The following is a 115,840-nucleotide window of genomic DNA, read 5'->3' on the forward strand; positions in this document are numbered from 1 at the left end:
TAATTATTAAATTTATCAACAATGAAACTACCTACCCGATCGATCGCATGTTTACCGGGATAGAAAAAAAAAAAAAGCTTAATAAATACCATCAGGTTTTGACATTAATAAATAACATTTACAAGTTAAATCGTAGTTTTTTTTTACGAAGAAACCTCGTCGCGAACTTTGGCCTTTTGAATATAGCACGATGGCAATATAATCTAGGACTGAAAGTTTGACAAAATTATGAAATCTTGTTACAACACCTACGCGTTCTGCAAGACAATTTAACTATGACTAAAATACTCGATATATATTTCGCGAAAAGTTTCCAAAGAAAAACAATTAATTTTGTCGTTCTTTTTTTTAAGCGAAAAGTTAATTATTATTAACGAACAAAATTGTTAGGAACTTAAAAGGTAGCGAATAATCAATAGACCAGGATACAGTTGGAAATGATCTCGTCGCGTTATTTCGTTCGAAACATTCGATCGATAGATGTCGATAGATCGACAGCGTGTAAACGGATGTAAGATAAGTAACATTTTTCAGGGCCACCGAAGGCGGTCTGACGCCAGATGCCGCGGGTGCTGGCGCGGGTGCAGGTGCAGGAACCGATGGAATCGTCGGTGGGCCCAGGACGCCTCAACAAATCGCCTCGCAAAAGCGACTGCAAGCGACGCAGGCGCAGGTAGACGAGGTTGTCGACATTATGAAGACGAATGTAGAAAAAGTACTCGAACGTGATCAAAAGCTCTCCGAGCTCGATGACCGAGCAGGTGAGCTTATCACTCAACGCTTCTCTCGCTTTAACTACAAATCCCTATCGTATCGGAATTAAACGATCCAATTCTTCTAATCGATTCGAAAATATATGAATTCTTATTTCATGCAAAAATTATTATTTGTCGCATCGCGTTACTTTGACTATGAAACAAAAGCTGTTTGAGTTTCAATGAGAGCTTCTTCCGCATTACTATCCTTGCATTTAAGTAGTACAAGTCAAGCACTTATATAACACGGTCGGAAACTTTTTGTAAGTAGTACACGCCGGTCACCCTAGGCGGTCAGACATTTTTAAATAGGACGAATCAAGCATTCTTAACTATAATGCACATTTTCTCTTGTGCATGCGTACGCGCGGTCGAAGAATTGAAAATAGAATTGAAAATAATCGAGACAACATTCAACAAAATTTGTCAAGACTATCAATTTTACATTATTCGAAGTGATTCGAAGCGATCGATAACCCGTTACTAACAATAAGTGCAATCCGATTGTCCGTGCCGATATATCGATTACCGTTCCAAAATGTATTCTCTCAAATCGATGTTAATTTCGAGTTAGGTACTGGCTGACTGGGTTCGATCGTTCGTTCCATCGCACCGCGTGCAGTCTGACCAAACAAATTGTTTACTACTTCTGGACCTTACTAATCGTTTCATTCAAGAGAATCACCGCAACCATAACATTTCCTTATCGATTTTATCGATTTCTTCTTTCTTTCTCCATCTTGTAGACGCACTCCAGCAAGGAGCGTCGCAGTTTGAACAACAAGCAGGAAAACTGAAAAGGAAGTTTTGGCTACAAAATTTAAAGGTAAAATTTTATTTTTTTTCTAATGTTATTTTTATCATTATTTATTATCAAACGAGAATACTAATCTTATGGTATTTCCTCTTTTCGACAGATGATGATCATCATGGGCGTCATCGCACTCATTATATTGATTATTATAGTTGGTAAGTACTCGTTATATATACCGTACGATCAACGCTATAACCACTATAACTGTCCACATATAAAAATATATATATATATATGTATGTATATATATATATATATATACATGTATGTCGATGGTATTTCGTCAGCGTTCTTTGTCATTAAATATCGAACGACTAATTAGGTGCTCGTAAAAAGTAACTCTTTTCGAGTATTATGAATTACGCAAATAAATATTTACTCGGATTGATTAATATATATATCGATGCCTGGAACGTATTTTTTGTTTTTTTATATAAGTATAATAATCGTTAAGATTAAATTCCGAGCACTTGATTTGAGTCGTAAAAACGTGTGCGTCGTGTAATCTCCAAATGAAAGTAATTACCTTGTTTCTATCGATCGAGCTAATGCTTGAATCTGTCTCGTTCTTATGGCACACGCATATATGTATATGTATATATACATATATTACATATCTCTCTGTCGATCTATATTTTGGCTGTGTTAAAGGGGAAAAGATAAGTACGTAAAGACGAATGTGCTTGCACGATGTAAAGGACGACGATGTGCCAAGCAAAATGTCATTGTTGTTGCCCACGAGAGATTGCATTCAAATATGTCCAATTGTTTATTATCTTATTGTCCTTGCGTTCACTTTTCTTTCACATTTCTCTTACTTTTCGAAAGTAAAACGCGTCATGAGGTATGTCATCGTGCTTTGCTTCAATCGCAACGATCATTTATCGAAAAAAGATTTTTTTACTAACGCATCTCTTATGCTATATAAATATATATATTTATTATCCGAACTCCGAGAAAGATTTCATTTATTCGATCTCATTGAAATTAATCGTTCGTTAACCATTAGAAAAAAATATCCATACGTATCGTTAATACAAGCCAAAACGAGATGTTTTCACGTCGAGCATCATCTAACGTGTGATATCTCTTTGTTTCTCTTTTTCCGTCTAGTGTACTTCATGTAAGCACGCTGATTGGTGGAAGAGATTTGTGTGTGAGTGTATTCGAAGGTAGAAAGCAAATCAACTGCGACACTGCGTATTATTGTTGTGTGTGTGTGCGTGTCTCTCTCTTCTCTCTCCTCTCTCTCTCTCTCTCTATCTCTATCTCTATCTCTATCTATGTATCTACTAATCTATTTGTCTGTCTGTCTGTCTGTCTTTCTCTTCCTCTCTCTCTCTCTATCAATTTATCTATCTATCTGTCTGTCTGTCTGTCTGTCTGTCTGTCTGTCTGTTTGCCTCGTTTACTTCGTAGGATGTACGAAACCTATATACGAAAATGTATGTTCATTTTGACTGTGCCCTGAAGTCCAAGAAACGAGCAAACTTTCTTGTAATTTTATAAACAATACTTCCTTCCCCCACTTGTAAGTCTCGCTAGAGTCAAGTTAAAAATCTTAAAGAAAGATGTTCTCTCTCTCTCTCTCTCTCTCTCACTCCCTTTATCTTTCTCTCTCTTTTTCTCTACTACTCTCTCCCTCTCTTCCTTGTCGCTCGATATTAGTAATAAAATGAAGCTCTCACGAGACTGACATTTGGATCTCGTCGATGTTACCTATATTATCTGCCTGTAATAGGTCTCCTTTGCTGGTGTATCTGTCGCTATCTGTGTATTCTTTACACTCAGCCATCGCCCTATGTATATATACGATATCGATATCTATATCTATATCTATATCTATATATATATATATATATATATGCACTTCTTTTCGAGGATCGTTGTATATTTACGAAGCGCTACTTTAATTAGATATAATTTCCAATTAACGAGTTCGCTAGCTTGACGGTATTCATGCTTAAACCGTTGAAAAGCGTAACAAAAGAACGAAGAAGAAGAAAGAGAAGAAAAAGCAAGTAGCCCTTCGTAAATCCTCGACGATACCCGCCGACTCCCATTCGCATTCCACGAACGAATTCAAATTGAACATTTGCAAATCGGTGTGGTCATAATGATAATTATTATTATTATTAATTACTTATTTCTTTGCCCCGATACGTATAAGAATATATATTATTTTTGGAAAAATCTCGTTCGCGTAAGAACAACCGTCCGAGAATTCGCGTCGTTCGTTCGAAAAGGGTAAATGCATTTATTCGTTAAAGATGAGTCCAAAAGGGAGTGCACGAGAAAACAAATAATAAAAACTCTACATTCCGAAACACAATAATAATGACTATAATACTATTACTACCGCTAATACTATTTACTACTACGATCACACCCACGCCCGTGCCTTATGATCGTATTTACTGTTATGTGTTTGCGTGTGTGTTTATTATCTGTCTCTCTGTAACGTTAATTACCTATTTCTTTCACGAAGTTAGTCCCAGGCTAGTGGTTTTTTATTTTTTGGTGGTCGAGAAGCGTGACGCTAAATTAGCGAAATAATGTGAAACAAAAAAGAAAACAAAAGAGAAAAACAAATTTAAACGAGTGAAACGACAAATATTCGAAAACCACCGAGAAATGAAAACGCAATTGGACAACATTACTGCCATGATTTACAACATCGACGACAAGTACAGTCCAGTAATTACCACTACTTCTACTACTATTACTTCTACTTCTACTTCTACTTCTACTGCTACTACTACTGCTACTACTACTGCTACTACTATTGATACTACTACTTTTAGTAAAAAAAAAAAAAGTATTAAACAAGCAACAAATTACCGCATCAACAACAACATCTTGAAAATATACAAGAACCACAATTTTTCTTTAAATCTTTTACCATGGTCTCCGGTACGGTAAGCTACAACTTTATTCTTGCACTTGGCACTATTCATTTTCTATTTTTCTATTTATTCTCTACTTACACCTCCCCCCTTTATCTCTCTCTCTCTCTCTCTCTCTTTTCTCCTTATATCTCTCGATTAAGTCAATTTTTTAAAAAAAGTCTTTTTTATCTTGCTAGAACATCGCGTATATTCGCACAATTTATTTTCATCGTAGTTGCACATTTTTAATTTCTCTAATTATTCAATGATATGTATACTAAAATTGATTTCAATATAATTTATGTATTATTACATTTTTCTATATCTATTTCTGCTTTCTGTAAATACAATATTATTTATTTATCTATTTCACTCGGCATGCAAACTTTGGATATTTCTTTTTACCCCTCTTCGAGAAATTTTCAACGAAACCTACAGCGATGCGGATTAGCGGTTACGTCGATACACGTTTTTTTCTATAAAATATTGCCAGAATAGCAAATATAAATATTCGTTCGATTGAAATTCAATGAACTCATCTGGGACGATCTTCTAATACTTCCCGCCTGACTTGTTTTCTGGAGCATGCGTAGAACGAGCATATATGTAATATAACGTGAGTGTTCGTCGTTTAAATTGTTATATCGTTTCAAAGGTATACGTAAAAAAAGTGAAAGAAATTAGCTCAAGTATAGAACAGATAATTCCAACGTATCTATATCTGTAAATACGTACAAGTAGTCAAATTAATTTAGTTAGCTTCACTTTTCACGAATATTAATGATATTAAAATATATATATATAAGTAAGATCAAATAAAAAAGTTGGAATATAAAGTTTCGCCCCTGTAAATCGATTTTAAAAGAAAATCGATCTACGGAACGAACTATACCTTTTGAAATGACACGCATTAGCGAATGACCCAGTTGCATGTGATTGGTTAGCACGGCTAACGAATGGCTTTATACGTTGGAACGATCTATACTTACGAACTCGAGTTATGAAATGATTCATCGTGGACAGAAGCAACGAGCTCGCTTGCTTACAATTAGTTATTAAGCTACGCAAAGTTTTCACATTTTCTTCCAATCCACGACGATTAGTTTTTTTTTCATAAAAATTCCAAATATATAAATATTACTTCGAGTTAATTTAACTGCTCGATTTCGAGAAAAACTAAAGAATAAATCGACTTCGATTTCGGCGTCTGTCCACGACGACTTTTGTCCGTTAATTAAATTGCATGCAACGTGAATGACAAAAGAGTCAAATAGAAAATATCTAAATATATTTATATATATATATCGGACAAAACGAAAAATCCAAAATGCGAGAGAAGAAGATATGCCTAAAGAAAAATTTGTAGAAAACAAAACGTTGTTATTCTTTTCAGCGAGCTTCACCGGCGGCAGCGACTCGCAAAACTGAACGTGAACTTAAGCAAAAGATATAAATAAAAAAAGAAAGAGAAAGAAGGGAGAGAGAGAGAGAGGGGGGGAAAGAAAGGAAAAAAGAAAAATAAAATGAAAGAAATGATTAAGTGGGAAAGAAAGAATATAAAGAAACGTACGAGAAAGGATAGCAACGCACGAGGACAAGGACACGGAAAGGAAAGAGGAAATGATGACGATGGAGAACTTTAAGAAGAAGCGAGCCGAATTCGATGAAATAAGAAGAAAGAGAGAGAGAGAGAGAAAGAGAAAGAATCGTCGATGAAGAAATATATCTCGAAATTTTGATTATTTTCTTCGTATAATTAACCAAAAATATGAAATTTATACGATCGGCTAATAAAGGGCAGAAATGAAAATGATGGATTGATCGGATATGAAAATGACGAAGAAAGGGAAAGAGAGGGAGGGAGAGAAACAGAGAGAGACAGAGGGGGAGGGAGGGAAAGAGAGAGAGAGAAAAATCTTCAGTAAATGTAATAATCGGAAAGTTTTTTGTATTAACATTTTTCTGCGGTCGAAATACCTTCGATTGAAGTACGATCTCTCGATGAGAGATCTCTCGCAAATAATGGATAAGGGCCGCCGGCAGCTCCGAAAATGTTTAAACGACCTTCCTGCCATTTGTTCTTCTTGAAATATTTCCTACTCGGTCTCTTGTCTTCTTGCCTACCGCTCGTACACGTATCATAACTGAAATAATAATAAGAATAATAATAATAAAATTAAATAATAATAAAATAATAAAATTGAATAATAATAATAATAATAATACTTAATAATAATAATAATAATAATAATAATAATAATAATAATAATAATAATAATAATAATAATAATAATAATAATAATAATAATAATAATAATAATAATAATAATAATAATAATAATAATAACAATAATAATAACAATAATAATAACAATAATAATAATAATAATAATAATAGTAATAAAAATAATGTTAATAATATAATAATAATTCATTTACTTAGCGTAAAAGGTCGCACGATGTTTAAATAACGACAAATTGATTCGTCGCGACTAATCGAAACTTATTATACGTGGTTTCTTTTCGAAGGGATAGGAAGAAAGAGGGGGAGAGAGAGAGAGAAATAATACAAATAAAAAAAACTAAAAAGAGAACAATTTCATATCGCGATGTTTCGTTTACGCTTGAGCATTTCCTTTCGTCCCTGGAAGGTCTTCGATGAATCAATCAATCCAACCCGTGCGAAAGATAAATGTTACTGTGTACAAAGAATAAAGGAAATAAAGAGAAAAAATAGAGAAGAATAACCGTGGTAACGTTTGACGAAGCAAAAGGTATACAGGGTGTTCGTTAAAACTAGATAAACGTCTCGCTTCGACGAAGGTAGAAAACAAGTATCGCAATACGTATATCTTTAACACACTTCAAAGTGCTTCGTTCGTGCGCGCGTGCGTGCGTGTGGGCGTAATGCTGAATTGCATACCTACGGTTCTTTGTGCGTGTACGTACTTTTGTATACGCACACGCATACACACACACACATGTGTACATTATACATAAGCCTCGCAACATTCTTGCTTTCTATGTGTATATCGAACTGTAAATAATATCATTTATTCTCGCAAGAATATGGGTAGAGAAAAATCATCGGTAAAGAATAAACCTCGCGTGCATCTTTTTTATTCTTTCGCGCTTGCATTTTTTCCAAATATTTTCAAGGTTCATTCATGGGAATGTATAGAAATTAAAATTAGATTGCGACAAGAAAAAATAGGGAGATAGAAAGAGAGAGAGAGGGGGAAAAAGAGAGAGAGAAAGGACTCGTCTGCCTTCGTCGAAAAAAATGTCGTATACGTTTTCGAGCAGCCTGTGTCTCGTATATTCAAAATAATAAATTAAAAAGCAAGTTGAAAAAGGTAAAAATAAAAGACATATACATATACGTAAATACGTGCTACAAATACATACTATACATACATAAAATAATGCATACATATACACACACGTACTTACATACATACGCTGCCTGCCAAAAGTTTGATATCGCTTGATGATTTCATTAAAATTAAATATACCGATAAATTTTTGAAAATGATCTGTCGTTAGAATTTTAGTTTAAGAAAATTCAATATTTTCTTACACGTTCGTAACGCTCTTGTATAATTTATATAACCAGTTTATAAAAATAAGGAAGGTTTTTGTATAAAAGGTGCAATTTGAAGAAAAATATTCGTTCCTTCGTAAAAAAAATCCTGTTTCTCTAAATATACGTAGACATTTCAAAGTTTTGGCCGGTACATACACGTACATACATATATACGTAGCGATATGTTTAATATAACAATAAAATTATCCACAGATATTATGCATACGTGTTAATAATAACTGTAATAATAATAATAATAATAATAATAATAATGATATAATAATGTTACTTAATAAAAATAATAATAATAATAATGAACACGATAAACGATAAAAACAATAGTATTATAAAATAATATTAATAAAAAGGATATATAAAGAATTCGAATCGATTCAAAAAGCAGCAGCAGCAGGACGTTTAAAATTCGTTCAAGGACGATTTAAAATATAATACAGAGAGAAATTTGTCGGGGAGAGTGTCGTTTACAGTCTCAAGATTACAAATGTCACGCATCGTTCTTCTTCGTTGTCATTTTATCATTCCATCCAATAGACGTGCCCTCAGGTTTGAAATCGTAAAGGACGCAAACAAAATAACACATTCATACATATATAACGTACGTTATATATGATACGTTGACAGGATTAATCGATTCCGATATGCCGAGGAAATCGTTGAAATTAGAAAGGAACGATTTCATTGACGATCCATTTTTTTTGTTATCGCGTACAATTAATTATCGTTCAATGACTCGTCAAGATTTTCTTTTCCTCTTTTCGGAACAATTTTTCTTTCCTTATTACTCGAACGGATAATAGTTTACTAAAATATTAAATTACGATGAGATATCTCTCTCTCTATACGTATATATATTTTTTTTATTTAGACGTTAGATCGTGTTAAAAAAAAAAAAAGAACACGTCCGAAAGAATCGTTTCTCTCATCAATTTCACGCTCGCAATTGATCTTCCCGTTACAACTTTACCGAAAACATTGTATTAACGAACCTATTATACTTGGTTCGGTGAACGACGAGTGCCATTTTGAATCAACTTTCTCTCATCTTGGTCTCTTTTATAATATATTATAATATATAAATATACATATTAAACTCGAAAGATCGTTTTTATTTGAACGTCGATCAGGGTATTGTTTTAACAAAAAAAAGAAAAAACAAAAGATTGTCTTACGGATAGGCAAAATTAAAACGAGAACATACAAATAGATTTCTTTTTTCTAATATATACGTATAATATTAAACATCGTGCGAGAAGATAAGATTTCGTTTTTCAATTAACGAGAGCGAATGCAGCAATAAAAAAAAAGACGAATGTAAAAAGAAAAAAATATATGATCGTGTTCGATTGCATATTGGGGGATCAGGGTGTGGGACCACAAGTTGTTAAACGTAAACAAAAGTAATAAATAATACTATTTTAAAAAAAAAAAAGATAAAGAATTAAATTACGTAAAAAAAAGCTTGTAACGCGGGAATCGATTGACGCCGATCGACGCGAACGATCTTTCAAATTATTTCTTTCTTTGTGTCTCTTTTTTTTCATTCTTTCTCCAAACCGTACAACAAAATGGCGCGCGCGCGCTCACGAACCTAAATAAATAAATATATTTATTTTAGCGTTAAAAGCAAAAATTCTTAAATATGTCTCTGTAAAACTATAAACGTATTATAGTGAAATGCGATGCGGCATATTAAATCGTCGCACGATTAATTACCAATGGCGTTTATGATCTAACGAATATCCTGCTTTCAACATTGTACAGTATCGAATAAAAGTTACAGTGGGTAGTTTAAAACGAGCTATAAAATGAAGAATGTGTAAACGGAATGAGAAACATTGTGGAATTTTACGTCCTTCTTTTGTTTATTTCTTTTCTTTTTTCATTTAATTTTCTAATTTTAATCATCGATTCGTAACGAGCCAATAAACGTTTTTCGTGTACAAATAATGAATTTAAAAAACAAAAATACACCGTTACATTTGATTTATTCGGATGAAATGATAATTACTCGAACAAAATATATAATATACATATAAAACTGGTGAAAGTTTTCGTCTACGGAAGATTATTTTGCAAAATATTTTGCGCATACATATCGTTACATTTTGAAATTTAATTAAAATAACTTACAATTAGTATATTTATCAGTACAGTACGTCTACAAAGAAGAGGAGAGATCGTTCTAAAGTTTATTATATATGCATATATATACATATACAAATATATCTCTCGAATATATAGAGGAGGTAAGAGTACCGCTTTCGCTCTTATATTGGCAGTGTGCATGCAGCATCATTATCACAAATATTGCCAATAATATTTATGTTCTTTCTGTTTTCTTCGTTCATTTTATTTTTTTCTTAATTAATCGATCAAATTTCAATTTTCATTATCCGAATACAATGTTGATGTTAATCAATTCAAAAATATGCCCGTACATTCTATCGATTCGTTTATACGATCGATTACTATAATATATTTTGATGAGTAACAATGAAATGAATGCATCACATCCGATCGTAATTCATATCGAAGTCAGCGCAACATCGATTATCTCTTTCTCCCTATTTTTAAATATTTTATTTGCGTGTGTGTGCTTTTCTTGTTAATTGTGATGTATCTATTTGAACCTATTACCGCAAACATATACATACATATATATATATATATATATATACTATACCTATTCTATTTTTCTTCATAATTTTCATCACTTATTTCAAAGATATATTATTAAACCAGCTTTCGGTGTGGCCCTTTAGTATTAGATTTTGAGTTTGAACGGACTGTCGTGCAAGATTAAAAATCAAAATCTTTAAATAAATAAATTGCATAGAATTCATTTTGTAAGAGTAAAAAAAAAAAGAAGAAAATGTAATCTTTACAAACACGTTAGACGGAAGAATTCCTTTCTTTTCATTGATGCGCGTTGCGTGTTTTTATTTTTGTTAGAAAAAAAAAACATATCCCACCATATGACTCTGATATATCTGATCGAACGTAGGTCTATCTTTTTCTATATATATATATATATATATACACACAGATATAAATATTATATATAAATATTTACACATACCTTGACGATATACATAAAATCGGTAATAACCCGTGTCCACCTATATGTCGCATATATTATATGTGTAAATAGGTACAATTAACGTTCCAATTGTTATATCTCTTCTATCCTCGAATGCATATTATGTTGTGTAGAGAAAAATTTAGAATAGTTTCCTGTATGCATATATATATGCATATACATACATATATATAAATGGATATTAAATACAGTCGCATTAACAAAAGGATGATAACTTTTCAGCAAAATTCATGCCAGAATCACCGCCACCGCCGCCACCCGCATACGCTTATCCACCGGCTCCCCCGCCAGGTGCACCAGTAGCAGCTGCTCCTGCCGCTGTTGCAGGAAGTGCAACTGCTGCAGGGGGTGCTTCCGCACCCCAAACTGCCGGTGCTGCCTTCGTTGGTTCCATCAATGGTAAACTTAGTATGATTTAAACAAAAGCTGCTCCCTCCGTTACGATCTTTAAATGAAATTAAAGCAACGGAAAAGAAACATAACAATAAACAAAGAAAAATGATCCTCTAGAGATGATCGATCGATCTACATTTAAGGAAGGTAGAAATTAACGATAACATGCGATGAGAGAGCGCACGCATCGCGAATTAATTAAAAGATTAATCTTTTACAATTTCTCCTCAACTTGATTTATTTTCATCGTGCAAAAGATCATTATACGATTCTTCACTTTTGCTAGACGGAAAATAAGATAAAAGTAGAGAAAATAAATAAAACGAAGAAGAGGGAAACAATTTCTATTTGAAATTGTAAATATCCAAGTTGGCCCTTAAATGGCTCGATATTAATATTTTCGAGAAAATAATATCGGTTTGCGTAGGTGAACAAGTTATACGATCCGATATACAATTATTTCTATGTACTTATATATGATTATGAGAAACGAGTAATAATACGAAAGCTCCAAATGTGCTCTCCTACGTATGAATAGTTATTCCTATCCATATGCATCCACAGTATCAAGGAGTATGAGAAAAAAAAAAAAAGAAACAGTACCTATACACATAATATTTTCCATTATGCGATATAAACGAATAATCGTGCGATCGCGTATATTTCAATATATATGTACATAAATGACGATGATGATGATGATTATTATTATTATTAAAAATTGTCAGTGTAAGAATAAACAGATATAAGTATATAAATTGAACAAATATTAAACGAAAGAACGTGCGTTACGAGAGAAACACGTGCATAACGAGAAAAAATAATGCGAGCGGAGAGTTGTTAGTGTTAAATTTATTATATCCTTCATTATTATATATATAAATATATAGTAATAGTTGTATATATACATACATAAATACAACTGTTACTACCTAACAAATTATCTATACACGTTGTACCGCCATTGTCATCGGAGCTCGACATTTTTGCGCGTTTGAAAAATAAATCACGTCAAAGTAGAAAATTAGTTATTGTCTATAAGGCACGTTTTACATAATTGTATTCCTTTTTAGTTCTTCTAATTCTTTTATTCTCGCGAGCCTAAAGAATATATAAATATATATTCTAATGAGGAGGATATTATTACGAAATAGCCAAGATCTATAAAAGCTTCTTTTTTTTATGATCTATAATTTATATTAGACAAAATATGCGATCGTAATATTTTCCTTGAGATCGCAATGTATTTCTACCAATAGAAACATTCATTATATTCATTTGATCTCTAAGAATTATTATTATTATTATTATTTATTTCGTTTACACATTTTTTACACGTATGATTCGTGATAAATAGAGATCTTGAAACTCGAATAATTCAATGATCCTTATATCCAGTTTCATATTGGCCTAATTAAGCTTGAACGTACATAAAAATATAAATAAAAACGATTAAGCGTGCAATATACTATGCGGACGAGAAGTGAAACTTCTTTTTGTTTTTTAAATTAGTGTCAAAATTAGGATGTAAAAGATTAAATTATTATTATTATTTTATTGATTGAAGTATTTGAAAAAAAGACGGCATACAAAAGATATAACCGATTATGTTCGTCAATTATTGATTCTTATAAATCAGATACAAATGTTTAGAAATCATAGTTGCGAAGACACAAATAAAAAATTCCGTTTACGGATTTTCTAAATTCTTTCGCGAAAAATACTTTTATCGTGTAGAATATGAATCACTCGGTTTCTAAGCAGATTATTACTGATCGAACGTATAGAGGATTTTGTCAGGAAAATTTGTACGAAACGCAAATGAAATTGATAAGTTGTTTGCTAGCAACTGCGCTCTCCAAATATTTCAATTTGAATGATAAAAATCAATAAACGACGACATACGATATTTCCTAAGTTGCATAAACATGCTCGGCAAGATTTTTTGATTGCTTTTCCATGGTTATAGATTTTATTTGCGCGTCCTTTCCATTTTCGTGATGATATTGAAAAATCACCCTCGATGCGACTAAAGAAATTTCACTTCGACGAGAAAAAATGAAAAAGAAAAAAGCAACAAAAACGTTGTTGATAAAATAAAAAAGGTGTCGTGTGTATGTAGTTGCAATTATGACGGCGCCATTAAACGATGTTACGACTAAATGTCCTCTCCTCATATTGTATGATTATACACACATACCACATACGTGTATACATGTACAAAAAGCCTATTTATTGTTAAATGGTATTGCCAGGACGATCGTTTGATTCCTACATTTTCAGAATAAAAAAGAACAAAATAAAAGGTTAGTAAGATATATATATATTATATATAATATATATAATATGTATAATATATATAATAATAATAATAATAAAATACTAAGAGAGACATCACGTTATGCTTATGCCAAATTTTCGAAAATTAATGAGCGAAAGCAAACCGATTGAAGAATAAAATCTTTCCAATTTACGTATTCGCAAACGTGTATCGTTAAATGAAATTTTATAGAAATCTTTCTTTCGCTGACACGTGCGATGATCATTCTTCGAAGAAACAAAATTTTTCCTGTCGCGGTAAATGGGAAGATTTAGAAATATCAAAATGAAGATACTTTAAATTAGTATTTTCGAAAATTCTGGCTTCAAAAATTTGCTTATTACACTATTCGCAAGAAAACAACATTATATACGTCCTCGTACACCCACACACACACACACACATTACATTATCCTACTTTTATTATAATCTTATTATAGTTTTAAATACACGATACATACACGCGCGTGTGGCGATAAAAATAAAAAAAAAATAAATAAAAAGAAACCAATAAAATAAACAGATTTGTAAGTATAGTTAGAATAATTACGTAAGACGAACTCCAAAAAACTTAGGCAGGTTAACAGATTATTGTGTATAATTGATAGAATTATCATCGCAATATTTATTGAGTTAAATGCATCATAAATCTGCGTTGATCTAGCCATATTTTGACGTAGATGTTACTGTACCTTAGGCTTAAATAAAGTTATGAGGAAGATTAATGTACAAATGATAAAGTTAACTTTTTCCATTCATCCTCCGTCATGTTTGTGAATATACCAGGGTAAGTTGGAAAGTTTAGAACCTTAGAACCTTAGAAGCTACTTCTTTTAAATAAAAATGAATTTCACCGACAAAAAATTATTTCTATGTTAAGTTTAGAACTTTTCAACCCGCCTATTTATAAAAATTGATAATTTTACCATAGGTAATTGAATATCTATTTATTGCTTAACAAGTTGAACAAAAAATCGTTTATTAAATTGTATTATTTAAAACTATATCATTTTTTTATATAATCCTTTTATTACTAGTGACCCATATAGATGTTGTATACCATGCGACGATATGTATGTATAAAGAAATTTATATTAAACGATACCGCGCCAAAGCATGCTATAACGAAAGGATTAAATGTGGAAATTTCTCAAGGAACTCGCATTATACAGAGATCTACCTTACATATTTATATTTCGTATTTATTATTCTAAAAAAATTGATAACAACATACCTATATATATTGTCTAACATCTCAGTTCAATTCTTCAACTTCCCGCGAAGACGCAAACGTAAGTATGTATACACCTGTCCAAATATACACGCTATATGATAATTCGAGAAAAGAGGTTAAATTTTCCTAGCGCACTTTTAGTTCCTTCTTATCCGCATTTGGCGCTCAAGTTCCATATCTTGAGCGATATGATCGAACAGTAAAAATATATTGTTTTTTATATCGCAAATTTAATACTTGTATTTTCTTTATGTATTATAAAAATCTGATTAATTAATATAAACTTTTTTATTTATATACATGTCGCTTACAAGTAATGCTTATATTCAAATCTTAAGAGTTGGCAACCCTTTTTTTGTTGTGTTGTGTTTTTTTTTTCTAGGAGGAAAAGTTGGCAACCCTGATACAGTGTCGCAACGGTGCAGAAGATTCTTTTCAATTTCTTTTAAGCAGCAAGTATGGCTGTGGTAAGTTTGGTTTTGAACAAAATAATAATTATAAGGATTACATATGCTATTAAATGATAAAACTATAATTACAATGTAAAAGATTTAATTGCATTTTAACGTCGTGTATTAATTAACGTCGATTATTTGGAAAGATGGCGTAAAACAAAATCGATATATTTTTGGCTGTGAAAACATTTTGATGGCTTTATCACGTGTTACTTTAGAATTAGTATATCTTTTTTTATTAATAAATCTTGTTTTATTTAATATTTTTATTTCAGACGGTTACTAAAAAAGCCAAAGGCTCAAACAGCAAAAAGCAAGCCCTTCGGGGTAAGGGCCAGAAAAAGAAAGTGTCAGTCAAATTTACGATCGACTGCACGCATCCTGTAGAGGATAATATTATGGATGTAGCTAATTTTGTAAGTTTTATAATATTTATTGTTATGTCTATATTTTTATAAGTCCATTGTTTTGTCAACAAACATTTAAATTGTATCTAACCTCAATTTCAACTGCAACAGTTATAACCTTTCATACGTTTAGAGAATCATAATTTTGCAAATATTTTTTAATTCTTATACACTGCTAATATCCTACTATCGATATTATTTGTTCTATTTACATATTATTAATCATACATTCATACCTACTATATTTGTTGTTCGGTTTTGCTTAGTTTTTATTTATATGTCTGGTAAAGAAGTAATTAATCGATTACAAATTTTAAACTTTTAGGAAAAATACCTCCAAGAAAGAATAAAAGTAAACGGTAAGACAGGTAACTTTGGAAATAATGTTTCCATTGAGCGTAACAAAATGAAGCTTTCGGTTAACAGCGACATTGATTTTTCTAAACGGTATGTACTATATATAAATGATATATTCTATAGTATGTATATTTAATAATTATTTATGTGAGATTAAGCATCTCCATTTCAAATAAAGTAGGCATTCGTAAGGAATATTTAATATATATATATATATATATCAGTTTATACTAACATATTTATTAACACAGGTATCTTAAATATTTAACGAAGAAATATTTAAAGAAGAACAAATTGCGTGACTGGTTACGCGTAGTGTCTCAAGATAAGGAGACATACGAATTAAGATACTTCCAGATTAATAGTCAAGAAGATGACGATGAGGAGGATGCGGAGTAAAGTTTTTATTACAATCTATTGCAGATTAATCTGTATATATTAATTAAAATAAAATTCATCACATTTTAAACAATGTAAGACGTATATAAATATTAATTAGTTGAAATTCAGAAATACTTTATAAGATATAGTAGGATAAGCAAAATGGGATAGAAGTCGTTCTATTTATTTTAGAATTTTTTAATATTAAAAATTATAGTCAACAACATTGTCCGATTGAAAAAACTAATTCTTGTTCAATAACTAAAGTTAAATGATGATGGTTATGCTTAGTATTTGGATTGATGACTACTTTGAAATACTGTATGTTTTAACAACGAAAAGAAACATCAGGGATGTGATGATCCCACTAGCGATTTAATTGAAACATTTCTTCAGTTCAGTCCTAAAAAATGAAAAATTCCTATAAATTTTCCAACTAAGGCATATTAAAGTTTTAATTCGTTGGAAAGATGAAATAAGACTTAAAATTAATAGTAAAGGCCAGTTTTCAATTGTTTTTTATAATGCAATTGTATATTTGTGATAATAAGTAATAGTAAATTCTAATCATTTTTAATTATTTAACAATATATTTATATTAAAATTGATTATTTTGTTATATACAAAAGTTTATGAAACAACAATTTAATTTGGAGTACATAACCTGTATCGTGAACAAGAACGACTTAATAAAAGGTAGTTATTTACTTAGCACACATCTAAAAAATAAGGATAGATAAAAAACAATCTCTACATATATATATAAAACAATAATCTTGCTAAATTGTATATTTACATAAAAAAAAGTCCTATGTATCTAAAAACAAAACAAAAAACCCCTAAAAAAAATAGCTTCGTTAGAAGTGAAGTTGGTATGAGTGTCTGAGCCTAAGTTTATCCGCTTGTTCATTTACGGGCGATCTTTATATCGTTGATTCGTATTCGGTAATACGTAAAACGTGACTCTGCCAATTAGATACAAATCGTTCGAAAAGGCGATCGTACGGTGATTCATCGTGAGATCGTAGAATTTTCCTATTAAATCGTCGAGTATTATTAAGGTAATCAAAAGTCAGACATTAAGGCGCAGTCCAAGTGACGTACAAGAATTGTTGTGACAGAAGCGTTGTAGAAAGTTGTCTGTGTCGTCGTTGCTGTCGTATTTCTTCCTGTTCTCTTTCCTTATTTTTTTCCTTCTCTAGCCATCTCCTATTCTAAACCTATTCGAAATTTAATAAAACAGATATTTCATCCATCGACGTGCAAAAAGTATTAGAGAGAAAGAAGAGTACAACATACGCGCATCTGTAGCGAAGGAAGAAGGAGGAAGGAAAAGAAAGTCGCTGTGTCAGAGGTTTTACGTCTCGTGCCGTTCGCACGAGAAGAAGAACGATGAAGTTTGAATACAAGGAGGGCCACCCTTTCGAGAAGAGAAAGGCAGAAGGTGAAAAAATAAGACGAAAGTATCCGGACAGGGTTCCTGTAAGTACATTTATTTAGATATTAAGAAGAGGCCAAATATTACGTTTCATTCCCCTAATCTATAGAAAGAAAGAGAGAGACAGACAGAGAGACAAACAAACAGACACCAGTCATAGAGAAAGACGGAGAAAAGAAGAGAACTCGTCAAACATTTTTGATAAGATAAACGAGTCTAAGCGATACATTTTTTCATTTCTTTTCTTTCATTACATTGTTCTTTACTTCTTTTTTCTCTATCCCTCTCTCTCTCTCTCTCTCTCTTGCCCCGTTTGTCTCTTTTTATTTTTTCAAAATTAAACGTTTAAATACTGCGTCCGATATTTAATGTCTTTCTGCGGTTTCTTTTCTTTTATCAAGGTCATTCTATTGCGCCGTGTAAAAACATTTTTTTGTTATACCAACAAAGAATTTCTTTCTTTTTTGAATTCGTCATGAATCGATATCGAGACGGTAAAATGAAGAGTATCGTTTACCGTCCAGACGACCTACGATTATTCAAGTTTATCGATCCTACGGTTACACTTCGAACTTATTGTTCATTTGCGATAGACTAAGATTAAAATATTTGTTTTTCTTTTCGATTTAATTAATTCTAACGATGTTACTTTTTCTTTTTCTTTTTTCATTTTTTTCATTTTTTTCATTGGAAATACTTGGATAAATATTTAATAAAAGAGTTGTTAATTATATTCTTGACATGCTTAGAATGCAATTGTTGAATCATTTTGAATTCAGGCAACTTGCCAATGATAGAAATGAGTTAAGAACAATAAGATAATGATACAACCTTGAATTTTGTTGACTAAGAATTGACACGATAAATGTGATGACAGGTGATCGTTGAAAAGGCACCCAAAGCCAAAATTAGCGATCTGGATAAACAAAAATATCTTGTACCATCTGATCTGACCGTTGGACAATTTTACTTTTTAATCCGCAAGAGGATTCACCTTCGTCCAGAAGATGCCTTGTTCTTCTTTGTTAACAATATCATTCCTCCTACAAGCGCTACCATGGGATCTCTTTATGCGGTAATAAAATAATCATTACAAATTTGGATAATATTAAGGCAGTGTTTTGTTTATGGATTTAATTTATTTCTTATACAAGTAACTACACGCATATGGTAAATAAGTTTAATACAAGTTTTGAAATTCTTTATTAGGAACATCACGAGGAGGACTTCTTCCTGTACATAGCTTACAGCGATGAAAATGTCTATGGACATTAAAAATAATTGGAATCTTGGTTAATGCTGAGAAGTAAAAAAAAAATTTAAAATAAAAAGAAACAGCAAAGAATCTATCATCTACGATGTAGTCTTCATAGACGCTTTTGAAAGTGTAATCAAATTAAAAGCCCTCAGTAATCTGATGATGTTTAAAAAGATGTTAGCGCTGCACTCTTTGATCTTGCTTCCTCTACAAATTTTATGCGATTCTCATATGAAGACAAAAACGCTTTACTTTAATTACGCTTTTTTTTAATTTGTATAATTATCATTGACATTGATTACAAGAAATATTCAATAATCACACCACAATAATATCAGCGCTGATCACACTTTATTGCTCATTTATTTTGTCGAACGATATTAAAGAAATTACTAAATAATCATAGTCGTGGAAATAAAATATTCTATGTATTGTGTGATATTAATTTTTTTTTATAATTACTGATGTTTTTAGTGCAAATTAATAATCATGTATAAACGGAATTTAACTACATAGACATTGTCTAATAATGTATTTTACAAATATTCTTAAATGAAAGAAAAAAAAAATCGTATATTTACACAGTCTATATGATATATCATTTTCTTGTATTTAGGCTAGTATTATTATATTGACGTAATTTGTTGTTATTTCAGTTAATAAAGAAGAAAAAGAAATTGCTACTTGTATGGTAAGGTGGAAAATTTAATGTAACGGCTGGATGTGGGCCAATAAAAAAAGATTAAAAAGGATCAATTTGAAAACTCAATAAGTTTCATGACCATGCTCTTTCAATGCATCTATCTCATTTCCTGCTTCCATTCTAACTTTAACATGCAACCATACTTAGAGACGTCCTATTAATATTTAACCTGTTTGTCCAAACCTTTTGAATTTTTAACTTGTTTTTCCTGAAAGAGTTCTACTTAGTTATTTCTTCGGAAGCCAAAAGAAGTCTCTCCTTCGGTATTGAAAGAATCCTTTGCAGAATATGGAGATAGATAGTTATGAACGCAATATTACTAACACTACTACCATTTATGAATATGTAAGTTCGATATACAATCTTACTCAAGAAGATAGTAATTGGATAGTTACCAGTTCTTTTATTATTTTCACCATGCAAACAGGTAAATCATTATTATATTTTGAAGTTATAGTACACAGCTAATAATAGTAAAATAAAAATATCTTTTTTTATTTACGAAAAACACAAAAATTCATTTAGGCTTTGGTATGTTAGAATCAGGATGCGTTTCTTTAAAAAATGAAGTTAATATAATGATGAAGAATGTGGTAGACATAGTTCTTGGTGGATTAACTTATTGGCTATTTGGATTTGGTATAAGCTTTGGCTTGAATAAACCCACTAATCCTTTTGCTGGAAGCGGAGGTTTTTTAATTGATCCACCCGTAGGTAGCGAACTTATGGGTCCCATATGTGCTGCGTTCTTATTTCAATTAAGCTTTGCTACCACATCTACAACTATTGTTAGTGGGGCAATGGCTGAAAGGTACTTTCGGTATTTAATATAAATGATGATACCAACATAATTATGTGTAATATTTATTTTCAGATGTAATTTTAAAGCTTATTGCCTTTTCTCATTTTTAAATACAATTGTATATTGTATACCAGCAGGATGGGTATGGGGTGATCATGGATTTTTAAAATCCTTGGGTGTAGTTGATATAGCTGGATCAGGGCCAGTACATCTTGTGGGTGGAGTTTCAGGTAAAGTGTATTATGTAATTGAACAAATTTAAGAGATTATTAATAAATGTTTAAGTATTATATAAATACAGCTCTTGCATGTGCTATCATGCTTGGACCAAGATTAGGTAGATATGATTTCGGAATAGAACCTTTACCTCTGGGCTGTCCTGTAAATGCTATAATGGGGCTCTTTGTATTATGGTAATAGCAAGCATTAATCTATCTCTATAAATTTCGACTAACTTTATATAATAAAACGATATAAATGACATATATATTATAATAGGTGGGGATGGTTAGCATTTAACAGTGGCAGTACATATGGTGTAAGTGGTCAACGCTGGCAATATGCTGCAAGAGCAGCTGTTTCTACGATGATGGCTAGTATGGGTGGTGGTTTAGTTGGTCTTGGATTTAGTTTGACTAATCCAAATGGGATTGATATCTTGAGTCAAATAAACGGAATTCTCGGAGCATTGGTTGCTGTTACAGGTTGAAGATGACAATATATCCAATATAAGAGTGTTGAACTTGAAATAAGAAAATCTTAACTTTTGTACCTTCTTAATAGGTGGATGTTTTTTATATTGCGCTTGGGAAGCAATAATAATAGGGATGATAGGTGGATTTATTACTTGTTTTATGATGCCGATTTTAGATAGAATACACATTGACGATCCTGTTGGAGCATCCGCTACGCATGGTATATTTATGTTAATAACAATAATTCTATCAATCGTCCATAGAAAATTATACTATTTTATATTATTAAGAACATTTACATTAGGAGCAAGTGGTGTATGGGGTGTTATAGCTATTGGCTTGTTCGCCGATAATCCGTATCCTCTAGGCACTACCAGCGGCAGAAGTGGTTTATTCAAGGGTTTGTACAGTAGAGATATTTTTATGAAATATGTATAAGTATGTATAAAAAAAGAAGAAAAAGATAAGTGAATAAACATTCTTATTTAGGCGGAGGTTGGTACTTGTTAGGTGTGCAAAGTTTATCTGTATTATGTTTGTCCAGTTGGAGTTTTATTACTTCCATAATATTGTTGTGGGTAAGATATAAAGCTATTTCTTTTTTATGTAGTTTGGATTTAAATAAGTTGTATATATATATATATATATATATATATATATATATGTTTCAGTTAATTGATAAAATCTTACCGATAAGAATGAAAGAAGATGAAGAATTACTCGGTGCAGATCTAGTAGAACATAGAATACGACACATGCAGGTGCATCTTTACAAAGTCAATAATTAATATTTGAAGTTATTAATGTTTTATATTATATGTATAAATTTTTAGATCGGAGTGAGTCGAGCAATGTCTGCTTTTGATTCTTCCAAGTTAGTTGATACTTTAAGTAAAGTGAATCCTGTTGGAATAAATCCAGGTAAATAAAAAGTACAAATATAACTGATTGTATAGATATTTAATATATTACGTATAGAATACTCTTATATGTTATTATATTTATAATAGGTCATAATTCATACATTACAAAAAAACAACGTAAAGGAAATTTGATAAACATTAACAGTTTAGGTATAAAAAAAAAATCTTTGAATTCTCCAATACATGCAGTGACGAATTCTATGGCACCTATAAGAAATATGTCATCACACTTGGCGTGGATCAATTAACAACTAGTTAAAAGTAGATCTTTCTCGTGTGAATATAAATTTATTAAAAATGTATAAACATTTTTGTAAATGTGTATTCATACATACTTCAAGGTAACGTATACAACCAGCACACATTCTTTAATAAATATTCAAATTTGTTCACGCTCTTTCCTATAATCTAATTATGAATAACACGTATTAATAATAAATAGGAAGAACAAAGTTCACATAATATTTAGTCTATATGTGATTTCGCTTGATTATTTTTGTCACATTTCATATGTATTTCGATGAAAATATTTTTCCTGTTTCAAAATTTGTTAGTTTAAATATAATTCGACTATTATATACGGACGTTTATAATGGACGTTTTTATATTGAATTTTGTGACAGGAATTGATTGGAAACTGACGATTCTATATTTCATAAGACTTTAATAGAATTCTTATTGTTAGACAAAAAGACAAACGTACAGTATATTTACAATTGTTAGATATGATAATATTTGATATGTATTATGAAAAAATTGATTTCTATAAAAGAAACGAGTTGAGATATCGTATTAGTTATTTAAAGTCATTATGAAATATAAAACAAGAATATACATTGTTATAATGTTGTTAATACGAATGATACATTGATATATCATACGTACCATCTCTTAATCTCCTTTCTAAAGAAATTATTTTTACACGATGCGAATTTACTAAAGGGAACAATATGTAAAGTACATTAAAATACAATGAAATTACAGATCTGAAAGTCTCTTATCGTATGCAATATTTTGTACAAAGTCATATTTTCATTATAGACTGCTTAATGCCCATTGGGAGACTTCTGTAGGAAGTCCTGGATAATTTTTCACAGCATCCATTACTTGTTGAGATGTCAAAGAAAATTTATACCTTTGATATTCTTTATCGATTCTTGTATTTGCATTACTTATTGGTATTATAAATTCTAAATTCTAAAAAATGTATGCAAGTTTATATTGCGATGTAATCGTTATAATAATTGTCTTTAATAGAATAACTTACCTTAATATGTTCAAAGGCTTTCATGATGACTGGTCTTTGAACAGAATGAATGAAAGAATTTTGATTTGTAAATTTAACATATCGATTATAGACACTTTCAAAAGTTAATGGTTCACCATCATATACTTCTGTTTCGTGTTTCATAGCTATGATCTGTAATGATTGTATTTTAAAATCATATATTGTAATTTATCTAATCTGTAATACTTGTAACATTGCTACTTACTAAACACATTTCTAGTACGGATAAACCTTCAAGCATTAATATTTTATCATCTTGAGAAAACATTTTACTTGCTTCTACAAAGTCGTTTACTTCTAATTTTTGATGCTTTTCTGATAACGTTGAAACAGCGACTGCTAAGAAATTTCTGAAACTTCTCTCGCTAATATCAATCTGATACATTCTTTTCAACAAGTTTACCATTGTAACATTACTAATTAAACTTTTAATATATTCATTCCACATCGAACCAAAGTGTGGATCTATTGTACAGTCATCATATTGTTGCTCTATTTTATTTACATTTTCATCATCAGGTAAACTAAGAAGATGTTGAAAAAGTTCTAAACGATCGTCAAAAGCAGACGTTGGTTGTTCAGCAGAGGAAGTGTCACCGGGAAAAATAAATATTTGCCTATGCGAAAATCTTGATTTTACTCTTTTCTCTAAAAGTTCCATAACATCCAATCTACATGTTATGCCTATTACGCAGATAGGAGCCTAAAACACACACAATTATTTGTAAATATTTAAGAAAAGATTTTTATGCCAAGAACATATGCATACGTTATTTCATTTATACTCACTTGTACAGACTGAGCAACATCAAAAAGATTATACAACAGAGTCTGATTATGATGCTCGCAGAACAAGTCAAACTCATCTAGTATGAAAATAACCGGCTTAGTGTGTTTCTTGTCTCCAGATTTTAAGGATTCTAATAGAAAACTTAAATTTTCTGCAAATGTGCCAAATACTTTATCATTTACTACATTTTCTAATTGCATTTGACGCGTAGCATCTTTCAATGCTATACGATCATCGGTATGTACTAAACCATGCAGATTTACTATTAGAGCATTGTCTTTAAAAAACTTCAAAGTGGACAATTCTACTAATACGCTGTTGATGAGCTAAAAAATTCATAGATATCCATAAAAGAAATCTATAGGATTGGCAATCGCTTGCATAAATATATGAGAAAACATTAAAATACATACTGTAGTTTTTCCACTGCCTCTTGGACCGATCAGTAACGCAGAATTACTTTCACCCATTTCTACGGTTCGTTTCAATAAATCCATTATATGTAAACGTTCTTTCATGTGATGTCGAAATTTTGTTTCAGGACACATTATTTTGCGTTTCAAATATTTTCTTGTTAACAATATCATATTATCTTGGAAATCAATTGCCATGTTCTTCTTATTACTCATGATTTTAAAGGGATCTGCAAATATTAAATAAAGATTTAGGTATATTTAATTATACACTCTTATAACTGTCATTATGAAATATATGTATGTAGGATTTGGTTCGGTGTGAAGGTGTGTAGTGAACCTATACCGAGGTTAATTCTACTATAAAATATTTAATAAAACAGAAAATAAAAATAAACGCTACAAAAATGCCTCACGATCTCACATTTTTTACCGTTTATTCATACCGCTTTATTCTTAAGCTACTCTTACCGTTTCTACATGTATGTACATATATGGAAACATAATATAACCTAATAAAAATACCGCATATATGGAATGAATTGAAAGATACTTAATTAATGTATGATAATAAATCCCTTTAATTAAGAGTAATACTATCATAATTATTTTATAGAATATCGGAAATACATACCCTGAGTTCTCTATGAAATATCAACTAATTAATATATGTAAGTGGCGTCTGATTAGAAAGATGCACGACCACAGTTGTTTACAAAACAAATATGGAAGACGTGCAGCAAGAGGCAGACAAAAAGAATTGTACTTTTTTATTTAAAAAAAGAAAAGTACGAGGTAAAGTGTCAAGAAAGCGTAAAGGAGACGAAGAAGATGGTAAGAAAATATATAAAAGATTAAACGTCACTTTCAAATTGTTTTAAGAATCTTTTAATTTTATTATATAAATTCGATTAACTATCTTATAGGTTATGCGCGTTTTCTTATTTTAATTTCAATATTTTATCTTATAGAAAGTAGCGAAGATGAAACTACGGTTGTCAAAAAAGAGAAAAAGTTCGATGAACGTAATCCGATGAGACAAAGTGTAAGTAAATATTAAAAGGGTTTATGTAGGTTATTAATCTCAATGTAATATCACGACGTATTAACACGTCATGCCTTAAAGACTTTTAAAGATTATTTTTTTATTAAGTTCATATTATAATAAGGATTAGGAAATTAGTATAATCTTAGTAATTTACAGACAAACACAAAGCGATATCATCACAAATCTACTAATGATGACAGTAGCGAGGACGATAGCGTAACTGTTTCTTATAAAAGCAACAGGACACCTATGCCAGCAGGACCAAGCGATCAGGGGGCAACTGCTGTTCTTGAAACAGAAACCGAAAAGGATAAGGATGCTCAAGCTTTGTTCGAGAAAGCTCAGAAGATTAATGAGGTCATTTTTAAATAATTCTTTTTAGTATTCCATTGTAATTGTTAACATATTGTTAATAGATCGGTGTAATATTGTTTTTAGGAGCTTGAAGGAAAAGAAGATGATAAAATTTATAGAGGTCTTAATAATTATGCACAGTATTATAAAAAAAGAGATACTGCGGCAGGAAATGCGTCCAGTGGTATGGTTCGCAAAGGACCAATCCGTGCTCCAGCTAATCTCAGAGCAACGGTCAGATGGGACTATCAACCGGACATATGCAAGGATTATAAAGAGACTGGGTTTTGTGGCTTTGGAGGTTGACAATTCTTGCTATTAATTTAAATGATCAGTTTGGTCTATAGTTATCTATAAAACTATATTATTATTATTCGCAGATAGTTGTAAATTTCTTCACGATCGTTCGGATTATAAACTGGGATGGCAATTAGAAAGAGAAGCAGCTACCGGAGAATATAACAACAGCGGAGACGAAGATGACAAGAAATATGAGATTAATAGCGACGAAGAATCTCTGCCATTTAAATGTTTTATTTGTAGAAACAGTTTCACCGATCCAATTATTACAAAGTACTTATTCTACAATTTATAATTATATATTTCAATTGAATGACGAGATAACTAAATGATTATTTCTTTTACAGATGTAAACATTATTTCTGTGAAAAGTGTGCTTTAGAACACTTTAAGAAGACTACGAGATGTTATATTTGCAATGTACAGACAAATGGTGTTTTTAATCCAGCTAAAGAATTAATTGCACGAACTAAATTAGAAGAAAAGGAAAAACTGCTAGAGGAAGATAGTATGTCTGACGATTAATGGGAATATATATATATACATATATATATATATACATATATATGTATGCTTTTAATAAGGATTTTTATGCATAGTTTTATCATCTATCCTCGTAAACAAAGTTTAATAGTCTAAAGAATGTATAAAAGAAGAATATTTTTTTTCGGCGTAAAGTTTTAAACAATGGATTAGCATTCCACGGTAAGAAACTTCTATCGAAATAAAATTTTGTAAAAAATGTATTACTCGACAGGGGAATAGTTTTTATTTATCGTCGATGCATATTAAAATATGCACAACTAAATTGTTCTTAAATACTAGTGATTAGACTAGAAAACTAGAAGATTTTGATAAAAATTGTTTTCTCCGTCAAGTCGAGAGAACAATTTTCTATCGTAATACAGGGATCGTATTTTGGGAGAAGGGCGATATCGACTTTCGGGTAAGTCGAAATTAAACCTTCAGCGAAGAGCCAAAGACGATGATTCATCCGTCTACTATGAATTCAAGATACCGGTACTTGGCTCTCGACTAAAAACGAGCAACGCGATGAAAACGTCCAGAATTATTTCTTAACGACTTTGAAAGGAGAAAAAAGTAAGGATTTGTAAAGTACGAATTTAAAATAAATATATAGTGCTATTAATTAGAAACAAAAGGTGTTGAAATAATGAACATTACTTTGATAAAGTTTCAATCTTTTTGTAAATCATTGTATAAAGATTGAACAGCGAGTCGTAGAGTGGGGGAAGCAACGAGTGATATTGGTGGGGATAACGGAGGGCGCCAGAGTTCTCTCTCTCTCTCTCTCTCCCTCTCTCCCTCTCTACTTCTCTTCGTCTCTTTGTCTCTTTCTCTCTCTTCCCCCTTGGACGGGTAGGAAGGTGATCTCGTCGGTTTCGTAGGCGTAGCGTCAAATCGATACGCACGGAGTGTTGTTTCCTTCGTAGCGCGAAAATGTCAGCGAGTCGCGAGCTTTTCACGGCTAAACGAAGAATAAGCCGTAGTTAGCGTGTTTGCATCCTCCCGCCAACGGGTTAGCGCATAAAAAAAACTTTCAAGGTTCTTCTCGTAGTCGTTAACAAAGAGAGAGAGAAAAAAGGGCTAACTATCTTTCTCTCTTTCTTCTCTCGAGTATATTCCTACGTCGCTTATCATTCGTAAATCGTCGGCGTTTTATCTACCCTTTAATCAAAATTATTCCTCAAAGAGACGGTGTATAACTGAAAGAAGAAGAAGAAGAAGAAGAAGAAGAAGGACAGTGTTGAGACAAGTGTTTTACAAAAAGGATATAAGTAAAGAAGAAAAAAAGAAAGAAGAAGAAACGAGAAGAGGAAATTTTGTAAAAAAGGATAAAAAAGGGGGAGAAGAAAAATGCAAGAAAATCCTTAGCTCGGTCAGTAAAAGAAGCTTTCGTCCTTGCACAATAGGGATGCCTTGAGGTAGGACAATGATCGGACGGGAAGCGACCTTCAAAATATTATCCGTAAAAAACTTTCTTTCGCGTAACGACGATGTAACAACGTAGTTTCTTGAAAAAAACAAAAACAAAACATAAACTATACGATAATGTTTTCGTATCTCGCGTTTATCTAATACTATAGGTCGTATTTCTTTTTCTTTTCCTTTTCTTATTATTTTCTTTCCTTTTTTTCTTTAGTCGTAAGAAAATACGTGAAAAATAGGAAATTCGAATAAATATAATGAGAAGTTTGATTATCGCGTAAATGACGAAACATTTCAAACGTGAAATCGTAGTTATAAATAAGGGTGAGTTATCGTGTTCGGTCCATTAGGCGATTAGAAGCTACGAATTCTCGTTTGGGTTGTGTTTTATCGTCGATCAATAAAAAGGAGTGCTGTAACGAAGGATCGACGACTGTTATACGAAATAGTCAGTGGAATTGATCAACGCTAGAGCCGTACGCAATTTCTACTTTGTCAGAAGAGAGGTGCTTCCTAGAAGAGACAAGAGAAAACAAGAAAGAGAAGAAAATTGTGACGTGTTCGGTGCCGGTTTCTGCAGACGACTTTTTATTAACCAGGTAAGAATAACTCGGATCATCAAATTGTCTTATTTTCAAATTGTATTTTCAAATTGTATTTTATTATGAATTATCATTTTTATATTCCTTCCAAACGAAATCAAAAATTTCAAATTAATCTCGTAATTAGAAATATTTATTCTTTCATTGATACGTCAAGTTTATTAAACAAGAGTCACAAGTGTGCGTTAATACAGAAAGATAAACGATCGTATCGAGGCATGATGTACGAGATATTAATGATATTTATCTTTTCATCTTTCTTTTTTCTTTTTAGTGGGATTAACAAAAAGAAAAAGAAAAAAAAAGTAGCAAAGCAATCGTTAATAATAAAGAAAAAACAAAATACGAATAGAAGTAATCAATATGTCGTAGCACAGTGGTAGATAAAGGTATGAAAATTGATCTAAAGTGTCGTGATAAAAAGAAATATTTATCATGTAAGTACGTATACAAGTGATAACTGGCAATTGAGTCAGAGTTTATCGCGTCGTCGTAGTTGCACAGGTGAAAACGTGAGTTTTTGTTTAGGAAAAAAAATGAGTTAGTGTTACACGCGCGCGCATCTGCGTGTCGTGCGCGAGAGATTCGTACAATATTTGAAGTAGAACGATCGTTATAATAAACAGAAATTTATATGAACGTATATACGCATACGCGTGTAGTGTGCTATCTGCACACACGCGCATACACATATCCAACTAACGTAGGAAGAAGAGATGAATGCATCATCTGTAAGTACGACGAGTATCGTTAACGAGAAACGTAGGCCGGCATATTTGATAGCGTTGCCAGCAAATGAGGGGGAGCTTGCTTTAAAACAAGGAGGTTATCGGATTATTACGCTTAAAACATCGTCGCGTTTTCCAATGTCACGCTAGCTTTTCTCTTCTCGAAACTATTCTATTATTTTTTACTCTTGTATTTTATTTTTATTATAATTAAAACATTTGTTTTCTTCGATCGATCCAAATTATTCGAATAATTCGAATAATTCGATACTTCTGTTTCGTTCACTTTTTATTTAACATCGAGCAAGATAAAAGATATCTTTGGCCAACAATATTTTTATCGCTTGCGACTCTTTAAATATTTGTGCGTAGAACGATATCTCGAAAGATCTTCGTCTCCGATGCCACTTATTATCGTTAATGATCGATATGCGTCAGGGTTGCGTCCAAATAATTCTATTTTCGACTATTTTTATAGGACGTCTATGGTACAATTCTGCGCGATAAACGATTCTTATCAGATTATATCGAGATGGAGGGAAATTTAAATGTATCGATTGTGAAATGCATTTTTCCATTTGTCGCGAACGATACTTTCTATGTAAACATGTGTGTGCATGTGGCTGAGTACATTGAAGCTAAAGTTGAAGAAGAGAGAGAGAGAGAGAGTGTGTGTGAAACTATAGAAAAAATTAAAGTTCAAAGGAAAGCGATGTCGAAGAAGTTTCATTGAAAAAAAAGAAGGAGAAAGGTGACGTCGAAGTTACGGAAAAAGTTAAAGTTGACGTTGAATTAATTATTCTCGTTATATTTGGCTATTTTGCTAGTTTTCTATTTCAACTTCGACTTCTTTTTTAACCTCGACTTTAATTTCAACATCTTTGAAGACATTACTATCATAAGATAGAAAAGAAAGAACAAGATATACTCGTATTATACAAATAATAAATGTTTCGAAAATATATATCCTTCGTAAAATATTTCGAGGGTAGAAAAGAAAAACTTTGAACAGTGTTCGTAGTTAAGCACAACCATACAGCGATTTGAATTACAATTGATGAATCATGTTACTTTTTTAATTACGTATTTAAACGACAAGTCGTATCTTCGATATTATTGCTTTGTAATGTTACTTTTATGTGTATTATTTTAGAAGTATTTTTTGTTTCTTTTTCTAACTGTTAAATCTTTACAAAATTTCTCTTTCTCTCTACGATAAATGAATCGTTTTCTTTATTGTTTATACATTTTTTACTCGTATCTGTTACTCGATAAACTTGTGTATGTATGCATGCCTATTTATACGTTATATGTGTATATATATTTTGCTCTTTATCGATCGTATAAAGTATTGCCAGTAGCGAGCAAAGTTTGTCAAGATAGTCTTTATGTTCGAAACTTTTCCGAAGATGGAAATTTAGATGTATGAGTAACGAACTAGAATTCGACTTCCGTATATAGAAGATTAAATAGCGTTGTACTCTATGCGTCGCACCTATTTTTGTCATCTCTACTTGATCTCTGCGCGTTCTTTCTCTCTCTCATAGTTTGATTTTATTAATCTTCAAATTCAACTACTGGTGTGTATCTACACTCTTTTTACATTATTTGAATTATCTCTTTATTTCTAAAACAAAATTCAAACAAAGATGCAACGAGCATATCGTTATACGAACTTTTTTCTTATTTTAGTATCCTTGAAGTTATATTCCCATATTTGAAAACATCTTGTATACATATAGGAATCCTTTTTTCTCTTGACTCGAATCTATTTCTATCTATGTTCATTATCAGTATGTCAAATAACTTTGCACTTTCTTCTATGCGAACTCGAGGAGGAGTTTCTTCGTTACTGAAAAGGCATTCCACCAAGGAGCGGGAAGCTGCGCGTTTGTAGGATCATTACTAGCTTAAAAAAAGAGAAGGGTAAGATTCCTGCAACATTCAAAAATAACTTCTTCCTCCGAGAAGAACCGCATGCTGATATTCTTCGTCATAAGTAAAAGTCGTTGATCTATAATACATATAGAAATATATGTGCCGGTAATTATGACAATAGATTAAGTCAACGAATCTTACAAATTTATTTTATAATATAAATAATTTTAATATGAAATATATATATTTGTTTTATGTTCTTTACTTATTGTTTATTAGTTTATTATCATAAATTACCGTTGTTCTCTCTTTAAGATCTTTCAAACTTACTATTGTTTTTCAAATGAAAGAAAAATGAATTATTATCGACTATCTTGCAATTAGAATACACAGCAATGTATATAATTAGTATCTGGAGCATGCGCTATTTAGTTAAATTCTTTTCTCTCTTCGTTTTATGTCATAGGTCAATTCAATTATATCGCCCATGTAACCTTTATTCGTCTCGGAAGAGAGAATTTAAATGTACACATACATAACATAAATCCGATAAAAATATCGATAACGGGCGCGCCAAAGTTAGACGTCAATTTGGTCTTCTCTGTTTTAGTTCACACAAATTTTCCTACTGATCAAAATGACAAAGAGATAGAGGGAGAAAGAGTTATTCTTTTGACCCAGAAGGGGTATAACATGTATCAAATGTCTAGAGCGATTTAAAAATGACGATAAAACTCTACTGTAAGGAAGTGAAATTTGTTAAGCTCCATTCCGTAAATCTAGCTAAAAATAAATTTTTATCTGTTACTGGGGTAATACAATAGGGAAAATAATGATTATAGCTTTTATCTCAATCCTTTTGTTTATATATAGAATCATTATTAATCGAACAGTGATTGATTCTAGAATAATAAAACATTAAAAAAACATTACTACGCGATGAGATTCCCATATTATTGAACAAATAGTAAGTATAGGCTGTAAAGTCGGACATCGCTTCCCTCCCTTATCCTCTCGTTTGCTTGCTGGCCTATTCGGCATTGACGCAAGGTTGACACGTGTCTTTCGTGCACGTAGTTATGTATAACACATATGCCATTACGAGAGAAACGCGTCACGCTTTCGCGTGTGCGAAGAACGTAAATACGTGCGACATTTACGTGCAAAGGATATCACTACGAGAGAGAGAGAGAGAGAGCGAGGGGAGAAAATTTGCATACGTAAGCTAATGCTAATCGATGTGGAGAAGCATACAATAGGGTTGACTGCCGTATTAAATACGTAACACGTTTCTAAGTCGAAAAATCCGTAAGCATGGTATTGATATAGGCAAGCGTATGAATGACGTAACATCAAATTACTATAATCATTTTTCTTTAGTTTATCTATCGGTTATGTTACGATTATCGTATGTTTTTATGAATTCATATCTGGCGCCATTTCTAGTCTCCATTTTTTCGGCAGTATTATCTCATTGATTGGTTTTTATCGTTATCCAATCAAAAAGAGGATCGAGAGAAAAGGACGGAAAATATATTGTATCTTTATTTTTTGTATTATATAATATTAAGCATTTTTCGAATGATATGTTTTAGATGAGTTGTGGCAGTAATGCCCCCATCGGAGGAGGAAAGCCAGTGGCTCGTTGGCAGCGGGGGTGGTGTAATGTCCTCCTCTGGTGGCGTGACGACAACCGGAACTGGAGATCGTTCCCTGAATGCTAGGGGTGGCCTCTATACCGAAGAAATGACGACACAAACAGCTAATTCGGCCAATGCCAATGCGAACGCCCCCTCGGCCGATTCCGCCGAGCATGATTTGATCGATTCCACAGCCGATGCTACGCTCCTCGCACAATTTCACGAGGATGCGATTAAGCAGGTACAAAATCGATATCTATTTGTAAATACTCCATTTTTATTATTCGTCTCATTCCAAAAATACTAAATTGGGCGGCATCGATTGGCTATCAGCCAATAATAAATCAGTAAGCTCCATCCCACTTTTTTCATTGGCTATTCGTTCGTAGTTCTTTCTATTACGAATGAGTACGAAGAAAAACGAACTAATACGAACGGTACAGCGGCGCGCTGTATGTTTTTTTTTGTACGGGTGAATGAACTGAGATAAACACAATCGAATCGAAATAATGGATTCATTAAATTGACGTTTGCGAACGAACGACATCGTTTGTCTAACTAATCATTTTGTTTTATGTATAGAAATAATATCAAATTTTTAATTCGGTTTGACGTGAAATTTGTGACAACGATATGGATAAAGTTTTAGATGAATCAATCGTTAAGACGAGATATACGTCGCGAAGGCTCGATGGTTATTTACAGGATATCCCAGTAAATATCTTTACGTGAATTACAAAGATATCGTATAATTATTATCTCGATACAATAATTGCATATAACAAATATGAAGAAAAATTTGTTCAAATTGTTTCTATATTCATTCCATCATTGTATAATTGGTTTCACAAATGTTTATATAGTGCCTTTTATAAGTGAATGCTTTCCAATTCATTTTGAAGGTGAAAATTTGCATAAATTTTCTTCCCTTCCTTTTTTCTATAACATTTCCATTTTATTTTAGGCTGGCGTTGGTTACTTCCAATTATTAGCAACATTATGTACAGGTCTAAGTCTTGCTGCTGATACTGTTGAATTTTTTGTTGTCCCATATATATTACCAAGTGCTGAAGTTGAATTATGTATTGAAGATAACGAAAAAGGATGGCTTGGTTAGTGAAATTTAGGTTTCGTACTGATTCATTGTGATCATTTTAATTTCATTAATATATGTATATATCATAGGTAATATTACTCTCATGGGTCTCGCATTGGGAGGATTGTTTTGGGGAGGTCTCGGGGACAGAATTGGAAGGCATAGGTCATTGTTATCGGCTATGTCTGTACATGCTTTATTTAGCGGAGTCGCTACATTTATGCCAACATATGGTACTTTTATGACAGCAAGATTCTGTTCCGCCATCGGGTGAGTGGCACAAATATATATTTCTTTTAATAATATTTTCATTTAATTTCTCTGATAGATTATCAATATATTTTGTTATCTCATTATAGAGTCGGAGGATCTATTCCCTTAGCATTTGCATATCTCGCAGAGTGTTGCCCAAGATTAAGTAGGGGCAAATGGACAGGCATACTCGTAGCAGCAGGAGCATTAGGCGGCGTCTATGCTGCTCTTCTTGCATGGACAATTGTACCAACGACCGGAGAGATGGTTGTTCTGGAAAATAAAGAACACTTCAGTGCCTGGCATCGTTTCCTGTTATTGTGTTGTTTACCTGCGTTATGTTCTACTGTTGGACTCATCTTTCTGCCAGAAAGTCCAAGATATCTTGTTGAGGCAGGAAGAGACGTCGAAGCAATGATGGTTTATCAGGTAGTCATTAAATTATTATGTTGTATTTTTTGAATTTTTATGTATTTTTATGTATTCTTTATTCTGAAAATCTTTGATTTTTGATGTAGAGAATATACAAAAAAAATAATGCAAGAAAAGGGGCTGCGGGTGCGCAGTATCAACTCTCCGAATTAGAACTTCCAACTAAACGACCACGTGGTTTGGCACCTCCGTCGCCTAGTACTCATACTAGCGTTTTGGCAGATATAATGTATTCCATTGAAATGGTAAATAAATTAGCATAAATACTTGCATAATCTCTTATATACGCACACAAAGATTTTTATTTCTTTAATATAAAATATGGTATTTTGTTATAATCTTAGTTTTGGAGTTCTTTCCTGGAATTATTTGCAACGCCACATTTACGTGTGACTATAGTACTTTTAATTATTTGGTCAACCGCATCATTTGGGTAAGATTTCTCCCACTGATTATTATCTTGATTTCTATTTTTGTTATGAATATTTTTAATCGATATCATTTTTGTTTAAGTCTATATGGTCTTATGGTATGGTGTCCAGAATATCTTAAACTTTTAAGATCAACAGAATATGAAGCTCAAACTGCACAAATTTCTGGAAAAGATTTTAATAATCACATATTTAGTGGGTCTATGGAAAATTGTCAATATAAAGATTCAACTTTTTCGTATTGCAAGTAAGCTGGTGTTTTTAGATCTTTGACGAATTAGATATTTAAATGTCTTATGTTATATATCAAAATTTCTGTATATTGTAGGTTTACAAAAATGGTACTCAGTCATGTGGACTTTGACAATTGCACTTTCCAGTTTGTAGAATTTAGCAGCATCAAATCTAGCAAAACACATTTTACAAACAGCATTATCGTGCACTCCAAGTATGTTTATTGTCAAAATGTTAGATGGTAAATCATAAAGTGTTAATATTTTAATATATCTTTTTGTGTTTTTCGAAGATTTGTAGATACAGATCTGTCAGCCCAAGCTTTTACAAAATGTAAAATGGAAAATAACACAAAGTTGAGTCTTAGCGGTCCATGTCCAACTCTCGATCTTGATTATAATATTTATATCGAAGAAGCATTACATGGTCATCTGGTTGCTCAACTAGCTTTTATACCTGCAGCCACATTAGCAGGACTTGCACTTACAGTTTTACAACGGCCAAAAATGATAGGTTTGTTTCATCTTTATCTTTTTGTAACTTATTTTATAAACAATTTAATATATTTGAAAAATACTAATCATTTGATTTTTCATCTGTACACAGGGATCTCTTTATTTTTCTCTTCCGTTACGGCACTTTGCCTAATACTAGTTGGTACAAATAGTTCTGCAGTTTTAGGATTTGAAGGAGGATTTATCGCAGTTTTTGCGGTTGCCTGGACATCGCTTACTTTGGTTACAGTTGAAAGTTTTCCTACACATTTAAGGTAATCCTTTTCTTTGAATTTCATAATATTCTGACATATAATTAAATATATATTATAAAAATTAATTAATTATATTATTTATACAGATGCACCGGCTTTGGCTTTATCGCTGCTGTTATAAGAATATCAGGTCTCATAGGGACTATAACTTTTCAAACGTTAATCGGTGCACCTTTGGTTGCTCCAGCATTACTCACTGCTTTGACATTGCTCATAGCTAGTATTACAACTTTGGAGTTGCCTCATACTCATTCGGTATTTTTATAAATACCATAGACAGTTAAATACAAAATGAAAGATAGAATGGTAAATATAGAAATATGGAAATAGAATATATATAAACAGGAAGCTAATAAGTGTGATGCATTGATACTTGTGATTATTAGTATCAGCATTATAGAGTAAAAACAATTTTGGACACGATACCTTGATGATATAATATTTATTTTATTGAAATTAAAAGATATAGTAAAATGAAAGCACGGATAAAACCATGTGAACATAATATGGAACACTGAAAAGCACTTTGTAAAAAACCACGATTTTTACAGAGTCAATTATATGGCAAGAAAAAGATATTTCTTTCTTTGTAATCCAGACTTCGTACAAAGTGACATATCTTAAAGCTATAACAAAGTGTGTGAATGTTATATATGCAAATGTTTAAAGTACCAATGCGCACAGAAAATTAATGGCAAATTTTTGAATGGTAACAAAGAGAGACTTTCCATGGAGTAAAGTGTGTGTGTATTTGTATGTGTGTGCATTCAAGAGATCAATCAAACTTTCTATATTGAAAAGTTTCAAAAAAATAAGAAGTTTAAAAAAAGTTACGAATCTAAGTGACATAATGCAAATAGCATAAAAAGTTGGAAGTTAATAACAGTCCTTAAGAAAACGTTAAGGCAAAGTTTCAATAGCTTGATGATAAATAAAATTATGCTATTTACAGGCATGTATTAACAGAAGTGTTCTATTAAGGCATTCCTTGCGAAAAGTGTCAATTCTAATGGATAAAGTTAATTGAACATTAAAAACTAACACTTAGCCGCGGGCAAGAAGAAAAGAAGAGAAAAATAATGAATCACTAAATACTGAATATTACGACATGTATTACAACATCTTTCTAAATGCAAAGAAGATACACGAGTAATGTTGAATTTCACTAGTCAAAAATGTACAATATTGGAAATTCTGCAGTGCTTTATTGGCGCCGAATAGATGAAAATGCAGACTTTGACATTCGCATGAAATTTTGTTCATATTTTTCATATGAAAAATGGGTATATATAATAATATTTTTGTTTGGAAAACTGTTATTTCTAGTATGCCAAAAGAGTTGTATGATGAAAAGTTATTATCGAAGAGAAATCTACATACAGCAAAGTTCTCCATGAAGAATATAAAATGTATATCCAGTACTTCCGCTTCATACCGATTACTAGTTCACAGTAGCTGTATAAGCAAAAGGTTAGTTAAAAGTAATCAAGAGGCATTATCGATATAATAAAAAAGCTGCCGCATAAATCTTACATTTCTAGCTAAAGATTTCAGTCATCAGCATTATTAGTATAAATCCAAGAGATTATTGCCTCTAGTCAATTTTCAATCTTTATTGAAAGCAATGATGTATTAAATAATGAAGTATCTAATTGTCCAATGCGTAGCACACATAGTCGAATATTATGTTCGAAATATATCTAAATTATAAATAATATCAACGAGTGCTCTATAATAGAGTTACGATAATTACTTTTCTAGTTATTTGTATTTTGCAATCTACGTATCGGCATGAAGTATAACAAAGATAAACATAAGAATATGACGTTCCTTGGAAAAAAAGTACACGTTATTTCTAGGCTATAAGAATTTTTCAGCCTGTTGAGAACAAAATAAAAATACTCTGTTAGGTGTGAGAATTTCAAATATTTCCATCGAGTACTAGGAGAAGTTTATTGAGACAAAAGAAAACTAGACATTTACGTCCCATCATGGTTAGTGAATTTTTTCATATCAGATTATTGTCTTGTAATTTATGCGAGATTATTACCAGACCAGGCTTTGCAAATAGTATTACCACGATATGGAAATGAATATCTCAGTAGGATAAATACTGAAACATTCCATTTTAGCGTTGGAATAATATCGTTTTGAATATTACATTATTATTTCGATCAAGAAATTCATTTCCATTTACATCCATATTACTATTCTGAACCTGGTTGTGAAGCTTGCGTTGTGTGCATGATGAGTATAATTGAAACGGTTAATATTAGCACAAGAATAGGAAATACAAATAAAATATAGAATTCCTTTTAATTGGCACGTGCAGTTTCACACAATTATATCGATGCTATATCATTAAAGTTTATCATTGCCTATAGAATAATATACTTTGATTGACATATCATACTTACATGCTAACAATATAGATGAGTAGATTTTCGATTAGTCTGCAAATCATAATGTATAGAAGTATGTACCAGTAATTACATGACACCAATCTTTAAATTTATAAAAATAATCAACAACAAAATTTAACTGGTATGATATTTTCTAAATTAACACTTTAGATATTTTTTTTTTAGTAAGGAATATATATATATGTTACTGGATACCCCGGCATCGAGGATTGCTAACATTGCTTGATTTCCCGCTATTCCAGTAACATATATATTCTTTTTTACGCAGTTAGATTATCAACCGGTCAATATGTTGTATCAATAAATATTTATTAAGTATTTTAATCTGTTAAAAAAGTTACATAAATTGTTATTGTTAAAACAGCAATCAAGTAAGAAGAAGAATCATAAATTATACGAATCATAGTAAATAATTGAATAATGTATTATTTATACATTGCCACGTGCAATAATAGGTTAACATTGAAAATATTCATACTCTGTTAGTCTAATCATAATAACTCATATAAATGCATTTACGTCGATAATTGTCATATACCTATTTAAAATAGACTGAAAAATCAGGATCAGTTGATAATCACTGTGAGTTGCGAAGAGACTGTACTTTAAAGTTTATAATAGTTAATAAATATAAATTAAGACTTCGCGCGCGCGTACATACATAGGTAATATTACTAGCGTAATTAGACCAAAAATGCTGTTTTTCTAAATTTGATCCTGCTTGCATTATCTGTTGAATATTTAGACGAATATTTTAAGATATTCATTTATCATATAAACTTTATCATATTTAATTGCAATATGTTAATTAAATGATAGAATTCGTGACAGTTGTTCTATTGCAACGAATTTAATAGATTATCGATAAAGAAAACTTTTGTAAATAATAACGCAATCAAATTTTTAAATAAATTCAAGTGGCATTGTAATAGAAGATACAAATATATTCGGCGGATCATGCAATCAGTATATTTTAATTAAATTATTCATTTTAATTGTATGATAAATATCAATTATAATATTAATATTATAAATATTAATTATTATTATTTTTAAAATGCATTATCGATTAATTTTATCTATGATTTTAATGAAAATGGATAGCATGCGTTGTTGATATAAAGTTTTGTACACGTTGCTTCTACAAAAGCATAAATTTGAACACGTTGTGATCTTTTGGTCATATTTACAACAAGTTCTCAAATTATACTCATGTATTTCTTTTGGCAACGATTAAAGGGTCGTGATTGAATTTTCAAATAATTATACTCTTGCAAAGAACATCAAATTTACATACCTATTTGAACGTAAATAGTCAGCTTACATTTCTACAACCAAGTAATTTCTCAATTAAAATGAAAAAAAGCGTAGCAATAAGATTAACCCTTTTCGCAGAAATCGATGTAAATTATTGAAAAAAGAATAACGAGAAACAAATGTGAACATAATGAAGTCGAAAAGAAGCGAAACTGATCGATCATCTTGTTGCTATTTTTTCCTAAACAATCGCACAATTACTATTTCTGCATTGATTCTATATACCAGGTGAGACATTTAAAATAGGCCATTTGAATAATTCGATTGCTATTGATAATAGAAAAAAAAATAACGATCAATTTATTCGGATTATTTGTTTTAAATACCTAACCCGGTATATGGCTATATTATAAAATCGATCGAATAGCATACATATATATATATAAATGTTTTGAAATAAAAAAATTTTAATTACAATAGATCGATCGCTTTTAAAAGAGCAATGACATTTTAAATGGCTCACGCCATTATACAAAAATATTCTTATAAATATGGCAACTAATTGGTTTATAATATTGTTAATTTTTACCCACCACCGTGTGTGTGTGTGTACATACGAGATTTTACATATGGTGTGACGTTAATTAACTTCAAACATTTATTTTATGAAAAAAGAGAATAATGCATATAAAATACTTTTATATAGTTAATTATTTGTAATATTTATCGTCTTTATCATCGATAAAATTCAGCTCCAACTTATTAACGTTGTATTCTTGTTTTTTATTTTCCAATCTGTTAACTATAAAACTATAGCTTTTATTGCATCAAGATTAAATTAAAATAAGAAAGAAAAACGAGATGATTTACAGAGTGGAAATACTAAGCCGATAAGTTAGAGAATTTTGTATCCCATCGTTGATAATATAAATTTCTACCTGAAATAATTTAGTTGTGAAAATGAAGAGAGCGCCACTTACATTAAAGTTGCGAGAATCGCATCAGCGATTGTATCGAATTCTTGACACGATTTATTACTTCCGTAAGTTCAAATTTATTAAGTGAATTCATTTCGATTTGTATAAGTGTTAAACATATTTAGTATTATAATGACAGATATTTAATCAATCAGTTTGAGACGTACAATTAAATCATAAAATCGATATTTTATTCTAGCTAATATTTGTGAAAGATAAAAAAGAGAGAAAAACTGTGCGTACGCTTGCGCGCACATACCATAACACCTTGTTCAACGTTCTGTGAATTAGTTGTCGGCAATTGCATTGACCTCGAGCTTGTCCTTGACCTTGGGCGTGTCTTCGACGTACGAAGAGAAGACGACCGTGTCGAACGAGCCCTGACCTAACCTATTCTAGGCTATGTCTCTGTCCTTCGCATACAGACAAAGCCTAGGAGAGGCTAAATCAAATTACTCGGTGTTTTTTTTCACTCCATTAGTATATTTTACACAAAATGTCTTTATATATTTGTTAAATTAATATTTATCCGTTAAATCTCTTGTAAGTAACCGAAGAACGTAAAAAGAAGCACTATGTAGCACTGTATTCGTGAACGGAATCTCTTTTTTTATTTTAATGTCTTTCGAATACGTAATCTTTGATTTACCTTACTTTATCGAAATGATCAACAACAACTGAATCGGAATTATAATAAGTTTATCGAGGAGATTAATTAATTGCATTAATTAATCGCATGCTTCAAGAAGCGTTTAAAATAAGATAATATGCAAATTGGTAGAATAATGAAATTGCAAAGATATCTGCAATGATAATATCGATATGGATATTATGCCTGTTGATTCAATTTATAAATTGTATTTTACAGTAGGTTAGTCGCCGCGAATCGCAAGGAAATTGTGTCATGCCTAAAAATACGCAAAGCACGCAGGTAAATGTTAAAAGGTCGTACGGACAAGGAATAAAAAAAGCTAAAGAAATTGCACAAGAGAAGTTGATTTGGTATTCAAATCACCAGGTATGCGCCCGCCTCTCTCATGGTAGATACCGTGTGGTAGTTGTAATATGGAGGTCTCTTTCCTAGGAGTACTTTTTCTCTTCTTCCTTTAACTTCTACCTGCTTTCACTCGTATTGTAAGCTATCTTAACTATTATTATCCGTTTCTCGCACTGCTTTTGGATTCTTTTCTTTTTATTACATCACCTATTGCAGGATACTTCTTTAGAAAGTCTCCACGCAAAAACGAAGAAGTAGACAAAAAGGAAAAGAAAAAACCAGATAGCAGACACGAAAAAGTTGATCGACAGAGAATTTGAATGATGTATACTTTATCTCGTTAACGACGATTCTTGATAAATGATATTTCGGAAAAAAACTTGGAAGAATGTCATTTCTCGAAATAATATAAACAAACTTTTTCCACTGAGCAATTCAATGAAGCACACTTTTGTAAGCAAAGAAAATAAGAATTTCGATCAAGAGATTTCAATGCACGATTATGCGATGCCTCTTTTCAAAGAAGACATCAACGGCCGCATAGAAGATAATCCGAGGTTGCGTATCATACACATGTCATACGATGTAAGCATTAGAAGTACATAAATATATAAAATATGCGCATAATAAAAAATCACTAATAACGTTTTTCTAACATTCTAGAAACTATTACTGTTTTTCTCTTAACCGTCGTTGGATCCCCCGCAGCGTAATTGCGCTGTTTAGTTTTTATATTGAAAAATTCCAATATATTTGAAGGATATGGACAATATGGTTTTTTCAAAAACCTCTAGGGTCCAAACGGTTAATTAACGTTTAAACGTATTAACATTATTTCGTAATCAAAAGTATAATGAAACAAAATGTTAATGAAAGAATAAAAAATAATATCTATTTGGAAACACAGCGAGAATCGTGCGACGTAAGAAAAAGGATTTAAATCAGCAGACCGTTGTTAATCCCATCTTGGAAATGAATCGAGACGATCGATATTAAAGAATACGTCAATGATTTACATATTCGACAAAAAAGAAAGATAAGGTTGGAATATTTTCTCGAATGATAAATTAATATACGTATTACGTATTCGAAAGAATATGAATTTGATTGTACCCGCGGTCGTAATTTATTTCTCACAATAATAGTTCTCTCTGTTATCTTCCTTCTGTAATTTCTTCGTCCTCCTTTGGAAAGGGTAGACGTATTGCGTGTAAGAATAAATAAAATATCGGTGACGTGAAAGACAAAATCACGAATCGCGATCGGAGTAGTCTCTTAGCGCGTGTTGTCACGGAAAATACGCGCAACGTGTGCGCGCACATCTCGCAGCAACCTGTGCGCGCACTAACCACTAACCGACGAACCGCGGGAGGCCAAGGTATGTTCGCGAGCGCAACTCAGACGATATATACGTATCTCTACTATATGCGCGCGTTAAACCACGTGAGACTGGCCAACGTCTTCCATGGGAACGTTTGGTGGGGGTGGAGGATAGAAAGAAAGGAGGAGAAGCTCAACCTACGAGTCGTTCTGTGCTTCTCTCTCTCTCTCTCTCTCTCTCTCTCTCTCTTTCTTTCGCGAATTAACCATCACCACCCGCGATTCGTCACAAAGAGGAAGGCCACCACCTTAGCTTGCAACCTTTTTGCCAAATCTAGTTTCACCTCGAACGGTTGGATGGGACCATCTCGTATCGATACGATCATTTGCAATCAACATTCATTATTTTATTATTATTATAACTACCAATCGTCACATTCCGTTGAATGTATCATTTTTAGGTGATCGCGGTATCCTTTTTTCCTTCGATTACAAAACTCTCGGTGTCCCTTTTTTATTTACAGATTCTTCTCCTTCTTCTTTTCCCGTTGTTCGATGTAATTTATTTGTTGTTATTGTAATTCAGTGCTTTTTTCGGTTTCAGTTATTGCCGACATAGTAGGTAGTGGCGTCTTGTTCGCCGAGAATAGACATCCGCTTTTTTCTTTGCCACCCCATAGATGACGGTGAGTTATCACTCGGCATTCTCTGCGATCTTCGATCGACGAGTTTTTATGAAGGTCGTATGAGGTACTACGGAACGTAGTCGTTGTCGGCTGGGCCGCTTACCTTGCTCAACTCGCGTTTATATGTAGTTAATGCACGTGCTTGCGCCATTCACGGATATACAAGTAGGCCGACACTAGGTATCTATCTATTTATCTATCTCTGTTACAGGTCCTACCTGTAAATTTGTACGGGAGTAAAAAGAGTAAACGTGCTCGTCTATCCTCCTTCAAGGACGTGCCGAGAGTTTCATGACGAAGAAGAGAAGAAAAGAAGGAGAACGCACCTCGCGGTTCAGGATGTGTTGTCGGCATGCATTTTGGGCGCCGGCTTGAATTCCATTTGTCACCTTTTTCCTTCTCCCTGAAAAAACGCATCGTATATATTATACGGTTTATACAGGGCGGATCAATAACTTTGATCGTCTTCGATATTTCATATTAAAGGCATATGAAATTTAGAGATAGTATTAAAATGTATAAAGAGTAATATACCAAGTAATAGATTGGTAACTTATTTTGCACCATTATCTTGCGCTTACAACAATAATAATAATAATTATTATTATAAGATAAGCACAGCATAAGCACAAAGTAAGCGCAGAATAATAATTTTGAGGTAAGCTAAGAAACCATCAATTTTTTACTACTACTATTTACTTCCAAAACATTTCTTTCATCTTTATTCTCTAATATTTAAATTGCCATGTATCCTGAACACTAATCCTTTTTCGACGTAGGCGAGTTATTACTTTTTTATAAAGAATATCTTGATATATCCATATGATTCATAAAAAAATTCTTACTACCATGATGTTACGGTCTCCTCCATACCGTGTGACTTTTACAAACTAAGTTTCTCCATATCTCGAAAAAAAAAGAGATATTCAAGGTGATTAAAGTTATTGCTTCACCTATTATATATATATATATGTATATTCCTTAAAGATTTTCTACCGGGTGATCTTCAATCTTTTATTACAGTAATATCTCGTAATAATAAGATAGATAAGTAGATGTTACGATAAAAATCGAGATATCATTTACCGATCATCTTTCCTATAAAATCTCATCATTTTCTTCTCCTTTTGTTAGCTATTAATTACTATAATTATTTCTAACAGCGTAAATATCCTAATCTTTGTTTTAAGTAATTTTGTATGCATATACCGATTTAATAAGAAGGTTCCTTTTCAGCTTATCCATCCAACGTCTGGAGATACTTGCGATTGTGTCGAGTAGTATTCCGAATTCTCGTTCGCGACTCTTTCATGGAGATGGAGATGGCGGCAACCTACGATAATTTATTAACTAGTCCAGCGAGTCAAACCTGTTGCTCTTCGAACCAGCTTGTTTCGTTCTTCGTCACAGCACGTTCAAAGAAACCGTATTCTTTAGTATCTTTCCGTGTATGAGTATCGATGAGTCCGTTTTATTTTTATTTTTTTGTCCTTTCAATTATTTAGAAAATAGTGAAATATATAAGTTCGAGTTGGAAAGATTCTTGAGAGAAAATGATGACCTTTGACGGACACCGAGTCGAACGTAGTCGAGAATATGAAACCGCTATGTAAGATCGCATCATTTTCAAGAGTAATGTACGAACGATCATCGTTCATTTAATTATGGTTATACAGGCATATAATTCAGTAACATCCACCGACATTTCGTGGTACATATTCTTGTATGTTCGTAAGTCATTGTCGTATGAGGAATTAATGATTACATGTTGCACGTTAATGAGTATGGTTACTTGTAGCATGCACGCTTGCTCGTTAATTTCCAAAGGCCCACTTGCTTCCTTTATTTTATACCTTTATTTATCTTCTACGAAAGCAAATGAATTTTCTTTCCCATGAAAACGATGGATGCATTTATTTCGACCATAAATCTAAAACGTTGTCATCGATACGTCTTTAACTCTGTACTGTAATGTAACCCGTTCGTCTTTTACAAAGATTTCAAATTAGACTTAACTACGGTTACAAAAATTTTCGCTATATTTTCAACGAAGCGAATTAATTCATTTTTATCGAGAAAAAAAGAAAGCGGCTCTCTTTGACCTCCTCCGACGAAAGGACACGTTACTCGCCAGCTGTTCATACGAAATACGAGCTGTACCACTCGGAAACGAATCGTCCAATAACGATTATCTTATTATTTTTCTTAATAATAGAATATCTTCTAATTTTACTTGGTAATTTATTTACAAAAATTCTTATTGTCACGTTTTAGCATATTTAGAAGGTGTCAAAAATCTCTTTAGAAATATCTCAAATTCTATTCCTACATTCACACGCTTGCGTGCGCGTTCAACGTCATGATATTTACTCAAACTCTTTTAAAAAGCTTGCATACCGGTTTAATGACAAATATTGAATCGCTAATAGTTTAGTAATTATAGTTTGAAAAGTCTTGTTATAATGGCAAATGACTGTAAAAAAGATTTTGTTCTCCGTCTGTTTCTTTATCTTTAGACAATTTAAATACATTCGAAATGCAAAGAGAAAAATGGTCCAATCGATAGGTCGAAGAAGTGGCCATTTATAAATGCAGACGCGCGAAGAGTACCATCGTACCGTTGAACGTGTTTCAAGCAAACGAGGTCTTCTTTAGAATACACTCTTGGTGTGTCCTGCCCTGAGGCCTTCGTAATTTTCTTACCAAGATAAGATCGCCCTGGCTAAAAATACTTTCGAGTATCCGCTGTCGTTTGCGCCATTGCAGGTTACCAAAAGTTTACGATTAATCTGACGGTACCAGAATTTTATTAACATTACTTCTACCCCAAGATGTTTAACGGATTTTCTCTTTCTCTCTCTCTCTCTCTCTCTCTCTCTATATATATATATATATATATATATAGCAGTTTTTTGTGACCAAAAAGTTAAAGATGTAAAGGATGGCAACATTATTCAAATCAAAATGAAAGCAATTTAAATATTTTCAATGTAAAATTAAACATTTATAACAGAACTATTTATAATAATCTTACATTAGAACGGATAAAATAATAAGTTAACGACTGAATTTTCCTTATATAAATGAAACAACGCGAAATAAATGCATAATGGTTATTTACTTCCGGTTTTTCATTTGCAAGGCGTACTTGAGACCACTTGCCCGGAGCAATCGACGCGTCTCTTGCAAACGTGGCGAACGTGGGCGTGAATTTTTTTCATAAAGCAAGTTTCATGGATGCTTGAACGCGTATTGGGATCAATGACACGCCCGCAGATATCCTCGTGGTATTCTCTACGACCTACGTAGAGGAGGCATCATGTAGAATTCCAACCACCTTCCTCGAGTTCGCAGCAGGACCTACTGGTTTCTATTTATATACCGTGCAAGACCTTGCAACGGCGTTCGTGCTTACAAATCTTCTCTCCTTCTTCTTCTTCTTCTTCTTCTTCTTCTTCCTTCCTCTCTTTACTCCCCTCTTTTACGCTCTCTTTCTCGCTTTCTCTCTGCTTTTACAGCAAACACACACATAACGCGTGCGTATTTCGCAAAGTTGAGAGTAGGAAGGTCAGCAACGTTTGCAAGATTTTAGATGCATCCAAACGCACAAGTAGCAACGTTCGCGCTTTTTCTATCTCTTATGAAAAATCAACATTACGATTTATTTTTTTTTATCTAGGATAGGTAAAAATAATAACGTCGTTTTTGCGTTATTATTTTTTGTTTCTCTTACGATTATTTTATCAATATCAAATAGAAGTATATGATACGAAAACTTGCGACTAATTTTTAATTAAATAATAAAGGTAACAAATAATTTATATACTTATATACTTTTTTCTTTGCAAATTAATAATTTGATTTATACACTAAAATATGTACAGTTATTTTTTATAAGTAAAAAAAATGCTGCCATTTTTTATGCGCTTTTTCCATCATATTTGAAATTCGCGATATCTTTCTGTGTATGTTAACTAATGTTTAATATATCAAATTTTATTAATAAACTCTTTACGCGTTGTTCTCCTTTTATAAAGATGATAGAAATATGAAAAAAATATAATAAAAGTTCGAATTTGACGAGGAAGTAAGAACTTGATAAATGTATTGTCGCGCCATCTGTGGGAATAATTTTTTATTAACAATCAATACGAAGCACAACAAAACAGATTTGTACGTCGAAGTTTTATTCTGCTGCTGATATTTCGTATAAAAATTGTTTATTTATAACGTATTAGCAACGAAATGGCCGAAGAAGTATCACAAATTTTTAATGCATTTCAAGATTATTTAAATAATGAACAAGAAATACGCGAGGTTTGTATTAATTATAACTTTATCCAAATTTTTGAGGTTACGCGCTAAGTACAATTTTTTATCTTCGTTTATAAATGTTTTTGTTTGTGATATAAATAATAAATTATTTATTAAATTAAGAGAAAACAATACATTTTTATAATAATTTTGATAAATTATCTCTTTATTTTATTTTAAACCGTTTACCAATGATATATATCATAAATTGTTTCATATTGACATACATTAGGCGTCATTGATCTCTTCGATTTGATTGCATTGAAATGAATTGTAATGAACAATTATCAATATATGAAATTATTTGAACTTTGTTGATGAAAGTGAAAATCTGTGCGAGAATCAAATTAATTCATTAAAAATGTTTATTTTGTTTATATATATATATATACATATAATATGGATTTATTATGATTAAATTAATAATTGTTTCATGAAAGGAAATTCGTCTTATTGTGAGGGAAATTGAGAAGAGTGCCAGGGATATTCTGATGATACTACAAAATATTCATAATGAAAATTCTATGGAAGAGAACATAAGTATGTGTTTTTTTGTACAATCTACTTTATGTCAAACGACAAAAATATCACATTCAGAGTTGATACATTTCAATTGACTTCGTAAATCATAATTGTTAGTAATTGAATATTTATATTATTAAACATTGATGCTAATTTAGAATTAAACTACTTACTGTTTTGTTATTTCAGTTGTCTCACAGTATTGTGCAAAAGCCAGAGAATTATTTGAAGATGTACGCAAGCAATATGCTGAACTTGCTAAAATTGTTCCAAAGGATCAGTATTATCGATTTAATGATCAATGGCGTTTTGTCACTCAACGATTATGTTTCTTAGCTTCATTAACTGTATATTTGGAAGTCAAAATATTGGCGACTAAAGATACTGTTGCTGAAATATTGGGAAGTATGTATCGCAAATTTAAATTATGTTTTAAAATTCATATCCTTATAGAGATTTAATTTCGGTCATATTTTCAGTTAAGAATAATCGAGAAGACGGCTTTCATTTAGATCTAGAAGATTTTCTGATGGGTTTACTTCAATTATCAGCGGAATTGGTACTTGTAATTCTATATCTATTTCTTACTTTGTTCGTAAACAAATTTAATTTTTTCATTCTATTTGTGTAGAGCCGCTTTGCAGTAAACAGTGTCACAAATGGTGATTATAACCGGCCCATAGAAATAGCCAAATTTGTGAATGAACTAAACGCAGGTTTTAGACTTCTAAATTTAAAAAATGATGCTCTAAGAAAACGATTTGATGCCTTGAAATATAACGTAAAGAAAATTGAAGAAGTAGTATACGATCTTAGCATTCGTGGTTTAAAACCTACTACACAGCCAAGTCCTCAAGAAATTGAGTAAGTGGTATGCTTAATTTGAATTATTTTACATTAAGTTCTTTCGACGTATATATGTAAAAATAAAAAAGAAACAGACTAAGCAACACTATGTAATTTTTTTATAAATAACGGAGTATTTATAATGATACAACAAATTATTATGTACAGTAGTATGTTCAATTAACGATTGTTTATATACCGCAATTGGCATATTTCTTTACATCCTGTAATATTTACTTTACAAAAATTATGAAAAATAAGATTTCTTTTCTTCTCTATATTTATTTATTTATTTGTATTAAATTAATTTCTAATGCATTTATTGCTACATCGTGACACATTTAATATACAGACAGCCATTAAACAATTGTAGGGACTACGCAGAGATATTTTGTAAATTATTTTTGCACAGAATAACTACATTATTTGTTTATAATGTAATATATTCATACATTAATATATATAAAAGAACGTTTACTTTTCTTTTCTTTACAAAGTGTTATATAAAAGTAAGTATATATATATATATATTACAGAAATATTAACAAACATGATCAATGATATAAGAAATATTTTAGTCATTGTCATGTTTACTTATTTTGCCAATGATAATTATTTTTATCCACAATAGGAGTTTATATTATTACAAATATGTATGACAAGTAATTGAAAATAATTAATAACCCGCTTGATAATTAAAACTATTCGGTATAGGTTCACCATTTTTGTATTTTGTATAGTTTTCTGCAAACAGTCTAGCAACATCTTGTGGACGTGTCACACCGGAAATATGTGGTGAAATAGTTACCTATGAAAATCAAATAATAGTATTTATGAAGTTACGAATATCTCGTAGAATAAAGTATATTTATTTATAGAAATAATTCTAACATTTGATAAATGCCATAATTTACTGCTTTTTGGTAATGGTTCTTCTTGAAAAACATCTAAAATTGCAGCGTGTATCCATTTGCGTTCCAAAGCATTTATAAGATCTGCTTCGTCAATAATCGTTCCACGACCGATATTAATAAATACAGCCTTGCGATCCTTACAATGTTCCAGAATATTCCCATTTAAAAGTCCAATTGTATTTTTAGTAGTAGGTAATACGTTTATAATGTAATCACAGTTTTTTAATATATCAGGTAATAGGTCTGTTGTTCTATGTTCGTCTATGTAATTTAAATGTTCGTTTAAAGGAGTGCGTGTCATTCCCCAAACCGTGGCCCCAAATATTTTTAAATTTTGCGCAACTGTTGAAATTATAAATTACTATTTGATATAAAATCAACTTTATTACTATAATATGACTAAAGAATATAATATATGTCCTTACTAAATTTTCCGATATTTCCCAATCCTAAAATGCCTATATTTAAATCACAAATTAATCTATGATCATGTATTTTGTCATCCCTTATCCAATCTGCCTTTTTTTGATTTTCATATTGGTGTTTTTGATCTCGTTCAAAGTTCACAATATGCGCTATTACATATTCCGACATAGCTAAACCAAAACTTTGATCAGTAAAGCGCGAAAGAATAAAATTCAATGGTTCTTCTTGAATAAATGGAATTAATTTATCCAATCCTGCCCACGTTGATTGTACCCATTGAAGTTTTGGTAATTTTCCCAAATATGGTATTAATAAATCGCAATCGCTCACCAATATTTCTGCCTTGTTGAGTTTTGATAAAGCATTGTCTTTTTCTAAATGAACACAATCTATTTTTATCAAAATATATTATAACGACATGAATGCTTTTATCAAATTATATATGCATTTATTTATCAAATATAAAGAAAAGAAAAAGAAAGTGAACGTAAAGTCATAAAAAAATTAAAAATAAAAAACGCGGCAATATTTGAATTGAATACAAATGGATTCCCGCCATGCGTAAATTTGGAGTGGGGGAATATGCAATTTCATGTTGTGACGATTGGTGGATTACTGTGTTTCGTAGATCTTAACACGTGCTCGGAAGAGCTGTCGTCGTACGCATAACATAGCAAGGTGCAAAGGTACGTTATTATAGCAATCATGATCTATCTTTTGAATACCTGACAAAACATCGTAGATAGTTAGATTTGGAAGACGAGTACGAAGATGATGTGATAACTTTGGAATAGTGGATAAAACTGCTATAACCTGCGCCATGTCATATGCACAAATGCCTGTTCCACCTTCCTGAATAACTACGCAAGTCAATACACATACAAACAGGATATTTGATAAATGATCTGAAACTTTTATCAATAATTTCTGTTTACACCAAAGTATACAATAACAATTGTCGTAGAATAACAAATTTTTTTTCCTTTTTTACAATCTATCAGAAAGTATTTGTAAATGTTCAAGATATCCACGTATTTATGAACACATGCGCACAACTTAAGAACAACAAATTTGAATTTATTCATAAAACCTTATAAAATACATTTTTCTTATTGGTAATATCTTCGTGCGATTGGCTTTAGCACAATTATTTTTCGTAAATATAAATTTAAAATATATTTAGATTAAATATAGAATTTTGAAGGAAATCAAAAAATTGAAAAAATAAAAATTAGGATACCTAATTTTTTTATTACGGAGTAACGAAAATATAATGGAAATTAATTTTATCATATTTATCTTTGTTAAGTATATAAAATATTTGACTTAAAAAAGAACTGTATTTAGTTGTAAAACGACGAGAATCGATACATAGATCGTCTTAGTTCCCATTTCTAATGAAAAATAAGAAGAAGAAAGAAAGAAAGAAAGAAAGAAAGAATGTAACGTAAAAATATTATCATTACAGAGTGGAAAGGTGAATCACATGAAGAAGGAAGCTATTGAATTGTTCATAAAGTAAGAAGGATCTACAGTGGTACGAGCGCAGTAAAAATTCAAAGAAAAAAAGAAAAAATCATAAACGACGCGTATATACATTCGCGATTAATGTGAATGGAAATTCGGCTTGTGACAGAGCGTACTTCCAACAGACTCGTGGATTCTCGACAGGTCGATTCCCGCGCGACTCGTGTCGAATCCCGGAACTGTTTGGGCTGAACGTGTTAAATGGCTGTGCGTCGGCCATGATGGCTTTGAGCAGGGACCGTGTCACGCAAACATGTTTTCAAAGTGATATATTTCGTTTGGTGACTGAGTGACCGTGTTCCAGCGCGATGGCCGGAGAACGATGAGGCCCTGAGCGCTCTCTGTGCCGGGTAATACGGCCTCTGGGCCCCTAAACAGGCCCAATTAAATTCACGTTCAGTAAGCCCGAGGCCCGAACCGACCCGACTGGCCTCACGGTACGAGCCAACCAATTTGGTTGTCAACACGCGAGAGTCACTCGCCTCAAGATGAGCAAGCTGTCGTTCAGGGCTCGTGCCCTGGACGTCTCCAAGCCAATGCCGATCTATATGGCTGAAGAATTGCCAGATTTGCCTGATTATTCGGCCATTAATCGCGCAGTGCCCCAAATGCCCAGCGGCATGGAAAAGGAGGAGGAATGCGTAAGTTGACTGTCCAGCCCTCGTTCCAGTATGTTTTCCACAACGGCCATCTTACATTCGATTGTGTTTTCACAAACAACCGTAAGATGGCATTACATATCGTTCTTCTATTCTTTCAATAAAAATTTTTACTTTTTTCCTTTTATTCGTTATTGTTTACTTATTTTTTAAACATTTTTATTTTATAAGAACATCTACTTTTCTATCTTCCCATGATTTGACAGTTGTCACGCAATATTTTTCATGAAATAACATTATCAGTACAGATGAAACTGATGCAGATACTTGTTGTCACCAAATTTTTAGTATTTCTTTAATTTATTATTTTCAAACAGTTTATTTAGAAATTCTTCATCTTTTCCTAACTATTTTATTATCTTACATATTATTTATATGTAGAAAGAGTTTATACTTTTATGCATTTATAATAGGTCTGCTCGATTTAATCAACAAAATCCTTACTTTTATTGTCGTCTCTGTAACTTATTTGTTGTATTTTATTTATCGAATAGCTTAACAAGATGTCAATGTCGTCAAAATAAAAATGAGTTCTATTTTAAAGTTTGATAATACAAACTAACCAATTTGACGCATTGAATTTCTTTATATTGATAAAAGTATATTGTCGTAAAGTAAGAAGTTCCGCTGCTCAAAGTTTTTGCTGTAATGTTAACCGATATTGATCTTTAGCAGTTATTTAGAATAGAAGAAGAATGTACTTGAAATAAATATCACAAAATATACATATTCATATATCTCATAATATTATAGCAAGAATAAGATGATAAATTCATATGAATCAAATGTTTTTATTTAATATTTGAATATATTATTATTTTATTCATATTAGAAAAATTTATCTGTTTCTTACAAAAAATGTGAATAATAATGAACATATGAAAAACATCGTATACGAATAATATATATGTAACTGTAATAATATCTATATATAAGTGCATATAGATTATTTATATTTTTTATGTAAAGGAACATCATCTTCAAAGGGCAATATGTACGGGTTTAATCATTCCTACCCCTGAAGTTACTGACTTGGCAGATGTTGAAGCTTATGACAAAATATATCCTGCTGATTGCAAGTTGCCTCGTCAACTTATTCATATGCAACGTATGTATGGTTGAACTTCTATACATACATCGTGTATATGTATTTATTTATAAATATGTGTTTATATGTATATATTTATAAGTCAAATATTTTTATTTGTATAATTTTTTGTTGATAGCCTTTGCAATGGAGCAAGATATACCAGACTACGATATGGATTCAGAAGATGAAAAATGGGTTGCTGTTCAAAGTCGTAAAATGGATATAACTCCGCTTCAATTCGAAGAGATGATGGATCGATTAGAAAAGAGTTCAGGCCAAAATGTAGTTACCCTTAACGAAGCTAAAGCACTCTTAAAAGAGGATGATGATCTTATTATTTCAGTGTTTGATTATTGGTTAAACAAACGACTTAATACAGTAAGTTTATATAATGTTTTGAAAATAGCAAAGATATGATTACATTTCACAGCTTATCGAATATAAGACATATTATTAGAAATAATAATACTGTCAATGAACTAAATGCTATGCCAGTCCCTATGTACTGATCTTAGACTTTCTGTCCAGGCCACGTTGGTTGCTAATGGCCAACATTTTTATGTTTTTTTTTATGGCTAATAGATGTTGTGTTAAACAACAAATATTTAATAAAATATTATTTAATTTGCAGCAACATCCTTTATTATTAACTGTCAAAACGGAGCATCGACTAGGTTCAGCTGCCAATAATCCTTACTTAGCATTTAGACGCAGAACAGAAAAAATGCAAACACGTAAGATTCGTAAAAATGATGAAACAAGTTATGAAAAAATGCTCAAGTTGCGAAGAGATCTTAGTAGGGCTGTCACGCTACTCGAATTGGTAAAACGTCGAGAAAAAACGAAACGAGAACATTTGCACCTTACAATAGAAGTTTACGAAAAGAGGTTTGTTTCTTGTATCCTGACATATTGATTCTTTTTTTATATGTAACGTTTAAACTAATAAATTTTTTAAATATCATACGTAGGTATCAAGCGCAAGATTTTAATGGTCAGATTTTAGCAGAAGTATCTGCATTAAAAACTCCAAGACCAGCATTCACTCCGCTTTTTACCAATCAATTTGGAGTTCATCAAAATTGGGCAAATAAAGTTAGTAATAAAGTGAGTAATTTTTTTCTTTAAAAGATATTTTTTTCTTTAAAACTAATCATTGAATAATAATATTTTGTATATATTTATTTCATTAGGATGAAGTTGTTACTAGAAAAGAAAAGAGGCAATATAAGAAGCGGAAACATAAAACAGACAGTAGAGGAGGTAGCCTCGACGAAACTGGTATACGTGGTGGAACAGGCAGTGGAGGAGGCCGAGGAAATCGAGCAGGAGTATTAGGAAGTGGACTGGATCCTTTACTAAGTTCTGACGAAGACAGTCCTCTTCCATCACATTCTCATTCTCAACCTTCTCTTCCCTCGGATAGGGATGACGAGGATACTACTGACGAGGGCCAATACGTCTTTCGACGAAATAGAAATAGCACTTATCTACCTGTTAGTACAATTAATTATTTTGAAGACTATAATCTATACGAAAATATTCGAAAACTTGTATTATGCATTTTACATTACGTTACGTATTATTCATAATTATTAACTTTTCGAATTTATCTAACAGCCAATTTTTCCTTGCAACGTTCTTGCAACGTTCTTACAAAATGCGAAACAGTTTTAATGTTCATTTTTTCAGAATTATAAATATAGAGCATTTTGTTTACAGCCTGTATTAGGTGGATTTGGAAATTGGCCTTGGTGTGATAAACGTGAAGGAGGTCTGGCTGATAAGAAGTATAGGTTCGCTCTCACCAGCATTAGTAAACCAGTACCTAAATGTATTGGTCTTGCTAGAAGAAGACTTGGTCGAGGTGGCAGGTGCTGTTATAATGATTCATTTAAAGAGATAAATTTTTTGTTCCTTTTCTGATATTCATTTGTACAATATATTTCAGAGTTATACTGGATCGCTGTACTTCGAATATGGATGATATGTGGTCTTCGTTAGATTTTACGATACACGAACAAAAACGTGAGGCTACAGACTCAAATACAACTGCCACAAATAGTACGCCTATTAAGAAAGAATGGTACGAGTCAATTACCAATTCATGTCATAACAATAATACATTACTTGGTTTATTAATGTGATATATACTAATACTGCTATATTATTAAGAAATATATTATCGACTATTTATTAACAATCAGGCTACACTTTCGACCAAAGACTCCGCCTGAGTCGGTGCACAGTCCAAGCGAGGAAAGTAGTGACACAGACTCGGATGGAGAACCAGTGTTATCTCCATCGAAACCACTTCCATATCCATTCCCACCTGAAGCAACGTCAATATGCGTGGAAGTGGAACCTGAACGTGTGGGTGACGAGTCACCATTTACTTCAGAATTTAACATTGCAGATTATTTCTCAGTGGATGCTCTATCAGACTTTGATCTTGCGGTAGCAAGTGTAAACGGTAGTGCGTGCGTTAGTGGGTTGTCGGACAATAGCTCCAGCGATTTGCGGACAGACGAGCTGGGCAGCTCACATTTTCTAGTGACACCATTATGCAGCAATATATTTGCGCAGCCTGTGACACAACCGAGCCGGCCTCAGTGCAGTAGTGGTGGTTCTAGTGTTGTAAATACTTCAAGTTCTTCAGTCCCATCGTCTTCTTCGTGTGTGACCAATCAAGCAATGACACTGAGTACCGTATCTACGCAATGTACAAGTGTTGCGATAGAGACACAGTCGAATAATCAGTCCAGGCAACACAGACAATTACCCTATAACAGTAACGCTGCTTCTTTATTATCTAAATCTCTGACTAGTCCAACAAATAATAGAAATGGCGGTAATTGTGGAAATGGTGGAAGTGCAGGAGTTAGAGTGTTTAGTGCAACCACCACACCTAGTGGTACCATTACAAACTTTGGTAATGGCCATCAAAATGGGCCTTTATCGCATATAAGCAACTCAAATAACCTGCCAAACAGTACTCATGTTGTGAACAATCAGCCGACAATAGTTCTACCACAGAAACATCCGCCGTCCAATCTGTTGCCTGGCCTTATTTCGCAAAGTAAATTAGCAAGTATTGCAAGACAGCAACAGCAACAAACGCAAAGTCAGGCACAACAAATCCCAACGTCCGGGGAAATTACGCTTAATAGTAATAGGTAAGTCTTTATCAATTATATTATTTTTACTTCTCTAATATAATTCTTATCGTAATACATTTTTAGCCATCATTAAATTGAAATATATGTTGATTCATTGATTTATTTACATGCGAGATGATAATTATTGTCTTTGAAGACAAATTAAATGCATATAAAGTTGTCATTATACATATACGCATATATATACTAGATTATCCCTACTATGTTTTATAGTGAAAGTTTGAATCTGGAGGTGGATGGAGTGGAAAATTCACCCTGTGAGACCAAATCACAACAGCAACAACTTGTCCGGGCAAACAAAACGAATTCATTGGCAATGGAAGTGACATGATGCCTACTGTTGGCACCCCTGTTGCTACCAACACGTTATCAGGGGCTTTGCTAACTTTATCTAGCCCATGTCTGGCTGACAATGGGAAATGAATATTGATGTCTTGTTTAACGCAAACAATGGTACGGCTGAGTACAATTGCAAAATTGTTTTGATCAGTTTTCTCCTGTGGTGAAAGTATGATTATCGGAATAGTATAAATGTTATGAAAAATATTGCCTTTAGCTCTGGCCTGAAAAAAAGATAAAAAAAAACATTTTAATTAATTTATTTTTTTCTTCTTTTCTTACCATATGAACAAACGGTCAGTGCTATGCATGTTAGTCCGTATTTTGCAAACTATAGTTTAATAATCATATCATAATACACACATGTTCTTTTTGGAACAATTAAATTATATTAGACAAATTTAATTTTCTAAAATCATAGAAATTTCTGTGGTAATTTCCTATGCTTTTAATGCAAAGAAGAACGTTCAATAAATTACGATACACATTTTCCTTTTTCTTTTTACATAAATATGTATTTATTGATTATGCAAGAGGTAGTGCATTCTTCTTCAAATAATTTCAAATAACAAATGATCTTATAATTACAATTTGTCGAACAAACGCAGTAGGAATGAATTTAATTAAATTCATTCAAGTTTATTAGTGCTATGAAATTAAAACGCTATGAGTATAATAAATAATAAACGTAATTTATTTACTTATACACATGTTTTCAAAGGATCATAATATTGTTGATATTTTTGTGCGAGTTCAATACTCTAAGATTGTAAGCAATGCAATCAAAAATAGTCATATATTGGAGTTCATAGAAAATAATATAATTTTGCAATCTGATTGATAAAACCATTTGTGTATTAAAAAAAAGTGCTAAAAGTGTATCTTATAATCACTGCTTATGTCGCAAGCTTTCTCAAACACAGCATTCATTGAAATGAGATGATACGAGGGGTAATATAATATACCACAGAAATAATAACGATCAGTAGAGTTATTAATATGTTTTATAAATAATTTGCATATATGGCGATAAATTCTTAATATCAAATCTTGTGGAAATCTATTGGCAAATATATTTTGCTTAGTTGTACAATATACATAATCTCTTCAGACTTCAAGTTTGTCATTCATAAAAATAACAGTTTTGTAATTACTTGTACAATTATAAATCCAAAACTAATCATTTTATTCTATTTACCACAGCTTTAAAAAAAAAAAGAAAGAAACATTTAGAAACAGAGAAAGGAATAATTTATTTTTTTATTATATTGTATAATTACTTCATTGCTGTACATAGAATTGTTTTGAGTACCGCGTTTTAAAGAAGGTGTTTCTTCATATATATCATGATATATTAAAGCGCTTGAAGGCTGTGAAATATTAAAGCTATTACTGTCAAGTCATTTAAAAGGACATTAAAATCTTTCTACGCAAGATGCATTATCAATGAATATATTATGTATGAAATTTTTTGTATTACTAGATGACAATGGATTATATTGAAAAATAAGTAGATTCTAATTTTATTCAAATGTTGCGTTTGAGAAGCTTGTATTACACACAACTGTGAAAGAATGCTATCTTTAGAATACCTAATACAATAAGCCTTTCGTGTTGTACATTGCAAACATGTATATTGACCTATAATTGCAAAATTTAACAATTAAACACACTAAAGAAAGGGTTGTTTACGGGTATTCACCTGTTAGCAGCAAAACGCGAGAAATTACAAGAGAAAAATTAATTTACAAAAAGTAAAAGTTTTTCTTTCAATCATTTACATGTATATCTCTTATATATGATGACTGTAAATTCTTGCTAAGGAAAATTTCTTGTCTATGAAAAAAAATCAATGCATAGATAAACAGTTTGGAATTTCCATGTATCACAAAACCCACATTTGTGATGCTCTCTTCCTCTTAGTATATTTTATATGACTGTCTCCCTTTCTGTACAATTTTATTGATGTATATCAAGATAAAACGTTAAGGGCAAATATTTTTTATAAAGGACAAGAATAGAATTAAACGTATCTTATTTTGGATGTAATAATTTTAAAAAGGAAAAAAAAATCATTAATCGTGACAGTGACAGAGAATCACTTAATCTCTAGATTCTCGTCCATTTCTCTAATTTAAAATATAAATTTAATTTACTTTGCGTGTAATTATTTTTTCAAAATTCATTTTTTCTATTTTCGTAATTTTACTTTTTCATCATGTATTCAAAAAAAAACGATATAAAAAATTCAAAGTAAACTATTATATTTCTCAACTCATAATTGTAATAATATTTGCTATGTAATCTTGTGTAAAATCAAATAGCACTGTATTTTATGATACTGTAAAAAAATATTGTGATCAATTCGAAGCAATTTATGCAAAATATTATAGGCCATTGCTCAACTAATAATTTATCATCATTATTCAAGATATAGGAGTATGTAACAGATAATCTCATCAACTTTTCACATATTTAAATATTGATTTTTGTTCTTAATGGTCAATAAAAATGCTTAGTGCCAGCCGTAACGCAAGACAGAAAAAGTATGATTATGGTGCAAATATTTCGAAATGTAGGGAGACTTATTAAAAATCATAATAAGAAACAAAAACAAAAAAAAGATATATTGTACATATAAAAATAATTACGCTTATTGTATCCTTACTTTTAGGTAATTAACTAAATAATTGTAATTAATGTTGTTGTGGTAGGCACACAGCGGATGTGTATGAAAAATTTATGAATTTAAAACAATTTTAGAGAAGGAGTAATAAAGAAATTTTATCCTGGATAGAACTTATTATTTTGTAAAAGAACACATTGCCTATTATATATTATCTAACATTTTCTAAAATTTCATTTCTGCTCCATATTTGTACATATATTTTTAGAAACATGATTATTTCTCTCGTTTTTCTCAGATTTATCATTGAGCATGAAGGTTCTATTCTTTTGTACATCCTCGTCTTTTATACGGTATACTATTAAGTAATATCGCTAATTTTGTCAATTTTGCATTGTCAATTTTTTGCATTTTCTTCTGTTTCAATTTATCATTATGTGTTGGGAATCTTCCGCTAAATGAATTTATGAGAAGAACAAGCGATGTTTGGAGAACTATCCAAAAAGATTCTTGTAAAAAACTAATTTGTTTATTTAGTTGAAAACGCTTTAAACGAAATATAGTGGTACATGGATTTTTATATAAAATTTATTAATGTTACATTTACCCAATAGTATCTTTGAATAAAACATCAAGAATTATCGAAGTTTAATCGCTCAAACCAAAGACTGAGTTTGCTTTATATTTCTGGTTTGGTAGACACGAAATTTCACTATAATGTCAAGGCTGATTAAATTGTTTAATTAAAGACAAATTAAACAATTATTCATTACAATTAATAAAATACATGTGTATATGCGCATAAGCTACATTTTCATTTTATTGAAAAATTTATCTATAAATCTACAAAAAAATTGTTTACGAAGTTGGCATTATAAAATAGTGAAATATCGTGTTCCCAATTCGCTGCATTGACAAGATATATAATAGTAGATTACTTAGATTTAAGCCAAATCAATGCAACTTTACAGAGCGATTGGATGATTCAAACTAATTCATATAAATGATTATATGAAAAAATAAAAGGAACTTATAGTTAGACCGTCTGTGAAGAGAAGTTCCACAAATTTTATGCATTAACTTCTATAATAATGCTGGCAGGCATCAAAGTGCAGTGTATCCACTATATATAAATATATATATATATATATGTGTATATGTATATGTATATATATATAAATACATATATGTTTGTGTGTATATAAATATATATATTTATATATATAATTTTATTCTATGAATACAGTAGAACTTCTATGTCGCTGTGCGACAGGAAGATTTTATTGGAAAGTCTCTCCTACCAAAGCTCTGCTTTGAACAAAGTTTGTCAAGTGTATAGAGAATTCTTCTCAAAAATGTACGGTTGGAGGATGATGTAAAAGGAAAATACTAGATTCTATGTATTTAGAAAATTTATTCCAGACAACTTTCAACTTATTCAACATAAACATTTGTACTCGTACTATCTGTTAACACTTCTTTCTATATATGCACGTATACGAAGTAATCTTAATAAGTTCAAACATAATAAAATTAAATATTTAATACAAACAATGCAAGAAACGCGCGATTGTAAATTATATTTTTTAAATTTTCTAAAATGTTAAGTCAGTTTAATATTTTTTCAAATGCATCAGTCATAATCGTAAGTTTCTAGGCGACTTGGTTAAGTGACTTTATTATTTTTCAATTTACTCCGTATAATAGCATTAAGGCTGAGGTGTTATAAGATAGATGAGTTATATTTCCTACGAAATATGTATAGAGATTGAAACTTAACTATTGTTTAGTATTAATATGCATAAGTATTGTGATTAACACTTGACTCTAGTAGGCAATGTAACTAATTGAATGTATATAAGTCAATTTACGGGTTGCATTTTGACTATTAAATATACTATAATTGTATAACTCTCAAAAATTGGCATAACCATAACATACCAATTCTTGTACATATTCATACATATATATATATATAAATACATGTATGCATACGCATAATTATAAACCTGTGCATAGAGATCTAATACATTAATATATTTATCTATATACGTAAATATATTAATGTATATTATATTTGTTATGTACAGATATCTATGATTATACTTATGTATACGCACACATTATACAAATAAACAGACATCAGACATATAGAAGAATCAGAAAACGAGAGAAAGAGTGAATGAAAGAGAGAAAGAGAGAGAGAGAAAGAGCGAGTGAGTGAGCGAATAAGAGAAATAGAGAGAGAGAGGAAGAGAATGAGAGAGGAAAAGAGAAAATGGAATATATTAGAATGAATATTTGCTATAGATTAATTTTTTTGCATATCCACGTCAATAGGTCGTATACCTGTTTCCTTTGCCTATTCTATTTATACTGCATCATGTACGTTTTCTATGCTGTACAATGTTAAAATGTTACTTTAAAGTGAATGGTCTTTCTTTTTTTTTTCTTCTTCTTCTTTATATTATAAAACGCAAAGCTTCTCTTCTTAAAGGGAGAGTACATTGTTATGTTTTAATTATAGTGATCATGGAAAAAAGTGAATATATATATATTTGCATATATATTTGCATATATATTGCATATATACATATATATATATTGCAAAATAAAAATTGGCAAAGCGAATATTGCTGCAAAATAAATTCAGACTATATCAGGCTTACAATTCTTTTTCTTATTCTTTTTATTTTTTAAACCAATCCACCTAGGTTCAAAATATAAAAAAAAATTCTTTTTTTCTTCTTTTTAATTTACTCTTAAACAAAAGTAAAAGGAGGTAAGTTTACGTAGAATTAATAATCATTATCATGATTGTTTACATAATTAAAAAAAAACAATAATAAATCTTGTAAAGTATTTTAATTAAATATTTTACCTATTTATTATAATTGCATGTGCATTTAAAATAACGAATACACTTATTATGACATCGTTAAAGGCGGGAGTAAACAAAAATTTTTAACACACTATTGTGGAATAAATAAAATTATTTAATTGTGAATATTAATTACCTGTTACGTAAAAGTTGCTTTTCTTAAGAAAGATTTTAAAATGAAAAATGAAAAATAAATTTATTAAAAAGTTCTGATAAAACTACAATAATTTAAACAGTGGGAAATTTTGAAATGTCCAAAATACATTATTGCTGCCAACCATATTTTTTCGTTAAATGGGCGGTACTAGTTTAGCAATCAATTTTAAATGAGAATTAGAATTATTTGGAAATTTAATTGCATAGATTTCAAAACTTCCTTGTATTCTTTGGTAAAAGTTTTGTTCGATCTACAAGATAATAAAAACAATTATTTATAATAAATAAAAGAAGAAGATGTAAATAATAATTCCCTATCATCGATAAGGTTGGTACTTCTACTAGTGCATCGTCTAAGCAATCTATTTTACATTTCGAACTAAATAATATTTATGTTTTTGATAACATTTCTTTATTTATCCCTTAAATTAGTGACATATTTAAAAGATTAATATGCCACCTATATCCGTTCATAGAAATTGTGTTATCTGTACGTGTTATCATATTTACTTATATCTCAAACAATTGTTTCAATATTATCTATAACATGAGTAACCATTACTCATTTTTCATATTATACGTGAATTATTAAAAAATACCTCGCCTCATTTAAGATGTCAGTTCAAACAAGGCTTGATCAATTTTTTCCAAAAATATTGAAACACAATCGCAAGGTTAAATCAAAGGATCTCGTTGTCTTGAAGGAACTTAAAAGACTAAAAGAGGTAAATAAATTTTATTCTAGAATATAACGCTTTATTTTGAGACATTTTATTTAACATTTAACGTCGAATTCTTTTAGCCATCTACGAAAATGATATCAAAAACGATATCACGAACAAAATCAAGACCAAGTATGAAAAGAAAGCGGTCTTCAGAGATGAATAAATCATCATTTAATATTAATGATTCGATAGACAATGTAGAAATGACAAATACGGGTACTCATTTTATGTTAGATACGAATGAAACTTATTGCACATCAGATAATCTACAAGATACTAAAATAGATTCATTGTCGGATTGCACTATAATGTATCAAAGAATACATACATCGAATAATACAATATCAATTGACAAGGAAGAAGAAATGGTGTATGAAAATCATGCGATAAAAGATTCTGAAAAATCTTGCATCGATAGTCAGTTGCAAGAATATCAGGAACAAGTATCATTGTGTTGCAATTTATCAAAAAAAGAAAGTAATGAAAGTTCTTCAATAAAAGAAGCATCGAAAAGGATGGATATTGAATATTATGATGTAAATAATGGAAAAAGCGACCTTTCTTCAATGTGTAGTAGTCCCGTCAAAAGTCTACCTTCTCCTTCCAAGCAAAGAAATCTAACTTTCACTCCAAAAAAAAGTTCAACTAAAGAAGTTTCATCGCCAAGTTCTAAAAGTCCAAAGAAGCTGAATTTTTATTTTCGACAAATAGTAAATACAGATCTCACACGTACTGCGATAGAAAATATGAATCTTATAAAAGAAGGCGCTATTCCAAGAAATAATTTTAATCTTCAAAAAATATATGCTAGCAGTTCATTTACATTTAGGTACAATTGCGTTGATACAAGAGTATCCGAAAAATACGAATACAATGATGTGACTATACCAACTGAAACCTATGCAGCACATTTATTCATGATAACAGTGAATGTTTTTTCAAATCCTATAAATTGTGGTTACTTTGATAAGAAAGAGACAGATTTTATTTTTTCTATGTTTACACTTTCCATAGAAGCACAAATATTATTCGCGCGTATTTTAAAAAGAAAATATTCTTGGCACAGAGTGGAACATTTAAAATATCCAAATTTAATCAAAGATTTGACGTCCATTTGCGAAGAGCTCGTACTTACGTCATTTTTTATATCTGATATAGAAAACGAAGATTTATCTGTTTCCTTAACAATGCTTCAAGCCGATGAAATTAGTGAAATTTGTAAGAATTTTAAATTAAAAAATGTTAATAATAAGGAAAAATCAATAGAGAAATTATTGGAAATAGCGGCCAAAAGACCTCTCTTTCCTGGCATAAAAACTTCAGGTGAAAAATTAAAGAAGTTAGTATCAGAAAAGTTGGGATATTGTGTACGTTTGAGTCAAAAGACAATAGATATTTTTGACAAGATATTAACATTATTCACACCTGATCAAAAACCTGAAGAAACTTTATCGGATACATTTAATATGTTATTGAACATCGAACTTGGGAAAATATGTTATCCTACATATTCGGATAAAAGATATCCTATTTTTAGCGATAATGACCATTTAATTCAGTAAGTGCTATATAATTAATTCATTCTTCATATAAATTTAAACATTTTTATAAAAATTATATATATATTCTTGTATAGATATATCGAAGCAAAACACGAACTGACTAATATAATAAATGCCAGTGAAAAAAAGAAGTGGGAAAGTGTAAGGAAAATTGGAAAGTTAGCTTACGATCGATGGCTAATTATTATGGAAAGCGAAGGCGCAAGGTAATTATAGATATTAAAGAAAATGCTCTATATATATTGATAAAGTAGCACCAAAGTTTATGCATGTAATATACAGGATATATAAGAGAATTCTATTTCATTTTACAGCTTAGAAGACTGCGTGCTTCCTTCGCATTTATTTCTTTTTAGATCAGGTTATTACTGGTTAAAAATATTATCTAAAAGTATTGATTCATTTAAGAAAGACAAAGAAACGTTATCATTTGCCACGAAAATATTAAATACATTAATAAATCAAAATTGTTATATGCAAAGAAAAAAAGAAAGCTGGTATGCCGACTTAGCATTAATTGAAATGTATCATAATAAAGATTTAGAAGCAAGTGCAAAAATAACATTACAGTCATTGAAAATTGAGACTATGTCTGAAGTTGGTATCGCAGAACTTGTAGAAAGAGCAAAAAAACTCGTTAAAAGAAAAACTGGCATTAGTAAAATTACATTGATGGATATTAAGACCACATTACAATCCATAGAAAGCAAATTCCCAAGTCCAACGTTACGTACAACGACAGTTGAAGCTGCTTTAATGAAAGAGTAAGTTGTAGTTAATTTAAATAAATACATAGAACACAAATATGTTAAAACTAGACTCATTATTGTATATTTATTTCTAGACTATTTGGAATGAATAAGAGGAAAAGCAAATGGTGCATCGATAATAGTACAGATAATAAATCGTATAGCTCGGTGGAAAATGTTGTATTAAATTTTTATTATAATCAAGGTTTTAATGGTGGAGTGCATTGTGAAGGTGCTCTACCAGTCACTCTATTTTATGCATTATTTTGGGAAGAACTTTTTAATATTGACATACCTGGAACTTTTGTGTCACTGTACCAAATAGCTCCCCTAGATTTATTTACCAAAGATTTTTACAAAAATAGAAAAGTAGCAATCGATAATAAACTCAACTTGTTACGCATTTTGGATCGAGAATCTTTTAGCAGTTTAGTGGAACATAACTTTATATTGTACAGTCGTTATACATCTATGATGCATGTTAATATGTTCACGAATAATGATATTAAAGTAAGTAATAGATCATTATATATCATAGTTAATAAATTTCATTATCAAAGTAGATTAAAATGATTTAATAGAACTTTATGATTATAGGAAATAGTATATTGTTTAGGGACTGAATGTGTTTTAAAAATTTGCGAACGACTTATTTTCAATTATATTTTATGGAAAGCTGGCTTTCCTGATTTAATCGTGTGGAATTCAAATGATAAAAGAGTAAGTTGCACAGCCATACATTTTTGTTTTAACGCTTATTGGATCTTTGTCACTTTAATTCTTTTTGTAGTGCAAAATTATTGAGGTGAAAGGACCTCGTGACAAGCTTTCAGTGAAACAAACATTGTGGTTACAATATTTACAACAAATAGGAATAGACATAGAAGTTTGTTTGGTAAAAGGTAAATTTTTTAAAAATTAATTTAATCTGTTTATTATTTTCTTGTTGTGAAGTTGATATAAAATAAGCTATATAATTTATGGCCTCGATACTTTCATTACGCTGCTTGCGTAAAGATTTTTAAAACAATAGAATTATTTTGTAGTCATTTACATTAAAATAATTTTCATTTTTTACTATACAGATAATGGACATAGTAAAGTCAGAACGTCATAGAAACGCTCATAATCATAAGAAGAAATGTGATATAATATATTTTGTATTTAAAATGAAATATAATATAGATTAAGACGGGATATGTAACTTATTTAAAACTTTTTATCGGAGATGGATTAACATTGAATTCTAACACACTTCTCTATTCTTCAGTATTCTGATAGTTAATTAATATATATATTCTTGATACCAAATTTGCATTCTTATATTAAATAATTAAGTATGTAATATTTTTATTTATATAATAATTATATAAATTACATTAAATTACATTTTTAACTTTTGACCACACTTTGAAAATTTCCGACCAATGTGCGGCAGGCAGTTCGGACGAATAGTCGGTGAATGAAGCTTAAAGCGTGTTGCGCAGGACTAAACAATAATATCTGAAATAAACATTTTGAAATTTGTCACCTCTATGAAACTTCTTTCATCGTATATCAAGATCCTAAAGAACATTTTAAGCCAGAAAAAAATTGTCGATTTTTTTAAAATTCTACAGTTGCATTACTTCTTAACTTAAATACAATATTTGTTAAATATAACCTCTTACATTTGAGAATTGCTTGTTTTTAAATGTTGAATTATAAACGAAATAAATCATAAACAGTTACGAATAACTTTTAAATTCATGCATTTCTTATATTTCGACTAATTATAAGAAGTATTAACATGAATATGAGGAAACATTTATTTAAACATTTTATTAACAATTTCTTTAGACGCAAGTCGCACGTACGTATTTTTCAAAATAATCTTTTTCTTGAAATATATAAATTAAATGTGACTCGATCAAATTAATAATTATTTATCAAAGGGAGAAGAATTCAAGCCAAAAGTTGTAAATAATTCATTTGGTAAATACGAAGTTGTAGAGCCATTTCTTGTTTCCCAAAGAAGACACGTGCCATCGCATATTCCTAAGCCATCTTATTATTTAACTGGAATTCCACAACCAGGACCGATAAAACCAGAAATTAAAGATAAAAATCAAATAGAATGTATGAAAGAAAGTTGTGAACTTGCACTGTATGTTCTTAGTCAAGCGAAACATTATATCGAGGCAAGAATACAAAATGATATCTTTAATACAGGGTGACCTATAATTGGTACCGTGCACTTGAGTGAGCTTGCAACTTTTGAAACAAAAAGCATTGTTCAACAAGCATAAGATTATAACCGATACAAGAAATATCACCATATTGACATTAATTGCAAACATAATAGGAAGCACAAAAATGCTCTCCAAAATATCAGAAAGTAAGATAGTGAAATCCATGGAACTGAAATTGAATCAAGTGCATGCGTTCTCTAAAAGTTTTAAAATTTATTTTTCTTGTACAATCACTCCCTACTCGCTTGTACTACCAATTGCAGGAGACTCTGTAAATCCCATTTCAATTTATTTAATAATGCAGCTTTATCAATATTAAGTAGTAATCTTCTAATTCTTAGCCTGGTGTTACTACAGATCAATTAGACGAAGTAATTCATGACATGATTATAAATAATGGAGCTTATCCTAGTCCGCTTAACTATAAAGGATTTCCAAAATCTATATGCACTAGTGTTAATAATGTTGCGTGTCATGGTATTCCAGATAATCGTCCGTTAAAACATGGAGACATAATTAATGTAGACGTGACTGTACATATCATAACTTTTTTCATTTGATCATTGCATTATGCTACTCATTATTATTTTGAACTAGTAAATCCTATGAATAAATGTAGGTCTATCTAAATGGTTATCACGGAGATTGTTCTAAAACATTTGAAGTAGGTGAAAGTGATCCAGAGGGTAAAAGATTGATACAAATAGCTGAACTATGCCTGCAGAGTGGAATACAAATTTGTAAACCGAATGAAAAATTTTCTAGTATAGGTAAGTGGTAAAATTATTTTTATAGTTATACATTAAAATGTTGTAATGAAATATTGTAGGTAATATTGTGGAAAAAATAGCAAATAAGCACGGATATAATGTAATTCCTGCATTTGTTGGACATGGCATAGGAACTTATTTTCATGGACCACCGGATATCTTACATTACGGTATATTCGTACAAATAAATGAATGCGTGTGCACATAGAAATTGGAATGACATATTTTTTTATTGCATTTAGCACACGAGTCTGCCGAAAGAATGCATCCAGGTATGACATTTACTGTAGAGCCGGTTCTTACTCAAGGTGGACAGGAGATTGAAATTTTAGAGGATGGCTGGACAGCTGTAACAACAGATGATGCTAGAACCGCACAATCGGAACATACTATTTTGATAACTGACACTGGTTATGAAATAATGACAAAGTAGTCGCTGTTAATATTTATAAAGTTGATAGAAAGTTAAACTTTATATACTTCTGAACAAGTTGTGCAGTAGAATCAATTTTCTTTAATGGAATAATTAAATTTTATTTAATAAAATTAATTGTAAATATTTAAAATGAAAGAATACGTTTATTTAGTTAGAATAGCAGCTTCCCAGTTACTGTCTAATGTTATTGGACCTTGAATTTCTACACCTTCATCTTTAGTGATTATACCAAGGTGATACTAGAAGAAAAAAAAGATAAAATATATCCTAATAAATTAATTTGTCAATATAATCTTAATTTGTTAATCTTTTACATAAATTACCTTAGGAAAAGAACGAGCGTCTCTGTAAAAAAGAACTTGCATTGCTTTGTAAAGAAGTTCTTTCGCTTCTTCCTTAGTCATTTCACTATTTTCTTCATATGCTTTTCGCAATAATGGCGTTGCTATATAGGCACCATAACCAGTTGAAATCACTGGGTCAATATATGCTGTCCCAAGTTTATCTACTGTACCTAAGAATCTGATAAAACGTATACAAATTAATACATTGTTTATTTATTCATATAATATATAGATTTATAAATGAACAAGAAATATTTACGGTTTGCCATCATCTAAGCCTGCAATTACAAAATTATTCCAAAATGGATCGAAGCTTGATCGTCTGTTATACATCACACGAGTTAACCAACAATAAAGTGCTTTTGGTTTTAGAGTAAATCCATCATCTAAACATTGTTCTTCTAGACTGAAAACAATATTAACAAATAATTATATTTTATTTATAATAGATATTATTAGTAATTTTGCATAACTTACATTTTCTTTTCTATGTTACTTTTAATGCACTGATAATCGCCATAATCACCACTGGCACCAAGAAGAATATTATTGTTGACTTTCATGATACGCTCACAATTTCTATATCTAGCCAATGAACCATATGATGCTAGGGTATCAGCAGCAATCATAACTCCATCTTTAAATTGTACACCAACAATTGATGTACCAGTTGTCATAGGTGCTCTGCAAAAATACATACATTCAAGTACAAATTGTTATAATCTTAGGTTAAAATTCACTTTTGATTTAAGGATCACGCTATATTACAATTGAGATTATTTACTATCAGTGTTAAGACTGCATTTTTTAAATGTATAAAACAAATAAATTCTAAATAATAATCTAATGTGATTTGCAGGTTATATCCTCTATAGTCAACATTTTTAAAACGAAATTAAACTTACTGTGATCTTTGACGTATTCCCTGATCGACGGATTGATTGACGTTCCCAGGAAAATTATAAAAACAGCCCGGTGAAGGACCATTTTGCCAAAAAGGTGCAGGAGCAGACCAAGCGTTATTCCCAGAAAGTGCCATATTTAATACAAGTCACCATACAAGATGAATTGTCATGTTCTACATTTTACAAACGCCATCTCAGACGCCATTTTTAAATTTGTACATACGCATATTTATCTACTGTCTATAATGAAGATCACAATGTGACTACTGCAGGTAAGTAGATTTCTTGTTTATCAACGATAGGTAAATATCTTTTCAAAATTCTGTTAATATTTCATCACCGCAAAAAAGTTGGCATAGAACCTCAACAGCTGAAAAAAATGAATAAGTGCATTTAATTGCTAACTTTATTAATTAATTATTTAATTAGTTATTAATAATTGAAAATACAATAACTTTTTAATATCTATCCTCGTCCACTGGTTTTCAGGTTAGTAACTAAGATGAATGTGGTTACGCAGAAAATTGACTTGTGAGCTTCTATGTACTTCTATATTCTTTAATATAATACTAGGGAAACTACGAAGTCCTTATATCTGTCACTTATATGTAGATTGGAATTCATGGTGTCATGGTAATGGAGTTTTTCTGATTTTTATTAGGTTGGCTAACGTTGCTTAGTTTATTAACTAGATTTTCAAATCTTGAATCACTAACGGTAAGCGTGTAACGATATAATCTTTCAAAAAGTAAACTTTATATTAAGAGAATCATATAAATATTCGTTAAAAAATAATATAAAGTATAAATAAAAATGGTTGAAGACACAATTCGGGTAGCTGTACGTATTAGACCACTCATCAAAAGTGAAATAGAAAAGGGATGTGAAGAATGTTTAAACACAACACCTGGACAACCACAAATAATTGTTAAAAATACAGACAAAGCATTTACATTTAATTATGTTTTCTCTCCTGATATTAATCAAGAAAACTTTTATAACACAGCTATCAAAGATATGGTTACACGTATATTTGACGGTAAATATGATTATTATATTATATCTAAACTATCTCATATAAACTTTCTTATAAGATTTGATAATATTTATGATATAATGTAATTAATTTTATTTTTGTAAACTTGTAGGTTATAATGTTACGATTCTTGCATATGGACAAACAGGAAGTGGAAAAACCCATTCAATGGGTACCGATTATAGCGGGGGAGAAGATATGGGTGTAATACCTCGTGCTATGCATGATATCTTTAATATAGTGAAATCCAAAACAGAATGGAATTTTCGAACATCTGTGTCTTTTATGGAACTTTATCAAGAACAGTTATATGACTTATTATCAGATAAACAACGTAGTCATAGTATCATAGATATTAGAGAAGATAATAAGGGGATCAAAATTGTGGGTGTTACGGAGAAGGAAGTTCAAAGCGCCGAAGAAAGCCTAGAATGTTTAATTGAAGGATCACAAGGAAGAGTAACGGGATCTACTGCAATGAATGCTCAAAGTAGTAGAAGTCATGCAATATTTACCATACATATCCATCAACAAAAAAAAGATGATCCGTAAATATTTTCTTCTTAATAATTATGTTAAATAACGGAATATTTATAAAAAAAAAAGAATTATCAATTTCTTTTACTACAGCAATACAGCGACAACTGCTAAATTTCATTTGGTTGATTTGGCTGGTTCTGAACGTTCGAAAAAAACTCAAGCCACTGGAGAAAGATTTAAAGAAGGCGTTCATATAAATAAAGGTTTATTGGCATTAGGAAATGTTATTTCTCAGTTAGGAGAAGGTGGTAATAATTCATATATTGGCTATAGGGATAGCAAACTTACAAGATTATTACAAGATTCGCTTGGTGGAAATTCCATGACTCTTATGATAGCATGTGTCAGTCCAGCAGGTAATACATTAAGTATATGATAGTAATGAATTATTTCTCTTGTTTAGATATATGAGTCTATTTCTATTTATATAGAGTTTTTTAAATGGAATAATTTTTCTATACAGATTATAATATGGATGAAACGCTTAGCACATTGAGATACGCAGATCGCGCACGCAAAATAAAGAACAAACCAGTGGTCAATCAAGATCCAAGAGTAGCCGAAATTAATCGTCTAAATGAATTGATACAACAATTGAAACTTGCTCTGTTACATCAAGAATCGCAACAATCCTGTTCGAGCGATTGTCAAGAATTACGCAAAAAAAATGAATCATTGCAACAAAAGATAAGAGATCTGACAAACCAAGTAAATAGTAATTTAATCAAAATGGTTTATATGCACGAAAAAACTGAACTCGCCGAACAATTACACGATAAAATTAAATCTGAGATGGCTGTGCTATTAAAAGATTGTAAAGACTTGTTAGATAATTATAATGACAATTGTGGAGTAAATGACAAGAATTATGTTAAATTAAAAGTTATATATGGAAAAATTCTTGGTAAGTTTGTATCTTGGACGATATAGATTTATTTTTTTCTTTCTACATATTATTTGATTTGAATTAACTTTATATTTTATGTTCAGACATACAAACAAATGACAATAAAATATCGGAAGAGCTCTATAATCACGCAATGTCCCTGGACTTTAAATTCCCTGGATTAAAAGAGACTGAAAATGATGCGAATAATGAATCCACCGATGAAGAATTATCTAGCTGTTTGGAAGACTTTGATAAAAAACACGAAGAGCATACCTCGATTCAAACAGAGAGAAATAATCAAGTTCAAAACATCAACAGAGAATTGGCAATCAAGGAACACCTTATATCAGAACTTTTAAAAAATTCTTCTCCTGCTATTGAATATTCTAAGGAATTACAAGATATGGAACAAGAAATAAAAACTCTTCAATCTGAGAAGGATGAACTTTTAGTAGCTCTACGCAATGCTCAAGCCAACAATGCTAGTTCGAAGTAAGTTAAAGTCTATTATTATTTGAATTATTAATAGTTGTATGTGATTTAGTGTATATAAATTTTTATTATTTTATTATACGCGTTATACAGATTAGCAGAAAGTCGTCGTAAAAAAGTAAAAGAGTTGGAAAAGAAGATATCGGAATTGACTCAAAAATGTTTAGAACAAAGTAAAACAATAAAGGCAAAAGAAAAATTACAACAGCAAATTAAAAATTTAACTAATGAAATTCAATCCCTAAAGCAAGTAAGAGTTAAATTAGTTAGACAAATGCGTAGCGATGCTGACAAATTTGCAGAGTGGAAACGAACTAGGGAGAAAGAACTTTACAAGTTAAAGGAGCTTGATCGTAAACGAGCTAATCAAATGGTACGATTACAAATGCAGCATAACAAACAACAAAATGTATTCAAAAGAAAAATGGAAGAAGCTTACGCAGCTAATAAAAGATTAAAGGTAAATTAAATAGTTTTTTATGTTTACGTTAGATTTAAATTATAAATAATAATAATAATAATAATAATAATAATAATAATAATAGTAGAAAGAGAAGATCTTTAAATGAATAATATTAATATTTAAAATAGGATGCACTGGAAGTACAAAAGAAAGCCAGTAAAAGAAGAGAAAAGGCGGCGTTTAATAACAAAAATGATATTCAATCATGGGTGAGACAAGAAATTGATATATTATCAAGTACTGTTGATGCAGAAAGTGCACTTCAAAGATTAATAAACGACAGAGAATATTTGAAATCTCAGTTAGAAGATCTTAAAAATGATTCGAATGATCATGAGACAGAAGTGGCAGAACTTACGGAATTTTTTACTTTACGTAATACACAAATACAAGATTTACAACAAAAAATTAATGAAGCAAATGAAGGTATAAAAATAGTGTTCTTTAAAAGATCTAATATGCATCTCTATACTTATATAGATATTTTTTTGATATTACTTTTTTTTACAGAGAATAGAGCAAATATAAGAATGAATACAATACAATCCATGAGTGATGCTAAAATTGCTATTAAATGTCTTTTTGACGTTACCTCTGAAGATAGGAAAAAGTTTATGGTTGTTTACAGTATTATATTATTCCTGAAAATTTACGTCTCATGTTGCTTACGAAATTTTGTATAATTTTAAATGTAATATAATTTTAGGAAAAATATACAAATTTGCAAACGAATTTGGACGAATGCCGTCAAAAAGAGGAGAGACTAAAACAAGAATTACAAATGTATAAGAATCAACTAAATGAAACTGGGAGAAAGGTAGAGTAAATTTTAAATACTTCTTTAATAAATATTACACTGTAATGATATTAAAATATACGCGTTATTGATAAAATAATTGTAAACATATTTTGCAGGTTCTAAAAGAGAATGTTAATAGAAACAGTAAGAAGAACGGTAAGAAATCTTCAATTACAAGTATGACAAAAGTAGAAAATTTGTCTTCAAACTACGTCAACAACTTCTATACATCAGATGATAGCATAAGCGATGATGACGTAGAAAAAGATCCAGATTGGACTCAAACTCCACTTTATAATAAAATCCGAAAGCTTTTGGTATAATACTTACATTTAAAAATTGTGGAATAATTATATATTTTATTAATACCACATATATCATGTATTATTTATCTGTCCAGGATACAACGAAAAATTCTAAGCCATCTGTAAAGCAGCTATTCGACGGAGAAGTGAAATGCGCCTGTAAAAGAAAATGCATCACTCGTATCTGTTCGTGTCGCAAAAATAATCGTATATGTAACAATTGTAATTGCAATCCCGATTTATGTCAAAATAACGATATAAACAAGGTAAGTTCGAGATGCAATATTAACTCTTTCGTTACGGCATGCTTTGGTCTCAATATCGTTTAATATAAATTCGCTCGTACATGCGTATCGTCGCGTGGTTATACGACCCCTATAAGTTTTGACGGGACTTTTGCATGGACGACTAGTATATGCTTAGCTAGTAATAAAAAGGTTAATAATAAGATTTTAAATAAGATTATCTTATAAAGGTTTTGAGCCCATGATATATATATATATATATAAAAATTTTTTTTTTTAAAGCACACCCAACCGTATTTTCAAGATTACGGGGAAGAAGATCAAGATGAAAATTTAATAAAGAAACCAAGGTATGTAATAATTTTCGAATATATAAATTATGTTCTTACCATTTTCATATATATACGTTAATATATTAATATTTTTTTAAATACTTTTTTAAGATTAACCAAACAACTTTCAAGCAGTTCAAGACATGACATTCAGACAGACGATGTTCAAGACATTTCTGAATAAATTTTCATTTCAATCATAATACTTTATTCACTAGGAAATTATTTAATATTGTATATATATCATTTTTATCTGAAAAAAACCGTACGTTATTTTTATATTATGTATATTGTTTATTTTATAATAAAAGACTTCGTGATACGCTCAGATAAAGAAAGTTAAAAATGCAACGATATAATTTGCATTTAAAAAATACAAAGTTATAATTCATTCTTCATTTATAAATAAAATTAAAAAATGTATAATAAAACTTGAATGATGATTTTATTTTTGTTATTTTAAAAATTCCGCTTTAAAATTTGTATAAGATGGAGTCATAACTTTAGTACCTAAAACGGTGGCAGATGTCATTAATGTTCCAAGCACCGTGCCGGTATCAACCAATACGATTTGATCTCTAGTTCAAACGCTTTGTCGATGGTCCGCGGAATCGGGATTTCAATATGGCTACCGTCGTGATGTCTGCAGAAGCCAGTATCGCGGAAATGTTTTGAATTCGTTTAGTAATCGTGACGACAGATTGACGTGCGAGGCATAGGTCAGTAAGACATATTTATGATCATTTTTCATCCTTAATTTTTCATCCAATTAATTGTCTGGTGTCAGAAAATCATCGTACACGAGAATCGTTCGGTCGTAGAACTTCAAAATTCGCTCGTACGTACGTACAGTTTGACGCGAGAGTAGAGAGGTTAGTCGGCGATTGATATTTATTATTAACGCGTAGAAAATCACTGAAAATATACAGGTATGAATATTATTTCCAAAGATGGATAGAATATCATTGAAAAGCAAAAGCGGAAGAGAGTGCGCGCGCGTATTATAGTGCTGCGTGATGCACTAGGTGAGAGGAGAAAAGCAAGGGAGCGGCAGGGGTAGGGGATGAATGCGAAAAAGAGAGAGAGAATGCGTGAGCGTACTGTGTGTAAGTAAGTATATTATTATGTGTAATGTGTATGTATGTATATGAGAGAGTGAGAGAGAGAGAGAGAGAGAGATAGAACGTACGAATATCCTACTACGTACACTACGTGTGATATATGCGATAAATAAAATATAAAACGGATGTGTGCTTTGATAAAATTGCGTGGCACCTTTTTGCCATATTAATTTGGCTGCACGCGAAAAGAAATCATTTGGAAAGGGAAGAAATAAAAGAAAACAGCACCTCTGTGAATGGTCCAATTGTTCCGGTCTTATTTCGGAAGAAGGTCGAGAGTGAGTGTCTCTTCGCGCGTGTACTTAAACATGAAGAAGAGTAAAAAAAAAATAAGCCTCGACGATGCAATAACGATAACGAAGGAGACGATGGCGGGATGGTGCGGCTGGCGACGACTGATGACGGAGGAAAAGGTGAAGGCGGATGGATGGAAAGGATGGAAAGGATGGATGGAAAGGATGGATGGTGGTGATGGTGACTACGGTGATGGTGGAGAAGGAGGAGGCGGTGACAGCAATAATGCGTAACGTAACGTAAAACGTTTGACGTTTACCGGCCATGCGGTCTACGAAGTGTACCAATAACATCGACCTATTCTCAAATGCGTCCTTGTTATCTCTGGACGTGACCTCATTTTGTCTGTAAGTTCAAATAGAAAATGCAGCCCGAGATCAAAGTCGTTTTCCTTAAAATAATATCTAAACGAACTATATTCATTTTCCGCATTTATTCACATAATTTGTTTCAATTGGTGTTCGTGTCAAAACTTTTCCGGAGAAAGCGACTTTTATCTTATTTCATTTTAACAATTTGTTCCTTTTTGTTCGTCTTTCATTTTATCGACAAGACCTCCTAATCGCGAAACGTTTCCTGTTTTAAATCTATTCTTATCAAAAAGGGTAGAAACTTTTTTTTTGTTTGAATTATTCTTGAAAGGAAGTTTAACATTGTTATACCACCGAGATTCTCTTCTTCGATCCTTCTTTTTTTTCTTGATTTTTTCTTAATCCTGAAAGATTTATAGTACAATACACGATGCGGTCATTATTCTAAGTGGGTTAAATCAATCTTCTTAAATGACTCCTTTGTAACATTGAGACATTTCCTTGCGATTCTTCCAATGTAAGTGTATTTGCTTGAATGCTATTCGTAGGCACAGCCAGATTCTCTCGGAAAGCTTGATTTCTAACTCATTATGTTTGAAAATAGTTGCTAGATGTAAAATACGGTAGTAGCCAGATGCTGATGATTGCCAATAGTTTCATTATGGCTAATATTAACTTTTAGAGAAATGAACGCTTTAATTTTACCGATTCTTGTGTCTTCTCAGAGAATCAATAAAAGCATTGGCAATTATATAAAAATAAAGTTTAAGTATGTTTATGCAAAATCAATATATGTTGGAAGCAAGAGTACCAACATAATTTATGCATTTGTTTCAGGAAGTCAATTATGTTACATGCAACGATGCTGATAACCAGTAAGGTGAGATTATCTACACTTGGTATTTATTTATATTTGTAAGATAATTTTTAGTATGCTGTCATATTTTTATCTGACCTAAAAAACAATATATTTGATTAATATTTAATATCGTATATATCAACATATCAACGCAATTCTATTGATTTACGATTGTACCGATCGAACGTGACTAAAATGCGAATGCGGTATATTTTAACTGCACTTCGCTAATACAGCCTGAAAATGAAAAAGAAAAAGAAAAAACAAGAGACATCTCGACCTTGTTTTTTCGAACGAACGAATTGGAATAAAACAGCCATTCGAAAAACTTCGGGCTTATGCTCGTGCCGCCCTTGCATTTATATCTGTACCTTCGTCGTACATATTGTTTTCAAAGCTTTCGTTCTGATCTTCATTGATGCGAATCTACGCAATATTCGACAATGTTGCATTGTGCTATACGTCGAAGGTTAGATAAATATTATTTTCGGAATACGCCATTTTGAACCGAAATTTCAAAAGAAACGAACGATTGGTATCGATATTTAAAATGTTTATGAATTTTTCAACCGATATAAATTGATTTTGGATTTTACGTTGTATCAGCTTGCCTTAGAAAATTATGGCGAGATTTAGCGCGACGCAATATTTTCAGACGCCGTTGGAAGGGATAAGAAGTCTTCCTCTAGGAGCAGCAAAATCTTCTCCATCTCCCACTGGATGTATAATATTTTTTAACGAATTTTTCTTCTCGCTTATTCTTATTTTTCAGCACCGTTGTGTATACCTTAGAATAGCTGTTATTTTTGGACCAATGACTCACACACACACACTATCTGCGGAAAGTTTACCTTTGTCTTTTCGTTTCCACCATATCGAATAATCTAATTTCGTTTGTCGTACCAAAGAACTTATCGTTTAATTTCATTCTCTCGAACGTTTTCTTGATTCCAATTTTTATCTTTAATCAAATCGTTTATTGCACAAAAATTCTATCTTTCTTGATATAAATTAGTAGAAAAAAGAGAATTTATTTGTTATTAAATGATTACGATCGTTTCAAGTCGTTTTTTGAAGAAGAGAAAAATAAGAGAGATAAAGGATTAAATATTAGATCGGGCGAACAAGTTTCTTAGTATTTTAATGCAAAAGTTAAACGAGGTCTTTTAATATTTTAAATTAACTTTATTAAAAAAAATATGCGCCTCTATTTTTAATTACTTTGCGATGTGTCAGCTTCGAAATGCACACGAGTATTGCCAAATCTAATTAAAGCCATTTGCCTGGAAAATACGAGGAAAAATTTGTCTTCGATCCAATATATAAAAAGATAGAGAAAGATATTGAAAACGAAATAGAAAAGGATTTCGTCTCTAAATATTCATTTCTTCAAGATTCTCTTGTCCTTGACTTACTGCTTTTCTGCATTTGCCATTTCGATTCCCATTCCTTTTCAAGCCACATATATACATATATTTCGTACCCTTGAACGTTTTTGGTTTCGCGTGTAAATGTAAAATGCTTGCATCTAACGCGAACGTTTTATCCGTATCAGAAATCTTTATTTTTCCTTAAGCAGTAACGATTAAATCGTCAAGGTTTCAGCAACCCCCTTTTCTTTCGAGATTTTTATTCCCTCGTTAAAAAATTGCCAATCAACCGATCAGCCATAAATAATTCTAGCGATATCGAGACACAGGATTCGATCCATCGACCAACGATGATCTTAATAAAAAGAAAAAAATAACGTTCATGGTATCCACGCACGATAGAAGCGAATCTCGTATAATCACGTAGAAAATAAAATCAATTGATTCATATATACGGTGGGTGTTCCTTTAAAAAAGTAAGAATAATAATACAAAGTACATTTGTTTAAAGATGACACATCTATTAATATATCTTCGAATATTAAACTATTTCGATCTGATATTTGATTAGATAAAAATAAGAAACTCGAAGTGTTATCGCTGTAAAAAAAAAATAAAAAAATGTATTTTAATTAAAATAATTCAAAGTATTGGTAGAGTACGTTAGAGTGTGCGATATACTTAAATTAATTGTTAAATAATAAAAAAAAATGTATATCGTAGTCTAGAAGCACGGTATATATAAGTTCGACGACCCTTCCTCTTCGAAATCCGCTGTTAGATTGTCCCGTTGTCTTCTATGAAAGTCGATTAAATTTCTTTTATTGATTTTTGTTTATATGACTTTCCAAATAAGGAAATTCTATTTATTATACGAATATTATTTTCCGTATACATATGTAGTCTTCGGAAAGTCATATAAACAAAAATCAATAAAAGAAATTTGATCGGCTTTAGTAGAGAACTTCGAGCCGGTATAACGGGGGATTACAATAAACGTTTCTTTCGGTTAATTATTAATTATTTAAGGTATATCGAACATTTTAACGTACTTTGCTAATATTTTCAATCGTTTAAACTAAAATACATTTTTTCAATGTTTTTTACAGCGATAACTTTGAGTTTCTAATTTTGATCTAATAGATATGTCATTTTGAAACAAATTTATTTTGTATTATTCTTATTTTACTAGGTATATATGAACTGATTCCGATACACCCACAGACACGCGCATCACACTAACGCCAGAACCTTCGATAATCTCGTTCTATTGTCGATCGACCGAAACTTCTATCTCATTCTTTTTCTTGCTACCTTTATGCTTCCTCTTTCTTCGTGTCGTTTTATAACATTTTATCGTTATCGTCGCCTAAGAAGTTTCATTTGAAAAAGAAGAAAGAAGAAAAAAGAAAGAAATGGAGCCAGAGAATTCAGTAGAATGATCAATCTCAATGAATTCGCTACCCCCTCTCGCCAAATCGCGTATAAAACGTCTATCGTCTCTCAAAGAGAGAAAAACAATCTATTTTGCCGTTTTGTTGATAGTCGCCACGACGTTTTCTCGGAAAGCTCATTCAGATCCATTTTCCACGAGCTTGTCGGTTGACGTTTGCTCCTGATATTAAGGGTACTAGAATTGCTGGATTCGAATTGACATGACTATCAGGAACTCGTTAACGGTTAAAACGTCAATGTCGCGTATGTAAATGCAAATACGAGAGAGATAGAGTTAGAGTTGGAGTTAGAGTTAAAGCTAGAGCTAAAGCTAAAGTTATAGTTAAAGTTATAGTTATGGTAAAAGCAAGGAAGCACAAGAGAGAGAGAGAGAGAGAGAGAGAAACGTAGAGTTCGACGGTGGGGGTAGAAAATGGTTAACGCGCGAAGGTAGCGCCTCTTTCGCGGTGCTGGAAGATAGAAGAAGAAAGGGAACGTTGGCTAGGTGTGTAAGTGTGTCGGGTGTTATCTTTTACGTATATATGTGTATTCGTGTGTATAAGTGTGCTCTCTCTCTCTCTCTCTCTCTTTCTTTCCGCTGGAAAAGGGGAGGAGCGGAATAAGTGGGGGCGGTTCGTTTAACACGCAGGATCAGCTTCGGGCAGACAGAACCTCGGCTCCGTCGCTTTTGCCTACCTCTAACTAGTACCTCCGCCGCATTCGTACGCGATACGAAGCACACGCGACCTGCCGAATCTGTGAGATTTTCCTACAGATATCACTTTTTGACATTATCTGTGTCTATCTCTATCTCTATCTCTATCTCTATCTCTTTCTCTATCTCTTTCTCTCTCTCTGTCTCTGTCTTTCTCTAATCTTCTACTCGTTTGTCTATCACACCACACACACACACACACACACATATATATATATATATTTCTCTCTGTCTGTCTTTTTTCTATCTATCTATTTATCTTTATCTTCTTTTCCAGTTATATATATATCTTTTCCTATGTCTAATATATATATGTATATGTGTCTCTCTCTCTGTCTGTCTTTCTCTTCCTTCGTCTTGTTCGTCTGTTGGTCGCACGCGCGCGCACTGCGAACCCTTGGCACCCTTAGCGTTTTCTCTCTCTTTCTCTTTCTCTCTCGTGCAAACTTCACCCCCACCTTCTCCTACATCCGTCATTTCACCTCCTTCCCTTTAGCACTACTCCACCTACCCTCCTCCTCCTCCTCCTCCTCCTCCTCTCTTCCCTTTTATCCACATCGCATCGATCTCGCCCTCGCACGAAGCGTTAACAATTAAAGGAGCACGAGAGAAGGAGTTAGAGTAAAAGGAGGAAGGGCAAAAGCGCAAAAAAGACATTATCGCTTCGTCTTCTTAGCACAGGACACGATCGACCTCGGCATTCGAGTTAAAAAGAGGAAGCCTCTCTCGTTTCTTTCTTTCTTTTTTTTTTTTTTCTTATATCAAAGAGGGGTTGGTTAAGGTTAATTATGATTTACGCGTAAGAAAGCGTTCAATTATGTTTAATTTTCTTTTTTCTACATTTTTTTGTATTGCTTGCGAAGAAGAGAGAGAGAGAGAGAGAGAGAGGAAGGGTAAGATCGACAAAGAGAAAGAATTATTAGCACGAGAGGCTTTTTTATTTTTCTTTGTTTGTCTTTATTTTACTTTTGTTCCTTTTAATCGTTATGCGATCCCTACGCAGTTGGAAAGTACGATGTATAAAGGAATAAAAAAAGAAGAAAAAAAAAATACATAATGTTTGTTGCGTAGGCGTTCGTGCTTGTAGAACGGGCTGAATAAAACTACCAGTTACGAGGGTACGAGTTAGAATGACGAACAAAGAGAGCACCGTTTATATGATACAAGTGTATGCACACATCATATTATGCGAATATATATACATAAGTAGTATATACACGCTCGCGCACACGTACACGCACACGTACACGCACGTTTGTATGCGTTTCTAATAGCTGCGAGTAACACGCGAATTTACGCGTACTTGCGTTCGCGTAAACGAACACGCCTACGCGGAGTTACACGTTAGAAAGAAGAGGGTGAAACTTCGAGGGGGATAAAACAACATTATTCTCTATTTCTTTTTTCTCCCTTGTTTCTTTTTGTAAGAAAAATTTGCTTAACTTCCAACGCCGTTATCTTTTTTCTATCTCCGACACTTTTATTCTCCTTTTCCGCTTTGACACCCTTTTTTCTTTCCTTTCTCCGTTCTTTCTTTTTTTTCTTTTACCCCATTCTCTCTCTCTCCCCCTCTCTCTCTCTTTCTCTCTGTTTAAAATCTCTTTCATTCGTTTTTCTTTTGTTCTAATATAAAAAACTCGATTTTTCATAAATGACTTTATTGCGGGCTTAAACCAAGCGTAATTAATAATTATCTTTTTTTCCTTTTTTTTTTAATCTTTGCCTTCTCTCTCTCTCTCTCTCTTTCTCTTTTTCCACTCGTGTATATATGTATTAGAAGTAGCGTAAAAAACAAGAACGAGTTGTAAGGTACACAAGTGGTACATATGTATATAACGCTTCTTCAAACTAAAACTCGCAGCTAAATGAACCAGCGTTATCGTTGCTAAACATTTCTATTTAGCGTTTCTAATTCTAACGATCCTTACAGTATACACTTGTATCCCCAATATCGTTGCATTTTTTAAATAGAATCGCGCGATCAAACGCCGGAGAGAAAGAGTTTGTCTTCGTAACGGTAGTATTATCGTAGTAGTATATTTTTCTTCGCTCGATATATACAAATAAAAAGATAACATTTTGAAACGAAGTTAATTTTATCTCACGCCGTTTTACGTCAAAGATTGACATTACGCTGTAGTTTAAAAAAATGTTCTTCAAAAGTCAAGGGTTAATTTGATCATTTAAATATCATCGAAGAGTCGATCGAGCCATGACATTGGGTGGGGATAAAGAAAGAAGGAAAAAAAGGAACAAACGATCGACAAAATCTTTCATTGCTGACCTTAAATAATAGTTGGGTTTTGTTTTTTAAAATAGATTTTATAAAAATATCTGATAGAAAGTCGAGTATGTATTGGCAAATTGTATATATGAATAATACACTTGGAGAAGAATCGATACGGAGATCGAATAGAGTGCAGGTGTATAGAAGAAAAAAAAGAAAAAAGAATTTGTAGCAAATTCTTAAGGAATTGGAAGAGAGAATGAGAGGGGGGGTGACTTTTAGCCCGGCTAAAGGATCATCCCTTGTTTGAAAGCGCGCATAAAAAATATTAAAAAGATTTTGTTCTTATTTTCTCTATCCATTGTCTATTTCTCTCTCTCTTTCTCTTTTTTTTACTTTCTTCTTCATCGCCATTAGATATCGTATAAGAATGAAATTTTGATACAGGGGAAGGGGAGAAAGGACGAATTGAAAAGTGAAAAAGAACGTTCGTGCGTATAATAATCGGAATATTGTTCGTTCGTTCGTTCGTTCGTTCATTGTGAAAGAGGTGATGCCTTTGAATCCTAATGACCAGACCATTTTATATATTTCGTGTCGCGCGTGTGAGTTGTCGTCGTTTGTTGGATTGTTGTCGTCGTCGTCGTCCTCCTTCTCCTCCTGTTGTTCTTTTTCTTCTTCTTCTTCTTCTTCATCGTTGTTACAGCACGGTGAAGTGCGCGTGTGTTGTACATCGATCGAATCGCGACGCGTGCACTCGTAACGAGTTTTTAACGTCGCTGTTTTAAGAGTGATACACCAAGACCACCACTCACCCCCACCTTTTAATTCGTATAATAATAATAACGACCAACAACGCACCGAAGAGAATTTTTTCCCGGCGAGTAGTAATTGCCACGAGTATATTATCGAAATATACGAGTCCGGCGACTCTCACCCCCGTATTTGATACGACGCAACGAGCGGTAAGTGTACGATACATTTTTTTCCCTTTTTTTTCCTTCTTCTTCTTTTCAGATCCACGATAGATAAGAATTTTGTAACGATCTAAAACAACGGGACTTCTCAAACCTTTGTCGTTCGGCGATACCACCCTTCTTTCTTTTTTTTTCCCCACCCCATGGTATTACGGGCGTACATAAACTAGGAATTAAATGAACGTATTAAAATCGTGCTGAAATTTCTACGATCCCCTCCCATAATGCGTCGCCAGACGGGTTTTGAGAAGTCTTGATCTAGGATATTTTCAGCGAGTAATTAACCAGAAAGGAATATCAAAACGTTCGAATGTTATATATTTTATCTACGTACTTTCATTTTGCGTAATATCATTGTACCGTTGTATCGGAAGGTCCTGGAAAAGGAAGAAAACGAGTCGGTAATATTTTATACCCGTTGGACGATTATACGAGCGTTTTAATAACGATTAAACGTGAAGCAAATCCAAATAATCATAACACTCGTTACTCTCTATGGATTTCTATTCGACTGCGAATAGTGGTTAGCGGCGAAGTAGCATTTCAAGCAAAAGACACCGATAATCGCGTCTCCTTGTCGGATTATTGTCATACGTGATGCATCACGCTATTGTATTCCTCGAGAGACCGCAATCACAGCCCCTTGTTCTCCTTTCACACGTTTGTTTCCTACGATACGATCTAACGATAAGGAAACACCTATAGCTATTTTGCGTTATTCAGCAATGATGCGCGATAATCGCTATTTCGAATAATCAAATAAATGTCGGTATGATTGCTATAATAATGTTTCGTATGTTCTAGAAGTAAATTGATAGCCGGTTATTACTTTATTTTTTTCTTTTTTATTTTTCTTCTTTTATTTACACGCTCACGCAATATTTATACATTTAATCAAACGTTCTCCATCGATGACGTATATTTACTTAAAATGATTAGATCGTTTATTTCGGAAAGAGGATCTCTATTAACTAGCGTGGAAACACGCCCGATGATAGAATATTCGATTATCACGCGATGCAAATTAAAAATTGTAATAACGCGTCGCGCGGTCTTCTTCGAACTTACATTTATACGTTCGCGTTTATTAATATATCGTTTAAAGACCAAAAGATTAATTACAGAAATGACTTGCGAGCGCGCGCGGGTGTTATCATCAATTTATTAGTTTTAATTTTAGGAATAGAACAACGGAAACGAAAAAGTGAGTATTAATCGGTTAATGAGATCAAACGCGATAACGAAATAAAAATGAAAATTGTTATAAATAAACGTGGCCTTTTTTCCTTTTCTTTTTTCTTTTTTTATCTACGATGAAACATTTCATTAACGAATCTAATAAATTTCTTAGCCTTCGCACGTAACGCATCGCGAATAACATCATCCATTTGATTTAAGACGTTTTGACAAATCGCACTTTCGCGTTAAAATCATACATCACGTCTCCTCTCGCGTATTTCGTGTTTTATTATTTTCTTATTCCCCTCCTCTCTCCTTCTCTTCGACAACAATAATATCTTCTTTCTTGGGGTCCGCGAAGTGATTTACAGGCGCATCAATTTTCCTGTCGGGGGAGGGGAGAAAGAAATTTTTGACGCTGCTCGTACGACGTATCCACATACATAAATTGAATTTAAATATTCCTCGTTGTCGTCCACTTTACGCGCGCGATACTAATTTTCTTCTTTTCTTATATAAGCCGAACAAGGAAAAAAAAAAATATATATATATATATATATATATATGTCTAGTATTACGTGTACTGTAATAAGCTACTTCGTCGAAAGTTAAAGGAATTTAAATGATCGTAAAAAGATCCACGATAATTGAATTCCGCTGGACGAAAATGGAAAATAAGAACGATCGAACGTTTAAGATTACAACGCGATGGGTTTGATCGTAATGAATCAACGTCTCGTCTCGTCTATATTACGAATCGATTTTTTTCTTAAGACGACGATAAAATATTGTCACGATTGAAGTCGGATCGAGTGAAAGTACGATTGAATATCTGGCGCAACGTTGAATCCTTAATCCGGCCTCGTTTGTAGATCTTCTTAATGATATAGACGCGAAATTTGCAATTTTAATATCCGAGCCTTTCTATTTTCATCTTTGATAAATCGAAAGAACGAATTCACCTGCTGAAAACTCCATTTTCCGTTCCATTTCCCTCGAGTTAACATTATTAAAGGACGATAACTATTGTTTTTATAAAAACGTAGTCTTGTATACCTTTTTGTTTTGAAAAAATCTTAGGAAGAAAAAGAAGAAGGAGGAAGGAAAAAGAAACGAGGAATTATACGAGCGATTTACTTCGCGTAATGTTCGTAATGGTCGCCTTAAGCGAGCACGTGCATTATCAGATAATCCTGTCATTAAGTCCTACTCCGACGTTGGCATATGTGTATGCGTTGTTTGTGTGTGTATGTGTGTGTGCGAGTGCGCGCATACCCGAAGCAGTATCTCTCTCTCTCTCTCTCTCTCTCTCTCTCTTTCTCTCTAAAAGTCCCTTTTCCTCGTAATTTTTTCTTTCTCTATACCCCTTTTTCGATCTTTTCTTTAGTCTCAGCCAATATCGTGTTTTTGTTCGTACGATACGTTGCATGATTTTTTTTTCTTTTTTCTTCTTCTTTTTTTTTATTTTTATATTCAGAATCAGTAAAGTGTAAAGGATAAATGAGAAATTTTGTTTTCTAAGCCATATCTCTATCTTTTTCTTTCTATTTTTTTTCTTTTTTCTCTTTTTTCTCGTATACACGAGCCCGCGTTCTTTAATAAGGTCGATATTAAAAACTCGCGACGAAAAGGATGAAAAAAGATACGGTCGACGAGATCGACCCAAAAGAAAAAGAAGAGAAAATAAAAGAGAGAGAGAGATATTTGGAGCAACCCTTTTCCCGTACACATTCTAGGTACACGTGTACTCATTGTACGAATATCTATCCTCCTGGCATACGTAAATACAAACGAGTGTGTTTTATGAATGTGTAATCGTTTCGGCAAATAATGAGCCGAGTTGACTCATCATCATCGTGTAAAGTTGCACGTGTTTTCTCGGGGGTAGGGGGAGGTTGTGTAGGAGATTTCTAACCCAAAAAAAGGAGGAAAAAAGAAGAAAAAGAAAACATAGAAAAAGAACACACGCACTCGAGATGGCTCGCTGCCAACGCATAATTTTTCATTCAGCACGCAAATTGAACGACACCCGCTGCATCAATCCTCTATCTTCGCGTGTTCCCCTCGTTCTCCCATTGGTATATACGTAAATCAAAATGATCGTACTAAAGCTTTTTTTTTTTAATGGTATCTCATGTGGATTAAAAAATAGATAGATAGTTGAACGGAGAGCGAGAGGGAGAGAGAAATAGAAATTGAGAATTCGCAATAGCATTCGTAAACTTTTTCAACTAGAGAGCGAACGTGTGCATAGTCGGAATAATGGCTGCAAACGACACAAGTTTCTAATTGGGTAATACGTATCTTGCTATAATAGTATAACTCGTTTTGTTTCACCTTCAAAGTGTCATTGGTTTGACTTCCATTCCGACGATTTCTTTTTTAACTTACGCTTTCTAGTCCCACTTTAACGTTCCTTCGATATTTTCTATCCTTATTTTGTATTATTATTAATATTATTATTATTATTATTATTCATTTCGTTAGATTTCAACCATGATTTCAATAGATATTTGATTAACTCGATTATTAATGCTCTAACGATATATTTCGCAAATATACAAATTGTTAACGTACCACAAAAGATGTTGAGCGTTATACGACTCAGCCTGTATTTGCAGTTAACCCGTTGCTTTCATATATGTACCTAAATCGGATAATGTACAGTTCAAAGGATTTATATAATCGGGGATTATCCCTCGAATCCACGCGATAATGTTTTTCAAATGTATAATACATACATACATACGTGTATATACGCAAAAATATGTATGCGCAATATATTATCCCCTGGACTTTCTCTCTCTCTCTCTCTCTCTCTCTCCTTCGTATGATTTATAGATTTTGTTTTTTTTCGATCCGTTATGCAAAAAAGGAATACGTAAATCTCGAATGATAAGACGTTAGTTAAAAATGTATAACACCAATCCGAAGCTATTATTATCATCAGGCTGATCGAGGTCATACGGAGAAATAATTTGACGCTTGACACGATTCTTTGTCATTTTTCGGTATACTTTATCAATTTGTTTTTGGAAAAATGAGTATTTCGAACTCGTATACTAGTGTGCGTTATACTAGTGTGGGAGTAACTGTAGCTATATTGATTGCGGTTCCCAGGCCTCTGCGCGTCTCTGCGTGCGCGCGGCCAATGCAGATCGCGCACCACCATCTCTCTTCTCCTACACGTATATAGTTTTCCTCCCGTTTCCCATCCCCTTTGCCTATCTCTCTTCTTCTCCTCCCCCTGCCCCTCGCCCTTCCCGTTCCCTTTCCTCCTAAATCCTGCGCTCTTCTTTCCCACTTTTTGTTCTTTTATTTTTTAATAGAAAACCAAATCACCGATAAACGAACAACCCTTTCTCGATAGTTGAATTCTTTTTCCTCTTCTTTTCCCTTTTCTTATTTTTCTTCGAAGTAATGTACAATTTTTTTAAACAACTAATGCGCCCAAAGTAATCTTTTTATTTTTTTTTCCTAATTTTATAAAAGAAATTTAAGTAATTAGTCAAAAGGGGGGGAAAAGAAAAGAACGAAGAGGATAAGTAAGAGAAGACGTTTTCTACGTTTGAGATTAAAGTCGAGAAGCAAGAAAGTGGATTGTACTTATATAAAAAAAAAAAAAAAAATCTCCTAGCCCTTTAGCGAGAATTTTGAGAAATCCTAAAACTTGTATGTGGACGTTAATTACTCTTATTTTCTTTCTTCTCATTTTTTTTATTTATTTTCTTTTTCTATTTTTTTATCACGGTTTAAGAGTAATCTTAAAGTAACGAACATTATCAGCGTAGTATACAATTCTTTTGTATTTAATTGTTCCCTTTTAAGGTTGATCGATTCTCTTTCCTCCTCCCCTTCATTCTCTCTTATTCTTCTCTTTCCTTCTCTTACTTCTTACATCCGTCGCATTGCTTTTTTTAAAGTTTATCGGCGTATACCAGACTCTTTATTACGACATTACGTTCCTCTTATGTACTTTTGATTACTATGCGAGGCACGCGAGCTTCGTAATTTCCTGCCAAACCTAACGTATAGTACGTTTCTTCTTTGCGACACACACGACTCGCTTTCACCGTCGTCGTATAACTAACCAAATCGGGAACTCTTATCCGAGAGACCCTAAAATTATTGATTTTCTTCTATATTATTTTTATTTCAACGAAGAAAGAAAATTTTGTCGATGTTCAAATCGTTTTTACCACCATCATCGTCGTCATCTTCGACAAGAATAACGTAGATTTAATATAATAATAACAACGAGGCAAGGGATCTAAGATAAAATCGAATGAATATTGTTACGGTATTGTAAACGCGATAATTCATTTTAATAATTATCTATCAGTTTGTAATTTATCTTTACAGTCGACAGGAGTGGGAATTAAAATCCAATGCGAAATTTGATCGAGAACTCGAAAATTCATTTAAACGGAATGCTCGTATAGGAAACATTTGTAATATACAACGCGTGTTTTATTTCAGATTTCAAAATGGGTTGTTTTGGGAGCAAGGATAAGTTGAGTAAAGAGGATATGGAATTTCTGAAGTCACGCACGCGATATGACGAAATCACGATCAAGGAATGGTACAAAGGATTCAAAGTAAGTACATTTCGACTAAAACCAAAATATTATATATGCCTATAATCTGGTTTAATCGAACGTTTGCTTTTGTTTTTATGATTGCAGCAAGACTGTCCTAACGGCAGATTAACGCCAGCAAAATTCGTGGACATGTATAAAACGTTCTTCCCGTCTGGCCATGCGGAAGAATTTTGCGACCACGTATTCCGCACATTCGACATGGATAAAAACGGTTATATCGACTTTAAGGTAAGAGATATTTTTATATATTGACGAGAAAACGTCGATAATTTCATTTACTCGAACGCGTGGCGTGCGTGTCTTTTATTATACGACGTTGCATAGGCAAGATAATATATGCTATAGAATCACGTCGTTAATAGAATTATTATAAACTGATAAGTTTCATATTCTCCGACGCGGCGAGAACAGTCGATCACTTTTTCTTCCAATACTCTAACATGTTTTCTTTCAAACGGGAATATCGCAGTTATTATTTCCAAGCGAAATCGTTTCGTATTGAAATCAAGTATATTCGAGTTTAACCGAAAGGACACGTAGTATTCGACAACGATAAATATAATTTTACTAACGATCGGTTTAATCGTGAATAAAGTCTGTTTAAGTTAAGTTAAGAAACAAACGAACAATAAGCTCTCCCGCATAATTCGATCAAACGAATTCTATGAACACAGTGGGGATAATAACAACTTATGCCTGCTTGAGCAAAATCAGTGATCAAAGGTTCATTCACGTGAAAGTACGAAAAGGCGATTTCATCTAGATACGTACGCGTACACTAGTGTGGGTGTGTATATATAGTAATGGGTCTTTTGCTGTCGGAATTTCGGTCACACGCAGAGAGAGAAAGAAAGAAAGAAAGAAGAAGAAGAGAGACGTCGATGCTCCGGAGACAAAAAGTCGCGAAAAAGGCTCGCTCACCCTCTGTAATTTCGGTTAGGCAATCTAGATCTTTTTCTCTTTCTTCCCTCTTTCTTCCCTCTTTTCCTTCCCCCTCTCTCCTGTAGTCGGTACTTTTCGACGACTTTTCCGCGACTTTTATAAAGAAGCATGTCCCCGATGTAAGACCGAAATCAGCGATGTGTGGAAGAAGGGTGACTAGAGGGGTCGACGTGTCTGCTGGGTCAATATGAGAAGTGGAGACACTTCGAAGGTCAGAAAGAGCAAAGAGCGAAGCCACTCCCTTCCCCTCGTACCCTTCTATCGCTATCCTCCGTCTTACACTACCCACAAAACCCTTCTCATCGTTGACTATCTACCTTGGAGCGTTAGCTGACCTACTTTTACCTATATACCGTACTTATACCACATGCTCCGAAAACGAGCAACCTCTCCAAACCCCCGTGTCCCACCGTACTTTCCGCTTCACCTCGGATATCCACCCGAACATTCGATCCTTTCAACGTTCTATCTTTTTCTCTCCCCCTTCCTATTTTTCTATTTTTCTATTTCTCTTGACATGATCTCGATATTATAAAGCACGATCTTTCCTCCCTTCCCCTTTGCAATCCTAATGCCCCCAAGACCTTCATCGTCTAGAACAAATTTCTTTTTTCAAATGGAGGAAATCAAGAAAGCGTTTTACCGACCGAAAAATAAAAATCAAGAAAAATGATAAAAAGGAAACGTCAGGATTGAAAGCCCTCTCTCTTCGTTCTTTCGTTACAGGAATTTCTCTTAGCCATCGATGTTACGTCCTGCGGTACACCGGAAGAAAAACTTAAGTGGGCATTCCGGATGTACGACGTTGATGGAAATGGCGTTATTGATATTCAAGAGATGACTAAGATCGTTCAAGTAAGGATTATAATAAATCACTTTCAAGATGTATGCTTCTTCTCCTCCTTCTTCTTCGTTTTTATTATTTCTTCCTCATTTATGTTGGCTCATATTTTGCGGAGAAATAACGATGAGATATTTCATGTTACAGGCGATATACGATATGCTCGGAGCATGTTCGAGCAACAGGCCAGCGGACAGCGCCGAAGAAAGAACTAAGAATATATTTGCTAAAATGGATGAAAATCATGACGGGCAATTGACGCAAGAAGAATTCCTTAAGGGTTGTCTTCAAGACGAAGAATTATCCAAAATGTTGGCTCCTTAATCTGGCTGGCCAAATTTCTCAGAAAATACATTGACAGACGTCTTGACCGATTTTTAAGACGGATTTCTGAAATAATGAAATAATTATTACCGTCACTATTGTTATGATCTCTGTCGTTGCTGCTGCTGCTGCTGTTGCCGCCGTTGCCGCTGTCGCCGCCGCTACTATTATCAACACCAACGCGATCACCATCAACGGAACACTATTATTAAATTACCGAAACCACCACGACCATCACTCAATACCATCGCCATCGCCCCTACTACCATCACCACCACCACCACCGCCACCACCACCGCCACCACCACCACCACCACACCACTACCACCATCACAGTTGCCACCGTTTTATTATCACTTGTCGCCACTGCAACGTCTTCTACGCTTCGCAGCAATTCCACCCCCTCGTCTTTTTATGAGATTATGTGACCAGATATAACGACGACGATGACTATGACTATGACTATGACTATGACTTGACGACGAAAAAAAGTAATGACACGAACGATCGCATCGATGGTGGTATATCATCATCGTCAAGAGCGACCGATAACTTACGAACACTTTCGACAATTTTTAATTCGAACTTAATCCACGGATAGGAAATTAAAATATTTAAAAAAAGAAAACGGAAAAGAAATGATAAAGTTGAAAAATAATTTGTCGGATTAAGGCTTACACGTATAACAGAAACTACTTATATGCTGCGAGCGTATTTTCATGACCTTACTTCGAGTTTAATCTTTTTCAAGTCGATCGCGTTATTTAATAATGCGAGATTTGTCGCTTGATTATTCAGATTTTGTTCTCACTCGAATCTGTGAAACGGCAAATCATTCGATTACGGTGTCGAATAGATTGCGTATCTATTGATCAAAAGGCACTCGATAAAAATGCGTTGCGATATACTCCCATAATAATAATAATCGTTTGAATTTGCTATATTACCGAACTAAATCGCTAAATGAATTTCACTGGACCGAAAAGATTTTTAAAAAGTTGTTAAGTATCGTCGCGGTGACCGCGCCAATGTGGTCCAAGTTAATGAAGAAAGGATTTATTAATTACATCTTGTATGTAATTAATGTACTTAGTCCTAAATTTTAGCGACTTATCGAACGATCCAAATCTTTAAGAATTAGGAAAATGAACATCGAAAACACCCTCGACCGATTGCGAGTTCAACAATCGTTAATATTCGCATCGCTTTTTATGCAAATAATGGAAGGATATTGATTTCTTTTATTTTTTTTTTAATAGAATTTCAATGTTAGAAAAGGCCAAGCCATTAAAACTAACGTAACATGCTCTTTACATTCTCTAATCCGGTATTAGCAAATAAACGAATCGGATGAATTCTTCCAAACGATCGTTTTGTTTCCATCCGAGAAACGCGTCGTTTGAAATCAAGCTAAAATAATGAAGATAAAAACATTTGAAAATTCGTCGATTCTCTAACTGTTATTATTTTCGAACGAATATTATTGCCATATACGCATTTTTCTTATTTCTACGGGAAAATTTCGATGGGAAAAAAAATCATCGACGCGCATATTCAATAGTAATCGCGTGCACGCGTTGCACGCGTTACCAAACAATTTCTATTTTTTTTTCTTTTTCTTTTTAATATCTCTTCATCGTGTATTCCTACGTCATTCTTTTTATTTTTCCGAACACGAATAACTTCGAAAAAATAATATCGCGAACGAGTAGAAATTATTAACAAATGATTCGAATATATATTTCAATATTTCGGATATTATTTTAGCTATATACTTCCTTAACAAAAGTAAAGGAGTAAACGAACAGAAAACAAAACCAAAAAAGAAGTAGAAAAAAAAGATATAAAGAAAAAAAAAAGAAAAAAAGAAAAAAAAATAACAAAAAGAAGAATAAGAAGAAAAAGAGAGAAGAAAACAGGCTGGTCTCTGTTTAGTGATAGAATTCGACCAACTCTGTGTTTTTATTAGAACGAGCTACGTCAGGCTGTCGTAGAATAACATTTTCTCATTGGTATACGCGCGTGTTTTCAATATAAAACACCTTTACATTATATACATATATTCTTAACACGTTTAGCGCCGTAACAACAAATATCTAATACGACTTTAATCCCGCTACGCCGGAAAACAAATATTACGCGTAGTGTTCCTGCGTTACTGCCGGTCACCGGTGACCATAAATACAAAAAATGAAAAACGGCTCCAGACAAAAATCACTGCAGAGTGTAGATGTTTTGGTCATCGGTAGCTAATCACGGCGCGTAACGTGTTAAAGAAGGGGGAAAAAAAAAGAATAAAAAAAAATTTTTGTATATTGGCGAGCATAATGAAAACGTATTTGTCGAAGAGTGACAAATATTTGGTGAACTGGTCCAAAAGAAAGAAGAATATAAACAAGAATTTAAAAATATTAAAAATAAAAGAGGAGAGAAGGAAGAGAGAGAGAGAGAGAGAAGAAAATCAAGCGGGGCAAACCCCGTTGTGTTATTTGTTCTCCTGTCGTTCTGGATCCACGTTCTCTCGCGAGTTTAATGTCGATTTAAATAAAAAAAAAAAAAAGAAATATAAAATCCAATATACAAAACTTTAAACGAATTAGAAGTATTTGCACATACACAAACGTACATACACTGTCATCGATTTACACGTGACAGCACCTTCTCTTCTTCTATATTGCTCACGGGTAAAAAAAAATATATATATATAAAAAATAAATAAATAAATAAAAGATAACGAAAGAAAAAAAACTACACATACATGACAAACACACACACACACACACACATTAAAATGTTCGCTTTGCTCTTCTAGCACAATACAACACAACTTTTTGACGACTGACAGAAGGATATTGCAGAACGAGACATCGTGATTCTTCTTCTCGTAATAGAAAGTGCAGCATTGACAATCGAATTAATAAGTTTCCTCTTTGAAAGTGAAAAAGAAGGGCGGAGAGAAAGAGAGAGAGAGAAAGAAAAAGCAAAAGAAAGATAGAGAGGGAGAGAGAGAGAGAGAAAGTCCTTTAAAACGAATTATGTAAAAAGCTTAAAGAGAACGAACCTAAAGTGCATTATACGTAATAGAAAGCCACCTATATAAACTCCGTGTTAGTTATCATTCTGAAATTCAAACCTTTACAAGATAAAACCATGATTTGACATAAAGGGAGAGAGAAAAGAGAAAGAGAGAAAGATAGTAGTACACATTGAACGTTTAAATAAGAAAAAACAAGGTAAAATATTAAATAAAAGGCTTTCTTCTAAACTATTACACCAAATCTTCGTTAGTTAGTTATTAAGAATATAACCGGACGAGTTCGTTCGATATCGATGACTATATCACGTTCATAACGAATGTCGTTGTTGATTACACTTTAATTAAGTGATATAATTAATTCTTGCAATTGATTAAATGCCGTAACGCTAATTGCGTGATTAAATCAACTTCATCTAACAAGGAAAAGAGACCTATTTCGCTTTCCTTAATCTGTTCTATTATTATACTATTTTGCTTGTCTCTATCTATCTCTTCCTTTTTTTTCTCTTTCTCTGTTTTTCACTTCCTCTCTCCCTCCCTCCCTCTCTCTCACTCTCACTCTCTCTTGCTACAATTCTTCTTCTTTCACTCGCACTTTTAGATCTGTGTCAATCTCGGGAATGTAACTGCGGAGCAATACTAATCTATATTTTATTCTTTATGGGATGTCCCAATATTGATTTGATCGTTCTTATCGGCTAACAGGGGATAATCAAAATGAGAAATATTTGTCCATAATGTATTCGTTAATTATTATAACTCTTTTTAAGAATGGAATAATAACTTTTTTTTTGTATCTTTTTTTTTTTTTTTTTTTTTTTATAATACGAGAGAGATACATCTGGAAATCTATTTCTACTTATGATCCTACTCTTGTAAAAAGTTAATATTACAATCGCGTTCGGGATAGTTACGATACCGAGCATATACTAATTAATTACTTAGGAATTTTAAGGATATCGATTAAATGAATACTCCTCTTCTTAACACACACACACACACACACACACACACACACACACACACACACACACACACACACACACACACACACACACACCACACACACCACCACACACACACACACACACACACACACACACACACACACACACACACACACCACACACACACACACACACACACACACACACAGACATCCGCTGGTACGATGAAATTCAATTCCAGCTTAGACGTTAGATACCAAATTGTTAAGATGGTCCTCCATCTATAAGTACCTTCAACGTTTTTTCTTTATTATCAAGATGTGTATAACACTGCTTTAAGATCGAATCGATCTCTCACCAGTATCTGTAATACTTTTTCAAATGTTCAAGAAGAAAAGAAAAGGAAGGAGAGAGGGAGAGAGAGAAAGAGAAGGAGGGGAACGATAATGAACACTAACATACTCGATATAACGAGTCGCTGATAAGATTCTCTTACGATGTACCTTCCTCACGGATATTATTCATATTGAGACACATTTTTTTTATTTTTTAAACGCATCGTTTAACGATAACATACCTAATTGTACGCTTAATTTGATATATTCCATTAGAATAATTCTAATATGTATAAGTTTCGAATAAGTTTTTAACAAAGGATAATAGATATGTGTAATAGTTAATTGATCGCTTCAACAACAATGATTTGTTTGATAATTTGTGTACATATATATATATATTATATATATACACACACGGACACACGTATCTTGGGCAATATATCTTGGTGTTCATTCGATTATTAAGGAATTTAATTAGCCAGTCATATATAGTGTATCAATTAAACTCGTGTAAATTTGTTTTTTCATTATTCGAGCAATAATATGTCGCAATGTCGTATCTAGCAAAATAATCGGTCTACGTCTGCGGTAGCCTTCCGTCGTTTACTTAATTCATATGTTTAACAATCACATCCTTAGACTGTGTAGAAATGATTATTCATAAGTAATATTGTTAAGAATAGGGGAGAAAAAAAAAGTAACAAAAAGGGAAAGAGAAAGAAGTAAATTCTTGACGACGAAAGTTGCTCTTTCCATATCTCTTCTTCTAATTATTTTCTCGAAATAATGACGTAGACAAGAAAAACAATTATTACAAAAATTTGATATCGGCTTACGTAGAGTAGATAGCCTAATTGTAATTATAATTATCACTATCATCGTCATCATTATTATTTTTATTATTATTATTATTATTGTTAATGTTATCGTTATTGTTATACTTTAATAATTTTACGCGAATAATTCGGTTTAGTCATGACGAATATATGCAAAATGAAAGAGAACATATTTTTTTCTCATTTATTAATCGATAAAAAGCGAATCGATTTAATCGATATCGATTTTGTACTCGCATCGATTATCTTTTATATATTCGTATATCACAGCGATCATTTACTTTGGTATTAAATATACGATGGATGTGCGAGCTAATAATAATTATGATAGAAAACAACAAGAACGCAACAGAATAGATCATTTGTGAGAAGAAGCAGAATACACTCGGTTATAAATGATTGCTTCTATCAGGTGCTCCTTCTAGGTAGAAATAAATAATACGACTGTGTAAACTCTTGTCTCGTTCAACAAGATCGAGCTATCGATATGCAGAATGTTTTTCTTTTCAAACTAATACGTAATTACGCTTTTTACTGCGTGCAAACAATGTTTACGCATTATTTATTTATTTATTTTATGCATTGATTTTTATGAAAAAAAAATGCTTCCTTCCTTACGAATATAAAAGCTGACTTTTTGAGAAGATATATATTTTCTTACTATATTTTTATTGTTTTTTTATTTTAATTTTTATGTAAATCAACGCACGAATTTGGTGATACGATATTTACGTGGGTACAGGGCTAAAGTCGTTCTTTTTTTTTTCTCTTTTTTCCTTTTTCTAAAAGATACTCGTACACGAAAGACGTTTTCATCGATCAACTGATTTGACGGATCGCGATCGAACCAAGTGTCTATTGTTTATAATAACTATCTGATAAAAACAATGAAAAGATAGAAACATTCTGTACACGCATATATATAAGGACAATTGGAAAAACTCCCGCGTTTCGGTATCTATGAAATTTCATTGTTCTAATGAAAAAGAAAACGTAAAATCAAAGCAGCGAGTTTTTCAAATTGTCCTAATATTTTTTTTTTCCTTCGAATCACGCACATATGAATTTTAATGGGTCAATTGCTTTGGGACATCCTGTGTATAATAAACTAGCAATATTATTACGAACAACACCTTTCTACGTTCTATATTCTATATTCTTCTATATATTTCACGATTTACTATCAAATTTCGTATAACAAAAAGAACAATTTGTAAAGCTTGGAATAAAAGAAAAAGTGCGTATAAGTGCGCACGTACACACACGCATAGTTTAATCAATAAAATGTCGATATCATTATTCTCGTATGATCTTTCTTCGGCGAATCAGCCGAATCAATGACAATAGCGATCGTGAAAAGTCAATTCAGAATTAATTCTGTTGCTGAACGGCGAAAACGTTTACATAAAATTAACAACACAACCAGCCAACAACCAAAAAGATGATGTATTTATTTGAAATCTGTCTCGTGAAGTGTATACACGCACGACGATGAAGATAAACGAAGATAAACGAGATTCGTTTAAAAGAAAAGAAAAGAAAAGAAAAGAAATAAATCAATATTTCGACGAACGAAAATGTAAAATTGAGGACCTTAAAACAACAACTCTTTTAAATATTGCTTTGAAACTGGCACAAATGGGAATCATACTATCTATCATCTATTTGTCTATCTATCTTTCTATCTGTCTGTCTGTCTATCTGTCTGTCTGTCTGTCTGTCTGCCTGTCTGTCCGTCTGTCTGTCTGTCTGTTTGTCTATCTATCTATCTATCTATCGTTTATCTATTTCTCATTTCAAGCGATTCGTCTAACGTACGTCAAAACTTATTGTAAACCGAAATATAAAACTCCATTTCCTTGAAAAAAAAGAAAAAGAAAAAGAAAGATAATGATAAAGAAGATGAAGAAAATATTCTTATCGTAAATGAATTGGTCGTCCTTAACGACAAATGTAATACAGTAACCTGAACATACTCGTCCATGTACAAAGCCTAAACCTAAGTATAATAAGCCTAAGAAAAATCATGCTGCCTTTATAACAGAAGAAGAAGAGAAAAAACAATATAATAATAATAATAATAATAATCAATATAATAATAATAATGGTAATAATAATAATAATAATAATAATAATGATAATAATAATAATAATCCTGAACAAAACAGGGAGGAACAACGAAAGTTCTATTTTTGTTTCTTCTTTTTGTCGTTCCTTTTTATGATCTGAAAAAAATGTGTTTTAATTAGTATAAGCATGAAAGTAAAAAATACGGGGAGAATAATATCTTGTTAATTGAATAGAAAGAAAAAGAAAAACAAAAAAAAGACAAAGAAACATATTTTTTTAAATATCGTCTATTATTATATTTCTCTCCTAACATTTGATGATTAATTTCATTCATCAACCTATAGGATACACTGTGAAAACCTTAAAACTTAAGTCGAATCGCTTTTCCCTACTCTCTATTCGTGTCTTTTTCAAAGTTATCGATACCAAGTATCATTCTTAAGGGTTTAAATCTTGATACTTTTATCCATTCGATAAGCATATTATATGGGACTCCATGAAAAGCAGCTAAAGATGCGTGCGTTTGTGAAATATGTAACAATTACATCTTCGAAGATCGATAATATTTAATTACGGGATACACATGACTTTAACGCGTGGGGCAGAGTGACACGCGTGATTTCGATGCGTGGGGCAGAGTGATGCATTTAAGTTGGGCAATAATTTTTTATATAAATTAATTCATAAAAAAAGAGGTAATATAAAAATAATAATTAACAAAAAATCCCTTCCTTTTACAAAAAATGTCACTCGTGTCGTTGTCTCTGTCCCTTGAAAAAAAAAAAGAGAAAGAGAGAGAGAGGGGAAAAAAGATATAATCTCTCTTTTACGAGAAAGAAATCAGAACGGTTTGTTAAATCGTTCGATAGATTATAAAATGGATTGTAATGCAATGGAAATATGCGGAAGTAAATCTTACTTAGAATATTCGGCAAAGCTTACGTTGTTACGTTACGATGATGAGAATAGTACGTATACGTAATAAGCCTGGATTATACGTATATGCGTGCGTGTAATTAAATAATATGCCTAGCTCGGGACAGACTCGCAATTAATTAATTTTGTACGATGAAAACCGCACGCGCACAAATGTTAGATTAATTGTATATTTGTTGGTCGATTGAATAAAACTTGTAACGGTATATATATATGTATATATTACACACATGCATACATATATATAAAATCAATTAAATGAGATTACTTGCGCGTATCGTTAGGAGAATGTGTGCGTATGCCTGAGTGCTTGTGCGTATGTGTGTGCGCGCGTAGATATCATTTGCCGAGAAAAAAAAAAGAAAGAAAAAAGAAAATTATTAAAATTATTATGTTATCGCGAATAACATATTATATAAACATATGCATTATATTATAATTATAATTATTAGCAGCGATTACCCACACACACACACATCCACACACATACATATTGTGTCATTTATATATGAAAATATCGGTGGCGAGAGAGGATTATATTTAAAACAGGAATTTAAGGGATCGTACGAACATCGAAATGGACACTGAACTATTGGTTCTTCGTTATTAAACAACAGTAATAAACGATTATAATGATATCCACGCGACGAGGACAGCTTATGAAATTTGTTTAAGGACATCGGACAACGCGGCTGTGCAGGCCAATAAATGGACCAATAATGCACGTCTACCAATCGTGGAAACTTTCGTTCGATCGGTGTCATACATATATATGTATATATGTGTGCGTATGTATACATATATGTATGGTGCCTTCTATCTATGATATCATTCACGAGAAATGACCGATTATAATTCGTTTCATTTTTCTCGTATCTTTTTTTTACAATTAATTTAATTATCAACAAACAACAATTCGTATTCTCCGAATTCGATAACCGACCATACGATTCTTTTTAATTTTATTTGTGCCTTTTCTCGTTCGCTCCTATTTCATGTTTTTTTATTTTCGACATTTTTATTGTCAATCAAATTTTGTATAAACGAAGATCGCAATTGGAAAATATTTACGGAATGGTCGAGAAATTGCTCGAAGTAATAGACGATTTTTGACGTAAAAATAATCTACAAAAATGGCTCCACTTCGTGTCTATTTATCTTGTGTGTGTTTTTTAGAAAGATATATCTTAACGAAAAGACAGAGAAAAAAGAAAAGAAAAGAAAATTCAACGTTAATACGCTTACATAGATTTATCGGTTATGTAAGATATGATAATTATTCTACGAATAAATAAATGTACTGAATTATTTTGTAATATTTTAAAAGAAAAAAAAAAAAAGAAAGATTTTCTTTTTAAACGAGAGCGCGAGCACGAGTCGCTTTGTATTGTTTCTTATAATTAGTTTAACAAAAAAAAAAAAGGAAAAAAAGAAAAAGAAGGTAATAATTCGTAATGCTGAGAAGGTAAGTAGCGTGAAAGAAAGTTTATTATCGATCAAAAAATAAAAAGAAAAAAACAAGAGAGAAAAAAAAATAAAAAAATAACGTCGTTCGGTAAGGATCCAGTCAATTTTAAAAGCTAAAATTTTCCCTCATCGCTAGGGAATGTTTTAGCTCCTCGGGAGTCAAAAAAAAATTATTAATAATAATAATATTAATAATAATAATAATAATAATAATAATAATAATAAGATGTTGTCACTGTAATGAATATACATGCATATAACGTATATTAAATCTGTATTTAGAGATTAACCTAAACGGTCATTTGTAATTGTCATGCATGATTATTGTGGATGTACTCTATGTACTGGTGTGAAACATGGCACGAAGTGTACGCCGACAATATCCTTCTCGGCAACGCGGCATTTATTGAATTTTGTTCGTTTAAACCTTCTGTAATGACCGTGAGGGAGGAGTTACGTAATAAACCAAAAAATTAAATGATAATAATAATAATAATAATAATAATAATAATAAAATAAATAGAGAGTAATAATAATAAAGAGAAAGAAATAATGTAACAGGAATATCATTGTGAGATAATATCGTATCTTCTTTTTTACAGGTACGTCTGCTGCACGGCACAAATTTTCTTGTGCTTAAAGGCATTCGTAGAATAGTAGGAGTAGTTAGATCTTAAATTGTCCTTCGTAATTGGATCTCGACAGACGTTTTGAATAGCAATGGGGAAACCAAATAGCAAATTAAAGCCCGAGGTGTTAGAAGATCTTAAACAAAATACAGAATTTTCAGGTAATAGTAGGCTTAGTTAGATCTTAAATTGTCCTTCGTATATCTCGACAGACGTTTAATAGCAATGGGGAAACAAAATAGCAAATTTTGTTAGAAGATCTTAAACAATATACAGAATTTGGTATACATATACATGATATTTAATTATTTTTGTACAAATATAAAATACACGCAAATAATGTTTAATATAATATTGAAAATGTTCGATATATTTGTTGTTTGCAGATGCCGAAATTCAAGAATGGTACAAAGGATTTTTAAAAGATTGTCCGAGTGGACATTTAAGCGTGGAAGAATTTAAAAAAATTTATGGAAACTTTTTTCCTTACGGCGATGCCTCGAAAGTAAGTTTTCTTTTTTGCAATAATAAGAAGATAATGAATCGTTGAATAATGCGAGACGATGTTATCGTAATAAATCTCGTAGCTATAAGTATTAGAAAGTTAATTATTATGCAAATGATTTGTTAAAGTTTGCAGAGCACGTGTTTAGAACGTTCGATGCAAATGGCGATGGTACGATCGATTTTCGAGAATTCCTCTGCGCCCTAAGCGTGACGTCCCGAGGAAAATTGGAACAGAAATTGAAGTGGGCCTTCAGTATGTACGACCTCGACGGTAACGGATATATCTCGCGACAAGAGATGCTTGAGATCGTGACGGTAAGTAATCACGACGTTAATTATCTCTCATCGAGTTGATCGATAACAGGAATGCAAATGGTAAAGATATATACTATTATATCCTACGCTGTTCCGTGCCTACTTATATATATATATATCCATTTAAAAGCGGGTCGATTGTTATAGCTTAAAGTGGACGAACTTTCTCCAACATTTCGTTTATCGAGAGAGATTCGCATAATTATTATTTAAGATTATTTTATACCTTTAAAGAATACATCCGTTTGCGACTATAGAAGGTAAGCTCGCTTTTATTACCACGAATATCGTAAGGGGGAGAATATCGAAATTGGAATAAAGAAAAGGGTGGGAGGGAGAGAGAAAAGGAAAGAACGAGAAAATATCTAGTAATTACCTCCTTCCAGGCAATATACAAGATGGTAGGGTCCGTGATGAAAATGCCAGAGGACGAGTCCACCCCGGAGAAGAGAACCGACAAAATCTTTCGTCAAATGGACAAGAATAAGGACGGCAAATTGTCCCTCGATGAATTTATCGAAGGTGCTAAGAGTGATCCCTCGATCGTGCGACTGTTGCAGTGCGATCCTAGTGCACAAGCTCAGTGAGACCCTGGGTCCGCGTGCGTTTCAAATGCCATCTGTAAATACGAATCGGGGCCCGGCCCAATCATAGCCCGGTTAGAGGCGATGCAATCATAGAAGGGAGTCATAGGAATAGAGGAAACTGTCAAAACGAACACACACAGAGACACAGTCCTCCTTTACACCTACAATCATATATCGATACACTGACGATTACGAGAAATAACGAAACTAGAATGATCGAGAAAAAAGAAAAAAAAAAGAAAAAGAAAGAAAAGATGGAAGTTTATTTAAACTTCTATCTTTAAAAATATCGTTAAACGTTATTAACGTCATTTACGTATGTATACAATTAGCCCGTTACAACCACCACCAGTATACCACAATCACCACAACTATTACAACAACCAACAACCACCATCACAACCACAAACATGCGGCGAGCATTCGAAACTCTGCAAGAAGAGACTTAAACTATACATACTACATATGTGGACACATAGAGAAAAAAAAAGAAAAAGAAACAGAGATCAAATAAAAAAAGGAGCACACAATGATTTTCACGAGGTTTAAAGCCCCACAAGTTCGTTCTGGTAGATTCGCTCCCTCGCATCGTCTTCTATGTTCGCGAACGCCTCTTGTTGACTGGAGAAATAAAAAGAGAGAAAGAGAGAGAGAAAGAGAGAGAAAGAGAGTGAGTAAGTAAGTAAGAAAGAAAGAAAGAAAGAGTTTGTTGCCTGAGTCGTATGTGTGCACCAGAAAACTTGAAAATGTGAAGCACAGGGCTCTTGTAAATTGGGCTGGTACCCGAATGAGGAGGGGTCCAGGCTCACTGGGCCCATGGCGCTTGCGCATACCGCAAACTAGTCGTAATGACTAGTTCAGTCGCTCCCGCGATCTAAACTAATCGGTGTTTAAACGGGAAGTCCTTTGAGAAAGATAAAGAAGGGAAGAAAAAACGAAAGAGAACAAGAAAGATGGATAGAGTGTGTGCGTGTAAGCATGAAAATTGAAGGCAAGTGTCAGAGAGTGAGTTACCGAGTGAATGAGTCAGCGAATGAGTGAGTGAAAGAGAGGATAAATGAGTGAAGAAAGAGAGAAAGAGAGAGAGAGAGAGAGAGAGACTCACGCGTATTTTCTCATATAATTCTCCTATAATTGTGCCGCTCGATGTGTACATAAGGCGAATTGCTAACTATAAATTCGTTCAAATCTTCTATCAAAATGGTTCTTACCATTTTAATCAGTTCAAGTGATGATATTCAAGTACCTCTTCTACGTATTTGCCTATCAATGAGACACGAATTTGCAATCGCGTTGCTTGAAAAAAATATTTGCATTTGATCCAATGAGAATAACAAAGTGAAAAATGACGATTACATAAATAATGGTTTTTTCTTTTATTAGAAAGAGAAAGAGAGAGAGAGAGAGAAGTGAACGTAATAGAACTGCTACAAAAAATTTCAATTCTATTTCGAAATTATGACGCGTCTCGTTCGGTCTTTTATCGGTACCCTTTCAGTTTTAATACGAGACTCATTTATTTCCATTCGATTGAACGTAATATACTAATCTTCGGTCGCTTTTTTAAAAAGCTTTTAGCGTAAGGTCCGAGATAAATGCTTTCTACCGTGAAATTTTCAAAGAGAAATCAATAGAAAAAAAAAAAAAAAGATAATAGGGGAAATAGAGAAAATGAGTTAGTAAATTGAAGGAAAGAAAGCGATCAAAATGAAATTGACGACAATTTGCTGAGCGTAGAAGTGCCTTAATTTTATCGTAAATAGTATAGAGAACATAATATGAGAGAACACGTTGTTGCAAAGATCGATAAGAGAACAATTTTCTACCAAACGCTTCAAAACCAACGCGAAGATATTAATGAAGAATCGAATCGATCATTTTTCACTTTATCTCAAAGACTCTTCTAATTGACTTATCCGAAAGATCGATAATTTAATGAAACTCTTTATGAACGATACTCATTGTCAGGTTAAATACGCGAAAAAGTCTCGAAAAGTTGTATTTCTTTTTTTTTTTAATTTCCTTTTCTTTTTCTTTTTATTTGTGTGTCGTATATATTTTTTCTTTTTTCCTTACACAACAGATTGCTTTAGTTTATTGATCGTTCCCCCAAATATTCAACGAGTTTTATTCTAAATATAAAACTTCGTATCGAATGGATATTGTTGTTTGATGTTTGTTTTTTAGAGAGAAAGAGAAAAAAAGGGAGGGTGCGTGTATGCGTGATACGTGCGTGCGTGCGTGTGTGTGCATGCGTGTGTTCAGAAAACATCGAGCGAGCATAAAACGGATTGTTGTTACGCGTTTTAGAACAAGATAATTATGTTGCGATGAATTTCGAGATAGCTCGCTAATAATGAAAATATTTCAAACACGCGTTTGTCGGTCACGTATGAGAATATATGCGGCTCGAAAAACGCGTTCAGGTTTGAGATCGTTGGAAGTTTTGAAAAAAATCAGCTTCGAAATTCTTCTAACGTCAATAAGTCATATTCATTTTCCTTATTTAATTTCGATTATCATTTCTCCTTAATAAAATTGATAAAGATACGAAAAGAAAAGAGAGAAAAAAGAACAAATTAAAGTAAAAAAAAAAATGGAAACGAAAAAAGAAAGAGGAGATATAAAAAACGATCTAAGCTTTTGACCCGTTTGGAAAACAGAAAAAGAGAAAAAGTAATAATACTATGGGGCATGAGAGATCTGTGCCAAATAGGAAGAATTGAGTCAAGGTGAAACGACTACAAATAATGGTTCATTTTTTTTCTTATTTTTTTTTTTTTTTTTTATTATATTTCATTTTTTATATTTGATGCAAGAGAAAATTGCATTCAATTTTCTTTCTTTCTGTTTCCGACACTGAAAACGGTATATAATTGGTATGTATGTGTATGTAAATGTAACACAAATTATACCTACATACATACATAGATACATCTTCTCTTAAGCCATGCGCGTTGAATTAACGAGGAAAATGAAGAAAGAAAAAAAAAGTTCGCTCGACCGCGAACAAATATTTTTAAAAAAAGAAAAAAAGCTTTATTCAAATTTCGTCCCGCATTTTATCTTTTTTAATAGAAGATAAAATAATTCACATTTAATAATTGTTAACAATTGAATGAATTTCAACGAACGCGTTGAAACGAAAGGCTCGATGATGGGTCAAATTCTATTAAGATGATTTCAAAGTGAAAAAGAAATCACCACTCGTGTATTATATTTGATATTTTTATTTTTAACGATTTAATTGTTTTTTTTTTCGTATCATTTATTATTAAGTTTTTTTTTTTTTTTTGATAAATATCTATTAGAGGGGTAGAGAAAGTCGATCCACTTTTTAAGAAAGGAAAAAGAAAAAAGAAAAGGATTGAGACTTTCTGGATATAACAAAACAAAATATATTTTAAAAGAAAATCTCAATCTTTTACAATTACTTTTGCAAAAATAATTTCAGTTTCGGGAAATTAGAAAAGGGAAGAAGAAACATCGACTGTATTGTTCACATTTATGATTTTTTTCCGTTTATCGAAATTATTTCTATAAAAGCAATAATATGATTTATGTATAAAAACGATCTTTTGTTTTAAGAATGAATAATTCGGAGCTACGACTTAAAACGCGCGAATGTGTTTCTCGTACGCAACCCCGATAAAAACGCGTTTGAATTCACCGTTATGAAACAAATATTCCTTCGTATTTATCGAACGACAAACGATAACGATACAATCATCTTATGCACCTATCCGAAATGTTATATGAGATTCCCATTTGTAAAAAGAACTTCTTGAAAGTTCGTATGTTATTTTTTTGTTCATTTTGTCGGAATGTTCGAAAGACAGGTTCCTTTCGACGCACAATATTTTTTGATTTTTGATTGATTTGATTATAAACTTTTGTGTATCTGTTAAGTGTAAGTAATATTTATTATTGAAAGATAAGAATGTAAAAAAAAAAAGATATACAGAATGAGATAAAAGTTGCTTTCCCCTCGGAGAGATTCGTTTATTTTAGTAATTATTTTCTTCGTGCAATGATATGCAATTATTATGACAACGGTATTGTCGTTAAACGTTTTTCTTTTTCTGCATCGAGAGCATATTACACGAAATCGAATAAAATTATAGAAAAATGCAAAAAAAAAAATTAAATATAATTTGATTAGAATTATTTTGAAGAAAGCGACTGTTATCTCCATCCTTTGTTTATATACGTAAATACGTATAATATTTTTACTTTAATCGCTACTATTTGCATAAAATACATTCATTATGATCATATTTCCTTGAAGAAAAAAGAAAATTAAGCTGTTTCAATGCAGTTCCGTTTTCTATTTTTCGATCCGTTCCAACCAATAAACAAATATTTGTGTTCTACGTATTATACGGATTAACTAACAACAAGCAGGACAAACGAAAGATGCATATATCTATCTCTACGAAAAATTCACGTGATCGATCGATACGAAAAAAGAAAAAGAAAAAAACTTTCGTCAATTTTTTGTCAATTATCAATTATTTGTCGAGGACAAGAATGGAGATCTTTTCGTTTAGAGACTCGTGCAATAATTCGAAAAAAAAAAACAAAAAAAAACCAAAAAAAGAGAATTAAATAAATAAACGTAACAACTAGAATAATATGCCAACGATGATGATGCATTATGTACGACGATGAACGTAACATTTTCTAGATCGTTAGCGTGGTCAAATTTGTCCTCTTTTTTTTACCTCCGATTTAAGAATCGGATAGTTGAACTTGATATTTGAAAAAAAAAAGAAAGAAAAGGGGGAACTATCCGATTCGTTGTTCACTTGAAAAATCGATTCAAACGTATAAATGTACGAAGAATAATTCATATATATATGTTTACGTTATGCACGTAAATCTCATTATTTTAAATAAATAATATAGTAAGAACAACACACCCACACACACACACACAATAATAACATTCTTCGTGCAGTATGTACGTGTAAGAAGAAAATCAATCAATTCATTTTTCATCGTCAGCAGAAGCATACATATATTAAATGATGCGCGGCTACGATGCAACGACAACGCAACCAACAACAAGAAAGAAAAAAATGAAGTCGTCGTTTGGGGAAAAAACAACCAACGTTGTATGTTATTTCATCGACCACGATTCTTCCTAGTCACGCAATCAAATAGTATTTAAATGTTGCATAGTATTAATTATAAGTTGGAACTTTAATTATATACACCGATTTACATATGTATGTATGGAAGTTTTTATGTATGCGTGCATGAGTAAAAGGAAAGAGAGTCGAACGAGTGAAAAAGGGGAGAGAAAGAGAGAAAGAAAAAGTGTGCATACTTAAATGCAAGTATTCTCATGAAATTCAAACCCTTTCCTGTACTCGTACAGAGAACCGATTTCAAAATGGAATGGCCATCTTTAATCTAAAACTCGTCTGTCTCTTCTCATATATCTCCAAAAGTATACAATAATTAATTACGATATCAAATGATTTGAAACTTCTTCCTTTTTTTATACGGTAATCGTACAAAGTGATTTGACTTATTATTAAAAAAAGAAAAAAAAAAAGCAATAATTTTGTTTGTTACAATAAACAGATTAATTTTTCGTTGAACGAAATCTTGACGGTAAAGCGGTGCAAGGAAAGCGAGTGTTGCAGTTTCATGAAAGTACCGAAAGCGCCAAACAAACAGCTTGCATATGTATTAATTCAGTCTAATTGTAAAACGAAGGTTATACAAAAATAAAAGTATTTTACGCGTAAGTGCTTTACCACATGTAGTAGACAACGTCAACACAAATCCGACGGGACACGCGTTATTTGACGTTTTTACGTTTACTTTTTATATGTGTAGGTATGTATATATATATAATACGTGGATGTGTATGTATACGTATGTGTGTGCGTGTATATAAAACATACATCGGTATTATTAGTTTTTTCTTGATTTATTTTGAACCCTTTCGTTGAGGCATGCTTAGACGCGAAAATTTGTCCGTATAAATTCGTTTGTACATACGCGTAGTATTCGCTAATAACGAAAGGGTTAACACTAAAATTCGTATTACTATAGACGATCTTTTGAACGTATATGTATGTATGTATGGTACGTACGTATGTATGTATGTATGTTGTATGTATGTATATACACACCCATACACGAGAAAGAATCGTTTAATTTCGTACGATCGTCAATGTCCGACGTTTAATCCAATTCGATTAAAGAGAGAGAAGAACAAAATATATATACATATATATATGAAAAAAGAGATAAGAAAAAAAAATAACAATTGGATACCCGACCGATTTGTGTTAGATATCGATACGATACGATACTCTAGCTTACCGCAACGTTAAAATACGCGTTAAAAAATGGTCGCAATTGACGCGATTAAATAAATCGCCTTGCGCGATACGTAAAAATAGTAATTAGGTGCATTTCGTAACGTCCGATATAATAATATATTTCATTCCTTTAACAACGACGAGACGATAACAAAAAGAGAAAAGTTTAAATAGAATTTGTCATTGTTTTTCTTTTTTGCGATTCGATAAATCGATCGATGATGAAAAATCAACGATTCAAGAAAAACGTTTAACGTAAAAATTGCAAAATTCGTAACGTTTTCTTTTAAAAAAAGAAAAAAGAAATCAAATCAACGTACTCGGGCGGTTAAAGGAATGAGCTCTCAGAACGATGTGTTCCAACCGAACAGGGTTTTAATGAACCTCACCGTGCTCGCGTTACGTTAACGTAATGTTTAAAAACACGCATATGCAGGGAAAAACAAGCCACCGCGGCGTTCGAATATTTTGATTTTCCAAGCTTTTCGACAACGAGAACAAGAAAATGAATTAATAGACCGAGTACTGCGAGATCATTTATCGCCCTGGTTAAGTGAAAATGGCTGTGATAGATTTCACGATGTACGTAGTTTCGTTTTTATTAAACGTAGAGGACTATTATTACACGTCGCACGGAATTCGACGAGAGAATTGTTTATTTAACGACGAGCGTTTGCAAATTGGGACGGCACAGCGCGTACGGTGATCTCTTTGATAGTTTTTAATACGAGAGAGAATTAAGAGACGAAGAAAATGAGTAAACGAGAGTCGAAGGAAGAAATATCTTTACCCTCTATTATAACTTGATTTTGTTTTCCTTTGAGAAACAAGAACATACAAAAATCTAGATGATACGAAACTTGTGCTATTACTTTACGGGATTCGCAATTAATTTGGCGACGAGAATAAGAAAACAAAAATTAAATAAGTTTCATCAAATTTTGTTTCTTTATATCTAAAGAGGAATAGATCTACTCGATTTTGAACTATCGTTCTGATGGTCGAAAAAAATGTTTCATTTATTATTGCAGTTACTTTAAAAACATTCCGAAATATTGCGTAAAGAGACTGCGTACACGAGCATACTTAATATATGTATATATGTACATCCAACTCATGAAAGAAAAACAAATGATCGACAGTTTGTTCTATGCAAATGTCAAAGATATCTCATCTCTCTCTTTCTCTCTCTCTCTCTCTCTCTCTTTCTCTTTCTTTAGATATGTTCTTTTAACCTTTGGCGCAAGTATCGTCGCACGAAACGACCCATATATGGGTCACCAATCGCAAAAGGGTTAAACCTCTATTCGCACAATTTCATTCCTATCTCTGACTAATACGAATTACCGAAGACAATTTCTTTCCTTCGTGACTTTATTCGATAATCGATCGAAAGATTCTTCCTCGCCTTTTTTTCCCTGTGCGCCGGAATTATTATTTGCGATCGCTCTTCCAAACGTAAACGTGATATAAATGATGTTTCTATATATATATATATATCCTATAAATGCTTTTATGCTCTATCTAAGCAGACGATTGTTAAATCATAATTACGACGAAGAAAAAGAAAAATCAATTTTTCTCGATTTCCGAATTTATGACGTCCTAGGATTTGTTTATCTATTAAGACGCGTTGGAAACACGAACTCTCGTATATAGTTTATTTCCTTTTCCCAAAAAAGGCATTTAGTTTGCCGATAAAAATATTACGAGCCAATCGAACCTCTATCGGAGATCTATCACAAAAATTGCACCCATTGCAAGCACGATATTGCTCGTTATCGCGATCTAATTTTGTTCTCTCCAAATCGATTATCAAACTTCGATAGAAGTTTCACGATAGCGAAAGAAAAATATAGATAATAAGGAGAGAAGAGTAAAAGAGTTATGAGAGACAAAAATAGATCGCATTTATAGATCCAACGTCGTGCAGTTTGTACTACGAAAGCGTGTAAATTACTCACGTAGAGATCAATTCGATCTCTTCAACGTTTCAAAGAGAAAAGTGTGGAACGGCAAGAACAACGGCAACAACAACAACAATGACAGTCAAAATTAAGAAAGATATAGTATGTGGCAAAACAAATACTATTAAATGTCGTATATGTCTGACGCAAATACGCATTGTGCGAACAGAATTATAATACGTCAAAGGTTGACGTCATAAATGCTCCCCCGAAAGGTGCATAAGATTATTTTTCCTCTCCGAGGAAAAAAAAAAAAGGGTTGCGTCGGGATTGTATTGTACACTTAATACTGTTTGTTTTGTTGCATACTGTACATTAACGCGCGTAATGCAAAAAGAAAGAAAACGATTAATTGGCATGAACAAATTAAGCAATCTATCATCTTGCGAGTACATTGATTCATTACTATCGTCAAATATTTTCGATATCACGGAATGATCTTCTGCTCGTTTTAAGCTTCTTCGCCTTTTTCTTCTTCTTTTCTTCTTCTTCTTCTTCTTCTTCTTCTCTTCCTCTTCTAATTCTATTTCTTCTTCTAATAAAAAAAAAAAACAAGAATTATCTATTTCATTTATTCCATAACGAGCTTTATAACATATATTATGATCGTTCGTTGAAATAAGGACATTGCATTTCGAAGCGATTTATTTACATCTTTTCCAATGATAATTAATGCATAATCAATGCAATTAATTCTAATAATTAAAATTATTCTTCGAACAATATGAAAAGAATATAAGTTTATCTTCGGATTTGAAATGATTCTAAACGATCGCTAAAATAAATAGAAATATTATTGTTAAAAGAGAAATCTCGTTTATATTTAACAATGAGCATTGCATCGATTAACTTTTATTTCGTTTTCTTCGTTGTTTCGATCTACTTTGATTTACTTGCCGCAACGTTATGTTTCGTTATTGAAATATACATTTTGAAACAGAGTTCGTAATACAACGACCCTGTTATATGGGTCGGCGGGGCCTTTGCATGGACGATTATTCGTCCATCCGATTTATCTACCTTCCTCTTTGGTAAATAACGTGCTTTCGAAGTAACAACGTCAAATTAAACGCATATAGTTTATATAAGCTCATTCCTATCTTATAACTCGTTAAAACTTATTCGATAAATTTTCCTATCGCTATTAAATCGAACGTGCATGAATTAGCGTATCATCGATATTTTTTCTATAGGTGAATACGATTAGTCAAAGAGAAAAGAGTTTGACGTTTATCGATTTCTCAATATGCTACCTTTACGATAATGATGTCCCCGCGACTAGAATACTAGAAATATTTTCAAGAATTGCTATTAACTTTGACCCACCTTTTATTTTCTTTAAAAAAAAAAAAAAAGAAAGAAAAAACACGTCTCTTTAAAATTGTCAATATGCATATAACGATACGTATGAATAAGTATAACTACGAGGCTTTCTTCTTCTTTCGTCTAAAACTCTCACCTTTCTTATAAAATTAGCCCTTTCGTTACGGCATACCGTTAGACACGAGAATTGTTCCGTATAAATTCGCTTGTACATACTTATACGATCCCGTATATGGGTTGCTAGTAACAAAAGGGTTATACGTTATCACGCTTAATTTATTTACGCGTGATTACTATAAATACGATTATCTTTTACCGTTATTAACTTCAAAAAAATGTTCTATCCCGTCTCTGTACCTAATACATATGTATTATAGTAAGGTTTACGATTTATTCCTTACACGGCTATTCGATGCGTATGCATTTACGTATAATATGTAGAAATGTCCCTTTTTTCTTCTCGATAACGATCGGAAAAAAAACTTCGATCGTTACGATTCGTGTTTCATAGTCTTTTACTCTTCTTCTAATCCACTTTGTATTTCGTCCTCTTGATCTCTTACGTCTTTGAAATAAATCAATAATTAATAATGATATACATATAAATAAAAAGAAGTTGCGGTGCTAACTATGAAAAGAAAATAGAGT

At 32.1% G+C, this 115,840-nt stretch overlaps 15 protein-coding genes and 2 long non-coding RNA genes across 27 annotated transcripts in view; 14 read left to right on the forward strand and 3 right to left on the reverse strand.

The window, feature by feature from the left end:
* Positions 1–11,657, forward strand: part of LOC122526619 (vesicle-associated membrane protein 2-like) — a 14,380-nt gene extending 2,723 nt beyond the window's left edge. The window contains exons 2-5 of the mRNA XM_043650158.1: positions 535–761; positions 1,502–1,581; positions 1,673–1,724; positions 11,387–11,657. Coding sequence (XP_043506093.1) covers positions 535–761; positions 1,502–1,581; positions 1,673–1,724; positions 11,387–11,583 — 556 coding nt within the window. The 3' untranslated portion in view covers positions 11,584–11,657. The remainder of the gene's footprint in view (positions 1–534; positions 762–1,501; positions 1,582–1,672; positions 1,725–11,386) is intronic.
* Positions 11,658–15,472: 3,815 nt separating this feature from the next.
* LOC122526620 (gamma-aminobutyric acid receptor-associated protein) lies at positions 15,473–19,981 on the forward strand. 3 transcript variants are annotated; one of them, XM_043650160.1, is made up of 5 exons: positions 15,473–15,578; positions 15,842–15,982; positions 16,299–16,420; positions 16,582–17,407; positions 17,955–18,033. In XM_043650160.1, the coding sequence occupies exons 1-4, from the start codon at positions 15,570–15,572 to the stop codon at positions 16,727–16,729; spliced, it is 420 nt and encodes a 139-aa protein (XP_043506095.1). In that variant the 5' UTR covers positions 15,473–15,569; the 3' UTR covers positions 16,730–17,407; positions 17,955–18,033. The 3 variants fall into 3 exon arrangements, with proteins under 3 accessions (XP_043506095.1, XP_043506097.1, XP_043506096.1); XM_043650162.1 differs by lacking the exons at positions 15,473–15,578; positions 15,842–15,982; positions 16,299–16,420; positions 16,582–17,407 and adding exons at positions 17,581–17,772; positions 19,027–19,224; positions 19,359–19,981 and having other exon boundaries at positions 17,955–18,193; XM_043650161.1 differs by lacking the exons at positions 15,473–15,578; positions 15,842–15,982; positions 16,299–16,420; positions 16,582–17,407 and adding exons at positions 19,027–19,224; positions 19,359–19,981 and having other exon boundaries at positions 17,581–18,193.
* A 30-nt stretch (positions 19,982–20,011) lies between these two features.
* Positions 20,012–23,003, forward strand: LOC122526615 (putative ammonium transporter 3). Its single transcript, XM_043650155.1, has 11 exons — positions 20,012–20,537; positions 20,636–20,921; positions 20,985–21,142; positions 21,214–21,325; positions 21,411–21,616; positions 21,696–21,827; positions 21,912–22,007; positions 22,097–22,185; positions 22,279–22,368; positions 22,441–22,528; positions 22,618–23,003. The coding sequence occupies exons 1-11, from the start codon at positions 20,399–20,401 to the stop codon at positions 22,776–22,778; spliced, it is 1,557 nt and encodes a 518-aa protein (XP_043506090.1). The 5' UTR covers positions 20,012–20,398; the 3' UTR covers positions 22,779–23,003.
* LOC122526617 (origin recognition complex subunit 4) lies at positions 22,799–25,740 on the reverse strand. The gene is made up of 6 exons (XM_043650156.1): positions 25,656–25,740; positions 25,022–25,251; positions 24,608–24,934; positions 24,024–24,521; positions 23,798–23,950; positions 22,799–23,727 (listed from the first exon to the last, which is right to left on the reverse strand). The coding sequence occupies exons 2-6, from the start codon at positions 25,235–25,237 to the stop codon at positions 23,566–23,568; spliced, it is 1,356 nt and encodes a 451-aa protein (XP_043506091.1). The 5' UTR covers positions 25,238–25,251; positions 25,656–25,740; the 3' UTR covers positions 22,799–23,565.
* LOC122526618 (E3 ubiquitin-protein ligase RNF113A) lies at positions 25,675–28,456 on the forward strand. Its single transcript, XM_043650157.1, has 6 exons — positions 25,675–25,855; positions 25,993–26,066; positions 26,226–26,426; positions 26,508–26,724; positions 26,804–26,996; positions 27,071–28,456. Exons 1-6 carry the CDS (start codon positions 25,747–25,749, stop codon positions 27,246–27,248), a joined length of 972 nt encoding a protein of 323 aa, XP_043506092.1. The 5' UTR covers positions 25,675–25,746; the 3' UTR covers positions 27,249–28,456.
* Positions 28,457–28,546: 90 nt separating this feature from the next.
* On the forward strand, positions 28,547–39,032 carry LOC122526614 (synaptic vesicle glycoprotein 2C-like). Of its 2 annotated transcripts, XM_043650154.1 has the most exons (13): positions 28,547–29,272; positions 31,839–31,929; positions 33,477–33,762; positions 34,486–34,633; positions 34,707–34,887; positions 34,977–35,298; positions 35,388–35,546; positions 35,646–35,734; positions 35,815–35,979; positions 36,061–36,180; positions 36,259–36,479; positions 36,573–36,735; positions 36,822–39,032. In XM_043650154.1, the coding sequence occupies exons 3-13, from the start codon at positions 33,493–33,495 to the stop codon at positions 37,000–37,002; spliced, it is 2,019 nt and encodes a 672-aa protein (XP_043506089.1). In that variant the 5' UTR covers positions 28,547–29,272; positions 31,839–31,929; positions 33,477–33,492; the 3' UTR covers positions 37,003–39,032. The 2 variants fall into 2 exon arrangements, with proteins under 2 accessions (XP_043506089.1, XP_043506088.1); XM_043650153.1 differs by lacking the exon at positions 31,839–31,929.
* A 1,783-nt stretch (positions 39,033–40,815) lies between these two features.
* LOC122526621 lies at positions 40,816–48,085 on the forward strand. 2 transcript variants are annotated; one of them, XR_006306125.1, is made up of 5 exons: positions 40,816–42,526; positions 42,606–42,974; positions 43,053–43,430; positions 44,314–44,395; positions 44,607–48,085. It is a non-coding gene; the product is annotated as an uncharacterized LOC122526621 (long non-coding RNA). The 2 variants fall into 2 exon arrangements; XR_006306126.1 differs by lacking the exon at positions 44,314–44,395.
* A 344-nt stretch (positions 48,086–48,429) lies between these two features.
* On the forward strand, positions 48,430–50,355 carry LOC122526237 (translin). Its single transcript, XM_043649522.1, has 5 exons — positions 48,430–48,712; positions 49,150–49,249; positions 49,421–49,636; positions 49,711–49,790; positions 49,863–50,355. Exons 1-5 carry the CDS (start codon positions 48,641–48,643, stop codon positions 50,097–50,099), a joined length of 705 nt encoding a protein of 234 aa, XP_043505457.1. The 5' UTR covers positions 48,430–48,640; the 3' UTR covers positions 50,100–50,355.
* Positions 50,356–50,647: 292 nt separating this feature from the next.
* Positions 50,648–52,539, reverse strand: LOC122526571 (glyoxylate/hydroxypyruvate reductase A-like). The gene is made up of 4 exons (XM_043650072.1): positions 52,143–52,539; positions 51,417–51,791; positions 50,969–51,333; positions 50,648–50,885 (listed from the first exon to the last, which is right to left on the reverse strand). Exons 1-4 carry the CDS (start codon positions 52,237–52,239, stop codon positions 50,754–50,756), a joined length of 969 nt encoding a protein of 322 aa, XP_043506007.1. The 5' UTR covers positions 52,240–52,539; the 3' UTR covers positions 50,648–50,753.
* Positions 51,894–60,266, forward strand: LOC122526570 (enhancer of polycomb homolog 1). Its single transcript, XM_043650071.1, has 11 exons — positions 51,894–52,103; positions 52,886–53,585; positions 54,573–54,711; positions 54,830–55,071; positions 55,325–55,581; positions 55,665–55,800; positions 55,887–56,189; positions 56,416–56,567; positions 56,645–56,779; positions 56,901–57,869; positions 58,086–60,266. The coding sequence occupies exons 2-11, from the start codon at positions 53,433–53,435 to the stop codon at positions 58,201–58,203; spliced, it is 2,604 nt and encodes an 867-aa protein (XP_043506006.1). The 5' UTR covers positions 51,894–52,103; positions 52,886–53,432; the 3' UTR covers positions 58,204–60,266.
* Positions 60,267–64,219: 3,953 nt separating this feature from the next.
* On the forward strand, positions 64,220–68,444 carry LOC122526572 (fanconi-associated nuclease 1-like). 2 transcript variants are annotated; one of them, XM_043650074.1, is made up of 8 exons: positions 64,220–64,599; positions 64,677–66,157; positions 66,236–66,367; positions 66,476–66,925; positions 67,006–67,420; positions 67,508–67,630; positions 67,701–67,812; positions 67,996–68,444. In XM_043650074.1, the coding sequence occupies exons 1-8, from the start codon at positions 64,489–64,491 to the stop codon at positions 68,025–68,027; spliced, it is 2,856 nt and encodes a 951-aa protein (XP_043506009.1). In that variant the 5' UTR covers positions 64,220–64,488; the 3' UTR covers positions 68,028–68,444. The 2 variants fall into 2 exon arrangements, with proteins under 2 accessions (XP_043506009.1, XP_043506010.1); XM_043650075.1 differs by lacking the exons at positions 67,701–67,812; positions 67,996–68,444 and having other exon boundaries at positions 67,492–67,620.
* Positions 68,445–68,676: 232 nt separating this feature from the next.
* Positions 68,677–70,471, forward strand: LOC122526574 (methionine aminopeptidase 1D, mitochondrial). Its single transcript, XM_043650077.1, has 6 exons — positions 68,677–68,762; positions 68,845–69,090; positions 69,483–69,674; positions 69,761–69,911; positions 69,971–70,081; positions 70,154–70,471. The coding sequence occupies exons 1-6, from the start codon at positions 68,700–68,702 to the stop codon at positions 70,342–70,344; spliced, it is 954 nt and encodes a 317-aa protein (XP_043506012.1). The 5' UTR covers positions 68,677–68,699; the 3' UTR covers positions 70,345–70,471.
* LOC122526575 (proteasome subunit beta type-4) lies at positions 70,123–71,815 on the reverse strand. Its single transcript, XM_043650078.1, has 6 exons — positions 71,597–71,815; positions 71,169–71,375; positions 70,951–71,097; positions 70,671–70,869; positions 70,489–70,586; positions 70,123–70,258 (listed from the first exon to the last, which is right to left on the reverse strand). The coding sequence occupies exons 1-5, from the start codon at positions 71,728–71,730 to the stop codon at positions 70,491–70,493; spliced, it is 783 nt and encodes a 260-aa protein (XP_043506013.1). The 5' UTR covers positions 71,731–71,815; the 3' UTR covers positions 70,123–70,258; positions 70,489–70,490.
* Positions 71,344–71,723, forward strand: LOC122526579. Its single transcript, XR_006306112.1, has 2 exons — positions 71,344–71,419; positions 71,551–71,723. It is a non-coding gene; the product is annotated as an uncharacterized LOC122526579 (long non-coding RNA).
* LOC122526376 (chromosome-associated kinesin KIF4) lies at positions 71,755–76,900 on the forward strand. Its single transcript, XM_043649755.1, has 14 exons — positions 71,755–71,868; positions 72,258–72,635; positions 72,745–73,180; positions 73,263–73,528; positions 73,636–74,076; positions 74,163–74,553; positions 74,647–75,013; positions 75,145–75,442; positions 75,527–75,633; positions 75,723–75,833; positions 75,932–76,132; positions 76,216–76,386; positions 76,648–76,715; positions 76,809–76,900. Exons 2-14 carry the CDS (start codon positions 72,410–72,412, stop codon positions 76,879–76,881), a joined length of 3,156 nt encoding a protein of 1,051 aa, XP_043505690.1. The 5' UTR covers positions 71,755–71,868; positions 72,258–72,409; the 3' UTR covers positions 76,882–76,900.
* Positions 76,901–77,330: 430 nt separating this feature from the next.
* Positions 77,331–97,070, forward strand: LOC122526577 (neuronal calcium sensor 2). Of its 5 annotated transcripts, none has more exons than XM_043650084.1 (6): positions 77,423–78,459; positions 79,261–79,303; positions 91,664–91,782; positions 91,870–92,013; positions 93,454–93,582; positions 93,716–97,070. In XM_043650084.1, the coding sequence occupies exons 3-6, from the start codon at positions 91,672–91,674 to the stop codon at positions 93,890–93,892; spliced, it is 561 nt and encodes a 186-aa protein (XP_043506019.1). In that variant the 5' UTR covers positions 77,423–78,459; positions 79,261–79,303; positions 91,664–91,671; the 3' UTR covers positions 93,893–97,070. The 5 variants fall into 5 exon arrangements, with proteins under 5 accessions (XP_043506020.1, XP_043506019.1, XP_043506016.1 ...); XM_043650081.1 differs by lacking the exons at positions 77,423–78,459; positions 79,261–79,303 and adding exons at positions 82,759–82,844; positions 85,476–85,993; XM_043650082.1 differs by lacking the exons at positions 77,423–78,459; positions 79,261–79,303 and adding exons at positions 82,793–82,844; positions 85,735–85,993.
* On the forward strand, positions 77,332–106,627 carry LOC122526576 (neurocalcin homolog). 2 transcript variants are annotated; one of them, XM_043650079.1, is made up of 5 exons: positions 77,332–77,416; positions 104,126–104,313; positions 104,539–104,657; positions 104,786–104,974; positions 105,361–106,627. In XM_043650079.1, exons 2-5 carry the CDS (start codon positions 104,244–104,246, stop codon positions 105,559–105,561), a joined length of 579 nt encoding a protein of 192 aa, XP_043506014.1. In that variant the 5' UTR covers positions 77,332–77,416; positions 104,126–104,243; the 3' UTR covers positions 105,562–106,627. The 2 variants fall into 2 exon arrangements, with proteins under 2 accessions (XP_043506014.1, XP_043506015.1); XM_043650080.1 differs by lacking the exon at positions 77,332–77,416 and adding an exon at positions 82,761–82,844.
* The last annotated feature ends 9,213 nt before the right edge of the window (positions 106,628–115,840 follow it).

This window comes from Polistes fuscatus, unplaced genomic scaffold, assembly GCF_010416935.1.
Source record: "Polistes fuscatus isolate 324 unplaced genomic scaffold, CU_Pfus_HIC Scaffold11, whole genome shotgun sequence".
NCBI classification, from domain to species: Eukaryota; Metazoa; Arthropoda; class Insecta; order Hymenoptera; family Vespidae; genus Polistes; species Polistes fuscatus.

What these genes read in the sequence shown, in the direction of transcription:
- LOC122526618 (XM_043650157.1), top strand. Translation starts at nt 25,747, where the DNA reads ATGGAAGACGTGCAGCAAGAGGCAGACAAAAAGAATTGTACTTTTTTA. An exon ending in TAAAGGAGACGAAGAAGATG is followed by an intron (nt 25,856 to 25,992) that starts GTAAGAAAATAT and finishes TTTATCTTATAG; the next exon opens with AAAGTAGCGAAGATGAAACT. An exon ending in ACCGATCCAATTATTACAAA is followed by an intron (nt 26,997 to 27,070) that starts GTACTTATTCTA and finishes TTTCTTTTACAG; the next exon opens with ATGTAAACATTATTTCTGTG.
- LOC122526572 (XM_043650074.1), top strand. Translation starts at nt 64,489, where the DNA reads ATGTCAGTTCAAACAAGGCTTGATCAATTTTTTCCAAAAATATTGAAA. An exon ending in TCACGAATAATGATATTAAA is followed by an intron (nt 67,421 to 67,507) that starts GTAAGTAATAGA and finishes TTATGATTATAG; the next exon opens with GAAATAGTATATTGTTTAGG. An exon ending in AGAAGTTTGTTTGGTAAAAG is followed by an intron (nt 67,813 to 67,995) that starts GTAAATTTTTTA and finishes TTTACTATACAG; the next exon opens with ATAATGGACATAGTAAAGTC.
- LOC122526615 (XM_043650155.1), top strand. Translation starts at nt 20,399, where the DNA reads ATGGAGATAGATAGTTATGAACGCAATATTACTAACACTACTACCATT. An exon ending in TATTTTCACCATGCAAACAG is followed by an intron (nt 20,538 to 20,635) that starts GTAAATCATTAT and finishes AAATTCATTTAG; the next exon opens with GCTTTGGTATGTTAGAATCA. An exon ending in ATAGAATACGACACATGCAG is followed by an intron (nt 22,369 to 22,440) that starts GTGCATCTTTAC and finishes ATAAATTTTTAG; the next exon opens with ATCGGAGTGAGTCGAGCAAT.
- LOC122526614 (XM_043650154.1), top strand. Translation starts at nt 33,493, where the DNA reads ATGCCCCCATCGGAGGAGGAAAGCCAGTGGCTCGTTGGCAGCGGGGGT. An exon ending in ACGAGGATGCGATTAAGCAG is followed by an intron (nt 33,763 to 34,485) that starts GTACAAAATCGA and finishes ATTTTATTTTAG; the next exon opens with GCTGGCGTTGGTTACTTCCA. An exon ending in AGCATTATCGTGCACTCCAA is followed by an intron (nt 36,181 to 36,258) that starts GTATGTTTATTG and finishes TGTTTTTCGAAG; the next exon opens with ATTTGTAGATACAGATCTGT.
- LOC122526571 (XM_043650072.1), bottom strand. Translation starts at nt 52,239, where the DNA reads ATGGCGCAGGTTATAGCAGTTTTATCCACTATTCCAAAGTTATCACAT. An exon ending in TATCTACGATGTTTTGTCAG is followed by an intron (nt 51,792 to 52,142) that starts GTATTCAAAAGA and finishes GTGTTCATTTAG; the next exon opens with AAAAAGACAATGCTTTATCA. An exon ending in GGGAAATATCGGAAAATTTA is followed by an intron (nt 51,334 to 51,416) that starts GTAAGGACATAT and finishes TAATTTCAACAG; the next exon opens with TTGCGCAAAATTTAAAAATA.
- LOC122526620 (XM_043650160.1), top strand. An exon ending in TTATGGATGTAGCTAATTTT is followed by an intron (nt 15,983 to 16,298) that starts GTAAGTTTTATA and finishes TTAAACTTTTAG; the next exon opens with GAAAAATACCTCCAAGAAAG. An exon ending in GACATTGATTTTTCTAAACG is followed by an intron (nt 16,421 to 16,581) that starts GTATGTACTATA and finishes TTATTAACACAG; the next exon opens with GTATCTTAAATATTTAACGA.
- LOC122526574 (XM_043650077.1), top strand. Translation starts at nt 68,700, where the DNA reads ATGAATATGAGGAAACATTTATTTAAACATTTTATTAACAATTTCTTT. An exon ending in AAGCGAAACATTATATCGAG is followed by an intron (nt 69,091 to 69,482) that starts GCAAGAATACAA and finishes TCTAATTCTTAG; the next exon opens with CCTGGTGTTACTACAGATCA. An exon ending in TAATTAATGTAGACGTGACT is followed by an intron (nt 69,675 to 69,760) that starts GTACATATCATA and finishes GAATAAATGTAG; the next exon opens with GTCTATCTAAATGGTTATCA.
- LOC122526575 (XM_043650078.1), bottom strand. Translation starts at nt 71,730, where the DNA reads ATGGCACTTTCTGGGAATAACGCTTGGTCTGCTCCTGCACCTTTTTGG. An exon ending in GGAATACGTCAAAGATCACA is followed by an intron (nt 71,376 to 71,596) that starts GTAAGTTTAATT and finishes GTATTTTTGCAG; the next exon opens with AGCACCTATGACAACTGGTA. An exon ending in AGTAACATAGAAAAGAAAAT is followed by an intron (nt 71,098 to 71,168) that starts GTAAGTTATGCA and finishes TATTGTTTTCAG; the next exon opens with TCTAGAAGAACAATGTTTAG.
- LOC122526577 (XM_043650085.1), top strand. Translation starts at nt 91,672, where the DNA reads ATGGGTTGTTTTGGGAGCAAGGATAAGTTGAGTAAAGAGGATATGGAA. An exon ending in ACGGTTATATCGACTTTAAG is followed by an intron (nt 92,014 to 93,453) that starts GTAAGAGATATT and finishes CTTTCGTTACAG; the next exon opens with GAATTTCTCTTAGCCATCGA. An exon ending in AGATGACTAAGATCGTTCAA is followed by an intron (nt 93,583 to 93,715) that starts GTAAGGATTATA and finishes TTCATGTTACAG; the next exon opens with GCGATATACGATATGCTCGG.
- LOC122526237 (XM_043649522.1), top strand. Translation starts at nt 48,641, where the DNA reads ATGGCCGAAGAAGTATCACAAATTTTTAATGCATTTCAAGATTATTTA. An exon ending in ATGAACAAGAAATACGCGAG is followed by an intron (nt 48,713 to 49,149) that starts GTTTGTATTAAT and finishes GTTTCATGAAAG; the next exon opens with GAAATTCGTCTTATTGTGAG. An exon ending in TTCTATGGAAGAGAACATAA is followed by an intron (nt 49,250 to 49,420) that starts GTATGTGTTTTT and finishes TTGTTATTTCAG; the next exon opens with TTGTCTCACAGTATTGTGCA.
- LOC122526570 (XM_043650071.1), top strand. Translation starts at nt 53,433, where the DNA reads ATGAGCAAGCTGTCGTTCAGGGCTCGTGCCCTGGACGTCTCCAAGCCA. An exon ending in TCAACTTATTCATATGCAAC is followed by an intron (nt 54,712 to 54,829) that starts GTATGTATGGTT and finishes TTTTGTTGATAG; the next exon opens with CCTTTGCAATGGAGCAAGAT. An exon ending in ACGCCTATTAAGAAAGAATG is followed by an intron (nt 56,780 to 56,900) that starts GTACGAGTCAAT and finishes ATTAACAATCAG; the next exon opens with GCTACACTTTCGACCAAAGA.
- LOC122526576 (XM_043650079.1), top strand. Translation starts at nt 104,244, where the DNA reads ATGGGGAAACCAAATAGCAAATTAAAGCCCGAGGTGTTAGAAGATCTT. An exon ending in ACAAAATACAGAATTTTCAG is followed by an intron (nt 104,314 to 104,538) that starts GTAATAGTAGGC and finishes TGTTGTTTGCAG; the next exon opens with ATGCCGAAATTCAAGAATGG. An exon ending in AGATGCTTGAGATCGTGACG is followed by an intron (nt 104,975 to 105,360) that starts GTAAGTAATCAC and finishes ACCTCCTTCCAG; the next exon opens with GCAATATACAAGATGGTAGG.
- LOC122526376 (XM_043649755.1), top strand. Translation starts at nt 72,410, where the DNA reads ATGGTTGAAGACACAATTCGGGTAGCTGTACGTATTAGACCACTCATC. An exon ending in GCCAACAATGCTAGTTCGAA is followed by an intron (nt 74,554 to 74,646) that starts GTAAGTTAAAGT and finishes CGCGTTATACAG; the next exon opens with ATTAGCAGAAAGTCGTCGTA. An exon ending in AAGATAGGAAAAAGTTTATG is followed by an intron (nt 75,634 to 75,722) that starts GTTGTTTACAGT and finishes ATATAATTTTAG; the next exon opens with GAAAAATATACAAATTTGCA.
- LOC122526617 (XM_043650156.1), bottom strand. Translation starts at nt 25,237, where the DNA reads ATGAGTAATAAGAAGAACATGGCAATTGATTTCCAAGATAATATGATA. An exon ending in ATGTTGCTCAGTCTGTACAA is followed by an intron (nt 24,522 to 24,607) that starts GTGAGTATAAAT and finishes TGTGTGTTTTAG; the next exon opens with GCTCCTATCTGCGTAATAGG. An exon ending in CCGTACTAGAAATGTGTTTA is followed by an intron (nt 23,951 to 24,023) that starts GTAAGTAGCAAT and finishes CAATCATTACAG; the next exon opens with ATCATAGCTATGAAACACGA.